General features: G+C 42.6%; 1 protein-coding gene across 12 annotated transcripts; it reads right to left on the bottom strand.

Annotated features, from left to right (window-relative positions):
* Positions 1-45,274: 45,274 nt before the first annotated feature.
* kdm4b (lysine (K)-specific demethylase 4B) lies at positions 45,275-117,975 on the bottom strand. 12 transcript variants are annotated; one of them, XM_083767982.1, is made up of 29 exons: positions 117,847-117,975; positions 112,918-113,079; positions 109,140-110,008; positions 105,194-105,369; positions 96,598-96,712; positions 94,968-95,161; positions 87,561-87,610; positions 82,214-82,317; positions 77,809-77,946; positions 74,185-74,381; positions 73,480-73,742; positions 71,988-72,178; positions 69,869-69,977; positions 68,569-68,729; positions 66,702-66,894; positions 64,382-64,458; positions 64,144-64,199; positions 63,569-63,677; positions 58,835-59,017; positions 57,966-58,271; positions 55,881-55,961; positions 54,266-54,346; positions 53,802-53,882; positions 52,783-52,854; positions 52,166-52,246; positions 51,459-51,635; positions 50,136-50,255; positions 48,242-48,334; positions 45,275-48,151 (listed from the first exon to the last, which is right to left on the bottom strand). In XM_083767982.1, the coding sequence occupies exons 2-29, from the start codon at positions 112,964-112,966 to the stop codon at positions 47,474-47,476; spliced, it is 5,004 nt and encodes a 1,667-aa protein (XP_083624108.1). In that variant the 5' UTR covers positions 112,967-113,079; positions 117,847-117,975; the 3' UTR covers positions 45,275-47,473. The 12 variants fall into 12 exon arrangements, with proteins under 12 accessions (XP_083624108.1, XP_083624116.1, XP_083624115.1 ...); XM_083767990.1 differs by lacking the exon at positions 55,881-55,961; XM_083767989.1 differs by lacking the exon at positions 54,266-54,346.
* Between the last annotated feature and the right edge of the window lie 1,806 nt (positions 117,976-119,781).

The raw sequence follows: 119,781 nt of genomic DNA on the forward strand, positions 1-119,781 counted from the left end.
TGAATTTTTTTTTAATCCTCGTTTTTCATCATTTTTGACCATGGGCTATAGCCCATATCGTATGGCATACTATAGCACGCCGTTTTTCATCATTTTTGAGGATTTGAAAAAAAATCAAAATTTCAAAAAGTTGGGTTATAGCCCATCATTTTTTGAATTTATGATTTTTTTTTTTATCCTCGTTTTTCATCATTTTTGACCATGGGCTATAGCCCATATCGTATGGCATACTACAGCACGCCGTTTTTCATCATTTTTGAGGATTTAAAAAAAAATCAAAATTTCAAAAAGTTGGGTTATAGCCCATCGTTTTTTGAATTTTAGAAAAAAACATTATCCTCGTTTTTCATCATTTAGGACCATGGGCTATAGCCCATATCGTATGGCATACTATAGCACGCCGTTTTTCATCATTTTTGAGGATTTGAAAAAAATTCAAAATTTCAAAAAGTTGGGTTATAGCCCATCGTTTTTTGAATTTTTGAATTTATTTTTTATCCTCGTTTTTCATCATTTTTGACTATGGGCTATAGCCCATATCGTATGGCATACTATAGCACGCCGTTTTTCATCATTTTTGAGGATTTGAAAAAAATTCAAAATTTCAAAAAGTTGGGTTATAGCCCATCGTTTTTTTAATTTTTGATTTTTTTTTTAATCCTCGTTTTTCATCATTTTTGACCATGGGCTATAGCCCATATCGTATGGCATACTACAGCACGCCGTTTTTCATCATTTTTGAGGATTTAAAAAAAAATCTAAATTTCAAAAAGTTGGGTTATAGCCCATCGTTTTTTGAATTTTAGAAAAAAACATTATCCTCGTTTTTCATCATTTAGGACCATGGGCTATAGCCCATATCGTATGGCATACTACAGCACGCCGTTTTTCATCATTTTTGAGGATTTGAAAAAAAATCAAAATTTCTAAAAGTTGGGTTATAGCCCATCGTTTTTTGAATTTTTGAATTTTTTTTTAATCCTCGTTTTTCATCATTTTTGACCATGGGCTATAGCCCATATCGTATGGCATACTATAGCACGCCGTTTTTCATCATTTTTGAGGATTTGAAAAAAAATCAAAATTTCAAAAAGTTGGGTTATAGCCCATCATTTTTTTAATTTTTGAAAAAAAAATTATCCTCGTTTTTCATCATTTTTGACCATGGGCTATAGCCCATATCGTATGGCATACTACAGCACGCCGTTTTTCATCATTTTTGAGGATTTGAAAAAAAAATCAAAATTTCAAAAAGTTGGGTTATAGCCCATCGTTTTTTGAATTTTTGAAAAAAGAATTATCCTCGTTTTTCATCATTTTTGACCATGGGCTATAGCCCATATCGTATGGCATACTACAGCACGCCGTTTTTCATCATTTTTGAGGATTTGAAAAAAAAATCAAAATTTCAAAAAGTTGGGTTATAGCCCATCATTTTTTTAATTTTTGAAAAAAAACATTATCCTCGTTTTTCATCATTTTTGACCATGGGCTATAGCCCATATCGTATGGCATACTACAGCACGCCGTTTTTCATCATTTTTGAGGATTTGAAAAAAAAATCAAAATTTCAAAAAGTTGGGTTATAGCCCATCGTTTTTTGAATTTTTGAAAAAATAAATTATCCTCGTTTTTCATCATTTTTGACCATGGGCTATAGCCCATATCGTATGGCATACTACAGCACGCCGTTTTTCATCATTTTTGAGGATTTGAAAAAAAAATCAAAATTTCTAAAAGTTGGGTTATAGCCCATCGTTTTTTGAATTTTTGAATTTATTTTTTATCCTCGTTTTTCATCATTTTTGACTATGGGCTATAGCCCATATCGTATGGCATACTATAGCACGCCGTTTTTCATCATTTTTGAGGATTTGAAAAAAATTCAAAATTTCAAAAAGTTGGGTTATAGCCCATCATTTTTTGAATTTTTGATTTTTTTTTTCTATCCTCGTTTTTCATCATTTTTGACCATGGGCTATAGCCCATATCGTATGGCATACTATAGCACGCCGTTTTTCATCATTTTTGAGGATTTGAAAAAAAATCAAAATTTCAAAAAGTTGGGTTATAGCCCATCGTTTTTTTAATTTTTGATTTTTTTTTAAATCCTCGTTTTTCATCATTTTTGACCATGGGCTATAGCCCATATCGTATGGCATACTATAGCACGCCGTTTTTCATCATTTTTGAGGATTTGAAAAAAAAATCAAAATTTCAAAAAGTTGGGTTATAGCCCATCGTTTTTTAAATTTTTAAATTTATTTTTCTATCCTCGTTTTTCATCATTTTTGCCCATGGGCTATAGCCCATATCGTATGGCATAATATAGCACGCCGTTTTTCATCATTTTTGAGGATTTGAAAAAAAAAAAAAAAAATCAAAAAGTTGGGTTATAGCCCATCGTTTTTTGAATTTTTGAATTTTTTCTTTATCCTCGTTTTTCATCATTTTTGACCATGGGCTATAGCCCATATCGTATGGCATACTATAGCACGCCGTTTTTCATCATTTTTGAGGATTTGAAAAAAAATCAAAATTTCAAAAAGTTGGGTTATAGCCCATCGTTTTTTGAATTTTTGAAAAAATAAATTATCCTCGTTTTTCATCATTTTTGACCATGGGCTATAGCCCATATCGTATGGCATACTATAGCACGCCGTTTTTCATCATTTTTGAGGATTTGAAAAAAAAATCAAAATTTCAAAAAGTTGGGTTATAGCCCATCGTTTTTTAAATTTTTAAATTTATTTTTCTATCCTCGTTTTTCATCATTTTTGCCCATGGGCTATAGCCCATATCGTATGGCATAATATAGCACGCCGTTTTTCATCATTTTTGAGGATTTGAAAAAAAAAAAAAAAAAATCAAAAAGTTGGGTTATAGCCCATCGTTTTTTGAATTTTTGAATTTTTTCTTTATCCTCGTTTTTCATCATTTTTGACCATGGGCTATAGCCCATATCGTATGGCATACTATAGCACGCCGTTTTTCATCATTTTTGAGGATTTGAAAAAAAATCAAAATTTCAAAAAGTTGGGTTATAGCCCATCGTTTTTTGAATTTTTGAAAAAATAAATTATCCTCGTTTTTCATCATTTTTGACCATGGGCTATAGCCCATATCGTATGGCATACTACAGCACGCCGTTTTTCATCATTTTTGAGGATTTGAAAAAAAAATCAAAATTTCTAAAAGTTGGGTTATAGCCCATCGTTTTTTGAATTTTTGAATTTATTTTTTATCCTCGTTTTTCATCATTTTTTACTATGGGCTATAGCCCATATCGTATGGCATACTATAGCACGCTGTTTTTCATCATTTTTGAGGATTTGAAAAAAATTCAAAATTTCAAAAAGTTGGGTTATAGCCCATCGTTTTTTGAATTTTTGATTTTTTTTTCTATCCTCGTTTTTCATCATTTTTGACCATGGGCTATAGCCCATATCGTATGGCATACTATAGCACGCCGTTTTTCATCATTTTTGAGGATTTGAAAAAAAATTTCAAAAAGTTGGGTTATAGCCCATCGTTTTTTTAATTTTTGATTTTTTTTTAAATCCTCGTTTTTCATCATTTTTGACCATGGGCTATAGCCCATATCGTATGGCATACTATAGCACGCCGTTTTTCATCATTTTTGAGGATTTGAAAAAAAAATCAAAATTTCAAAAAGTTGGGTTATAGCCCATCGTTTTTTAAATTTTTAAATTTATTTTTCTATCCTCGTTTTTCATCATTTTTGCCCATGGGCTATAGCCCATATCGTATGGCATAATATAGCACGCCGTTTTTCATCATTTTTGAGGATTTGAAAAAAAAAAAAAAAATCAAAAAGTTGGGTTATAGCCCATCGTTTTTTGAATTTTTGAATTTTTTCTTTATCCTCGTTTTTCATCATTTTTGACCATGGGCTATAGCCCATATCGTATGGCATACTATAGCACGCCGTTTTTCATCATTTTTGAGGATTTGAAAAAAATTCAAAATTTCAAAAAGTTGGGTTATAGCCCATCGTTTTTTGAATTTTTGATTTATTTTTTAATCCTCGTTTTTCATAATTTTTTACCATGGGCTATAGCCCATATCGTATGGCATACTATAGGACGCCGTTTTTCATCATTTTTGAGGATTTGAAAAAAATCTAAATTTCAAAAAGTTGGGTTATAGCCCATTGTTTTTTGAATTTTTAATTATTTTCTTTATCCTCGTTTTTCATAATTTTTGACCATGGGCTATAGCCCATATCGTATGGCATACTATAGCACGCCGTTTTTCATCATTTTTGAGGATTTGAAAAAAAAATCAAAATTTCAAAAAGTTGGGTTATAGCCCATTGTTTTTTGAATTTTTAATTATTTTTTTTATCCTCGTTTTTCATCATTTTTGACCATGGGCTATAGCCCATATCGTATGGCATAATATAGCACGCCGTTTTTCATCATTTTTGAGGATTTGAAAAAAAAAAAAAAAAATCAAAAAGTTGGGTTATAGCCCATCGTTTTTTGAATTTTTGAATTTTTTCTTTATCCTCGTTTTTCAACATTTTTGACCATGGGCTATAGCCCATATCGTATGGCATACTATAGCACGCCGTTTTTCATCATTTTTGAGGATTTGAAAAAAAATGAAAATTTCAAAAAGTTGGGTTATAGCCCATAATTTTTTGAATTTATGATTATTTTTTTTATCCTCGTTTTTCATCATTTTTGACCATGGGCTATAGCCCATATCGTATGGCATACTACAGCATGCCGTTTTTCATCATTTTTGAGGATTTGAAAAAAAATCAAAATTTCAAAAAGTTGGGTTCTAGCCCATCGTTTTTTGAATTTTTGATTTTTTTTTAATCCTCGTTTTTCATCATTTTTGACCATGGGCTATAGCCCATATCGTATGGCATACTATAGCACGCCGTTTTTCATCATTTTTGAGGATTTTTAAAAAAATCAAAATTTCAAAAAGTTGGGTTATAGCCCATCGTTTTTTGAATTTTTGAATTTTTTCTTTATCCTCGTTTTTCATCATTTTTGACCATGGGCTATAGCCCATATCGTATGGCATACTATAGCACGCCGTTTTTCATCATTTTTGAGGATTTGAAAAAAAATCAAAATTTCAAAAAGTTGGGTTATTGCCCATCATTTTTTTAATTTTTGAAAAAAAAAATTATCCTCGTTTTTCATCATTTTTGACCATGGGCTATAGCCCATATCGTATGGCATACTACAGCACGCCGTTTTTCATCATTTTTGAGGATTTGAAAAAAAATCAAAATTTCAAAAAGTTGGGTTATAGCCCATCGTTTTTTGAATTTTTGAAAAAAAAAAATATCCTCGTTTTTCATCATTTTTGACCATGGGCTATAGCCCATATCGTATGGCATACTATAGCACGCCGTTTTTCATCATTTTTGAGGATTTTTAAAAAAATCAAAATTTCTAAAAGTTGGGTTATAGCCCATCGTTTTTTGAATTTTTGAAAAAAGAATTATCCTCGTTTTTCATCATTTTTGACTATGGGCTATAGCCCATATCGTATGGCATACTATAGCACGCCGTTTTTCATCATTTTTGAGGATTTGAAAAAAATTCAAAATTTCAAAAAGTTGGGTTATAGCCCATCGTTTTTTGAATTTTTGAATTTTTTTTAAATCCTCGTTTTTCATCATTTTTGACCATGGGCTATAGCCCATATCGTATGGCATACTATAGCACGCCGTTTTTCATCATTTTTGAGGATTTGAAAAAAAATCAAAATTTCAAAAAGTTGGGTTATTGCCCATCATTTTTTGAATTTTTGAAAAAAAAAATTATCCTCGTTTTTCATCATTTTTGACCATGGGCTATAGCCCATATTGTATGGCATACTACAGCACGCCGTTTTTCATCATTTTTGAGGATTTGAAAAAAAATCTAAATTTCAAAAAGTTGGGTTATAGCCCATCGTTTTTTGAATTTTTGAAAAAAAAAATTATCCTCGTTTTTCATCATTTTTGACCATGGGCTATAGCCCATACCGTACGGCATACTATAGCACGCCGTTTTTCATCATTTTTGAGGATTTGAAAAAAATAAAAAACATGGGTTATAGCCCATCGTTTTTTAAATTTTTAAATTTTCTTTTTAACCTCGTTTTTCATAATTTTTGAACATGGGCTATAGCCCATACCGTACGGCATACTATAGCACGCCGCTTTTCATCATTTTTGAGGATTTGAAAAAAATGAAGAAAAAAAAACATGGGTTATAGCCCATCGTTTTTTGATTTTGATTTTATTTTTTATCCTCATTTTTCATCATTTTTTACCATGGGCTATAGCCCATACCGTACAGCATACTATAGCACGCCGTTTTTCATCATTTTTGAGGATTTGAAAAAAATGAAAAAAAATAAAACATGGGTTATAGCCCATCGTTTTTTGAATGTTTGGGAAAAAATATACTCGTTTTTCATAATTTTTGACCATGGGCTATAGCCCATACCGTACAGCATACTATAGCACGCCGTTTTTCATCATTTTTGAGGATTTGAAAAAAATGAAAAAAAATAAAACATGGGTTATAGCCCATAGTTTTTTGAATGTTTGGGAAAATATATTCTCGTTTTTCATCATTTTGGACCATGGGCTATAGCCCATATCATACGGCATACTATAGCACGCCGTTTTTCATCATTTTTGAGGATTTAAAAAAAAATGAAAAAATGAAAAAAACGATGGGTTACAGCCCATAGTTTTTAGATTTTTTGAAGAAAAAGGAATATCCTCGTTTTTAATCATTTTGGACCGTGGGCTATAGCCCATATCATACGGCATACTATAGCACGCCATTTTTCATCATTTTTGAGGATTTAAAAAAAATGAAAAAAAACGATGCGTTATAGGCTATAGCCCATCGTTTTTTGAATTTTTCAAAAAATAAATTATCGTTTTTCATCATTTGTATGTAGGACTATTAGCATGCCAAAGTTTGTGCTATTGCCACAGACTAGAATGCATAGGGCGTTTAAGTCAAATAACTCAGAAACTATAAAACATTTCAAAGTAAAAAGTTCCAGCATGTGTCTCCACAGTAAGCTGAATAATAAAAAGTGTGAATGCAGTTTCTAGGTGAAAGTGATTTTTGACGTGCCAATGTCTGCCATTGAGCCCCATTGTAAATTTGAAAGCACTATATTTCTAAAACTATGAAACATTTCAAAGATTCCTTTTCAGGCAAACTTGTCCACCGTAAGATTAATCTAAGTAGGCTAGAATGGGGTTGCTAGGTGTAAGTATGTAGGACTAGTAGCATGCCAAAGTTTGTGCTATTGCCATAGAGAATGCATTGGGCGTTTAAGTTAAATAACTCAGAAACTATAAAACAATTCAAAGTAAAAAAGTTCCAGCATGTGTCTCCACAGTAAGCTGAATAATAAATCCTGACACAGCAAGGTTGAGCATCGCAGAGAGTTGCACTCTGTATATCATACAGTATGATATAGTACTACCACCAGTGCTTTTTTTGTTGCATTGTGACATTTTTGCCTAAGTTACCGGTACTTGCATGTGAATAGGCCTACAGTTCAATCAGCAGTACAATCTACAATCTGCACAGTATGACATCATTGTCACATCATCTAATTAACCTTTACCCTATACATACATTGCCTATATGAAATGAGCAGATCTACAAGATCACGACATTGTGAGCTCAAGGTTTCTTTTGACAGAGGGACAAACGAATGCTTGTACCTATTATATTTGCACGCTGGACCTCATACCTCCTACCTGATGGCATTAGCCGATACTCAGGGGATGGGTCAGAGTCAGACACTATTTTCTTAACTTGCCCAAGGTAAAGAAACCTTCTCTGCCCATCTTTGAGCAGTGGCCTGCTCAAAGATGACCTGGGGGGTGATGGGAGGTGTAATTTAACCCTGCTCAAACTAAGATGAGATGAGATGGGAGGTGAAGACATATCAATCTTCCATGCCATTTTGGCTAATCCAAGGATCTCAGATTTGTACTTTACAGTTAGGAATAAAACTAAAAACTCTAATAAAACTAAAAACTCTAATAAAACTTAAAACTCTAATAAAACTAAAAACTCTAATAAAACTAAAAACTAATAAAACTTAAAACTCTAATAAAACTAAAAACTCTAATAAAACTAAAAACTCTAATAAAACTCTAATAAAACTAAAAACTCTAATAAAACTAAAAACTCTAATAAAACTCTAATACAACTAAAAACTAATAAAACTTAAAACTAATAAAAATCTAATAAAATTTAAAACTCTAATAAAACTTAAAACTCTAATAAAATGTAAAACTCTAATAAAACTAAAAACGAATAAACTTAACTCTAATAAAACTAAAAACTCTAATAAAACTAAAAACTCTAATAAAACTCTAATAAAACTAAAAACTCTAAAAAAACTAAAAACTCTAATAAAACTACAGGATAAAACTATAGGATAAAACTATAATGAAACTATAGGATAAAACTCTAATAAAACTAGGATAAAACTAATAAAACTCTAATAAAACTCTAATAGATATATAGGATAAAACTCTAATACAACTATAGGATAAAACTCTAAGTTTTATTAGAGTTTTATCCTATAGTTTTATTAGAGTTTTATCCCATAGTTTTACCCTATCGTTTTATTAGAGTTATTAGAGTTATATACTATAGATTTATTAGTTTTATTAGAGTTTTATCCTATAGTTTTATTGGAGTTTTATCCTATACTTTTATTAGTTTTATCCTATAGATTTATTAGAGTTTTATCCTATACTTTTATTAGAGTTTTATCCTATAGATGTATTAGAGTTTTATCCTATAGATTCATTAGAGTTTTATTAGAGTTGTATCCTATAGCTTTATCCTATAGTTGTATTAGAGTTTTATCCTGTAGTTTTATCCTATAGTTTTATCCTACATTACAGACACTATATTTACAGTAATTGTTTTAGAAGAACCCAGGGCTGTAGGTACATTTACAGACTATAGCCTATTTACAGGAGGTACTTTCATGCCTGCACGTCTCCACGTGCAGGCAGCAGACATGACGTCAACAGGAGTGAGGCAGCATCACATGAGCAGGTTACACAATGTGGCTTTATAAAAAGATGAAGCATAAGGTAAGTCAATTATATTATGCATTGAGCCTGTCAATCCTCTGCGCGCGCATGTTGCGAGCGTGCGCGTGCATGTGTGCGTGTGCGCACGCGCGCGTGTGTGTGTGTGCATGCTGCATAATTCACCCACTAACATGATGCAAGACAGACGGATTATGAGTGTGGGCAGCCTATCATGTAGAGCAGCACTGCCCTCTAGTGGTGAGAGAGAGAGAGAGAGAGAGAGAGAGAGAGAGAGAGAGAGAGAGAGAGAGAGAGAGAGAGAGAGGAACATAGAAGAAGCAAGCCAATAGTTTCAGTTTCAGGCCGGCAATTCATGAATGCCATTTTACCCATTTACATTACATGCATGTTTATGCCATTTTTAATCCTAACCCCAAAGCAGTAATACATCTACAAATCTCATTTTAACCACAAAACAACCATTTATCATGTGAGGACCAGCAAACATGGTCTCACACAATGTCCCCTTCCCCAATTATACTAAACGTGAGCCCCTATGCCCCTATCCACGCTTTTCCCCGCCAAGGTACTGGGGCTCCTTGTGTGTGTGCTTTGCTTCCTTCAGGCCGTGTTGCCATGTCCGCTAATTATAAGCAACCTTCAACTTGTTTTTTCTGTAAAGTCACTTGCAAATAAATTATTGGTAGTTGCTGGTTGCTGGTTTTTTTGGGCTTGATTCTATACTGTGTATAGACAGTAGTTGCTTATTTGGGCTTGCATTTGGGCTTGCTTTCACATTTCTTCACATCAAGGAACCCCCGATGAATAGGCTATGTAATTATCCACAGACATCCATCTGAACATATTTTGTGCCTTTTTTTTTTAAATGTTATAAAAAGATTCAAAATATTTCGATTTATTTATATACATTTTCAATGTGTTTTTAAATAACGGAAGTACAACCTCACAATGTGTCGCTGTGAGCTTTTAGATCAGCTATTCTCATTTGTGCTTGTTTTCATAGAACTGGCCACGTACTTGTTTCTCTTGCAAAACTGGCAACACAGCAAGAGAAAGAGGAACTTATGCACACACAAACGCAATGCACTATGGGCTGTAAGAAAAAGGTGTTGATATGAGTGTCTAAACAGAAGAACCGGAATTCGGCACCAAAGGAAAACAATAACTCTGAGCGCTCTACAAATCTATATATTCGCTGTGAATGAGTGCTGTGATTGGTCGAAAAAGATCGTTTCCGTGGAGGAAATACGTTACGCCGGACGTCCTACCCCTGTAGACGTTCTGTGCATTAGCAGTCGTGACCAGGCTCATCTCCTCGGAGATGAGTATAAGGTGGGAACTGTTGCGTGTGGCCATGACATCACTCACACACACACATACTCAGTCATTCAATCATTGTCTGTGCTAATTCTGTCTCTCCTCCCCACTCATACTGACACACCCAGACTGGCATACCTGCAGCAGATTCCCCTAATTGTCCTCTGCTGCAGCCCTCTCTATAAAAGCCAGCCGGCTCAGTGTCATGGCAGAGTATAGTTTAGTTTGGCCTGGAGATGGCCGGCAGTCATAGTTTTCGTTGTATTATTTAGTTGGTTGTAAGTTAGGGGAGGGGGGAAACAGCTTTGACGTCCCTACAGGGGGTGGCCTGGGGCCCCCCTCATTCTCCTGTTTTGGCCGGCATCTCCAGGTCTCCTTTTGTTCTCCTGAGTTGGTAAAGTACCTGACATTGAACTGTACTTTGTTTTATATTGTTTGTTGATCTAATGCTAAGTGGTTAATAAAAACCGTTAAACTTGGGATTTTGTGATGTCCTTCCTTTATGTTGGGGTCTCCAATTTGAGCCACTTGTTGTACTTGCATACTTTGTTTGGAGACCGCTACATGATGGGGGCTCGCCGAAACTATAGATCTGTTTAATTTCCCTAACTTTGGAATTATTTGAATTTGTTGGTGTGCATATTTGATTTTTTTTTTTAAGGTTTGGATTTATTTTATCCACCTTAATCAATTAATTGGCTTTATTGGCTTTAGGCTATCTCTTGTTTGCAAATTATTTTCAGTAATTCATTTCAGTATTTCACTTTATACTGAGTTTCTGAAGGTTGTAACTTGCCTAAGTTGGTGCACACCCCTAATTAGGACATCACTTGTTGAGAACTGGTTTGAGCAGGTTTTCTTTTCTTGCTGGTCTGTGTCTCATCGTTTTGGCTCATTTGCCTTATATTGTAGTTTTGACCTTTCACACGTCGGACCCATTTCGCAGACGGTAAGCCTGTTGCGTCATTTCCTGTGTTGCCTGTATGCTGTCTGGCGGCTGTATTGTTGTCAGCAGCACGAACGGGACAAACACCAAACATTATTGTATTGCGCTGCTGTGATTCAGACACACACTGTCACTGTTAACTATCCTACTCTGTGGCGATCTTATCGCTACTCGGGTTGGCTGTTTGGCGGGGCGACCGTCCCCTTCTGTCGGCATTAGCCGGGCGATTGTGATGGCTGTCCGCCGACACCACCCCTTCCCTCCCGGTGGACTTCCCTCTCGCTCCAGCCCTCTCTCCTGCGCCGTATGCAATATGCACAGTTACAGCCCTGACGCCTTTGTTGCTTCGGACATGTGTAACAAGTGCAGCATGTTTGCGGTACTGGAGGCGAGGCTCAGCGAGTTGGAGTCAATTCTAGCTAGCGGTGCAAACGTTAGCCTAGCCCGAGCTCACACACAACCACGGGGAGCCCACCACCATTCACGGTCGAGTGGCATCTCAACGCCATCGACCGCGACTGGTCGGGGCTCGCAAAAACAGGACGGCTGGGCCAAGGTGGCTGCTACTGGTCGAAAGCGTGGAAGTAAACAAAAGCACACGGGACACCAACCACTTCACGTTTCAAACAGTTTTTCCCCACTCACTGATATACCCGTTGAGTCTGACAGTGAGATTTCAGGTCCACTTGATGGCCCGCAACCCCCGCAACACAAGCGGCGGCGTGTCATTAAGCAGTGTTGGGGAAGTTACTTTGAAAGCGTAGCTTGTAAAGCTACAAGTAGCTCACCATGGCAGTAGCTTGATCAAGCTACATAGCTACCCCTGGAGAAATGTAGCTTGTAAAGCTACAGCTACTTGGAAAAAGTAGCTCAAAGTAGCTCAGCTACTTTTTATTTTTCAGCGTTAAATTGAGAATGTACATGCGGGAGACCCCTCCTCCCCTCTGGGAGACCCCTCCTCCCCTCTGGGAGACCCCTGCTCCCCTCTGGGAGACCCCTCCCACCCTGCTCCCCTCTGGGAGACCCCTCCCACCCTGCTCCCCTCTGGGAGACCCCCCCACCCTGCTCCCCTCTGGGAGACCCCTCCTCCCCTCTGGGAGACCCCTCCTCCCCTCTGGGAGACCCCTGCTCCCCTCTGGGAGACCCCTCCTCCCCTCTGGGAGACCCCTGCTCCCCAAAATTGTAGCTTGTAACTTGAGTAGCTAAGCTACAAAAAATGACCCAAAAAGTAGCTGAGCTACTTGACGAGGTACACAAATATGAATGTAGCTAAAATACCACAAGCTACAGCAAAATGTAGCTAAGCTACGTAGCTCAGCTACATGTAGCTTAATACTCCCCAACACTGTCATTAAGAACACAACTCTGGTTATCGGTAGTTCTATAATGAGAAACGTGAAATTAAAGACTCCAGGAACTATAGTCAAATGCATCCCCGGGGCCAGAGCGGGCGACATCGAATCAAATCTGAAACTTATTGCTAAAAGTAAATGTAATCGCTATGATAGGATTGTAATTCATTGCGGGGGCAACGACACTCGACTTCGGAAATCTGAGATTACGAAGATAAATATTGAGTCAGTTTGCACATACGCAAATAGTACGGTAGCTTAGGGCCATATTTTAGAGAAATGTGGACACGGCTGACAAAAGCGCCACATTTTTTCCACATGTTCTCCATAACCATACGTTTCATTTTGGAAGGGGAGCCACGTCATCAAGATGTCAGAAGGCGGCCATCTTGGCGTTCAAAGATGGCCGCCATGTAAGTGCAGCTATCTCAGCTTCTAAGCCACCTAAAAGGTCAAACTTGGTGTCAATATATACAGTTTCTTTGTCAAGGAATGCAATATAACTATAGGGAATATCAATAAGTGACTGAATCTGCCAATAATAGATAATTTTGTTAATTCTGGCAATATATGTACACAATTATGGTTCGTTTTTGGACTTTACTTTGATGTATTCCTATTCTGTTTGGTTTTGGTGCTCATGTAAGTGATGGTGGACAGATTACAGAGGGACCCGCGTCTGCCACCAACCTCTCTCGGGTCTCAAATCAACCAGGAGAAGAGCATGTTAACTCCGACACAGTCTATAGACTTCATCGGTATAACACTATACCAATCTCTTTCACAGCTCGCCCGAGCCAAGAGAGAATAGAGGCAATAATACATTCCGCGGCATCATTCAAGAGGGATCGTTCGATTCCTTTTCATGCATGCCTCCGGATGGCGGGGCTTATGGCCTCAGTGGTTCACATAACCCGCCTAGCCAGGCTGAATATGAGACCTTTTCAACGTTGGATGACGCATACCTATGCACCATCGCCACCAGAGGGTAACAGTGACGTCACAATGCGTGCTGGCCCTGAAATGGTGGGCAGACAGACGGGCTCTCTCAGAGGGCGTCTCTATGGGCAGACCTCTGACCAGGAAAGTCGTCACCACAGACGCCAGCATGACTGGCTCGGTAGCCACACTGGAGGGCACTACAACCAGAGGGATGTGGACAGAACAACTACGGTCCTGCCACATCAATTATCTGGAGCTGATGGCGGTATTCCTCGCTCTGAGGGATTTCGAACCGCGCATCCGAGGTTGTCACGTCCTGGTCAGGACGGACAACACAACAACTATGTGCTACATCAACAAGCAAGGGGGACTCAGGTCCCCTCGCTTACACCAGCTGGCTCTGAGACTCACGATGTGGTGCGACGCTCGTCTACTATCCATCACAGCGTGTCACGTCCCGGGTGTTCTAAACACAGGGGCGGACCTGCTGTCCAGAGGACCCCTCCGCTACGCAGACTGGTCGTTACATCCCCAGGTAGCGAACCAGATCTGGGACAGGTTCGGGACACCCAAGGTGGACCTTTTTGCCTCAGAGCAGGACACGAAGTGCCCTCTCTTCTTCGCCATGGGAGGACCATTGACATTGGGGCTAGACGCTCTAGCACACCAATGGCCCAGGTCCCTCCTATACGCCACACTGAGTCTCATTCTTCCCACTCTGGACAGAGTGAGGACTCGGGGTCTGACGGTACTACTAGTAGCACCAGCCTGGGGCGTCTGGAGGACGGAGATAGCCCCCCTCCTCTACAGCCAACCATGGCAGCTCCCTCTACGGGCGGATCTTCTCACGCAGGCGGGACGAGAAATCTTCCACCCCTTCCCCAAGGACCTAGACCTATGGGTCTGGCCCGTGAGAGGCTAATGCTGACTGAGGCCGGTCTCCCTCCGAATGTTGTCGCAACAATTCAGAAGGTCAGAGCCCAATCAACAATGACCCGCTTTCTCAGTTTGCGTACCGGTGGACCTCTACAGGCTTTCCACCCCCCTCCATTCGCTACTGAAGAGGACAGGAGGCTGAACTGCCTTTGCCCAGTGAGAGTGCTCCGCACATACATGGACAGAACAGGCCCCTCAAGGATAGGTCATCAACTGTTCATAATCCTGGGGTGACAGAACCATGGGAAAACCTGTCACAAAGGTTACTATCTCAAACTGGATAGTGCAGGCCATTCGCCTGGCCTACACCACTCAGGGAGTGGAGCCCCCGCTAACGCTAAAGGCTCATTCCACAAGAGGCATGGCAGCATCCTGGGCACTCCACAAGGGTGTCTCAATCCAGGATGTCTGCACAGCGACAAGCTGGTCCTCCCCCTCGACCTTCGCCACATACTATAACCTAGATGTGGCAGTGCCCTCTTTAGCGCACGCGGTCTTGGGAGCTGCCGCACCATAAATGGACTCCGATCAAGTCCATCCCACAAGAGCTCTAGTGGAAATGAGGCAACGCCCCTCCTCCCTCTATAAAACCCAGGCTGCCTGGGGCAGTCGCCGCCCTACCCCAGTTAGCCGCTCCGGGAAGACACTGACAGTCTAAGACTGTCACCTTTCCACCCTGTGGGACCGGGCTACAAACCTAAGGTTTATCCCCAGCCCTTATTTATCCTCAAGTCCTAGGACTCACTGGCTAGTTCAGGATACGGGAGTTCATAAGGTCCCATAGAGCGAAATATTTCGCGAACACAACTTAAAAGAACATGAAGGTTACTTTAGTAACCATGGTTATTTAAGTAAGTGAGCGAAATATTTCGCTGAACACCCTTTTGTTTTGCTCTTGGCAGAAGGAAAAGTGTTCGAGTGAGGCGGTGACGCAGACACAGGCCTTATAAACCCTGAGGCTTTGGGCGTCTGACGTCACCACTCTTAAACCCACAGGACATTAATGATGCCCTGTGCTGAGTTCATAAATGAAATTCTGTACCTCGGTTTCGGAACGAACACCTCCCGCCACTGGCAGGGAGGAGTCTGAGAAGGTCTTAAATAACACTTAAAGACGCCACAACCTTATGTGTCTTTAAGTGTGACGCCAGTCAGGGTTTGCCCTGACTGGCTCTCACATGAGAGCCAGTCCTGTGACAGGTTACAGGTGCTCATGTAAAAGGCACACTGGAATTGCACAGCTCTTTGCAGTTGTAAATGTAACAGATAATTTGAATGTTGTTATCATTCACTTCATGCTCCATTTCTCAATGTATCTGACTGCTAAAAGAGTTGAAGATGATGTAAATATGTTGCTAGAATTACCTATTTATTTGATATTGGCACAAATAAACATCTAGTGATATTCTCAATGACCTTATTGCATTCCTTGACCCAAATAATGTATATTTTGACACCAAGATTGACCTTCTAAGTGGCTTAGAAGCTGAGATAGTGGCACTTATAGATATTCCATGGCGGCCATCTTTGAACGCCAAGATGGCCGCCTTCTGACATCTTGATGACGTGGCTCCCCTTCCAAAATGAAACGTATGGTTATGGAGAACATGTGGAAAAAATTTGGCGCTTTTGTCAGCCGTGTCCACATTTTTTTGCTAAGCTACCGTACTAAAAGACAATGTCGGACTCCGTAATTTTCTCTGGTCCCCTGCCAAACATGATTAATGATGACATGTTTAGCCGTATGCGCCAACTCAACCGCTGGTTGTCTAGGTGGTGTCCAGATAATAACGTGAGCTTTATAAATAACTATAAAACCTTTGAGGGGAATACTGGTCTGATAGAGAGAGACGGCATACATCCAACTTGGGACGGTGCAAAGCTCATCTCTAGAAATATGGACGATTTTATAGATACCTTATGACCACCCAGAGTTGGGACCAGGAAGCAGAGTTGCAGTCCTACACAGCTCTCTGTGCTTCCTCTAGTGCAGCCACCTACCCCACCTGTCCTACAAATCAGAACTATACAAACTATACAGTCTCTGTACAGGCTGAACAAACCATATAGGCTGCACAAACAAAAACAAAAGGAAATAGGAGCTGTACATACAAACTTGATACAAATCAAAACCAATACAGTAGTACCACAAAATACAAATATCAAATGTGGATTTCTAAATATTAGATCTCTACGCAAAAAAGGAACATTAGTAAATGAAATCATATCAGACAATTGTCTTGATCTATTTTGTCTGACGGAAACGTGGCTGGGTGAGCAAGAATATGTCAGTTTAAATACTGCCACCCCACCAAGTCACACCAATGCACAAATACCTAGAGACAATGGTAAAGTTGGAGGTGGAGTTGCTGCCATCTTCAATTCAAGCCTAACAATTAGTCCTAGAGCTAGAGCTACATACAAATCATTTGAAAGCTTGATTCTCAACCTTTCACACCCAAGCTGGAAATCAATACAGCCGCTGATAGTCATTACAGTGTACCGCCCCCCCGGCGCCTACACACAATTTCTATCCGAGTTTTCTGAATTTCTATCAAGTCTAGTCCTCGAGTCTAATAAAATCATCTTAATTGGTGATCTAAATATTCACGCGGACATAGGAACTGATAGCCTGAATAGAGCGTTCGTCTCATTGATTGATTCAATCGGTTTCTCTCAGTGTGTAGACAAACCTACTCACATTCTCAACCATACCCTAGACCTCATTCTGGTCTATGGTATCAAAATAGAGCACCTCACAGTTTTTCCAGAAAATCGTGACCTCTCTGATCATTATTTGATCACCTTCGATTTTACATTGATCGACTATACGCCACTGGACAAAAATGTCCTTGGCAGAAGTATATCTGAGAGCGCTGTAAATAAATTCAAGGAGATAGTTCCATCAGCCATCAACTCAGTATACTTCAACAAAATAGAGGACCTCCACACATATAGTCCTCCTCAACTCGATCAACTTGTTGATAGTGTCACATGCTCATTTCAAAATACGCTAGACTCTGTTGCTCCCCTGAAAAGGAAGGTAATAAAGCAACAAAGGCTAGCCCCATGGTACAACTCGGAAACTAGAAACCTCAAGCAAACGTCTCGCAAACTTGAAAAAAAATGGCGCTCAACCAAACAGAAAGAATCATGTATAGTCTGGCAGAATAGCCTCAAAATATACAAAAAGGCTCTCGACACGGCCAGAGCCACCTATTATTCATCCCTAATAGAGGAAAACAAAAGTAACCCAAAGTTTCTTTTTGATACTTTGGCAAAACTGACAAAAAGCCGCGATTCCACTGATCCACGTATTCCTACAACTCTCAATAGTAGCGATTTCATGAGGTTCTTCAGTGGCAAAATAGAAACTATCAGAGATCAAATTGATCTACAACTACTCTCGGCTCCCACTGGACTGCCTCCAAATATGGTGGTCTCAGAGATGGCCGCACACCCAAATATATATATGGATAGTTTCTCTCCAATCGAGCTCTCTGATTTCACTTCAATGATATCTTGCTCAAAACCAACGACATGTACCCTGGATCCAGTTCCGACTAGATTACTCAAAGAGGTCCTGCCTCCGGTTGGTACATGCCTACTCAATATGATCAATATGTCCTTGGTGACAGGCTACGTGCCACAATCTTTTAAGGTAGCGGTAATCAAACCTCTACTCAAAAAGCCTACTCTTGATGCAGGCATTCTAGCTAACTATAGACCTATATCGAACCTACCATTTCTCTCCAAAATTCTCGAGAAAGCAGTCGCCAAACAGTTATGTGACTTTCTACATAACAACAATTTATTAGAAGGCTTTCAGTCAGGCTTCAGAGCTAACCATAGCACTGAGACGGCACTGCTGAGAGTTACAAATGACCTCCTGACTGCAGCAGATAATAACCTCCTCTCCGTACTGGTGTTGCTGGACCTTAGTGCTGCATTTGACACTATTGACCACCACATTCTGCTACAGAGACTGGAGCATCTGGTTGGCATCAGGGGTGCCGCACTGAAATGGTTCGAGTCCTATCTGTCTGATCGATTTCAGTTTGTAGATGTCAATGATGGCTCCTCAACACGTGAAAAGGTCAAATACGGAGTCCCACAAGGCTCTGTGCTTGGACCAATACTTTTCTCCTTATATATGCTCCCTCTGGGCAACATCATCAGGGAACACTCTATACATTTCCATTGTTACGCGGACGACACTCAATTATATCTATCGATGAAACCGAACGAAACGGATCAATTAGTCAAACTTCAAGCTTGTCTTAACACTACGAAGTCTGAAAAAATTTCACTACTACTCAGTCGGCTGAACGGTCAAGGGGACCGTGTTTTTGGTGCGATTTGATTGGCCACTCTCTCCCCCACACGTCCCTCTCCAGCTGGAGAAGACATTGTTCAAGCCTGCATCCCATTTCCAACGAATTAAATCATAATATGTTTCTTAACACATGTTTTCACTCCTAAAATGTATAAAACTAATAATAGGCCTACATGTGAAAAATATATATTTTAACGTTGCCCGTTAGTACTATATTGCAACATGCCTTTTGTTGTTCTTTTTTTTCCTTCCAAAAGAGCAAAGATCACTTGTCTTTTCTTGTGTGTTATCGATGTAATTAATATATGTGACCCCACGCGATGTACAGACTGCTTGACTAGGCATGTAAACATGACATAATTGTATTAATGTTTAAGTGTAATGATGTTATTGACCGGATTGTCCGTAGTCCTCCAGCCGTTAGCTTACAGTTGCTAATATTATAAGCTAACAACATTACTAAAGCCAATGTATTGCATTAAATGCGGCCTGTCCGCGGTAAATTACTTATACAAGTGAGTCGCGTTATATCTACCTAAATTACCAGCCAAAGTACATTCCAAATAAACAATTATTAGCCACGTTATGTTGTTATATCAGTTTAATTAATAAAAACATCGTTCAGAATACGGCCGTTAGCACTGTGAATTCAACATCCGGTGAGGAGAGGATACGGATCGTGTATGTGTTGTGTATGGAAATCAGCGCATACGGATGTACCGGATGTAAGCCTTGCACACTAAATGCACACTAAATAGCCTTGCTAAATAGCCTTGCACACTAAATAGAAAGCCTGCAGCCTGGTGATACAAAAAATAAACTCCACACGTGAAATGCCACTGCATGTTGAGGAGAAACCCCAGCTCAGCTGCTGTTTATAACATCGAGCAGTTATTGAATTCATGAACATTTACATGCTTCCCTGAGAGGGAGAGAGAGAGAGAGAAAAAGGAAAGTTCCACGGATCTGGTCGCTTGCAGAAAAGTTTACAGATAAAGAAGGAGCTGAACTATTTTGACTGACAAAGAGCTGGCGATATTTAGCCTATATGCCAGAATAGGCTGTGGCTGTGCTGTGAAACAAATTCATCCACAGCAGCAGGCCTACATACGTTCCACGTCGCTTGCAGAAAGAACTGTTCTTTTGACTGACAAAACATTTAGCGGTTCGGGAGGTCTATCTGGTTGGAATTATTCCAAACACTTTTTATTTTGTATCGCGCATCGGCAAGCGTTCTCGCTTCATGGAAAGTAAATGTCGGGTCGAGTCTAACCGAGCATTCAATAATAATAATAATAATAACAATGATAATCATTGTATTCATATTCCTATTATCTTATCAAAATAATAAACAAATTCCAAGTTAATTAACCATCCAAACGTATATGATTTAATTCGTTGGACATGGAATGCAGGCTTGAACAACAACAACATCTCCAGCTGTCTGTTTGTGTGCTCTTTTTTTTTCTCCACCTTTTTTCTTTAGATCATAACTCGCTCATTTTTTGCTCATTTAAAAAAATTCAAAATACCATGTAAACTATGGAATTGGGGCTTTCATTTGGTATATAAGGCGCTATATAAGGCGCTCTCTACGAAACGATATCAAGTGAAAAGGAAATGTCGGGGAATCACCATTAACGTCACCATTATCAAGCAGCGCAAACAAAAGACGAGAGGGGGAGAAAGGGTGACGGCGGTCGATTGGGCCGATTATAGTCAGACTGAGTAAGAGATATATGCCTAAAATCATATTTACAAAACGTTTCAAATGGAAAAAAAAACAGAGATGATTTAAATCGAATATTTAGACAAAGTCATGCAAGGGGAACTTTCTCTGGACTCCATGGGCTAAGAAAATAAACGTTGAAATCTCAAATTCGGTCAGAACGGCTGCTCCGACTTCCTAGTGTTAAAGACATAAAGAGTTGGATGAGCCGTAATTACCTACTCCTCAACTCTGACAAAACGGAAATTATCGTGATCGGCCCTAAGCCCCTAAGAGACAAGCTAGCCGATGAGAACTTTTCTCTAGATGGCATTACCTTGGCCTCCAAGGCCACTGTAAAGAATCTGGGAGTTACCTTTGATCAAGATATGTCTTTCAAATCGCACATCAAACAAATCTCAAAGACTGCCTTTTTTCACCTGCGAAATATTGCAAAGGTTAGGCACATCCTATCCAAAATAGACGCAGAAAAACTTGTCCACGCATTTGTTACCTCAAGGCTGGACTACTGCAACTCGCTATTATCAGGCTGCCCAGGTAAGTCTCTGAAAAGCCTACAGCTAGTTCAAAATGCTGCGGCGCGTGTGCTGACAGGTACCAGAAGAAGAGACCATATCACTCCTTCACTGGCCTCTCTACACTGGCTCCCTGTCAAACACAGAATAGAGTTCAAAATTCTTCTTCTTACCTACAAAGCTCTCAATGGTCAGGCACCACAATATCTCAAAGATCTCATTGATCCTTACAAACCAAATAGAACACCAGTGCGTCTACAGTATGCAAAAATGCTTACTGTTCCAAAAATATCAAAAGTTACAATAGGAGGCAGGGCGTTTAGGTCCCAGGCACCTCAGCTGTGGAACCTTCTCCCGGCTTCGGTCCGTGGGGCTGACACGCTCTGCACATTCAAGACTAGGTTGAAAACCTTTCTCTACGACAAAGCCTATAGCTAGAGTTGTCTCCAAGTCTGGCTGGATACCATGGTCGTACATTGTTGTGTGGGTCTGTCTCCCAGCAGTACTTGTAATATACACTATATAGGCTCCAGTAAGGCCTGCCACTAATCCAACATCCGGGGAATCTCTCCCCGGAGTCTCTTTTCGTCCTCCCCGTCGCAGTTCTGTGGACCTCTAATACTAACCCCCAACTGACTGAATGAGCGTGACCGTGGATCAGGCCTCTTCATGGAGCCCACCAGAAGTGTGACCTGGACCCGGCCTCACAGAGCTCGACCAGATGTGGACCAGATGTGGACCAGACCCCTCCACGGAGCCCACCTGTCTATTTCTGTCTATTTCTCTCTGTCTATCTCTCTCTCTCTCCCTCTACCCCCCCCCCCCCCCCCCCCCCCCCCCGACACGGTCGAGGCAGATGGCCGCCCACCCCAGAGTCTGGTTCTGCCTGACGTTCTTTTCTCCCCTCCTAAAAGGGGAGTTTTTCGTTGCCACTGTCGCAAATTCGCAATATTGCTTGCTCTGGGTGGATCTTTGTTGGTTGTAAAGTGTCTTGAGACAACTCGTTGTGATTTGACACTATAATAAAATTGAATTGAATTGAATTGAATTAAGCCTACACTGCTTTTTGCAATCTTATTTTGCGCTTTTGTCGCTTTGCGGTAAAGTTTCCATATAATTGGTAAAAGCCATAATCCAAAATGGAGTTTAAGTTGGAGGATTTTGTTAAGCAGCCTTCCCTTGATGTTTTCCATATTTGCACAAAGGGGGATTTACTTGATATTGCTGATCACTATAATATCAAAGTCCCAAATACTAGAGCAAAAAAGACAATAAAGCCTGAGTTATGGGCAGCATTGTTTGACCAAGGTGTTTTGCCTGACCCTAGTATTGCTGCTTCGCCAGGAAAACTAACTGAGTCTGATGAAAGCATTAGGTTGGAATTGGAGTTAGAAGGGCGCCGCCTAGACCTGCAGTTTAAGGAGCAGGAAAATGCAGTTCGAATTAGGCAGATGGAGTTGGAGGAGCAGACCAAACGAGAAATACGGTTGAAAGAGTTAGAGCTTAACCATGCCTCTCCTCGTGTCATTGGTGCCCCTGATTTTGATGTTAACAAATGCATCCGTATGATTCCTCCATTTAATGTTAAAGATGTGGACAAGTACTTTACTCTTTTTGAACGTACAGCTGATACTTTGAAGTGGCCAAGAAGGTTTGGCCATTATTGTTGCAGTGTGTGCTAACTGGGAAAGCCCAGGAGGCCTATGCCTCGTTATCACCAGATGACTCTCTCGATTATGAGAAGGTTAAAGGTGCGGTAGCCTACTCAGGGCTTTCGAGTTGGTTCCCGAAGCCTACAGGCAGAAGTTCTGCAGATTAAAAAAAACTGACAATCAAACATTTGCGGAGTTTGGCCGAGAGAAGGAGGCCCTATTTGACCGCTGGTGTCAGTCATCAAAGGTCACAGAATTTGATCAGCTGCGTGAGCTCATCCTACTAGAAGAGTTTAAGAACAGCCTATCAGATAGGATTGCAACCTATGTTAATGAGCAAAAGGCTACTACTCTTTCTGCTGCAACTGTCCTTGCGGATGAGTATGTGCTCACCCACAAGGACAGTTTTGACAAGACTAATGTGTCCTCGGAGCGTGGTTACAATCCTCCATGGCGGAAGCCTAACTCTTCCCACTCAGACAAATCAGACTCTTCTCACACGGCCTCAGCAAAATCCTTTGCTAAACGGGAGAGTGAGGGGAAGCCAGAAAAGTCAGAGGGGGAGGATTGTAGGATAGGAGGATTGTAACTATTGCAAAAAAGTTGGCCATACCATAAATACATGCTATGCTAAGGTGGGGCTCCGTGCTCAACTCCCGATCGAGGGGGTGACTCTTCTCTTGGGCAATGATTTGGCTGGTGGTAAAATGCTCATTAATCCAGAGGTAATTGCTGTTCCTCTGCCGGTGAACTCTGACGATTTGGCGTTGAAATTTCCAAAAGTGTTTTCAGTCTGTGCCATGACGCGGGCGATGGCTGAGCGTCAGAAGCTGGAGGCTGAAGCTGTCTGACAGTTTTCTGGTTGACTATTCAGCTGCTCCACCTGCCTCTCCAGGGGCCCCTACCCATTCAGTTGTGTTGCCTCAAATTGATTTGAGAATATGCATGTCACGTGAGCAGCTAGTTGCTGATCAGAAACGGGATGCGACACTAGCTCCTCTCTTTGAAAGCTCATGCGTAAATGGACACCTCCGCGGCTGTCTGGCCATGATGTTTAAGGGGTGGTGGAACAGATTGTTATCCCTCAGTCAGGTGAGGTGTTGAAACTGGCACATGATAACCCACTTTCTGGTCACCTGGGGATTAAGACTTTTGATCGTATCTTGCGGTACTGTTTCTGGCCAGGCCAGGTACTGTTCATCTCTCCTTATCCACTTTATCCAATCCCTGTTATTGGTGAACCGTTCGAGCATGTGCAAATTGATTGTGTTGGGCCTTTGCCTCGCACTAAGAGTGGTAACAAATTCCTCTTAACTATAATGTGCACAGCGACTCGTTTTCCTGAGGCCATCCCATTGCGTTCCATTACAGCCCCAGCTGTTGTTAAGGCCTTGGTCAAGTTCTTCTCTATTTTCGGTTTACCTAGGGTGGCCCAATCTGACCAGGGCTCGAACTTCATGTCACGGGTCTTTGCGCAGGTCATGAAACAACTTAACATCACTCATGTGTGCTCGAGTGCTTATCACCCACAAAGTCAGGGAGCCATTGAGCGTTTCCATAGGACACTAAAGTCTATGTTGCGTACCTACTGCTTTGAGTTCGAAAAGGACTGGGACGAGGGTGTCCATCTCCTCCTCTTTGCCGCCCGTGAGGTGGTACAAGAATCCCTCGGCTTCAGTCCCGCCGAACTGGTGTTTGCACACACAGTCAGAGGGCCCCTGAGGCTTTTGTAGGAGAAGTGGCTGGGTGACAGCAAACCTCAAAATCTGCTCGACTATGTGTCCAAATTCCATTTCAAACCTTACCGTGCTTGTGAATTGGCTAAAGAGAACATGACCGTTGCACAGGGAAAAATGAAAAGGTGGTTTGACAAAGATGCAAAAAGCAGGAGTTTTAGTCCCGGTGATAAAGTTCTGGTTTTGTTGCCCATCCCTGGCTCTGCTTTGCAGGCACGTTATGGTGGCCCTTATCTGGTAAAAAAGAAGGTTGGCGATCGAGACTACATCATTGACACCCCTGAACGTCGGCGACGGAGTAGGCTGTGTCATATTAATATGTTGAAGCCTTATTTTGACAGAGTCTCTCAGCCTGATTCCAACCCTTCTGATGGCACAGAGGTCAGTGTGCCACCTGAGCTGTCCAGTGGAAACGGTGATCCTGACAAGGTAACTCTGGCACTGTCTAGAAATGCCAGTGTTCCTGCCTCTGAATCTCAGGACGACCAAGATGATATTGTAGGTATCTCCACTGATGTTACTCATGGGCGACTTAGGAATTCAGAAATTCTTGCTAATCTTCATAATTGTCTTCCAAATTTGGTTCAGTCTCAACGTGAGGATGTGATCGGCTTAATTGGCTCTAATGCAAATCTCTTTTCAGACGTGCCGACCCGTACGCATGTGTTGCAGCATGACATTGATGTCGGTAATTCCCCGCCAATTAAACAACACGCATATCGCGTTAATCCCGAAAAAAGGCAACGTCTCCAAAAGCAGGTGAACTACATGCTGGAAAATTAACCGACTTGTTGAGCCCGAAAGTATGCTACAAATGGTCTCCGAGCTGTCAGCATTCGTTTGATTGTATTAAAGGACCTATAACATAAAATTCAACTTTTTCTTTTGTGTTTTTGGGGCTCCCATGTGTGTTTTCTATCCCCACAAATAACCAATTTTGAACAATCAGGCTTTCATATCATATGGGTGTTTTAATGGAAATTGCTCTCAGAAACAGCTCGACTGATTTTGGCCTCATCGTGATGTCATCAATGTCACCCTACTTTGTATAATTCCTCCTTTTCTTCAGTCTTCAGTTCCAAATTTGCATTTCCACTTTGTTTACAATGTCCACCATTGTTGATTTTCCAAGCTGGCGTGTAATGTAAACAAGCCTGGTTTTATCTAGCAAGGTGTGTGTGTCCGCGTGTGTGTGGCTGGCACGTTTGCCGGCCAGTCTCCCAGAGCACCTGTAGACTGACGATGGGGGGGTGTTGGGCTGGAGTGTGTGTGTGTGTGTGTGCGCGTGCGTGCTGGGATCGAGGGGTGGGGTGGGGGGGGGGTGTTAGCAGATGGAAGATAACAGCATTTAGAGACGTTTCCATTTAGGGGATTAAAATGCGCGAGCATGGACGACCCTTTTCACTTTGAGATGCCGCTGCGTCGCGGTGGCCAAGCGTCCACCATGGGGCTGTGAGGGGTGGAGGAGAGCAGATGTCTGAATGCATGGGGACTCTGTGTCCTTGAGCTGCTCGAGTGACCCCGAGGAGGAGGAGGAGGACTGCAGCCAGGACTGGCAGGCTGCATGGAGGCCCACAGACACACAACATGCACACACACACACACACACACAGGCTGCCACCCCTATACCACCACACATATACACGCATGCACCAGGCATGCAAGATTGTACACATATTATTCACACATTCACACAGTGTGTCCGTGTCCGAGTGTGTGTGTGTGTGTGTGTGTGTGTGTGTGTGTGTGTGTGTGTGTGTGTGCGCGTGTGGCGTGTGTCTGCATTACTGGGGGCAAATGTCCCCACAAGTATAGTCGAATTTCTTTAATAGACATCGTGAAATAAACAAGAAGAAGGAGAAGACGTTGGATCAGCTCGCACAGTCGCCTTTTATTCAGGTTCTAGTACAAGAAATGGCTAACATTTCAACCTATATGGTCTTGATCAGAGTCTATAAAAAACAAAGATTATCCCACAACCTGGGGGGGGGGGGGGGGGGGGGCTTCCTTCCTTCTATCCACTTTGTTTTTGGAAACATTTATACAGTAGGCCTACTTCTAAATTGAGAGATTGTAGATCTGCAATTTTGGGTTTCAAGGTTAGTGTTAAAATCTGCAAAAAAAAAGGCTTTCGTAAAATCGCCATATAAAGAACTTTGATGTCCTCACATGTATAGTAGGCCTAATACAAACTTGAGTGTGTGTATGCACGCTCATAACAAGTGTACATCCTACTGTTAGAGCGTTTCTAATTTCACATTTTCTTGTTCCACTGAATTAGACTGAAGGATTTGTGTTGCGTATGTCGGTCCCAGCAGGCAGCCAGCAGTCTGCTGTAGCTGGCCCACTCAGATAATGAAGCCCACTTATTGTACAATTACTTTACATTACAGTTTACGCTTATAGCACACGACACTCGTTCACGCTGCAGAAGTGGGAAAGTGTATGAGAAGGCATTGTTCTGTTTTATTTGTAACTCCACCATGCATCCACCTTCAATGCTTTATTTCGGCTTGTGCCACTGCATGTACAGTACAGTACAGTACAGTACAGTACAGTACAGTACAGTACAGTACAGTACAGTACAAAGGCTGACCAGCCAGCCTTTACTGCTAGAGGCTTCTACCCTTGCCCTGGCTATAGGAAGGTCCAGAAACAGGACTGGCATATCCTGCAATACACCACAATGACAGTGGTGCCTCCAAGCAGACTCGGGTCCCACCATCCCTACAATAAGGCGTAATAAATGTTCGTCAAGTGCTCGCCTATGGTCGCTAATTTTGGAGAAACCCTCGAAATCTGGCCACACTGGCTCTCCAGCTCGACTTGAGGCCCCTTGGCTGTAACATGTAAGTACTTTCATCCTTTGATGCTCCACTCTGCACGCTTCTCTTCTCCTTGGTTTTACCTCAGTCTGGGTTCAAACGGATAAAGAAATCAAACTCAGGACCGGTTTAAGTAAATTGCCAAGTTGGCACATTCCCAGTTCCTCCGAGGAGACTGGAGCCCGTTCCTTCAGAATACTAATGCTGCCCACCCTGCTCCCTGTGAGGGCGCGCACGCAGACACACGTTCACAAACACGTACTGTACACACTCACGCACACACACACACACACACACACGCACACACACACACACACACACACACACACACACACACACACACACACACACACACACACACACACACACACACACACACACACAGTACATGAGAGTGCATGAGAGTGCATCAGTGTCTTGTCCTTTAGCACACAAGTTGTGGTAGCACCTCTGTCAATGGTGGAAAAAGTATGTCAGTATCATGGAACATGGTCAGTATCATGGCAGTATCATGTCAGTATCATGTCAGTATCATGGCAGTATCATGGTCAGTATCATGGTCAGTATCATGGTCAGTATCATGTCAGTATCATGGTCAGTATCATGGCAGTATCATGGTCAGTAACATGGTCAGTATCATGGCAGTATCATGGTCAGTATCATGGTCAGTATCATGGTCAGTATCATGGCAGTATCATGGTCAGTATCATGGTCAGTATCATGGCAGTATCATGCCAATCATGGTCAGTATCATGGTCAGTATCATGGCAGTATCATGCCAATCATGGTCAGTATCATGGCAGTATCATGGTCAGTATCATGGCAGTATCATGGTCAGTATCATGGCAGTATCATCCTCAGTATCATGGTCAGTATCATGTCAGTATCATGGCAGTATCATGGTCAGTATCATGGTCAGTATCATGGCAGTATCATGGCAGTATCATGGTCAGTATCATGGTCAGTATCATGGCAGTATCATGTCAGTATCATGGTCAGTATCATGGCCAGTATCATGGCAGTATCATGGTCAGTATCATGGCAGTATCATGGTAGTAAGTATCATGGTCAGTATCAAGGCAGTATCATGGTCAGTATCATGTCAGTATCATGTCAGTATCATGTTAGTACCATGTTAGTATCATGGCAGTATCATGGTCAGTATCATGGCAGTATCATGGTCAGTATCAAGGCAGTTTCATGGTCAGTATCATGGCAGTATCATGGGCAGTATCATGGTCAGTATCATGTCAGTATCATGGTCAGTATCATGGCAGTATCATGGTCAGTATCATGGCAGTATCATGGTCAGTATCATGTCAGTATCATGGTCAGTATCATGGCAGTATCATGGTCAGTATCATGGCAGTATCATGGTCAGTATCATGGCAGTATCATGGTCAGTATCATGGCAGTATCATGGTCAGTAACATGGCAGTATCATGGTCAGTATCATGGCAGTATCATGGTCAGTATCATGGCAGTATCATGGTAGTAAGTATCATGGTCAGTATCAAGGCAGTATCATGGTCAGCATAAAGGTCAGTATCAACTTTTATTTTCTTGTGACCAGCGCACTCTGACTTATGGTGCGTTACCTGCTTAAATCAATAATCAGTAATATGTAAAGGGTCACACACACCAAGAATGCATTTTAAATTATTTCTTCTCACATAAGTTTTGACTATCCAGCCTTCATCAGTGTGAGGAGTTGTAAGTGTCTCTTCTAAAGGAGTGGTGACAGTGTGCAGGTGCACATCATCACCACTGATCACCTAACGATCACACCTGAGGGGTGATTACAGACTGGGAGTCAGTCGTAATAGATCTGTAAAGTCTCTGTCAACAATGCAATACATTTGCCACATACATCTCAAAATACAAATACAAAAACACGATTACACAAATAATTAGACAAAGCTAATGAAAGTCACAGTATCATGATCATGACAGTAGGCCTATATCATGATCAGTATCATGGCAGTGTTATGTCAGTATCATGTCAGTATCATGGTCAGTATCATGGTCAGTATCATAGTCAGTATCATACTCTAGCCTGCGCTGGGGGGGTGAAAACATCATACAAATTATCTTTGGTGTGTGAGTGTAAGAATATGATTTCTGAGTGAAGAACCTCGTGTCAGAATGAAAAGCCCTAATCATATCCCCCTCATTAAAGAAACTCACTTCTTATGATTTTAAAACCTTAATTATAGGCTACATTATGATATTATGTGAGCAATTATGTTCAAAGTCCCTTTGAAGACTGCTCTATGACATATTCCTTGTTGGGGTGGTTGCAAGATTGTGTCAAAGGTCATGTCTCACCTAGACTCAGTAACTCTCACAAGCAACACGTTTTTCAAGCTTGTAAATCTGCTACTTTTGATATTGTTGAACTTGAATCCTGAACCGCCCGTAACAGATATAATATGGTATTTATTATAATAATAACCTCTCTCTCTCTCTCTCTCTCTCTATTCTCTATTCTATCCTCTCTATTATTGTCGCTGACTGAGGAGGGCACACGTTATATTAATTTCTTCACCCAAATGTTTGCTTCCCTGCATGCCACACATTGTTGCAACAAACAGCATTGGCGTAATTAAATGCGAGATGCCAGAATGCCATTGACTTTGTGTGTGTGCGTGCGTGCGTGCGTGCATATTTGACTGGTCATATCACTTCCAGTTCCAGTTGTGGGACATAAATGCTATAGGAAGTGCGCTGACTGCGCTCAAAGTAACAGGAAATGACTGTCTTTGTAGTCTGTCCAGATCTATTTTTCCTTATCTCTCTTTGTACTCTATGGGCTCCATCTTGCACCACCCTTATCCCTAAACGTATTTGCCGTTTTTTATTATTTTGAAAAACATTTAAAAAAAAAATCAACTAGCCGATCTACATTGAGATATTGTGAGCTTGTAGATCGGCTATTTGAACTATTTTAAAAGTTGTTGTTTTTTTAAATGGCAAATTAGTTTAGGGAAAAGGGTTAAGGGGTGGTGTGAGAGCAGGGGTGGCCTGAGACGTAGGAGGGGCCCGGACAGGAGTCAACCCACAGTGCCTAGTCCCTCCACATGTCAGAATAGTACCTCTCAGTCCCGGCATAGTAGTTCCGGAGTGGTTCCAACGGATTGTGCGGCCCTGCCTTTCCCTAAATGGGGTCTGATCGAGGGTAGCTACTGGGACATAAGTCGGGACTTGATCACCCCGGCTGGGTCACCCGAGTGAGGGGTATGATGTTCGCGAGACCAGAAACCCTGATGACCTTGGGATACATCACTGAGGATACGTCCCAGTTGCATCTATGCGATGTATTTTCATTCTGTTGAAAAGCAACATTCTCAATAAAAGCAGGTTGGAACTGATCCCAGGCCTGTAGTTACAAATAAGACCAATAATAATAGCAACTCATTATATTAAAACAAGGTTACAACATATAACTGAAGAAATGTTGTAAAGGAAAAAACAGAAAGAAAAAAAACACAGCAATACAATGATGTTGTTTGTATTGCGGTATACTTTAATTATGGAAAGGCCTCTTGATGAAAGTATGTTACAGTATGCCTACCTCCACGATCATGCTTTAGGGGGGTGGGCAACAGGGCTGACCTATGGTCTGTGTGTTTTATCACTTCTTGAGCGCCCGATCGCATTGCGCTGCTTAATCAATATTAATAAATGGGACAGCTTCACCTGCTGACATTCACCGTGTAAAATGTGTGCCTGCCAAAAGCAATAATGTGTCTCTCACACCAGAGAGACCAGAGTGATGTCCCAGACTTTCCAAGTGCTGCAGTGACGGGCTTTGGACAGAAAACCAGTTAATAATAGACACTGAATTATTGGACTTTAAATGTTTCGTTTTTGAGGTATCCGTTTATGTCTTACAAATTAAGTCAGGACATAGAAGCCTGACCTATAGTACGACAAATATCAATAGACAGACAGCAATTAGATCTGCGTACATGTAGATCTGCTATGTGGGATCTGGATGGGTGATGTGTCTGATTGAACCACTTAAACCCTCCAAAAGGACTCGAGTTACAACTGGACTCGAACCGCGGACTTGAAATACGGTGAAGCAGCTTTTTGCTTTATAGGGCCGACAGCGTGGAACAAACTCCCACTGAACATCGAATGTTGTGCAACAGATGCTCCCAGCCTGTGGAGCGATGCGATCGGTTTTGATATGAATAATATCCGTCCTTTTGATCAATCTCCGTCCTGGGCGCTGGGTGTTACTAATTGAAAGGGCAGAGAACTTCGTCCTGGCTGCAGTATAATAAAAAGGCCAGAGATAGATGAAGGGCCTCAATCCTAAAAAGTGCAAATGACTGAAAAGAAACATAAAACAAAGAAACACAAACAAAGGTCGTCCTCTTGTCAACATAAGGACCTCTGCAGTTAACCTTAAACATTGTACATTCATATCTTGGGAACAAAACTGCCTCGGTTTATTGCTTTTCCCCTTTGCTTCAGCGACAATGGGCTGCCATCAACCGGGAGGCTTGGCGGAGAGGACTCAGCCACACAAACAATGGTACTTAAGTGGTGCGTCTTATTAATGAAGTGTGTCCCCAATCCAGTCAGACACGTCAAGTAAATGGCTGCGCGTCCTCGCAGCTCTTAATCGACCCATTAGTCTTCGAAGGGCCGCAGCTTTCTCTTCTCCTTTTTAGGAGACACCAACTCCATCTATCATCTCTGTATCGTCACCGTCAGGTAGAAAACTTGCATCTCCATGTGAAATTGTTTAATTTTTTGTCCCCGCTCTATAAATGAATGGCCTATTTGTTGTATGACAGTGGCAAAAGTACAATAAATAGCAGATGTACAAGCTCACAACGCATCACTTTGTGACACGGTGTATGCTTGGAGACATGTCATTTTTTATATTTAAAGAAGAAATGGGGGAAAAGAAAACAATCTTCACCTAAATTGACAAATTTAGGGATGCCATTTTCTGTGGATTTTATAAATACTGGACCAATGAAAAGTATTAACAATATGATGTGGATAAATAACTACATTGAATCCATTGGAACATTTCTTTTGTATAATTTCCTGGAAAGTAACAGTTTTGGACATACAAGGTTTCTCCCTGACAGCGACGATCACCACTTTGCATGCATGTCACGTGCGGACGGCATGGCGGCGCACGCGAGGCCTGCGATCGTTCATCCCATAAGTGCCGTCGTCGTGTGTCACGCTCACTGAAATGTCACAGAGCCTCGTGATCCATGCGTTCAGCTGTAGGCTAACCTGAAGAAGTTCATCTCATTAAAAACGGTCTTGATGTCGCTCACTCCTCCCCGAGGCATTTCCCTCCGCTCATGAATCGTTCTCTTCCGTTTGTTACGGGAGTCATACTTCAGGGTTAGGTTTTCTACCTGGCTCGCTGTGTTCACACGAGCAGCAACAAAGTGACAGGCTACAAACCATTGTCTTTCTTATTATAGTATTTCCTATTTTCTCCTCAATTTAGTCGTTATGCCAATTCTTCTCCCAAAACACATTGTCACTACTGTATCCTACTCACCTGCCAGTGAGGAGCCCCCACCGGGAGGACGTTGAGCCGCCCAACAGTCCTTGCTGGTGCTGCCCCAGCCCGTAGGATAATACAGTAACAACTAGAAAAAGTGCCCTTCCGGGCACAGGTCTCCACCAGGTTATCCACAGATCCGTGCAGTTAGAGGTAAAAACACTTTTCGGCCAGTTATAGCGCCACCTTGAGGCTGAGTTGAAATTGTTCATGTGGCATTTCGTCCTCGGCCTAGTGGGAATGTGGGTGCACAATTTCAGGGAAATGACGCGATGTGTTCATGATTTGCAGCATTTTGTTTGAAACTGAGCACTCCTGTGAACTTTGGAAGCCGATCTTAACCAATCAGGATGGAGTCTGATAAATCTGAAAGACCCGTTTCGTTGTATGGCTCTAGAGAGACTGTGTACCAATTTGCGTGATGTTTGGACAAAATCTGTAGGTGTACTGTGCAAAAACTTGTTTTGCACAAAGCGGCCTCCTGGTGGCGCTATAACAGGCCGTTCTGGAAAGTTTGGGGCAGAGGTTCATGGTTGGCATCCAGGGAGTGTGTGTGCAAAATATGGCATTGAAAAACTTGTTTTGCACAAAGCGGCCTCCTGGTGGCGCTATAACAGGCCGTTCTGGAAAGTTTGGGGCAGAGGTTCATGGTTGGCATCCAGGGAGTGTGTGTGCAAAATATGGCATCGACCGGGTTAACGGTGGCCGAGATTAGCTGTTCACGGACACACACACACACACACACACACACACACACACACGGACACGCGGACGGACGGAGTGCAAAACATACTCTCCCCACATGCCTTCGGCCTGGTGGAGACAATTATCACCCTCCCTCCCCACCCCGCTTCCCTCCCCCAAACACAGGCCAATTGTGTTCGTATAGACACTCAACAAGGCAGAGGCACCAACTTTCGATTCGAACCGACAACCTCTATTTAACCAGGAGAAATATATTGAGACCAAGTCTCAAGATGCAGGAGTGCTACACAGGTACAAAGTAAACAAATAAGTTGAGAAGGCTTCTACTTTTTCCAGCACTCCAATGAGGCCGTGAAGTGTCAATAAATGACGTTTTTAAACACACACACATTTCATATGACAGTGGTGATGCCAACGCAGTTAATGGAGGAATTTAAGCTCATTCAACCATCACACTCGCTATATAAGTGGCTGTGGATGAGAGCTTTTACTGAATACCTTGAGACCAACACTTACTGTGTGTACTGACTGTGTGTGTGTGTGTGTGTGTGTGTGTGTGTGTGTGTGTGTGTGTGTGTGTGTGTGTGTGTGTGCGCGCACATGCTTGCGCAGGTGATGATAGTGTTTACTACAGGAAATCAACGTAATTAATCACCAGACGACCATCCTGGGTGGTTTTTTAAAGGAGCTTATCTGTACACGACTGTACCGAGAGCTCATTCCGTCTCGTATATATATTCCCGCTCCGCAGACCCAATTCAGCCGCTTAAAATCTCATTTCAGACACAATTAGCCTTTAGCCCGCCGCCGCGCTGCCTGGCCCACGACGTACTCGTTCCTCTTTCCCTTTGTGTCCGTTTTCCGCTTTTCAACTTCCTCCCCTCCCCCGATAAGGATCGTTATTTAGGTTACAGGTGTACAGGAGACAACTTAAAGTAGCTTTTAAAGTGGTCCATTAGGGGCGGCGAGGCGGCTGATGAAACTCTCTGGCGTGTTTGTGGGTTTTTATTTTATTTTATCAGTGCTACCGGGGCGATTCCTTCTTTTAATTCATCCTCCTCTACTTTTAATTACATTTCATTCAGAGTCTTTCTTTCTTTCTTTTGGGCGTTTTTCCTCCTGACAAACAGTTTCAGGCAGCTCGCCTCATGCGAGTGTTTTTCATTTTAAATTTATTTTAGATTTCTGGGAATTGAAGAGCCAAATTGTATGTACGGTACTCATTTTGCACGATGTACCGGTTCACATGAACGTGATGTTGAAGATTTGCTATTTCTTTGTTTAGCTGCAGTATAAAACATATGGCTTACTTGGTTAATGTGTAACTAAACCTGTCAAATAGTGCAGTATTGTGCAATGTAGTAAAAAATAATGTAATGAAGTAGTATCAAAAGCAAAACATGGAAATACTCAAGTAAAGTACAATTACCTTATTTATATATTATTTTCTTAAAGTGGCACTGTAACTTTTCCTATGCATAAATTGTAATTTTATCCGATCTGTATAGTGGAATATTTGTATACAATATAAGTTAATCAATGTGGTTGTATTTTGTCTCGCTGCTCTTCTAATCAGACATTTAGATTGTGTCTCACAGGATCTAACACGAATTTTGAACTGATGGTCAAGATTAAATGTATCCCCTGAGCAAGCAGGTAGGCTCAGCATCATTAGCGCAATGGTAAAACAATATGTCAGCAATTGCGCAGGAAACCGGGTTCAGATTTGGGGTAGAACTGTAAACTTACATATTAGTGCTGCTTCAAGTACTTGAAATGTATACCGGTAGTTACTTTCTGGCTGCAGGCTCATTACTTTTACTTAGCCAGCGCGTCACAAGATGTTTGAACACAGCTAGAGTCTGGCCCCCAGCTGACTCAAAAAGGTGGATCTCCCCCAACTCTCTCCCTTATGTAACTTCCCTTTGAACTGCATTTGCACTTTAGGTCTGCATGCAGGGAAAATAATTGGTGACTAATACCGAGGTTCTCATGTTATTATAGGACGTGCTGCAGAACCACATGAACTCTAATAGCGTGTCCCTATTCTAGGGGTGAACATTCTGTGGGGGGGGGGATAGCTGATCTGCAAGCTCACAATGTGATCTGCGCTGTAAGCTTGTACTTGTATAGTGGCTATTTTCACAGAAGATATTTAGTGTGTATAGTTTATGTTTTTCAGGCCATGGACCCCTTAGCTGAGAGACAGATGAAGCAGCCAGGGACCTCCACTACAATTATGTCCTAGATTTAACTTTTTCAGAGATACGTAGATTCATCGACTTGTTTAACAACACTATCGTCAGTGTTTTAACCACTTAAACAGACTATTTTCCATCTAGTAGAGTCTACACCAAACGACCTTGCAGAAAATAGTCTAATCTACAAGCTCACGCCGCGTCACAGTGCGACACGCTGTGAGCTTGTAGATTGGCTATTTTGAAACTGGCGAGTCACCTGCAGAGCGAGACACATCAGGTGAGCGGCTGAGTGCAGCCGCAGGGCCTCAATGACCAGCACGTGGTGGTGAACGCAGTAGCTTATCACCTGGACGCAATACTGAAGCTTACCACCGCTTTCATAATAATAATACTGAAGCTTACCACCGCTTTCATAATAATAATACTGAAGCTTACCACCGCTTTCATAATAATAATACTGAAGCTTACCACCGCTTTCATAATAATGATGTAGCTTATCACCTGTTTCATAATGATACTCATGTGAAGTATGGAGTCCTTCCTCTCCTCCTCTGTTCACTTCTCCCCTCCTGTCCTCCTCTCCTTCCTCTCCTCCTCTGTTCACTTCTCCCCTCCTGTCCTCCTCTCCTTCCTCTCCTCCTCTGTTCACTTCTCCCCTCCTGTCCTTCTCTCCTTCCTCTCCCCCGCTCTCTCCTCCTCCTCCTCAGCACCTTTTCTATGCAGAAAGGAGGTGAGCATGAGGCACACGATTGCAGCGATGGGGATTATTATGCACCATGAGCTCGGTCGCCTCAAGGTGAGACATCAATAGGACACCACAGAAAGAGAGAGAGAGAGAGAGAGAGAGAGAGAGAGAGAGAGAGAGAGAGAGAGAGAGAACGAACTGTGGCAGTGTGCAAGAGGAAGAGGTGTGTGCGTGCATTCGTGCGTGCGACAGAGAGAGAGAGAGAGAGAGAACTGAGTACTGGATCTTAAGCACAGATGAGATGACATTCTCCAGTTGATCTCATTTACAATTCAATGTAGCCGTCAGGAAAGAATCAACCAACCAACCAACCAACCAACCAGGTGCTCAGCAGATAATTAATTATTTCAGTGATTCTCAACCTTTTGAGTTTCAAAGGATCCTCAGTTTGATATCCTTGATGTCGGGCAGAAACCTCTTACAGTATATCCATTATTTTAGCTGTCTGTGTTTTTCCTTCTTCGTAAACGTATGCCCTGCTGACACAAAATTATCCAAAATAGCAGATCTACAAGCTTAGAAAAATTACGCAAAGTGATGCGGTTTGAGCTTGTGGATCTGCTACCTTTTGGATACCTTTGAATTTTTAATCATGAAAAGTAACAGTTTTGGATATAGCCTACAGTAGGATGTTTCCAGGCCGACAGTATGCATTTGACCACCGCTGAACCCCATTCCATACCTACAAGAAAAACAATAATAATACTATGGAAAATTAAACAAATGGAATGGACCGTCATGGGTTCATCCATCCATCCATGTTCAACCGCTTATCCGTAGTCGGGTCGCGGGGGCAACAGCTCCCCCAGAGCGCTAGACTTCCCTCTCCAGAGCAACATTAGTGACTTCCTCCTGGGGGATCCTGAGGATTAATGCCCTGTCTGAAAAGCGTCCACTTCCCCCGTGTGTGTGTGTGTGTGTGTGTGTGTGTGTGTGTGTGTGTGTGTGTGTGTGTGTGTGTGTGTGTGTCGTTGAGTGTCTGATTGCATGCAAAGCATTTCTGCTTTGGCAATGTAAACGTATGTTTTCTCATGCCAATAAAGCCCTTTGAATTGAATTGCATGCATGCGGTCCATGTGTTCTGTGTTTGCATGACAGGACATAGTGTGTTCTGTGTGTGTGTGTGCGTGCATGTGACAGTGTGTGTGTCTGTGTTTATGCGAGAACACTCTCAATGCCATAATTAAAAAGGCTGAGGAGGAAAGTCTTTCCTGTCGTTAATTATCTGCCGTCTCTCTCTCTCTCTGCACAGAGAAATAGTGTGTGTGTGTGTGTGTGTGTGTGTGTGTGTGTGTGTGTGTGTGTGTGTGTGTGTGTGTGTGTGTGTGTAAAGCAGAGGTAGAGATGAGGTAGGTAGGACGTACAGTGTACTTATAGGCTACGTTTGAGGAACCAAATAGTACAAAGCACTTATTCTCCATCGAACTCAATGGACGCATGCCAGGCGCCATGTTCTTTTCTGTCGCCCTGTCCCTTTGAGCTACCCAGACACATCTTAATCAGATGCAACATAAAGTGAAGAACACATTACTAATTATATCCAATGTTATGATTGTGAAATGCATAATGAGCAATGGCTATTTGTACACTACAGGAGACAGATGGTTTACACAGTATATGTATCTGTAGACTTTGACTATTTATAACTGTTAATGGGCCTACCTACTGCTATTAATACTGTTAATCAGTGGAGGGAAAAGTACTCTGGGGGGAGATGTCAACAATTCACTGGTAGCACATGTAGCTAATCTGACGTGATGGGAACCAATCCGTGGAAAAAGAAACATGCAGCACTGAGAAGAGAACATTTCGTCTCTGTCGTGTGGAAACCTCATAATGTCCAAAACTGTTACTGTTAGGTATTATCTGTGGTTTTGTGGGTGATGGTCATGAAGTCCTTTGGGCCTTTTAATATTATGGCGTCTAGTTAGTAAGAATTATTATTGCACTGTCTGTCTCGCTCTGCGAGCCTGCCCTGCATGTAACTGACCTTGACAGCCGGGCAGGCTCGCTTATCAGCTCGTTGCCATAGCCACCTGCCCAGCCTCTGGGCTTTCCCGGACTATACTTGAGTTATGAACTACAAGTCATTCAAAACTACATATCCCATGCATTGATTAAGTTATCAGCTTATTACGGACGTTTGCCACGTCCGTCTATACGTCCTCCATTTTGAGTAAAGAAGTATAAATACTGTCTCATTTTGAGACAGCAGGAGAGACCATTTTCCACCAGACCCTTTGGGGTCTGGGTGAATCTGATATTGTAAATATCTATATGCTGTATGTGAATCCTTTTATTTCTCTCATGAATCAATATAAAATATGGCTAAAACCTCACTTTGAATTGGACTTCCCTTCTGTGGTGGACTCGGGTAACAATTTGGTATTTATAAGGTAATTCTCCTATGATCACCTGATGAAGGCCGTTCACGGCCGAAACGTTGTGTATTAATTATGGTGTTTTGAATAAAAAGCAAACACCTTGGAGCAAATCTGTGTGCGGACTCTCCTCTCTTCACTGTACTTACCTTAGTCCAGCACCAGACAAGAACTGGATGTGCGCTAGCCACCTACCTTTTATACTAATTATCCTAGAGTAACATTGTTCATATTGGCTATTTACTTAAAGTATCCTGGTTAAAGCTAAGCTAAGTATATATTGTAATTCGATTACTTCTAAAAGTATTTCTAGAGTTCCGGTGTTCCAGGAGCTCTCTCAGCACTCTAGTATCATAGCTCTGCTGTCGAAGCTATTTATAGTAACTATTTTATACAGTCCTTTATAATAGTCTTTATAGTCTTTAAAACATATGGTGGGAAAAATACCCATCAGTTACTTTTCAGGATTCAACTTTAAAAGTGGCAAAAGTATCAGATCGACAGCTCAAAATGTGTCGCTTCACGCTGCGTTTCGAGCTTGCGAATCTGCTACTTTTGATGCGTTTGTATGACACTGTGTAGTAGACAACAAAAACACATATGGAGATAAGAGGTTTCTGCTACAGAGGAGAATCTGTCACCCCCCCCTCTCCTTACTGTACAGGGAAATGTAATGAAAGTACAGTTGCAGTCATGGAGGTGAGGTGTGTGTGTGTGTGTGTGTGTGTGTGTGTGTGTGTGTGTGTGTGTGTGTGTGTGTGTGTGTGTGTGTGTGTGTGTGGGACGCTCACTTCACTTCCATCTCCTTGGCAGGAGGAATGATTGCGAAGCCGCTGTGGTCTCGCAGGGCGGCCGACCGGCCGGCCGCGTTCAAAAAGTGCAGAGAGGCGACTCAGTGGCGCCGTCACCGCCGTGCGTCATTACATCGCCCCGGCTCGTCAGGTGGAATCCTTGTATGTCTGAAAACAGTTAACTTTTCAAAAAATGGGAACCTAACCTGCAGTGTTCCAAATGAATCCAATAGTAGTTATAATTTAGTCACGAGGTAAATACTCTAATTACAATTAAGTATTAATGCTTTTAGCAGACGCTCCAGTCCAAATCCAGAGCGACGTACAATAAGCATTATATGTGTAGTTTCATTATACAGATATTCCACTGTTATGCCCTTAGCTTATAACCTGACGCTGCCAGATCCAAGAAGCTTGCTACACAAATTTGTTTCACAGCTTATTGGGATCTGGGATCGCGGAAGCAAATTCGATGACGGGGCTGTTCCTTTTTTTCAAGATACTTAGTAGATGATTGGATGGGACCGTCTGTCTATCACCGTGTGGGCGTGCAAACACAACCAATCATATTGACGTGTCTATATAGCTTCACGTCCGGTTTCGCACATATCCCGCCCTTAGCTCACGCTGATTGGTCCGGTACAGAACGGATTTTTGTCAGCTCAACTGCCTGAGAGATCCCAGATGATTGCTGTGTTGGGAAACATGGTTACCCAATACCGCCCTCATCTGGCAGCGTCAGGTTACTTAGCTTACACATGATTCATGATAACTACTTGTTATGTATGTGATGTATTGCCATGCTTTTAATTTTGCTTATTGTAAATCGCAGAGCATCTGCTAAATGCCTAAATTGTAAGCAAGGAAAGGGAAACAAGGTAATACAAGCAAATGCATAGTAATAGTAATCTGTAGGATCATAGGTCAACCAACCTGACACTAGTCTAAGTATAATATCAAAATATAAATAATCTGTACATTGAAACTACACAAACTATAGGATGGCAGATCAACAAATGAACACTGTCCAGGAGGATGGTATACGCACAACAGTCTTAATAGTGGTGCCAGCTCACAGCAGAAACATCTAAAAAGATAAGTCTTAAAAAGACAAAAGAGTGGCCGCACACACCGATATAGCCTTCTTCAGGGACTGAAGAAGGCAGTTGCAGATCTGCCGAAACGTTGGTTTCTCACTCTGCGTCCTAATACTGTAAAATGTGTACATAATCGGCACTTTAGCTTGTATGTGTGGCCACAGAATCATAAAACACGGGACGTGATGTTAAGACTGTCCATTGTGCCAATAGATGGTGTGGGCTCACATGAGATTTGACATGATGTTAAGAGTGGCATTAGGAGGTGTATTTTTTAACTGGGGTATGATGTGAGTTTCGGGACACATCCTCAGTAGTGTGCCTTTGAATCAGCAGGTGTTTTGGCCTTCAAACACTATACACCCTCATCAAAGGTGGCCAGCTAAAGGGTGATCAAGCCTTCGCTTGTATCCCATGCCCAATCATTGAGATTTGCCTCCCACAGGACTATATGCAAGGCAGGGGCGTCCTCTTCCCTGAGCCAGCCATACAGCTGACCGCATACCTATGCCCTCATGTTTGAGGGGTTTGAATGGAGTTCTCAGATGTGTGTGTGTGTGTGTGTGTGTGTGGGGGGGGGGGGGTCATGTTCTTATAGCCCAGCAAGGGTCTTTCCTTTTAATCCAGATCCACTGGCTGCCTCTTTCAGCTGCTTCAGAAAGTGTTCTGATTGTCTATGGATGCCAAGTTCCTTCAGTAGCCTGATGGTGGAAGAAGCCATAAATCCTCTGCATCCCACTTCGACTGGACAGACTTTTGCATTCCAGTCTGCTGTCAGCTCTGTGTATCACTCTTTTGTCTTTTTAAGACTTATCTTTTTAGATCAACAAATTATTAACCCATGGCCTCTGTCTACATAACATGATCTATTCCATTGAATACTGCAAGGACATCAAATACTTTACACTCGTTCAATATATAAAACCAACACACACTTTCACTTAATATTTCATAAGCAGCCGATCTACAAATGCGCAACGCGATGTGAGCCTGTAGATCGGCTATTGTTGATACTTTTTGGTAACACTGCGTAAAACGAAGCAAGGCATTAATTCACAGTAAAAAAACAAATCACACCTGTGTGAAGTGATCGGTGCAACTGTACCATGTGGGGTCCCAGGGAGGTCTAAGCAACATCCAGAGGGAACCCGCCCAGGTGTCCGGCCCATGGAGCTATAAAGGATAGGGCCCCCAAGCTATTCATTTCAGTGGAAGTTGCTCAGTAGCATTTTGAAGCACCAAGGAAGCTCTGAGAAGGAACAGAAGTGGTCACGTGACTGGGCTGCGCCATGACACTTTCATGGACACTTTCATGGGAGACCAACTACCCGGAAGTTTGGCAGAATGCACTGGAGTCAATGAGAGCTCAGTGACCAGCTCATGAACAAACATTATTTATGAATGACAGACCTTTTGTAAAGTAATCACTTCTGGAAAATAACAGAAGACATGTAACACATTATTGTTGCTTTTCAATGTGTACACTATGTAATTTGTATTAAAGGTATGGTATCTAAAGAGCACAAAGTACCTTTCTGAACGTATCAAATCTTGCGATACTTCGGAGCCAGAAACGATGCCTGCTGCTTTTTAGATCCTCAGATAAAATTATATACTGTCCACTCTGACTCTGTGCACATGGAAAAGTAAGTGATTAGAAAACAACCTGTGATATGTCTTCTTTTATATTCCTGAACCGATTATATGACAAGGGTCTCAATTGTTCATAAATAATGTTTGTTATGAGCTGGTCCAGCCAGCTCCATTCACTGCCATGTATTCATTGCACTTCTGGTGTGAGTTAATTTGGCTCCCATGAAAGTGTTCATGAAAGTGTGATGGCGCAGCCCAGTCACGTGACCCCTTCTCTTCCTTCTCAGAGCTTCCTTGTGAAGCACCCGGAAGACTGCCGGAAGTATAATTATAACTCAATGGCTCGAGTGAGCGGAAGTTTAGCCTAGCCTAGCCCCGGACCTCCATTAAAGTGCTGCAATTCCACATTTCGCCAGTAGGTAGTGGCATCTTCAACGTTGGATAGCCTTACTGGGGGCTTGGTCCGGCCCGGTTCCGGCGAGCCACCCCACGTCTGAAACGGTCGAGAAATGACAGAGTTATCATGTTGCATCTTTCTGTGCTGGGACGTGGACGCATACACACACACACACACACACACACACACACACACACACACACACACACACACACACACACACACACACACACACACACACACACACACACACACACACACACACACACACACACACACACACACACACACACACACACACACACACACACACACACACGTAATGGACTGGAGGCACCGCAAAAATAAATAAATAATAATTATATATATATATATATATAAATATATATACACACACTGTATATATATTTTTAGATACGAGGTTTCTGGTCGACAGTGGTTGACGATGTGCAGACTGCCTCGCTAAAACCGGCTTCCATCTTGCTGGCGGGCTCGTTGCACAGCGGTCGTTAGGCCATTATAATTAGAACCGCGTGGATCACCAAGCTAATAGCAACCACTACTACACACCCCACAGAGCTCCTGGGCCTTTTCAAACTAAACTTCTTCTTCCCGATTCGGCTGTTGGATCCAAGCAGAACACTCACAACTCAGCCTCTCAAACCATCTCGTGTGTCACGGACCCCCACATCAACATGTGTTTGGCTGTGGACCCCTATCTCAAAAAGTATGTTGTGCCAGGGACCTCCAGAGGCAAAGATTTGACTTAACACATTTTTAACTCTGGCACCCCAGCATGCAGGGTACACTGTAAAATCAGTATTATGATGTAACTCTCAACTCTCAAGTCGAAATTGACCTGTAAGGGTCCATTTGCTTCCATTTGTACACACTAAAGGTGGTTGCACACTGGACACTGAAACCGATGGATTAACGCAGCTAGAAAAAACGCACTCGGTGTGTGGGCACCTTAAGAGTTACACGTCAATTTGGACCCCGGCATAGAGAACCAATGCCATACAGTACAGCAGTGGTTCTCAGAGTGGGTTTCGGGGACCCCCAGGGGTCATTGGGGGGGTTCCAGGGGGTCCCCAGCTAAAGTGGTTAATGTAGCATTACAATCATTTTAACCACATTATCCATTTATACGTTGGCTATTCAAAAACAGCAGACCTCTAAGCACAGTGTGGCACTTTGTGCCGCGCTACAAGCTTGTAGCCCCAAAACATTTGGGACACAAAACCTTTTAAGATGGGGGTCAAATACACTTCAATTTGGAGGTCCTTGACATGACAGCATTGGAGAACTACTGCCATAGGCTATGATACATACCATCTCATCTTCGGGTATGGACACCAGGAAGCTGTAGTCTTCTAGGACAAGCATCTGTGGAATTCTTGTGGTGTAGTGTGCCACACTCTTTTCCAGGTGGTTTTTAAGGTTAGGTTGTTTAGGCATAATTTCTGTCAGGCATAGTGTTTGAGGTTAGGGTTAGGTCACGTGTAGGCATAGCTTTTAGTGAAGTTAAATGTTAGGGTTTAGATTAGTGACGGGAGAATAATCGGCAAACACATCGGCGGTAAAATAATATATCGGTTTTAGCAGATATTTTATTTTATAATTATGTTGAAAAAGCCTTTTGTTATGATGATGGCTGCAAATTATATCAATGTTTTCTGGGGAAGCTTTCAAAACAGTCAACAAGTTGGAATATTTTTAATTCAGAGTTTATAAGCCTTTTGTCAGAATGGCAAAAAATATAAAATATTTTCTTAATGAGAATGAGGTTATATCGGTTATCGGCCATAACAGCAGTTAATTATATCGGATATATTGGCCAAAATGTCTCATCGGTACATCCCTAGTTTAGAGTAAATCAAGGGTCGAAACACCAAGAGTCCCGCAGCGTGCAGTGGGTGAGCTGGAGTGGCAGTGATGATACTGCTAGTTATTACCGTCCTCTGTTGGCCTGGATCGCTCCATTACAGCAGTGTGGAACCAAGGACACATGGGGGGGAGGGGAGGGGAGGGCTCAGCCAAGGACAAGAGGAAAGCAAACAGATAGAGGGAGGGGCAAACTTATGGCCCTTAATTATACTAGGTGGGTTGACTGAGGACGCTCCTCCATCACTTCACTGCTTCACACTCTGCAATCTCACACACACACACACACAGACACACACACACACACACACACACACACACACACAGTCACACACACACACACACACACACAGATCGGTGTTAGAACTTTGTATAAATGAACACTACGCACAGTAGTGGGTCAAAGAAGAACTTCCGATCCTCCGGTGACAACTCTCATTATGGCTCCTCTGGTACAAAACATTTTCCCTCCCCGCAGCTTATTTCTATCTTCAATGTTCCCCTGTTATGTCTGCTTCAGGTCAGCAGTGGCACAGAGAAGCAACTCAAGACCTGTTGTGGATTGTAATGCATTTTAATTCCTATGAAATAAATCCTCTCTTCACCGATGGTTTTGATACAGGAACATTTACACGTTCCAACATTTCACTTGAGGCAACAGAACAAAACAAAAAAAGACAAACGTGTGTGTGTGTGTGTGTGTATGTATATATATATATATACATACACACACACACACACACATATATACACACACATATGAATGATACGGCTAGTAAGGTGTTTGCACTGGTACGTTTTACGAGCCGAATATCGGAGCAAATTTTGGTGTGCGTAAAAAAAACAATAGCTCACTTTATGTTGCACACAGCCGCTGAATATTTCGTCCGTAAAATGTTTTTCAGACGTCGGTCGATTTGTATCCGTTTTCCGCAGCCGTCTAGTGGGGTCTTGGTGACAGACTGACAGCCAGTGATAGCCTACTACTTTTGGATCCACAGAACGCAGCGACAAAACGCACCTGTGTGCAACCACCTTTAGTATGACATTAAGCAACCTCAGTGATGTATGCATGGCCTGCGGTATTTACAATGAAAGTGTAGGGACACAGTCCTTCAGTAGTCTGGTCAGTAGGCTAGCACCGATCTGTCTTATATAAAAAGGCCAACGCATCGAAAATTAAATAAAAATAAAATAAAGGAGTAGAAACTACTAATTATGCCTCCGAAAATCTGCAAAAAAAGTGTCATAACTTTTATATAGTCAAACAATTCCTTGGCCACCTCATGAAGTTAATTAATCCACAAAAGAACAGAAAGTGTACAATTATAGAAAATAAAAAACAGACATGAATAATGGCGTATACAACACTGATCTCTACATAGAATATTCGTATTTATGCTACAAAAACAACCCCGCCCGCCACCAAGGTTTCTGTGGTGTGTCTGTGTGCCGATGGTTACGGGGGACAAGCTACATGTCAAATCTATGTAATATAAATGATTCCCTCTTATAATTTATACAGTTTTAGTACAAAGGTGGCGACGGCGTTCCAAAGCCATCAAATAATTACCGGTATCCAAACATCAACGATTTAAAATATCACATTCATTTTAGATGTTGCGAATACATTTGAGAGTTTGAAGTGGGCCGGATCCAGTTGGGAATCACTGGTTAGTGGTGTGAAAAAAAACGTTACTAATCTCATATTTTGCCAACCTGGTGGTGCTGCGGAGCGTCTCGTCCCGTAACCATTGGTGTTTGGGATTCCAATACAGTATATACAACAGGCCTCGTTTCCAGAAAACTCTGGATGGGTGAAAAAGAGGAGTCCTCAAAAATGACAGTTTAGCTTCTTTTCTCTTTTTTTTTACATCAATACATAAAGGTCACAATCGTAATTAATGTGACATCTCTTAACAAAAAAAAAAAAGAAATCCAATGCATCTGCAGACAAGTTTACAGTCGAGGTGTACTAACATGATTTGCATTAGTTTTTTTTTGTTCCGTTTTCAATTTATTACAAATAGTTTATGTAAATATGTTACTAACACATTTAAATACTGAATTCCCCCTCCCACCCCTTCAATACATTATATAAAGTAAAGCGTCATTCAGTTTACCTCTCGCATTCCAATGATAAAACACCAGGTTGAAATAATAATAAAACATAAAACATACTGTACACGCCCACGGTTGTCCAAACTTTTTTTCTTCTTATCATTGAGCTTTTCTAACAGGCTCAATTAAAAAAATAGAGATTTGTTTGCTGGTTTATTTGATCAAAACACAAACTCGTTGATACACAGCGGTGGGGTGTGGTGATGATATTGCAATAATTACTGTAGCATCCTACAAATAAAATAAAATAAAAGGTGTTTTAACTATTATTTTATTGTACTTATGCAGAGAGGTACGATGTTGACACCAGAGACGGTTGGTTGTGGTTTTGTACTCGGATGGAGGAGGAAAAACACCGCCGCCGTTTTACAAAACGAAAAATAAACATTATATAAACTCCAACCGCCCATTGTAGCTGCCGCTGCTTCTCCTAAGCAGGCCCTTTAAAAATAAGAATTAAATTCACTCCCACGGCAAAATACATGAATAACAAGAAATAGATAAAGGGTGAGAAAAAAACCCCACACATGCATGAAAAGGAGTGCTCTATTGTGTCTGTAGGGGGAAGGGGGGTTTCGGGGTTAGCTTAGCGTGCATTAGCTTAAATATCTCTTTGCTCAGCACTGGCGTTTCTTAATACATGGGCTCGGGTGCATTGTCCTGAGGGAAATGTGAGTTGAGGAGGGTCTCCATGTAGGAGACGAAGCCGCTGCTCGGCGTGTAGCCTTCGGGCACGGGCCCGAGGGGCATGGGGACGCTCAGGATGGGCTCGGAGGAGTTCAACGGGTGTTGGAGCAGAGCCTCCGCCAGCGCCAGGGAGGGGTCCGACTCCGAAGCCAGGGCGGAGTCCGTTAAAGCGCCCGCGAGGCCGCCAGCGGTGGCCATGTGGTCGACGGCGGCACCGGCCACCGGGCAGCATCCGTGTGGGGTGATGTCCATGGCGGCATCAGAAGAAGTGGGGTGAGCTGGGTAGTACATGGTGGCGGCGGCAGGGGCGGGGTTAGGTGGGAACAGGTGCTGCGATTGGGTCGGGAAGGGCGGGGCTGTAACAGTATGTTCTTGCGGGGCCGAGGATTGGAAACGGGTGGACTGGGGCGGCGTGCTCATTGGTGCCGGGTGGTGTGCGGGCGGGGCTGGGTAGCCTGAGGGCGGGGATGGGTGGCCTGAGGGCGGGGATGGGTGGCCTGAGGGCGGGGATGGGTGGCCTGAGGGCGGGTCTGGCAGGTCAGAGCTGGACGGCATGCGAGGGCGTTTGGCTGCCCGGGCTTCATCCTCCGAGGCCGGCGGTTGCTCTGTGGTTCCTGAGATGACCTGGAAGAACACAACACATAACAGGCTGTTGCTGCCCAGCTGCATTTTACCCTCTCTGTCAATGTGGACTCTTGATGTTGTTTTACTCACCAGGCGTGAGCGGACCCTCTTGGGCAGCTCTTGGTTCAGCATGAACATCTCTGTGGGTTTCAGCAGACCCTGAGTCTTGTCCGTGAACTCCACCTGAGGACGGCACCAACCAAGAGAACCAAAGCTCAAATCAAAAGGCAATGCCAACCTGACGTCTAGTCGTCTACCCAAATAAAACCTAAAACCTTAAAGAATGAATGAATGACTATGAAGGGTCAAGGTCACGCAGTACTGATAAAAAAAAACACCTACTGCAGTCTCGTCATGCAGCATGCCATGACTCTGAGTGTACAAATGAAGGGTCCATTTGGTTTCACTAGTACTCTCACAGAGTTACAGACAGACCGACCGACAGACCGACCGACCGACCGACAGACCGAAAGACAGAGATCATTGGGGAACAGAATAGAAAGAAAAGTAAAGCCGTGAGGGAGGAGACTCAGTAGAGAGAGAAAGAACACAATACTTTTTTTGAAAAGCAGAGTTGTTGGCAAAGCAAGGGCTGGAAAGTGAAGTTTTCCCCCTGAGGGCCTGTGAGATGTTAACACAGACACCGACAGCACAACAAATAGAGATGGTTTTCACTGCTTCAGTTAGCACCAGACAAAACCAGCCATCTCTGAGCTGTTGAGAGCGCTGTGCTATTGAACAAAGTGATCAAAATATGGATGGATGCGATGCTTATTCTGTGTGTGTGTGTGTGTGTGTGTGTGTGTGTGTGTGTGTGTGTGTGTGTGTGTGTGTGTGTGTGTGTGTGTGTGTGTGTCTGAATGTGTGTGTGCGTGCATGCGTGTTCTCTCCCTTTCTCACAGAGGTGTGCACAAAACTGACAACATGAACCTGTTCGAGACTAACAAGCTTGCTTAACTTCATTAGCTTGTTGTGAGTATGCGCGTCTGACGTCTGTGTGTGTGTCTTTCAGACATGCACCGAGTTATGGAAGTTTAATTCCAGACTTTAAATGGAGGGGCTGTTATGTGTGAGCTTAACATTCCGCCTCCATAGGATCGGACATGAAACAGATTGAGTTAAGTCCGGGTAATGTCTGATTTGACTCAAACCGCTGTATGCGTGAACGGACGAACATACGATTGTCTGGTGTGGACGTGGAGAGAGAGAGAGAGAGAGAGAGAGAGAGAGAACCAGTTCAATGTTTCTTCGCAGTATCAATACTTCAATGTAATGTAGAAATGCTCTGTTACGGTAATCACAATTTACTTGAGTAAAACAATGACACCTTCCATCAGAGTCAATCACATCACAATGCTTCACTGTGTGTGTGTGTGTGTGTGTGTGTGTGTGTGCTAAGTGCTTGTGTATGTAACTATCTTCGTGAATGTAGTAGGTGCGGCGGATGCATTCGCAACTTCTGTGGACTGTGCAGCTTGCATAAGAGAAGGCATTGCTCACCGGTGGAAACTACCAACAGCTGACTCTACCTGGCGGCCCCTCCCGTGAACAGCTACCGGGAAAATAGACCCGGCAGCCGTCCAGCGGTATGTCCGTCAGCTGTAGAAATAGCAATGGGTGGACTTCCAGACCCATGACAACAACTACAGAGAGCGCTTTAACACCAAGCAGCAGTGCAAGACTAAGACCTTAAGTTAAGTTTCCTCCAACTGGTTGTTGGAGGGTTTCGACAACTTGGAATGCCCAAGGACGAGGCAGAAATGCTGTCAAAGTATTGTCTCTGCTGCCACATATGGCAGAGCCGTCAATGCTTGAGCCCATGGAGTGTGAGTGGAGTGTTGAGGGTGTGTTGTATCATGAGGACATATCCATACGAGTTTGTGAATGTAATTTACTGCACCTAAGTGTCCCTGTACGCTTTTCCCTGCGTTTGGATATATAATAAATTGTCAAATTGTTGCTCTGCACAGTGTGTTCTCCTCACCTGGTAGAGCTTCTGCACATGCAACTTCATGAAGGAGGCCTTGAGAACCTTTCCTTCGTGGGTGTGAACCACTATCGTCTCCCCGATTTCTGGAGGGCCGTCGTGAAGGCAGTCATGGCTCTGGAGGGGGGGGGGGGCATGAGGAGAGGGATGAAGAAGGGGTGAATAAAAAAAAGGTAGTGGAAGAGCGAGAGATGTGAGACAAAACAACAGATAAAGGGCTTAGCAGCAGACGTGCCTAGCAGCCAGGTAGGGAGGTGTGGTCTACCAATTCATTTTCAATCTCAATCACAGGTAATCTGACAGGCGGAGCGATACGCGTGTACACTGTACACGCTTGTGCTCGTCTCACTCACGCACACTACGCCCGCTCGCGGCAATAACAGTTGAGCTTTTTTTTCTATTCACATGAGGAGCACTGGTGCGACCTGGCGGATCTAAGCGAGAACACTGGAGGAGTGGAAGGTGTTACACTGTCTCCGACTAACGAGGAATGTTCCGTCTTTTGATTAACCTCTGTCTATGGCGATAAGAGTGTTACCACATGTCACACCGTTGGTGATAATATATGTGATAATAACAGAACACGTGTGTATCTAGACTTTGTGGGGAAATATTCCAAATCTTTATCTAACTTTCTCCTGAGGTTTTACATTGTAAACTGTCAACTTTATTGTCACTGTAGAAATGGGCAGATACCTCTCCAGTATACAGTATGTTGAATTGTTTACTGTTGAGTGGGTAAACGATGATGAACATTAAGCTAATCATCTGTATACCCCCCAAAATAAATATATATATATATATATATATAAATTAAAAAATAAATAAAAATAAATACAATTATAATAAAATAAATAAAGTGGGGGTCCCGACGCCCAGTTTGGTAACCACTGGTCTACAGCATTGGTTATCAAAGTGGGGTCCCCTAGGGGTACTTGAGGGAGTTCCAGGGGGTCCATATAGCTAAATTAGAGATACTTAGGAACCAAATGGACCCTTTTGGGTCTGTATCTCAGGAACCAAATGGGCCTGTTAACACTGATTTTACTATATTAATTGGGGTGCCAGAGATAGAAATGCCATTAAATCGGGGTCCGTAGCCTAATGCATGTTAAACTGGGGGTCCATGAAATTAATGTTTCGGAATCACTGATAGTGCCGTAAAAATGCTCTTATGGGGGTCACTGGCATATCTTTTCAAATGGGGGTCCGCGGCCTAATGAATGTCCATTTTGGGATCCTTGACATGAAAACGTTTGAGAACAACTGCTGATACAACTACATACATGCACGAGTTTCTGTTAACGAGCTAGGACTCACCACGACGTTTTCAGGATGGAGGTTGTCGATGTAGGAGCCGTCGTCGAAGTTGACCTCGTAGGTGGTCTGCGTCGCTACGCCGATGATGATGCAGTGGTAGTACCAGCCGTTGGACCATCGACCAATCATATTCGCACCCAGGGTGGGCTCTTTTGGGGGCTTGGGCACCAGCCGCGGCTACAGGAGAGAGAGAGAGAGAGAGAGGGGTGGTGGGGGGGGGTGGGTGTGAGCCTGATGCCATTTCTCAACCAGTGGTAGTCCGTGCCGGCAGCAGTAACGACTATAGTCATATTCATGTGGTGGAAAGTGACTAGTAATTATACCGACTCTAGTACTGTAGTTAAGTACAATTTTGAGTTTATATTTTTTCTTCTTCTTCTTTTAACATTACTTGACTTCTTTCCAATTTCAATACTTTATATGCTTCTTTCCAATTTCAATACTTTATATGCTTATTTCCAATTTCAATACTTTATATGCTTGTACAGCACTACATCTCGGAGGCAAATAGTGTAGTTGTTACACAATTATTTGAAAACATTAGTTACTACTAGTTACCGGGTACTTTGTAGATTGGCCGTTTCACAATCCTTGTGAACCGGGACTTTCTGCATAATGAGTACTTTTAGTACAATTTGATTAGTAGTAAGTAAACAAAACAAATGTAATACTTTTCCCAGCACTATCCATGTGGTACGTTCTCTTACCGCTGGGGCCACTGGGGCTGCCTGAACTTTTTTAGGAGTTTTTGTCTTTTTATTCCTTTGGGGTTTGTCGTTTATAGACTCCTAATAAAAATGAAATCAAATTACATCATATCAACTCAAATTAACAAATTAAATTAAAGTGTTTGGGGAAACACTGGTCTAGACTCCAAACCACCCAGAGACACACTGTCCATCCTGTAACATGTAGCAAATACATTTGATCATTTTGTCCCGTTTCACAAACCTTGTGAACCGGGACATTCTCCATAATGAGTGCTTTTACTTTTGGTACTTTGGGTAAATTTTTATTACTGGACTAAGAGTATTTCTACATTGCAGTATTGATACTTTTACTTAACCCATTGATGCCTGAGGCCGAATCTGGGAACGCCTTCTAGGGCCTGACCTAAGGTTTCTGAAAACCTTCAAATTCTGATGATTTTTTTTTAAATAGTTATGTTGCTACATGTATAGCAATACAGTAGCTGATGAGACACAGAGAGCGCGCCGGCATCAAGGGTAGAACAACGTATACGTTGCACCAGGCGTCAATGGGTTAAGTAAAAAAATTAACGAAATACTTTTCCCACCACTATTCATGTGGTACGTTCTCTTACCACTGGGGCTGCTTGAACCTTTTTAGAAGTTTTTGTCTTTTTACTCCTTTGGGGTTTGTCGTTTATAGACTCCTAATAAAAATGAAATGAAATTACATCATATCAACTCAAATTAACAAATTAAATGAAAGTGCAGGTGTGATTTTTTTTTTAAGTATCATTGTTACATTCATAATAAACATTTTATATTTCAGATATCTAATTAAAGAAACTTTTTGAACAAAATATTTTAATAGTGACTGGCAAGATATACATCACTGTGCGTTGTTGCTCTACAAGGTTACAGCTATTTTCTGTGCATCAGCGTGCATTTTCTATTTTTGTGGAGAAACTAAAAGATATATATCTTTTCAGTTGAATATTTTTCTTTTCTAGCCTAAAAGTGTATTTTACACAGAAGGTGGTGGTGTAGGTGGTGGTGGGGAGAGAGAGTTTTCCACCAAAGAGAGTAGGCTTTCAAACACATTAAAACCGTCTTTCCCAACGCTGTGGACCAAAATAATAAGATAATCGTCTAGAGCTCAAAACACAGTTGAGCACCACATCTTTGGGGAGATGGTTTGAGACACAGCATTGAGCCTGGATCTTCCCTACGGCATCTAAACCAGTGGTTCCCAAACGTCTCAGGTGGAGACCTCAGGCCCAAAGAATTGTCCTGGACCTAAACTAGTTGGAAATAGCAGTTCTACTTGCGAGCTTGTAGCAATATAATTATATTAATGTAGGTACTACAAATGTCTCCCGACCCACTGTTTGGGAAACACTGGTCTAGACTCCAAACCACCCAGACACACACAGCAAATACATTTGATCATTTTGTCCCGTTTCACAAACCCTGTGAAATGGGACATTCTCCATAATGAGTGCTTTTACATTAGGTACTTTGGGTACATTTTGATTACTGGACTTTTACTTGTAACAGAGTATTTCTATATTGCAGTATTGATACTTTTACTTAAGTAAAAAACTAACAAATGTAATCATTTTCCCACCACTATCCATGTGGTACGTTCTCTTACCGCTGGGGCCACTGGGGCTGCCTGAACTTTTTTAGGAGTTTTTGTCTTTTTACTCCTTTGGGGTTTGTTGTTTATAGACTCCTAATAAAAATGAAATCAAATTACATCATATCAACTCAAATTAACAAATTAAATGAAAGTGCAGGATGTGAGCACAAATGTGTCCCGACACACTGTTTGGGGAAACACTGGTCTAGACTCCAAACCACCCAGACACACACTGTCCATCCTGTAACATGTAGCAAATACATTTTGATCATTTTGTCCCGTTTCACAAACCTTGTGAACCGGGACATTCTCCATAATGAGTGCTTTTACTTTTGGTACTTTGGGTAAATTTTGATTACTGGACTTTTACTTGTAACAGAGTATTTCTATATTGCAGTATTGATACTTTTACTTAAGTAAAAAACTAACAAATGTAATACTTTTCCCAGCACTATTCATGTGGTACGTTCTCTTACCACTGGGGCCACTGGGGCTGCTTGAACTTTTTTAGAAGTTTTTGTCTTTTTACTCCTTTGGGGTTTGTCGTTTATAGACTCCTAATAAAAATGAAATCAAATTACATCATATCAACTCAAATTAACAAATTAAATGTGCAGGATGTGAGAAAACATATTTTAACATGTTACATAATAAACATGTTATATTTCAGATATCTAATTTAAGAAACCTTTTGAACAAAATATTGTAATAATGACTGGCACGACATCAGCGTGCATTTTCTATTTTTGGTGGCACAGTGGAGAAACTAAAAATATATATATCTTTTCGGTGGAATATTTTTCTTATCTAGCCAAAAAGTGTATTTTTTTCCAACACATTTCAACACATTAAAACCCTCATTGTTTTGGTGAGAAGCAAAAGTGTATTCTTTATTTTTTACTAAAGTCGAAGAGACTGCGTGGCCGGCAATATGAAACAAATTCCCATAGAGTCACATGGTATTAACCCCTGGGCTACAATTAACGGAAAAAACGGATTATTGCTAAAAATACAAACCTACCGTTAACGGAATTAACGGAATGTCAATCAATGTCAGTTATCGGGGGTCCAACAAAGCAAAAATTTGCATGTTTTCGCTAATTTCGGTAATGTTGGATGTAATTTACCAAAAAACGGCCGAAATCCGTGCGATCGTGCGCTATCGTGCACGTGCGCCGTCTCTATGTGCGTCGCTGTAAAAAATGTGATATTTTGCGATGTTTTGGGGTTGATTTGACCTTAATTTGACTTAGTTATGAAAAAGTTATCATTAGCTTAGCATCCCGGACAGCCAAGAGAGTGACACGGGGTTAAAGTACTACCGGATGTTATCGATCGTTGAACCGGAAGTGACTTAACCAGATTAGTCTATTTTTGTCAAAATCCGCATAATGGTGCGTTCCCGCCATCTGGTGGCAAAACGAGAGAATACATTACCTATGTCATATGCAAATAAACGATCTGTTCAAACCATCAGATCTTTCTATTAATGTTAAAATGATTAATTAAAAATATGCCAATTTGTTACCCAAACAAAAAAATTGGGATTGTCCAAGGGTTAAGGAGAACTCCTAACGCTGTGGACCAAATAAGATAATTGTCCAGAGCTCAAAACACAGTTGAGCACCACAGCTTTGAGCCTGGATCTTCCCTACGGCATCTAAACCAGTGGTTCCCAAACGTCTCAGGTGGAGACCTCAGGCCCAAAGAATTGTCCTGGACCTAAACTAGTTGGAAATAGCAGTTCTACTTGCGAGCTTGTAGCAATATAATTATATTAATGTAGGTACTACAAATGTGTCCCGACCCACTGTTTGGGAAAACACTGGTCTAGACTCCAAACCACCCAGACACACACTGTCCATCCTGTAACATGTAGCAAATACATTTGATCATTTTGTCCTGTTTCACAAACCTTGTGACCCGGAACATTCTCCATAATGAGTGCTTTTACATTAGGTACATTTTGATTACTGGACTTTTACTTGTAACAGAGTATTTCTACATTGCAGTATTGATACTTTTCTTTAGGTAAAAAACTAACAAATGTAATACTTTTCCCAGCGCTATTCATGTGGTATGTTCTCTTACCGCTGGGGCCACTGGGGCTGCTTGAACCTTTTTAGAAGTTTTTGTCTTTTTACTCCTTTGGGGTTTGTCGTTTATGGACTCCTAATAAAAATGAAATCAAATTACATCATATCAACTGAAAGTGCAGGAAGTGAGCAAAAAAATATAATGTATGTATAATTATTTTAAGTATCATTGTTACATTCATAATAAACATGTTATATTTCAGATATCTAATTTAAGAAATTTTTTGAACAAAATATTTTAATAATGACTGGCTAGATATAAACATCACTGTGCGTTGTTGCTCAACACAAGTAGCTGCTCTACAAGGTTACAGCTATTTTCCATGCACAATATCAGGAGTGCATTTTCTATTTTTGGTGGCACAGTGGAGAAAAATATGTATCTTTTAGGTGGAATATTTTTATTTTCTAGCCTACACAGAAGGTGTAGGTCTTTGTTTTGGTGAGAAGCAAAAGTCGAAGAGACTGCGTGGCCGGCAATATGAAACAAATTCCCGTAGAGTCACATGGTGTTAAGGAGAACTCCCAACGTTGTGGACCAAATAAGATAATTGTCCAGAGCTCAAAACACAGTTGAGAACCACAGCTTTGGGGCGATGGTTTGAGACACAGCATTAAGCCTGGATCTTAAACCAGTGGTTCCCAAACGTTTCAGGTCGAGACCCCAAAAGAATTGTCCTGGACCTAAACTAGTGAAAATAGCAGATCTACTTGCGAGCTTGTAGCAATATAATTATATTAATGTAGGTCCCGACCCACTGTTTGAGAAACACCGATCTAGACTCCAAACCACCCAGACAGACACACACACTGTCCGTCCTGTAACAACTCAAAATGTTCACAGGTTCAAATCCCCGCGGCGGCCAACATGCCCATCAGCAGCAGCCAGGTGAGCTGCTGACCCGACCTATACGCTGCAGGGAAGATGCTGACATGCAGGCCCCGTTGCATTGTTCTGGAGAGCAGACCAAGTCAGCTAAACACCCCGACATGTAGATGTAGTGAGAAAAACGGGACCCTTTCAGAAAATGCCTCGTCAACAGTAATAGCTAATAGGCCGTTGTACCTGGGCAGTAATTTTAATATTTATTTGCTCAAGGGGAGGTTTGCTGAGCATGCATGGCACGGACGCAACTGAGGAACAGGGGGTGTGTAGACTTATGACTACGAGTGCCTCCGCAGAACATTATATACGCTCATTTGAGTGTGCACTGAACACGGCACAGTAAAACGTTAAAGAATTATGATTGAGTTTTGCATTGATAAAGGACTATCTCCTATATCATCTATTCTATACCAGTGCTTTCCCAAACTTTTTAGGTCGACACCCAAAAGAGAGATTAGACATTTGTCTGGGAACAGTGGTGTGTTCTACGAAGTATGCCGTGCAGAATAAAATAAAATAAAATAAAGAGTATAACGTCTGCTAATCATTTCATCCATTGACCATGCGCACGACCATGTGCATGGAATCATTATGGTGTACAGTCTGAAAAACCTATACAGCACTGCCCGGGACCCAAACTAGTGAAGTTATTTATTTATATAAAAATGTAGGAAAAATAAATGAGTCGTGACCCATAAAAATTGGTCCGTGACACACTAATGTGTCCCGAGTCTGACCCATTGTTTGGAAAAGAGTGCTATATCTGCGTGCACACTGCACATCTCCACTGTCTGACAGAAGCTACCACATGGGTGGGCTACCGGGCGGATAGTGCATAAGGGAGTGTGAAACGTGGGCATGGGGGTTACAATGGGGCCTAGTAGGTTTATTATCGTTTCTTTCCAAAGAGAGAGAGAGACTAGGAGAGGGAAGAGAGAGAAAGAGAGGGGGGGAAACCTCATACTGTACGTCCAAAAGCAGCAAAATTTGCAGATCTACAATCTCAAAACGCAGCGATCCACGCTGCTTTTCGAGCTTGTAGATTCGCTGTAGTATTATCAAGTAGGGCGGTTAATTTACAGCATGTTATACTACAGAGATAAGAGGACAATATGCAGCAAAGAGCCTCGGTTGGGATTCGAACCCCGTCCCGGGAGGACTAATAAGTCATATTCATGTGGTATGTGCTCTTACCGCTGGGGCCACTGGGTCTGCTCCACCTCTGGAGCCTCTCGGTCTCCCTCTAGGGCCTTTTGCCAAGGTACTCTTTTGAGGTGTCACGCTACTCGCTGGAGTTATCATATTAGCCTGCTGAGGTGGCATGATACTCGCTGGATGTATCATATTACCCTGCTGGTAATGTGGTGGCATGATACTCGCTGGATGTAACATTCTACTCCTTTGATTGTTACTCAAGAAAGGTTTTTGAGGTCTTTGAGGTGCCATGTATGTCCCTTGAGCTGCTGCTGCTGCTGCTGTTTGTTGGTTGCATTTAGAGTCCTGACAAAAAATGAAATTAAATTAAGTCATACGAATCCAAATTATATAAAAGTGCAGAAAGTGATTTTTTGTTGTTGTTGTTAAAAAATATTTAAATAGCTCTATATTCTGAGAGCAATCATTGCTATACAATGTTTGGTCAGGAACAAGGGACTTGTCTCTCTCGCTCTTGAGAAGTAAACATAAAACATATTTGATTAGCTTGGAATTCTAAGAGAGAGAAGTCATACGGAAAACAGGATAAACAAAGTGGAAGTGATGACAAAAAAAAGAAAATGTGTCAATTATCTAATCCTGGTCGCTACACTTTCTCTGCCAACCTGGGAGGCAGCGCCCTGACCTCATGCTTCCTTCGATGCATGAGGAGTCCCTTTGCATGATGAGAAAGGCCCTTTCACCAACCCCACCTCGGGTATGGGCACTGATGACGCGGAGGAGAGAACACGCCTAGCGGGAATCGGACCCAGGACCTTCTAGTTTTATTTATTTTTTTAACCACAAAATATCACTAAAAGCAGCTCAAAATTAAATGATTGCTGATCCTGAATGCATCGTAAGCTCACCGTCTGTGACTTCTTGTGTTTGTGGCAGGTGACGGACACCACGTAGGGCCAGTCGGCAGGCTTCATGACCACACGGGCGATGTTGGCGCAGGTGACGTGGAACGAGGTGGAGCAGTTCTCTAGCGAACACTGGATGCACGCTCCCGGGGTCTCCTTGCCAGTGTTGTAGCAGTACACGCATTTCTACACACACACACACACACACACACACACACACACACACACACACACACACACACACACACACACACACACACACACACACACACACACACACACACACACACACACACACACACACACACACACACACACACACACACACACACACACACACAAGTTAGTTTTGGAATAGAAGTTATTTTGAAAGGGTGACTTCACCGATTTGAACCCACATCTTGGTTCTGCTGTGACTAGTGGAAATCTTTTTAAGTATTCCTGCCCTGTCACTAAAACAAATCCCCTGGCTACAACCATCTGGATGTCTGCAGTAAACCTCACCGATCTGCTGGCCAAAGCACATTAACATAAACCCTATATTTACCAATATGTTGTTCCATGTCATAAGCTGCTAATTTGAATAGTCTCATTATATCGATTTTTCCATAAACCATGCACCCTATGTACATAGATGCCATTACATCTGCTGCTGTGCTTTTTCTTTTTTTTAACCACACATCCCCCCACAAGTCAGACTACCGCAGGTTTCTCAATCAAACATTGTTATGAAGCGTGCACACAGTGGAAGTCTAATCTGTCTCTCACATCTCTCTCCCCCCGTCTCGGCACTTCAACTGATGTCTGCATACCTTCATTAACATAAGAATGGACGCAGCGTGTGCGAGGAGGTGAGTTTACTGCAGGCAAAGATATCCTTCTCAAGCGCCAAAGGCAAAAAGTCAATATTTATTTTTGAAAATAAACTTATTTGCTGATAGCGGCTGCCTGATCCGTCACGGTGTGACTTTCCAAGTCCCTCTTCCATCGCTCAGTCCATCGTTAAGTATCCTTGACTGCTCCGCAACGCTCGCCCTGAACCATTTTCACCCTGGCTTCCGCAGTTTGGTCCAAAGTATTAAAAACGTTTAAAATATGTTTTGGGATATTGTCGATCTGCAAGCTCACAACGTGTCGTGATGCTCCTACGGCTGTGTTGTGGCTATTTTCACTAAATGTCCACGTATTTTGACTTGATATTTTGACTCATACCCTGAAGAAGGCCACTTGTTTGTCGAAACGTTGGTGGTAACCCAATAAAAAGTATTTTTTTGCATCGTGACTACGAGCTGTGAGACCTCTCCTTTCTATTTTAAAGTTTGTCTCCCGTGGTCAGCAGCACCTCCCTACTTTTGGTGTGCTTTGATACCCCACGTATTTTGACTTACCAAGAATAGGAAAGCTAGGCTGTTGAAGGGCTGCCTGTTGGGTTACATAGTTCTGTTGCTTTGCATGCCATGTACATGTAGCTTCTAGCTTGTGGTCCTGAGTTCATAGGTTTATGATACTGTACCGTAACCCAATCTATGCATTGCCAAACGCGGAATATCTCTGGTTTCTTTAATGTCTCTTAATCCACAATGAATAGAATTTTTTTTACTGTCCGTTAGCTGTTTTTAGCTTCCATCACTAGCCACCGAAGGGTCCCATATTGTGACGTCATCAAATATCCCAAATCTCAGCGCACACGTGCAAGAATACGATCTAAAGCATCTTTAGATTATTGTCACAATTTTTCGGAGTTCGTTGAAATCTCTATAATTGTAATATGGGATTACAATAATTAAACTAATCAAAACTAAAGCTAACTTAATATTACGCCTTCTCAGAACATAAAAATGAAAGTAAATGAGCAAAGGTGCTTAAAAAACAAAAACAAATCAAAACTAAACTGGAAAAAAAAATCGAACTGAAATGCAAATAAAACAAAACTAATGGAAAATGCTTCAGTCAACTTGGAAAATACTATTCTATATACCTATACCATTACATCTCTCTCTATTCAACGTTTCTCCTCTCATACTTTCTGCCGTTATCTTTTGGGTGTTTGTTTGTTTCTTTTCCTTTTGCTCTTGCCTCTCTCTCTCTATCTCCATCTGTCACCCTCTCCCTCCCTCCCTCCCTCCCTCCGTCTCGGATGGATGGCTGGTGTTTTTGCGAGGCGAGGGGGACGTGGGATAATAGATGTGCTGAGCTGAATGGCTGAATAATCAGGTGTCATTCCTCAGCCCCGGTAAATGAACTGCATTGATCCCGCGGGCAGGAGGCAATTTCCCGTCGCTTGCCGCGCCTGTGAGCACAACACCAGCCCTCCCATCCTCCCTCCAGCTCTCTCTCTCTATCTCCCTCTCTGTCTCTTTCTCTCCTCCGCTCTTACTTCAGAGGCATCGGTGCAGCGCCTCGGTGGCACATTGTCACAAATCTACAAATTATGTCGACTCCCCCTCTACCTGCTCCGTGAATGATCTATCAAAAGCAGCGCTTGGTTTCTTGCTCTGCATTGCCTTTTAACTGAGGGTCTTCAATGTTTGTCAGGCCAAGCACCCCTTTTTCCGAGAGAGAATCTTCTCTTCCGGGGGGGGGGGGTCCCTGGCACAAAGTAATTCACATGGGGATCCGCAGACAAATTACATACAATCAATTTGGGGCTTCTTGAAATGAAAACGTTTGAGGCTTCTTGAAATGAAAACGTTTGAGGACCAGTATAGTAGACTTTTCATGTCGCGACCCAAAAAGATCAGACGTTTGCCTGGGACCCAAACTAGTATAGTATAGCAGATCCACAAGCACACAACACAATGCGTCACTTCGTGCCGCGTTGGGAGCTTGTAGATCAGCTATTTTTCCACTACTACAGAATTATCATTGGTTGCATTTATGTAAACGGACAGATTTGTTTGTTTGTTTGAATAAATACATAGAAAAGACAATTACTGGACTCGTGACCGACTGGGAACCATTGCAGTAAAGACGGGTGTGTGTTGTGGCTGTGCTGTCCGTGGCCTCGTTATGAAAGCCTCACATCAAGCGAGGCTGACATGTGCATCCTAATGGTTTGGCTGGACGGCAGAAATACGAGGCCGCTGGGCTTCCTTCTTATTGAGAGCTGCCGTACTGTACTGCACTGTACATCTCCCGCCGCGGGAAATGAAGTATTGGCATTTTAATAAAGAATTGTTATTTCTCATCGATCTTCCCCTCGGCCACGGCCGCTTCCTGCGCTGATCCGTCAGAACGAACGATGGGAGATAGAAGAGACCGACAGAGAGAGAATGGAGAGATGTGCACGTTGAAAAGTGTGTGTGTGTGTGTGTGTGTGTGTGTGTGACTGTGTGTGTGTGTGTGTGTGTACTGTATGTGTGTGTGTGTGTGTGTGTGTTTGTGGATTGAGAGCAGGGAGGTCATGATGTGTAGATTATGTGGCAAAATAATCCTGTGGATTGTAAATATGAATGTTATCCTTGCGTATTGTGGTGTTTTGAGTATATTGGGTTTTATAGATTATCTAGTTTTGAATCGCTGCGTGTGTGTCTGCGTGCGTGCGCATGTGTGTGTGTGTGTGTGTGTGGATCGAGAGCAGGGAGGTCATGATGTGTAGATCCTGTGGCAAAATAAATTATGGATTGTATGAATGGTGTTCATGCGTATTGCGGTGTTTTGCATTCATTGGGTTTTATCGATTGTCTAGTTTTGAATCTCTGCGTGCATGTGTGTGTGTGTGCGTGTGGATGGATGGAATAGTAAGAGTAAGAGAGGGTCAGATGAGGGTCAAAAGAGCGGCAGGAAGAGAAGTATGGTTTTATTTAACTACGCCACGTTGTGAGCTTGTAGATAGCCTATTTTCAGCAAAACGATTTGTGTGATAATAATAATTGACAATAATTTAAAAACATTGTAACGAACTCGGGAACGCCATGTCCAAATGGAATAGGAAAAGAATCACAGCACGTGTGTCCGTGTCGGCGACTGACCGGGGGAGCGATAAATAATAAGTTAAGCAAACCTCTGTCATCAAGGAATTCTGTCGTCAAAACCAGTGCCAAGAACAGTATAGGGCTAGCGTAGCGCTCTGGGCACCTACAGTAGGCTGCTAATCTAGCCTGACAGAGTGTGTTTTAGCTGCAGACCCAAACTCGTGAAAACAGCAGATCTACAAGCTCACTTCGCGCCACGTTATGAGCTTGTAGATCAACTATTTTCACGTTTGTTTTCTAGTTTATGGAATTTCTTCAATTTCTCTTTTATTTATTCAAGACATTACTTTTAATTTGGTATTATTTCGTGATGACGTTGCAATTATAAAAATTTAAAACAAAATGTAGGAAACCAAAACTTAACCCATTTAGACCTGAGGACGATTCCACAAATGCCTGACAGTTTTCTGAAAACCCCATGTTTCTATGTCAGTGGTTCTCAAACATTTTCATGTCAAGGACCCACAGAATTATATGTATATGTAGGGCGACCCCCATCTGAAAATGTGTTGTTCCAGCGACCCCCCAGAAGCAAACATACAAGTTAAAATGTTCGCTGTACTCAAAGATTTGCACACATTTTCATGATTTTTCAAAATTAGCAGACTGCTAAAAAATAGCAGGTCTGCTATTTTTCAATAGCTAAAGTTTATAATAATGGTTGAAACACCAAAAGGGGTTCCCGCCAGAAATGGGTTCAGGGACCCATCAATATGTGTGTGTTTGGGAAGCAGTGGTCCAGACAAGAGGAGATCCAACTCACCAGACTCTTGCGCTTGTCGGGCACAGCGCTGACGTCCACCTGCTCTCTCTCTGCGGCATTAAGGAACCGCACCTCGGCCACCCCGATGGCACAGATGACATGAACCCACCTGGGGGACAGGGAGGGTGTTATTACAACTGTTAGGCACTTCATAACCTGCCGTCTCTGTTTTTTTCTTTTTTTAAATTCATAAATATCCTACTGTTAAATGAACAAAACTCTTGTGTAGCTGGGGAGGAAATCGTAAAGATTTGGCGTTTGGTGACTAGTTTTAGATTTTTGGTATCGGTGTTACAGACAGTAGGTATGGGTATAAGGTTTTCATAAACCTGTGCGAACGAGTTGGACGCACCCCCTGTTTGCAGTGACTCCAATATTGAGATTGGTTGAAAACCAAAAACCAAAGAAATCGTTTTTTTTTTATGCATTCTGTTACTATTGGGTGGGCTAAATAACAACAAACAAAATAACCTCTGGAAAGGCATCATTTTCAAGATGGCTGCCGGAAGCTAAAATGCCTATAAACTGTAAAACAAATCATGATTATTAAAGTGGTGGAACTCTACTATACGTACCGGTTGTCTACGGTGGTCTTCAAGGCTCCTCCCCGCAGGTTACACAGACAGCACTCCTATACAGGGAACACGGTGGACAGACAGTAAGTACAGTACATCGCATGACGATTATACAAGCACAAACTGTACAATAGAACCCAGAACAAAAACAGCAGACATTATTACAAAGAAGAAAAAAGGTTTCCCGCGGCATAACAATACACTGCATTAGGTCAAGGTGGTGGAAAATGGAACGAACCTGTGTCCAGGCAGCTGCTTCACAGCGCGAGCACGTCCACGAGCCTTTCACAGAGTCTGGTCTCACTCCGTAACAACCTGAGGGGAAGACACGGCACCAGCGGATATTGTTTAATAAATCAGTTACATTAAATTGATTTAGTTGGATTAACTATTATGTTAATAATTATGCTCTAATATGTTATTTGCCATAGGGATGTGCAGGCGTGCCGGTCTGAGAGCATGACTTGCAGCCAGACTCTCAGACAATATGACGTGTGTTGGGTTTGACAGCACTGTCTCATGGCCGAACTGACTCTCATCCCTGGAGGACTAATGAACCCACACTAGTTGGAGACACAAGCCCGTTTTAGGGCTAATAAGAACCCAAGAGGCCCACAGTCTGTGTATATATGTGTGTGTGTGTGTGAGTGTGAGTGTGAGTGTGAGTGTGAGTGTGAGTGTGAGTGTGAGTGTGTGTGTGTGTGTGTGTGTGTGTGTGTGTGTGTGTGTGTGTGTGTGTGTGTGTGTGAGTGAGTGAGTGAGTGAGTGAGAGAGAGAGAGAGTCATTCAAGTCATTTGTCATATCTGCCCTCTGCAATTTGTTATTACGAAGCCTAAAACTAAACAGACATTGTTATTCTATTCACAAGTAAGACGCGCAAACGCGTGAAGCGAACGCAGCTCGTAAATTGCAATAACAAAAATTAGAATAAATTACGTACTTTTTAGGTAGTAATTTTTTTAAGTTTTCTACTGTGTGTGTGTGTGTGTGTGTGTGTGTGCGTGTGTGCTACAGCTGCGCCCTCTGGTGGTGGGCGGGTGGTGTCACAGCGGGACAGACACACAGACGGACACACAGACAGACAGACATGATCTGCAGGGTCTCATAGTTAGTGCTCACTGCGTTCGAAATCACTGCGTTCGCAATAATGTTCCAATGTCCAATGCCAAAAAACACAATTAAATCGTAATTATTCGTGTGAAAATGAATTATCAACTTGAATTTGTAATCGTGACAGCCCTACTTGTAGATCGGCGATTTTCTCCAAGTGTTTGCCACAGAATAGGTATGCTAGGGTTCATGTGTTTAATTTGGCTATAAATATGCAGAATGGTTGGCTATAAATATGCAGAATATCCCAAGTAAAAAGTTAAAAAAATTAACCAAAGCCAGACTTAACATCCTCAACTATCATCTAGCAGCAGGCAGCACACAGCCACGACCCTACAGACAAAGCTGAAAGCAATGTGCAGAAAGATTTCTGGAGGTGAGCACACAGTACTAAAGACAACAACCTGAAAGGACTGCAGACATGTCCACTCTCACACAAACTGCTTGCATGTGTGTGCACACATGCAGGCACGCATGCATGCACGCACGCACACACGCACGCACAGAGCTAACAAGCATGCTGGTCTCTTGTGTTTCTCTTTGACAGATGCCTTCTGCCCTTAAACTTTAAGGCTTAAAGTCAAGCATCTCGGTGAGAGCTAACAAGAGCAGAATACACAGTAAACAGAGGAGGCAGAAAGTTTATGGTTCACTGTCCTCCGGGAGAGGAGAGGATAGGAGAGGAGGAGAGGTTTAGGAGAGGAGAGGATAGGAAGAGAGGTTTAGGAGAGGAGAGGATAGGACAGGAGGAGAGGGAGAGGAGGAGAGGTTTAGGAGAGGAGAGGATAGGACAGGAGAGGGAGAGGATAGGAGAGGAGGAGAGGTTTAGGAGAGGAGAGGATAGGACAGGAGGAGAGGGAGAGGAGAGGATAGGAGGACAGGTTTAGGAGAGGAGAGGATAGGAAGAGAGGTTTAGGAGAGGAGAGGATAGGATAGGAGAGGAGGAGAGGGAGAGGATAGGAGAGGTTTAGGAGAGGAGACTATAGGACAGGAGGAGAGGGAGAGGAGAGGAGAGGAGGAGAGGTTTAGGAGAGGAGAGGATAGGAGAGGAGGAGAGGTTTAGGAGAGGAGAGGATAGGAGATGTATCAGAGGAGCATCAATGCTATCTGAACTGATATACTCAGTTATTTACGTAGAACTCGTATATATTCTACGAGTATTACGTTTTCTGATTAACTGGCCAGTAAGTCCAATCAACACTCTTTGCAGCAGAGGCCTGCACTTCATGGTAAACAAGGAGAGTCACATCTCAAGATCCAATCACATAATATTGTTCTTGTGAAGCAGTTTTGTAGATCGAGGTGAAGCATTTATAACGACTATTTAGAGCTACGGGCTGTTATTATAGGCTAAATTAAAACAAATTAAAAATAAATATTAATCCGAAAACTTTCTACAGCTAATTTAACTATTTTTTAAAATGAGTGTGGCGTGTTGTGAACTCACTGGCGTGGACCTGCAGGTGGCAGGAGGAACAGGACAGCAGGACGCTGGTGCCGTCCTCTCCGATGAGGCTGTTGGAGGGCGGGGGCTCCGTGGTGCTGGCCGCCCCGGCAGAGAAGCACATCTCCGGAACCAGAGGCTTGGTGTGGCTGCCGGCGCAAGGGGTGAAGCCGCGCTGCTGATTGGATGGCTTAGTCTGACAGAGAGAGAGAACGGGTGGTGGTTAGTGTCGGGGAGATGGTGGGAATCACCGGGCTTTATTTGTCCAGTACGCACGCAGCTGTAGTGTATACTATACAGCATAGTAGTATCTCGTTTTAGAGAGGGTCATTATCACACATAGACAAAGAGTACAATAGGCTCTAGTGGGAAGATCGTTACAATCGGCGGGGGCTTTATGTTTAAAAGCACGTATACTGGTCCTGGACTGTTTTGGCCCTTTTTTGTGTCCCTGGACAGTTTTTGGACCTTGTCTTTTCTTTGCAGATGGTGAATTTGAGTGCGTTTCTAGAGGCCGACATATTGTACAACAGAAAAGGGTGTTTTGTGTGCATTTGTCCGTGCCGTTTCTCCCAGCACACCTCTTCTCAGGAATTATATAGTACTACACATTCATTCATTAGATTGATGGCTCATAGTTCTTCTCATTTCACCTTTACCCAGAGCCATTGAGAAATGATGATTGAGAAACGTGGGGTTTAAGTAAAGGGTCAGTGGTGTGATTACACTAGTGATGGCGAGGCTTGTAGCCTTGCCTTACCTGAATGGACAGATCATTCCTGTTCATTCACAGTAGCGCAGCCTGGCCCGGCCCGTAGGATTACTGGTCTAGAGAGGGGCGGGTGCCGGTTGAAAGCAGGCGGTGGATCCTATTGGTTTACCCCTCCTCCCCTCCTCGGTAGACAACAGCGGAGATGTCACCAAATTTGGAGCGACACGTCTTTGCAACGTAATTGGTTTAGCGAAATATAAGGTAGTGGGGGGCTCCCCTATGACAAATCTTCCCAATGGTTTTCCCCAGGCTTTCATTTTTGAGCTGAATGCGAGTGCAAATAAAAGCCTGGGTGCCGAGACCAATAGCAGCATGACCAGCCTGTGTGTAGGGGGTAAATAAAAGCCTGGGTGCCAAGGCCAATAGCAGCATGACCAGCCTGTGTGTAGGGGGTAAATAAAAGCCTGGGTGCCAAGGCCAATAGCAGCGTAACCAACCTGTGTGTAGGGGGTAAATAAAAGCCTGGGTGCCAAGGCCAATAGCAGCGTGACCCACCTGTGTGTAGGGGCAGAACATCACTAATAGCAGCGTGACCAACCTGTGTGTAGGGGCAGAACAGACAGCAGACCAATAACAGAATAACAGAACAGACAGCAGGCCAATGGCAGCATGACCAACCTGTGTGTAGGGGCAGAACAGACAGCAGACCAATAACAGAATAACAGAACAGACAGCAGGCCAATGGCAGCGTGACCAACCTGTGTGTAGGGGCAGAACAGACAGCAGACCAATAACAGAATAACAGAACAGACAGCAGGCCAATGGCAGCATGACCAACCTGTGTGTAGGGGCAGAACAGACAGCAGACCAATAACAGAATAACAGAACAGACAGCAGGCCAATGGCAGCGTGACCAACCTGTGTGTAGGGGCAGAACAGACAGCAGACCAATAACAGAATAACAGAACAGACAGCAGGCCAATGGCAGCGTGACCAACCTGTGTGTAGGGGCAGAACAGACAGCAGACCAATAACAGAATAACAGAACAGACAGCAGGCCAATGGCAGCGTGACCAACCTGTGTGTAGGGGCAGAACAGACAGCAGACCAATAACAGAATAACAGAACAGACAGCAGGCCAATGGCAGCGTGACCAACCTGTGTGTAGGGGCAGAACAGACAGCAGATCGCGCAGTACGGTTCCAGCTCCGCCACGGCGGCGTTGAAGGCTTTCTCCTTTTGGAAGTTTGGCGAGTGGCTCTGGAACAAGTCCACATCCCTCTTGACCTTGCCCTCTAGTAGCCTGTGGCACGTCACCTCTGGAGAAGAAACCAAAAGGAAAACAGAACAGAACATTGTTTTTAAAATCATGAGCCATCATCACGCTCTCAGAAGAGAGAGAGACAGTGGAACAAAGTGAGATCATGGGTCCATTTTGGTTCAGACACCTTGGGCACTCGGCAGACACCTCTTATCTCCATATTCAAACTTTTTTGAATATGGAGATGTGCACGCAACACGCGCATGCATGCACACACACACACACACACACACACACACACACGCTTTTACGATCTTTTGGCCGCTTTGAACCATAACTCCGATACTGACTAACCCCCTGAACCTAACCTCTCAATCCAATCCTAACCTTAATCCCAAACCCGAATATTTTCCTAATTATAAGCCACAACTCTACTATACTTGTGGGGACATGCGGCCCTCACACAAGTCTAATACACACACCCATGAATCCAACAAACACACAGCCCTGCAATTCATTAACGTGCGAGCGCGCATGCATGCACGCAGACACACACAGTTACACACACACAGTTGCACACACACCTTGTCCCGAAGGACAGGCCCTGGGAGCTGCCCCCCGCAGTGACACAAAGTGACATTGAGAGCAGGTAATTGGGAGTCATGATCTCTGGATCAATAACCGCCCGTCACAAAATAAAGAACAGAGATGGAGGGAGGGAGGGAGAGAGAGAGAGAGAGAGGCAAGTCGTCCGTTCAGGGGCCAGAATTAATTTCCTCCTCAGAGATTTACTCCTGTTTCGTTTTGTTTTTGGACTAATTTATTTATTCATCTACTGCTCTCTGGATCGATATACCAAAAGGACAGTTTGAGTAATTGCAAAATAAATGTACAGGGATTCCGAGAGAGAGCGAGAGAGCGAGCGAGAGAGAGAGAGAGAGAGAGAGAGAGAGAGAGAGAGAGAGAGACAGAGACAGATAGACAGAGACAGAGACAGAGACAGATAGACAGAGACAGAGACAGAGACAGAGACAGAGACAGAGACAGAGACAGAGACAGAGACAGAGACAGAGACAGAGACAGAGACAGAGAGAGGCGGAGACAGACAGTGGGGTGAGTGGGTGAGGAGGGGTCCGAGCTATACAGGGGGGGCAGACAGACAGACAGACAGACAGACAGACAGACAGACAGACAGACCTTCATCACTGGGAGCCTCCTGCTTGACGATGGCCAGAGGAGAGCGCATGGGGGGTTTACTGAGGGGGTGACGGCGACTCTTCTTTATCTTCATCTTGGAGTAGGAAGACTGTGATAACACAACCCAGAGCAAAGCAATATTAAGACATGAGGCCCATTCTACAAAATAATGTCTCCTAAATCCTGGCAGACCCTGGATGGATCATGCGTCATATCTAATCTCTGTTTTGTTGTGGTTGAAGGACTGGTGAGGAGGAAGTTGAAAAGGAGTACATTTTAACGTTTCAATGTGACTGCGTTTATCTTGTCAATGATAACAAAGGCCTTTCCGGCTCAACTTGACCTCTCCGTATAGGAGGCAATTACCTCCTAGACAGCTGAATATTATGCTTGTTCAAACAAACACAGAGAGAGGCTCCAACATTGGTTAAAATAATATTCAGTATATTTATAAGACCTCCGACATGGATTTCTTTTCTCTCCTTCTCTCTCCAATTTATTCATTATGCCCCTGAACTATTCAATAGGTTTCCGGTCATAGTCTTTTGAATAAAAATCCATTAGGTTTTGGTAACCTGAAATGTTTTAGTCTAGTTTTACTTGGCAAAATATCCTAAGATTTTAGTAGACTAAATCGACAGTTGATTTAGTCGACTAAAATGTATGTTGGTGGGCTTTGATGGTGTTGTGACACGTGATTTATACAGTACTTAACTTTTTCTGGGCAGATTTGCTTGAGGCAAAAACTACCCCAGGTCCGTGAACCAAAACTGAAAGCCACCGACCTTAGCGTATCCAAGTCATCCGAAAAACATAAACGTTGCAACCGGCCGTAAACAAAGCTTGTTAGGATTATGGGTCAATGGGCCCCGGCCATTTTGACTTTGGCATCATGGCTTGCATACGTCGCGCTAGCTAGCATTACAGAGCTAGCCAGAGGTAGCTTAGGGTCAGGGCCTACACATTAATCAATATATAACGCCTTAAGACGTGTACAGACGTCCTATGCCTCCTACGGTTTTATTTGATAAGTAAATGCTTTACTTAGCATCATAATATAAGTGTTTAATGTGAGCGTAGTGAGCTTGTAGATCGGCTATTTTTGGAGTGTGACAGTGACCCCCAAGTGCAGCCAAGCATAAAATGAATTGTCTCTTCTCCACTAGCATAATTGTCTGCATATTATATAGTCTAATAGTTTGATATAGTTTGTGTCATCATAGCTTAGTTGTTACTTTTAGATCATTTTTGTTTAGTCTTCTTCAGTGAAAAAAGGTAGTCGACAGACATTTTTCGTCATAGTTTTAGTCGACTAACACTATTGGTTCAGGTTCAGGTTTATTTGTCATTTGTATAGATACAGAGTATACATACAATGAAATTTATTTTGCTCAGAGCACTCTCCGTCTTACATACACAGGACATAAACAAACATCTATAGTGCAAGAAAAGACAAAAAACAGTAAAAGAAAGTGCAAGTGAAGTGAAGTGCAATACAGTTCAAGGTCAGCTGTTCAGCAGCCTGACTGCCTGGGGGTAAAAACTGTTACTGAGACGGGTGGTACGAGATTTGATGCTCTGGTAGCGTTTTTTGGAGGGGAGTAGTTTGAACAGGGTATTTGCGGGGTGGCTGGTGTCTTCCATGATGTTATGGGCTTTTTTCATACAGCGAGTGGTGTAGATGTTATGGAGACTGGGTAATTCTGTAGTGCCGATGATTTTAGCTGCTGTTTTAATGGTCCTCTGCAACCTGTTGCAGTCCTGAGCGGTCGTGTTACCGTACCACACTGTGATACAGCCAGTTAAGACACTTTCAATTATACAGCGATAAAAGTTCACTAGTCCTTTTGTACTTAAGCCAAATTTTTTAAGGCGCCTCAGAAAGTACAGTCGCTGCTGCGCCTTCTTGAGGATGTACTCGTTGTTGAGTGACCATGTGAATGTGTCTGTGATATGTATGCCCAGGAATTTAAAGTTATCAACTATGTCGACAGACGACAGATTGGTCTAACAATTCAAGGTGTTGTTCTTATAAAAAATAATATATATATATATTTTTTTAAACCACTGATTTAAACAACAACCGGTAAAGTGATATGTCAAGTAAAGCTAACGTTACCTGTAAGTCGGGGTCAGGTTTAATCATCTGAGGCATCAGAGTCTGGGTCTGCATGTTGCCGGAGGAACCCATGCTAGCAAACTTCTCAAATTCCGCCTCGAACCCAGTGATGATCGTCTGATTTCTGCTTACTATTTCCTCCTGCTTCATCTCCTCCGCCGTCAGCATCGACACTGGTTTGTCTTCTTGTTCTGCGGGACAAGAGGCAGAGATGTAAGTGTGGCGACAGGATGGACCGACTATGATACCTGGTTAACCATTCAGGTCGGGAAGCCCTTTTGGTGTTTTAAGCGCTACGAGCTTGTAGATCTGCATGTAGGTTGTAGGTATTTTGAAAAAATCGTGAAAATGTAGTGCAAATCTTTGAATATATATTATTTCAAAGCCAACGTTTTTAACTCAAATCTTTGCTTCTGGAACTACATATTGTCAGATGGCGGTCGGCAAGCTATTAAATATAATCTTGGGGGTCCTTGACATGAAAATATTTGAGAACCACTGACATAGAAACATAGGGTTTTTCAGAAAACTGTCAGGATTTGTGGAATTGTCCACAGGTCTAAATGGGTTAATCAGTAATCCGTGGTTAATATTTGTTTAGAAATAATGTTCTGTGTGGAGTGAAGATTGTTCAAGCCACTCCGTTTCTCCATCATAGTTTCTTTCATTTATATTTAATAACATCCAGAAGGACAGAGCTCTTCCTGGCCGAAACGGAAAGTCAGTCACACTATCTTGCACACGGCATTGACCATTAGCACCATCATCAGCTACAAAGTTGTAAAGCAAGCACACACACCCTTTTATGAGCGAAGGGCCACTATGGATATATCACACACACACCACCGATGTGTACTTCTTCTGGCTATTGCCGAAGGATTTGTTACAGTGGTGACATATTTCCAATTCCAAGGAGTGCTGTATTCACATCCACCTGTCACTTCTAAATTTATCTCCAATTTTCACTCCCTAGAAATGTGTGTGTGTGTGTGTGTGTGTGTGTGTATTAAGATGATATCTGGTTTAAATTAGTGTCGAGGAGAAACGGTGCATGATAACTGTGGTCAACACGTGACTGGGCACTGAATAATGGATTGCATTTTTATAGTGCTTTTCTATGAGTGCTTACTCAAAGCGTTTTACAATGGTCCATCATTGGGAGGTGAAGCGGCGAACACAACAGTCAACGCCAGCGTCCTCATTGGACGATCTAATCTACCTCCCAATCAGTCATCAGTCTAAACAGTATAACATCAAAGTAGATATAATCTGTATTAAACTATAGGATGCCAGTAGTCACATAAAATGTATATATCCAGTATGATCGATCCCCCGACCATCGCTAAACGCAGAGGTTTTCTCTGTTCCGCAAAATAAATAAAATAAATGTTGGCGTGACGACTATCCGTTCCAGCTGGTTAGGGTCCGTTGCTAATATAATGCTCGCCAACAAATGGAGAGGAACGACAACGGAAGCCATTGGGATCCTTACCCTCCTTCACGGCATCGTTGGCCCACATGGCGGCCGCCACCACCTGGGCCCGGGCCAGCGCGTCCGCTCTCTCCTGCTCCTCCCTCTCCATGAGCTCCAGGGTCAGCATGGCCTCGCGCTTCAGCCTCTCCTGCCGGCGCTCCGACTCCGCCTGCTCCACGCGCCGGTGGTAGTCGGTGGCGTTCAGCTCGATGCCCGCCTCCGCCAGCACCTTCACCTCCTCCATCTTCAGCCTCCGCAGCTGCTTCACCTTCTGCTGGGCCCTGTGTGTGTGTAAGAAAGGTTAGTTAGGAAGGTTACGCATAGGTTTTATTTTGATTTTCTTTAAGTCCAGGGACACCCACCCTGAGGTAATTATTACCCATGTGTTGTGTCAATTTGGTCATAAATCACTGCATTTTAAGCTGGTGTCGTCTGGCTGTGTTTTGGGGACTGGGTAGGGGCTACTAGACTGGAACTCACCTATGCTGTATATGGCATAGGCAGCTCCGAAACTAGGCGCAGCTGCGCGATATTTGACTGATTAATTAGAGCAACAGAGAGAGAAAGGAATGTGTGTGTACGTGTGTGTCAATTTAACAAAGGTGCAGACGATCAGAAATCAGCAGACAGTGAGCGACTGTATGCCGAATTGAAGTGGACTCGGCCCCAGACTTTTTTTTCCCTCCTCCATGGACATAAAACGTTTCCGAGGCCCTACTGTACCTGCGCAGCAGCTGGACTCTGTACTTGACGCGGTTCTCCCTCCACAGCTCCAGCTGGGTGCTGCTGAGCTCCGTGGGTCTCAGGTGGTCCAGCAGCGTCACGTCTCGGCCCTGCTTCCACAGCTCATAGCGCTCCGGCTGCAGCTGCCGCACAAACACGTCCATGCTGATCTTCACCGTGTCGTTACGACACGTGCACTATGTGGACACACACACACACACACACACACAGTTGATTGATGCAGTGTCCTAGTCAACTCTATAATAATTAACTGCTGCACGCCGTACACAAGTCTGTAGTTGAAACGTGTCAATATGAGACGGGTTGAGAACAACAAAGAGAGAAAGTGGGAAGAAAAACAGCAAGAACACTTCTATCTAATCAAACACATTAAAGAGATGGCTCGATGTGAGACAGGTATATCTGTGCCCGCACCCACGTGTGTGTGTGTGTGTGTGTGTGTGTGTGTGTGTGTGTGTGTGTGTGTGTGTGTGTGTGTGTGTGTGTGTGTGTGTGTGTGTGTGTGTGTGTGTGCGTGTGTGTGTGTGTGCGTGCTCTCGATTAAAACAAAAAGGCATTTTCTTCCATGCTGTATAACATCTCATCCTTTTCACTTCCAGAGTTGTGCTGAAAGCATGTTCAATTACTGAAGACATACTGCAGCAGAATGGACAGGAGAGAGAGAGAGAGAGAGAGAGAGAGCGCCACAACAGTAGCTAAACCCAGTGACTCCGCGACAAAACCAATATCCACACTACATCTCATCATGACACCAAATTCCGTGGCGGATGATGGGGGTACTTGACATGAAAAAGTTTGAGTACCGCTGGCCCGGTCGCGGTCTCGTTTTTTATTGATCTGGTTTGCGTATTTCTCTCGCAAAGACCTGGCAACACTGCGACAAAACCAATCTTCACACTACATCTGATCATGACACCAGTTGAGAGACGGAAACATGAAAACCGTGTTGGAGCCAGAGAGGGGCAGAGAGAGAGAGAGGGAGAGGCTGTTATAGGGATGATTGTTACCGCCATAAAACCGTCAGCGACAACAGGGAGATAGATGAGCGCTGAGGGACACCGACACAAATGAATACGGGACTCTACTGTCCGGGAAAACAAACAAACAGAAGAAGTGTACAGCGCATGTACAGTCGACAAGCAATGAAATGAAAACGCAATCAAAATGCGGGGGCAAGGGAACATTTCCCCCATTTTCGTTATTAATAGTACAACCACCAGTTTCATGTTTGTGTAACCATTATGATGGTAGTGTTGTTATTGAAGGAGGGAACATTGGATTAGCACACCGTTTCTCAAGGTTCAGAGCAAAATTGCGGGTGGTCAATGGGGAAATGTTTTAAAATGAGTTAGTACAGATGGGGCCTGCCGATGGCCGAGTGGTTTATGCTGCATTCATGGAATCAGGCAACCAAACTTTATTTTAGTGGACGGGAGCAGGACGGTAAACGGAACGGAACAGGACAGGACAAAATATTTAATCTTTTTACCGTTCCGTGCCGTCCAGCAGGTTTTGCCATTTGCCGTCTACCACTTGCATGTGAATGCAGCATAAGGCACGCACCAAATATCGTCTGTCGGGTGGAAACCTCATCTGTCCGAAAGGGTTACTTTTCAGGATTCAAATAAAAAAAAGTAGCTGTAGTATGATCAAGTACGGCGTCAATTTAGATAGATAAGAGGAGATAAGAGGTTTCTGCCAGACAGCAACAATTTCCTGGAAAGTAACGGTTTCGGACATACAAGGTTTCCACACGACGACATCGACGGAATTCAGGCAAAATATTTTTCTTAGGGGCCCGTGTTTGAAAGGTAATCCCAGCTGACAACAAAATGCGGGTCTACATCTCAACTATGTTGAGGTACCACTATTTCTCTGAGTCTATGAAGCAGAGACCTGCTGTCACACGGGAAGTCCCATGAGACCCGTACAGGACCTGACATAAAACGGAATTTACACGGGATTATGTGCTCAGACAGCCAACCAAAAACAGGCAGGCAGGAGCTTGACAAACAGAGGCTGCAAATAATAAAAACAAATAACTAGTACTGGAAACTGAGAGTATTATAACCCATAGCTGGTGGGGACGGAGGCGTTACATAGCAACCGGAGCAATGCTAAAAGGTGAATTGACGATCACCGCTTTTCATAATGGAGTATACGGTTTTCTATGAACATGTACATAGCTGGCACAATGTTCCTCCGGCTCATGGATCCCAACCCTAGTCATACCGTGAATAGCGCCCGGTTTCTCTACTTTTTTCTCTTCTCTATTGGCCAATTGTGTTGGAAATGGAATAGCAGCTCGGCCAAGAGCTAGACTTTCTAAGGGAGCAAAAGCAGTAGGCAATGCAACAACAGTGTTGCGGGTGCAAACATCATTTACAAAACACTATTCTATTCCATTAAATGTCTGTAGTAAATCTGTCCAGCTGTTAGAACAGCAAAAGCACATGGTTAGTTATGAGATTTACCAGACAATGTGGCCCACAAAGCAAGCAAGCTATATTCTCTTTTTATTTTATATTTCTTTACTCGCTCCACTGCTTACGCGACTGAAATCACAATATCCTTCATCCATTTAATAATGTATTGGACCACCACACAGCTGGTTTATTGCTTATGGCGGGGCCGAGGTGCACAAACACAGACCAATAACAACACTAAACTGCGGTCTATATCTCCTGTGTGCTCGACACTAAACCCCAAACCAATATGAGGAGGAGAGAGCGAGGAGTGTGAGTCATCGTCCAGTCACTTCCATGATGAAGAAGTGTAGCGGTCGTTCCTTGTGGGAGCTGCTGGGGGTAGTGCTGCCTGGCGAGGTGATTTCTGTTGCTTCTTTTCAAGACATAAAGGAAGACAAGTGTCACCGGGGCCGGGAAAACCCCCCGAGGGGAGACAGGCTGGGCCGAGTGTGACGGAACACTGAGTGAGACACCCCGAGAACTGAGCTGCTGGCTCTTTCAGAATAGAGCCGAGACTACCACACATAAGACACTAGTGCTGCACAAGTCTTGCTCAAATGTGAATCTCAATTGTCTTCCACGAGAATTGATATCACATTTCTCACACGATTCTAATTTTTTCTCCATGATAATATTTATTAAAAAAACAAAAACTTAAGAATACGGTAACTAAAATGAATTGAACAGCCAACTAGTGCTGTACGATTCTTCACAAAATGAAATTGCAGAAGTGTCTGAATTTAGGTCTTGATCTTTTTTTGATTAATTGTGCAGGACTACACATTTTTATGTTAGCATCTGAGAAAAGTGAGCGACGGAAGAGAGAAAAGACGAGAGAAGGAATGGTAGAAATAAGAGAGAGAGAGAGGACGACCGAGAGAGAGAGGACAAGTTAAAGACAGACAGACGAGGGGTCTCTCAGCGGCTGTTCTCCTTCCCAGTCCTCCACAGTGTTTGAGGTGGGGGAGAAGTGGTGAGGATTGCTTGGTGGCAGTATTGGGGGGGGGGGGGGGAGAGAGAGAGAGAGAGAGAGAGAGAGAGAGAGAGAGAGAGAGAGACAGCATTGTTCACCTGGTTATAAACCAATATTGTAAAGCAGAAACTGAAGCACTATCTCCTCTCCCTCCTTCCTCACCTGCGTGGCCATCTTGCCGTAGTCCACCCAGCGCAGCGTGGCGAAGTTGGTGGACTCAGCACAGTTGAAGCCGTGGTTGAAGCCGGCGTGGTAGCCGTACGGGAACGTGACCATGAACTCACCCTCGTTCTGCGTGACCTGGTGGTGACACAAAGGAACACACATTTAGACCTGAGGGGGAAAAGAAGTCTTCTAATTCCCAACAGTTTTCTGATGTCATGTTTCTATGGCATGTTTCAATGTCAGTGGTGCTCAACCATTTTCATGTCAAAGAATCCCAAAAATATCTGTATTTGGCTGCGTACCCCCATCTGAAAGAATATATATATTCTAAGATTGGTGCCACATTTTCACAGTTTCACTCGGTGCCGCGCTATGAGCTTGTAGATCTGATATTTTTCAATAGCTTAAATATAACAATGGGTTGCCTTAAGTGTAAAAGGAGCTCTTGGACAAGGTAGTGATATGACTGGTACTGCTGTCTGGGCGGAGATGAGGTCTCGCCTCTTTCATTTTCAGCACAGAAAGCGCTCTAGGCTGTGCTTTGTCTTCATAACAGAGTGGACAGTGCTGTGAACACACCTCTAAGGGAATCAAGGTGCATTATTTTATTCGCCATTTGAGCCACCGACCACCGTCTCACGGGATTAAGCCTCTCAAAACTTTTAATATTTCATTATTGTTGGATACAATTCTGTCCACAATTCCATCCGTGCTGTAGGCTATCGATGTTAGTACCATAGGAGAGATAACAGGCCAAACGTATGAATACAATAATTCTTATTCTATATTCTCGATTTGTGTATTTCTAGGAAACTAATTAATGCAGCTGTTTAACAATAATTTGAAACCAAATGGACTCTTACGGGTCCATTAGGTGTCATGTTACGCTCTCAAGAGTTGAAGATCTATAAGGGTCCATTTGGTTACCAACTCTCCATCATTTAGCTGGGGACAATTTGTCACAGGGGGAATTGAAATGGCACATTCTATATATACAGACCAAGAAGCAAATCCAAAGGGAACCATATTTACATTTTAATGTTAAACACAACGATACATTTTTAATGTGTTGTTGCGGGAATTCTAAGGACCATCAAAGCATGGAAATGTGTATTTGCATAATACATTTTAGTCCAAGTAAGTTCAATTATTCATGGCCGCATTGAGGGAATTCAAATGGTGAGTTCCAAGGGACTATATACATGTTTACACTCACAAAGACCACAAAGGAAAAAGCTGCATTGTGTTTTATCCTTGTGACATGTTATGTACAAATGAATACATGTTTATGTTTGCATTTTATATATAAACATAAACGTTGCAACTGTTATAACCGTTATATAAATTATGCTATATTTGAATAGCCAATGTATGTGGTTAAAATATAAAGTGACAAAGTTGCTTCCCCTGTTTTAAGGTGGTTGCACACTGATGCGTCACTATCACTAGCTGCCAGTTAACAACACCCCACTAGACTCCACTAGACAGTAGAAAGTAGTAGGCTATCACTAGCTGTCAGCCAGTTACCAACACCCCACTAGACTCCACTAGACTAGACAGTAGAAAGTAGTAGGCTATAACTAGCTGTCAGACAGTTACCAACACCCCACTAGACTCTACTAGACTAGACAGTAGAAAGTAGTAGGCTATCACTAGCTGTCAGACAGTTACCAACACCCCACTAGACTCCACTAGACTAGACAGTAGAAAGTAGTAGGCTATCACTAGCTGTCAGACAGTTACCAACACCCCACTAGACAGTAGAAAGTAGTAGGCTATCACTAGCTGTCAGCCAGTTACCAACACCCCACTATACAGTAGAAAGTAGTAGGCTATCACTAGCTGTCAGCCAGTTACCAACACCCCACTAGACTCCACTAGACTAGACAGTAGAAAGTAGTAGGCTATCACTAGCTGTCAGCCAGTTACCAACACCCCACTAGACAGTAGAAAGTAGTAGGCTATCACTAGCTGTCAGCCAGTTACCAACACCCCACTATACAGTAGAAAGTAGTAGGCTATCACTAGCTGTCAGACAGTTACCAACACCCCACTAGACAGTAGAAAGTAGTAGGCTATCACTAGCTGTCAGCCAGTTACCAACACCCCACTAGACAGTAGAAGGTAGTAGGCTATCACTAGCTGTCAGCCAGTTACCAACACCCCACTAGACCCCCACCAAAACGTTATACAAGCGAAATATTCGGTGGCAGTGTGCAAACGTGATTGAAATAAAGTGGGGTCAATTATTTGTTTACGTCTTCCGAAACTCGTTTCCGATATTCGGCCGGGAAAAAATGGGTTAAAGAGTAAGACTCACGGCTGGAACACTTTCACCCCTGAACAAAGAATTTGCAACACATGTACAAAAAGGATAAGTCTAAACTTCCACGTTTGTTCTTAGCTGCAGCTCAGGGATTGACGTCAGTCTCTCCAGTTCCTGCTCAACCTTGTTAAAAGGAACTTTAGTTTTGTATGCGAGAAGGAAAGAGAGAGAGAGATGGGGTGGGGAGGGGTGTCATGCACAATAAAAAAACTAAAAGACCAATTTGGCAGAGCTCCACTTCTGGCACAGTCAGGGGAAGGAAAAAGAAGATGAGAAAATCAAAAGACGAGCAGACAAGTGATGATGATGATGATGATGGTGGTGGTGTGAATCAAGGAGCAGAGAGTATAGGAGGTAAACTTTACAGACCGAGGGAAGGAGGTGTGCGCCCAAAATAAGTTCACAGGGAAATAAAGAAAGGATAACAAGTCGGGGTTTCCTGTTTTTGGATGGTTGAAGTGAGGGGCGTGTGTTATGACACTTCCGAGACACTTCTCTCACGCGTGCGTGCGTGCGAGAGACGGTGGCACATCGGATGTGATAATGACGCCCACAGGGGCAGGAACACGAGATGAACGGAAGGAAAAATAAAATTAAAATAAAACATGCTGAAGTTATGCTGACAGCACCTATGCATTGCATATTCCCTTGTTTTTCTTCCCTTAAACTTTTAATCTTCCGTTCATTTTTCTGTAGCAATAGGTTGTGGTGTTTTTTGTTGTTTTTTTTGTTAACAGATCTTCACTACAGCATCTTAAATGGAAGTTTAAAATACTTCAGACCTTTTTTGTTGATGTAGTTGGAGGATCTCGGATGGCCAGGGAGGAATGCATGTCAAGACGCAGAATGAAGTAGACCAGACTTGTCGGAATACGTTAGTTCTAAGTTTTATTATAGCAAAGCAAAGTCACAGACGAGATAGTCTCGGGTATATCAGGTGACAGCAACTGTCCTTAGTTTTTTACCAAGCCTTTTATACCCTGCTTGTCAGGCCATCTGTACCCCTGGGTCCCCTATATCGGAGTTCAAACTGTCACATCATGTCAAAATGACATTTAACTGGATCCTGGATTCCTCAAAACTTGTGAAATTGTTTGTTTTGGCACTTTGCGTTGGCTACAGCAAACCGCTCCTGTCGGTTTGTTCTGGACTGTTGGTCCTGTGACAAGGCTGGTCGTGTTGTCCTGTGAGACTACGAGGCACTATTATCATTGCCAAACATCTGTTGTTTTCAACTCAACTTTCACCGTCAAGGTTTAGTAATTTGTACTTCTGAGGGGGTGATCACTATTAATTGATTTCTTAGTGTGGTCATTCTGACGATTGCTTTTTTGTTTGACCGAATAACCAAAGGTTTTATTGTATGTTTTTATTTTGTACATCAACAAATCGACATGAAAACATTAGCTTTGTTTTGGGTAAATCGATTAGCACGACAGTGTTCTGAGTGTTGTGCTACCCCTGAAATAGTAGCCCGTTTTACTTTTTGAGAGACCGCCACTGCTGTAGTCAAGCTTGAACCAAAGACGAAAAAGGGCGCAACAATTTCCCCCAATGCTTCTTATTTTACTTTTTGAAATATTTAACTTTTTATTTCTAATTTTGTATAATGAATGGGAGTGAATAATTATTATGCTCATATTTTGTCGATCTAGCTAAGCTTCATTCATTCTTTTCTTTTTTTTACCCATTTAGGCCTGACGTCGAAATAAAGAAAATGTCTTCTAAATTCTGACAGTTTTCTGAAAAACCCATGTTTCTGTATCAGTGGTACTCAACCATTTTTCATGTCAAGGACCCCCAGAATTATCTGTATTTGGCCATGGACCCCCCATCTGAAAATATGTTGTTCCAGGGGACCCCCATAATCAAAGATTTGAGTTAAAAACGCTATGAGCCGCGCTATGAGCTTGTAGATTTCAACAGCTAAAGCATAGCATAATGGCTTAAAACACCAAAAGGGGTTCCCGTCCTGAATGGATTAAATGGGCCTATGTAAATGTTTTATTATGGACTACAGAAACACAAGTGCTAACAGCTAAAGGTTAGCGCCAGCGTTGAACTACAACCACTCACCCTGTCGAAGGGAATGCTGTACTTCTTCAGGATGGATGGAGAGATGAGCGTCATCTTGTGGCGGAGGAAGGCATCACAGCCCTGAGAACTGCCAGGGAAAAAACCTATAGAGAGAGAGAGGTGGGGTAGAAATGTACTATGACTTGTAATAAATTAACAGATGCGGTTAGTGCGGACCGTTTCGTTGCTGTCGGACAGAAACATCCCGTCTCCATATTTTATAAACTTGTTGTGTTTCTTTTTCTTCACAGAATTAAGGCCCTGCATGATCATACTATGGCGTCACACAAAAGCATCAAAAGTAGCGGATATATAAGCTCGAAACGCTGCGCAGAGCGATGCATTTTGAGATTTGTAGATCTGCTACTTTTGATACGATGGAATTTTGAATCCTGAGAAAGTCACAGTCAGGTTTCCACCGGAGCGACCGGACAGAGACGAATGATAATGTCACAACAATGCAAGATTGATTATGTTAAGGCATTGGTAGGGAGTTTAAACTACAAGTGGATGTCTGTACATCCATTTTCACTATTTTTGGAACATTTGTAAAAGAAAAATAATAATAATTTAAAAAAGGCCTGGGCCGTGGCTCAGCGGTCCAGGCACCTTGGCCGGTAGCCCAGTCTGGCAGTGTGCCGCGGTTCGACTCCCGATCCCGACAGCCTTTACTGCATGTCACTCCCCCATCTCTCTCCCCCGTGTACAAAGTGCTGATATACAGTACTTTTAAAAGTAAAGTTGTATTATATAGTTTCAATAATAATGTTGTCACAATGTCACAACATCCAAGCCTGTACTAGTAGGATAAAAAAAAAAAGAAAAAAAATAGAAGTCTGCACACTATATCTTACAAAGCTCACAATCAAGGCTTTTATTGATTAGCGTTTCCACTGAAAACTCTGTCCTGGTCTCATTGGCACACCGTTTGGGAACCATTGCCGTTTGTATTTTCCAACTCCAAGTCAGTCAGGCAGTCACCACCTCTCAGGAGGAAGTGACAATGGGCATGTTGTTGGAGAAAACATGCAGACAGCATAATATCAGCATTACCTTGAACTTGACTTCCTCACTATATGAATAAATATCATTAATTACGTCCCTGGAGGAGTAAATGGGTTATTGTTCTGAATGAGAAGCCGGGACAGTGAGCACTGTGGAGAAGTAAATGCTAAGGCCAACGCACCAATCCCACGCATTGTTGTTGAGAGGTGGCCCGTGGCCGAGTACAGCCTCTTAACCTATTTAGGCCTGACGTCAAACTTTTTAATATGTCTTCTAAATCATGACAATATTCTGAAAAACCTCATGTTTCTATATCAGTGGTTCTCAATATTTCCTGTCAAGGACCCCAACAATGATATGTAATTCGCCACCGACCCCCATCTGAAAATGTGTTGTTCCAGGGACTCCCCAGAAGCAAAGATTTGAGTTAAAATGTTCACTCTGTAATAATATATATTCAAAAGATTTGAGGCACATTTTCACGATTTTTTAAAAATAGCAAAAATAGCATAGCATGGGTGGGTTAAGGCAAGCGCTTGGGCTCGGCGCATACAGACGTAGCAATAGTATGTTTGTACTCTGTATGCATGATGGTATGGATTTATGCATCACTATATTATAAAAGAAAACTGCAAACGTAGCACATCCACAAGCTCCAAGTTTCGAGCTTGCGGATATGATGCTTTTGATGCTTTTCTGTGAGGCTGTAATAGGATCAAGTAGGACATTAATTTACGGCAAGAAAAAAAGGAAAAACACAGAAATTGTTAGAATAATAATATAATTATGGAGATAAGAGGTTTCTGTCAGACAGCAACAACATCCACAACCACACACTCCCTTGTATGCGTCTCTCTTCCTCTCTCTCTCTCTCTCTCTCTCCCACTGCGCTCAACACGTGGCCCAGCAGCGCCCTTCTCCCTGAAGGACGCGTGTCATAATGTATGCTCAACTCTCCTGTCACTGTATTAACACGTCAACGCGTCTTCGAGCAAAAGACGGCCCCCAAAGTCAAACAGCGGTACAACTTCTTGTACAGGGAGTTAGACAAGTCCTTTCGTCATCCTGACACGGTGGTGTGTGTGTGTGTGTGAAAGAGAGAGAGATGGCAGAGCCATGGCGGGGGGGTCATACTGCCTGGAGTCACACAGAGTGTTATTAAAGTAACATATGATGTTAGATTGTGAGCGCTGGGTAATGTGTCTCTGTGACTGTTGTGAGGTGACGGTGGCTGCTGCTGTTTGCCCTGGTAATTAGAACTTGTGGAAGATAACCACTCTCCAGCACGCACGCACGCACGCAACCCCCCCCCCCCCCCCCCCCACACACACACACACACACACACACACACACACACTAGGGGTCCAACGGTTCAGTAAGCCCACGGTTCAGTTAAAATCTCATTTTTTTGGGTCACAGTTTTGGTACAAAAAAGAAAATATATCCAAAATGTGTTCTTCCAACCCTGTCCGGTCTAATGTCAAACATGTATGCTTTCTTGTTGAGTGGTGCAGCCACTCCATTACGGAACTTTGTGTGTCCCTGGGTGGCACAAAAATAGCGTTTGGTTGGTTTTCACAACCAAGTTTCACTGTTGCGCAGCCTAAAACACACACATATTAAAGGACCATTTCACCACTTTCATATAATAGGTCCTCACTAATAATCATGATAAAATGGCACGATTTTTTTCTGCTCAGTCTGTGTCTCATAGGAGGGCTGTGGGCAGTTTAGAAACCGTCTTCCAGTGACATCATCTTTAGGCAGATTTCTTTTAAACAAGATTTTTTTACAGAAATGTTTAGATTTTTATTATCGTGAGAACGATGGCTTCCATTTTCGCATTGCAACTTTTCAGGGCTAGAAAGCCTGCAGTTTCTATTAGCTTGTATTCCCCATCGATGATGTCACTGGAAGACGGTTTCTGAACTGCCCACAGCCCTCCTATGAGACACAGACCGAGTAGGAAAAGAATTGCCTGGGAGCGTTCCTGTGGCTCTGAAAGTTCCGGGGATCCCCACACAGAGTTGCACCACTCACTTCACACAAAGGGGATTATAATCTGTGTTTTAGCAAAGCAGACTCTCCTCTGTCTTATGAGACAATCAGTGTGTCGATCGTCATGGAGCGAAATATTCTATGGGTCTTGAAAGGTTAGTAAAAACACACGCTGGCAAGGGCTGATTTATTTATGCATTTACTTTTGGCAGTAATGAGTTAATGTGTTAAATGCCAACACAGAGCTGAGCTCCAAGAGTTCCTACTGTATGCATTTGTTCTATTCTCTAGTGACTTCAAGGTGGTTGGTTGGTTGGTTGTAGATGGGTGCCTTTAACCAAGTCAACTTGAATGCCACTGACATTAGGAGCAGCTTAATCCTTCAGTCATGAAGGATGACAACGACACAGAGAGAGAGAGATGAGGACGCAGAGCGAGAGGAGAAATGGGGAGACCCACGAATGTGTTAGTTGTGTGTCCGTGTGTGTGTGTGCATGTCTTGGCGCTGATAAAAAGTGACTAATGTACTGGTGCAGTCTGGGTATTAATCCACATTAAAATGCAGCCGGTGCTGTGTGCAGGGCTCCCTATTAACTTAGAGCCTCAAGACGCTCCTTTCAGGCTGCACCAGCTAGCTACTGTTACATTCTGACACACACACACACACACACACACACACACAGGCGACATTAAGGGAATCATAAAGGATGTGGTGGTGAAGTAGGCTTGTGTGTGTGTGTGTGTGTGTGTGTGTGTGTGTGTGTGTGTGTGTGTGTGTGTGTGTGTGTGTGTGTCCAGGTCATGATAATTGAAAACCTTTCTTTAATTATTGTAGATATATATATTTTTTAAATGCATCTTTAACATAATGTTGCAGATCATCATTTTTTAAACCCTCACTAAGTAAAAATATGGAGATAAGAGGTTTCTGACTGACGGCAACGATCATGTTTAATTGTAATGTGACGCGTGTTGTGATTTGTGTTGTTTTTATATAGCTGCTACATGCAGTTTTAGTTCCCCATAAACATGGCTGAAAGGTTGATGATAATAACAACCGGATCACCAGAATCCCGTTCTCAGTTCCTTCACATTTTGTGCCCGTTAAGATTCACAGTCCACAGATTTACCTTGAAGGCAACATGCCATCCTAGACCTCTGGTTTACTATACAGTCCACACATTTTAAAACCTGTATTTCAGCATAACCTTTGAGTTTCTTAAACCCTTAATTGCAAACAGCAGTTTCCTCACATGTTTGAAGCCTGACAGGAGACAAACATTGAGGCTTATATGCCTGCGTGCGCACACGAATACACACACAGGTTGAAACCTGCACATGTACCTATGCCTGGGCTATCTTAAGCAGCATTTGAATTTCAAATTTCAATGGTGCGTGACTGTGTGTGTGTGTGTGTCACATGCAGGTATTTGACTGGGACATAACAGCAGCTAGGGGGAAGAAAGATGTTTTCCAGTGTGGAGGTGTTGCACTCTGCATCTCCCCAGACAGTCTGTCAACAAAAGGTGTCACTCACACAAAGTTGAGAGGCATAAAAAAAGAAAAGGGGGGAATGAAAGCGCTACACTTTTTCCCTAGCTTGCCGTGTTTTTTTTTCTTTTGTTTTTTTTTCTTCTTTTTGTGTCGCTAGTGTTCATCTACAGGGACTCAGGGGTTCAGCTGGCATTAAAAAAAAAGTAAACTTATTTAGTTGAGCGGAGTTCCTCAGGGCCTTTCCTGTTTATCTTCACTGAACATTGGCGTATCTACAATCTCGGGCGTTTGCGACCTGGGCAAAGAGGTAGATTAATCTTGTTATCTCGGGCGTGGCATCTAAACAGTTTTAACAGGAGATGGAGGGAGTGAAGGTTAGGAGAGAACACAGACCAAAGGAGAGTGAGAGAAGAGGGAGGATGAGGAGGAACTACTCTGTGAGGACTCTTCATTTAGTGTGTGTGAGTGCGTGCATGTGTAAAAGGAGGCAGAGCTTGTGTGTGTGCGTGCGTGAAGTACACATTTAACACCTCTTCACTCAGTAGGGACCAAACACACAACCAGAAGCACCTCAGCCCCAAGGCATTCTGGGTAAATCGTGCTACAAGCTTTTAGAGTACGGTTTCCCAGAGGTGGAAAGTTGCCCAGAACTCTACTCAAATACTGTCTTAAGTACAACTTTGAGGTAATTTTAATTTACTTTATACTTAGTAAAATATTGTACCGTTTTACTATGATTATTTATACTAACATACATACAGTCAAGTCCTACTTAAGTTTACACTTGTAGATCTGCTACAACAAATATATACAATAAAATAACAATGTTCTTTCCACCACTGTTGCTTACCTTGTGCGAGCCTCTCCAACCTCTTCCCATGCTCCGGAGGGATGCAGTACCTACAGAGAACAGCAGAGGGAAGGAAACCCAATTAATGGTGAACAACCTTTTAGACCATTCCATTCGTCTCTCGTCTGGCTATCAGAGAACCAGGAAGCCCTGTGGATTCTACAAGTGGTGCAACAGTTTAATCAAACTAATTGACTGAAATCAATCAGCCGAGTCATGTGACTTACTGACGAGAGTAGTATAGGGAGAGAAAGGAGCCTCTATAAGTGAACTGTAGAGGGTAAAGGTTTAAATCTTTGCTTCTGGGGGGGTACCTGGAACATCATATTTTCAGATGGGGGTCGGCGGCCAATTTCATATATTTTTGGGGGTCCTTCACAAGAAACATAGGGTTTTTCAGAATAGTCCTCTAAATGGGTTAATACAACAGTGGGATCAGGGTTCCTTGAGGAGCCTCCAAATGGATCCTTACAGGTTTGCAGTTCGGAGAGTGTCCAAATGGAAGCGAATGTAACCGCTACAGGGTCCATTTGGTTCCATTTGTACTCTCTACTCTCAGGGTTATGGGGGGGGGGGGGGATCCTTGAAATGAATAAAAGCTTTCAGAACCACTGCAATAGTGTGGATGTATGCACATGCAGTGTTACAGATATATATCGTCTCCGTCGGGTGGAAACCTCATGTCCAAAACTGGTATTTTCAGGATTCAAGTTCAAAAATAGCAAAAGTAGCAGATCTTCACACAAGCTGTAGTACCAAGTAGGATGTTAATTTTCGAGAAAAAACAGTATGGAAGTAACTAAGTAAGAGGTTTCTGCCCGACAGCAACAATGAATTAATTGGTGGGGAAGCCTCCTCCGCTCCGCTTAGTTAAAAGCATGCTGGTTTCACTTCAACCCGCCTAGGGAGCTCAGGTAAATGCACTGCAGGGAATATAAACACCCAGCACTCCTCCCTGCCTCCCACAGGCCAACATCTCACTGTACAGAGAGAGGTAGAAACCTCTTACCTCCATATTTTGTGTGTTTTTATCATTTCAGCGCCCTACTTGATCACAAGACAGAGGCACACAAAATAATCAAAAGCAGTTTCCAGCTCGAGGATTTGAATTTGAAACCTGAATGGTAACAGTTTTGTACATATAAGGTTTATATTATCAGGGTATAACATATGAGGTAACATATGAGGTTTTCCACCCGACAGCGACCATGAAAGAGAGGCCACTCAGGAGGAGGAGGAGGAAGAGAAGAGAAAAGAGAGGAGATCATGAGCCGTGTCTGATGCGCGGTGCCACACTGCCACCTGTGGGCCAGAGTTTGAAACGGCAGGCACGCACGCAGCAGAATGGTGGCTTAGCAAACAGAAGGAGAAGCTCGATCCATCACGAGGCGGACTGGTCCAGGGGCTGCTGTCAGAACAGAACACAGCTTGCTAACCCACAGACGCACACACACACACACACGGCCTCCAGTCATTCGGGAAGCCGGTGGAGAGTGGAGACTAGAGTCGGCTACAGGTCCTCCAAGGAACATAGATCACGAGGACAACGTTGATTAAAAGGCCCATGCAACTGGAAAAAAAACGTTGCCGTCAGGGGCAGAAAACTCAACTCCATATTCTAACTCAGTGGTGTTCAGCCAGTGGTCAGGGGACCACCAGTGGTCCTTGAGGGGGTTCCAGGTGGTCCCTAACTAAATGATGGGTTGGTAACCAAATTCTTTAGCACTTGAGTGTAAAATTAAACCAAGTTTGGTTTAATTTGACACTCAACAAGAGACCAAATGGATCCGTAATCCAGTATGGGTCAATTTGGTTTCATGTTACGCTAGCAAGAGTAAAATTACTGTTAAACATCGGCATTACTCAATGTACAAGAAGTCCACACAATTAGAACATGTAGAAGTAGTGTTGTTATTTTGATCAACGTTAGCCTGTTAGCTCTCCTATTATACCAACATCAATACAGCATGGAATCTTATCCAACGATAGAATTATTATTATTTTTAGTCTCAGAGGCTAAATGTCATCAAATGGTGATCCGTGGCTCAAATGCCCAATAAATAATGGACCTCGATATGAAAAAGGTTGAAAGCCGCTGCAACCTACCTGTTGTGCTTTTTCATAAATTAACGGCATACTAATTCATTGTTCTACAGCGTCGCGCAAAAGTATCAAAAGTAGCAGATCCACAAGCGAGCTTGTACATCTGCAGGATCTTGTAAGGTGTGTGACGTGCTTCCAAACGACTGAAATCAGTCGCGGCTATTGAGAACTTTAATCCATGGGTTATAGTGCCCGGTGTGCATGGCGGTTAATTCTTGCCATCAGGAAGTTTTATTGGTTGCGTTACTCACACCCTTCCGTGCCGCACCCAACATCTGGCGCTCTCTCCGCCGGGACAGCGTGTTAGCGAGCTGTTGGCCAAAAGCTCATTGGCCTCAGGGGTTGCCCAATTAGATAAGCTTGGCAGACTGCCATCATCTGACCCGACTTGTACCAACTGTTAATTTGGCCAAAAAGAGTAACATTTATGGTAAAGCATAATGTTTTATATGCAAGCGTCAGACTGCTCCATTTGATCCAGATTCACCCATAACTCTATCTAGTCGCATGCTTAACGTTCGCATTGGGAAATCAACGTGTCAATCAAAGCAGGGTTTGCGAATGGAAATGGCATGCCGGGCCGTTAATCGAGACAGCGGCGTAGTTTAGTAGAGGTGGCTGTTAAAACAAATGGATTTGGAGATCTCAGTAGAGTTATGCGCAACACTAGCGCATTTCCCAACGCCGCCCGTCTCCTGTTGAATCTGCGTATACACGCAGTACGCGCCGATCTTATTCTGCGGACTACATGTGGCTCTTGGGCTTGGCATAGTCTCCAAAGTAAAAGGAATAATAATAATGCTAAAGTAGAATCCATAGAAAACTAATCAAACACGACACTGGAGCACAGAACTGACTGACAGTGAATAGCAGGCAGGCTGACAGTGAAGTAACGGCCAAGAGGCAATGCAATGCAGTGTGTCTGGATTTATTGGAGACAATGTCACAGAGTTGATGGTCAGTGTCCGTGCGCTCCAGCCATCAAGCACAGCGCCACCTGAAGGATTAAAGTGTGTTATGCAAGTGTACCCAGGTGCGCTGTTGAATCTCAGGCAAAGTGAGTAGTGTTACAGGGCACCAATTAGATAGTGTCCTCAAGCCCCTTCACTGATGGACTGATGTTAGGTTATTTGCTAGCGTATGATTCTTGATGACAAATTTGTATGTATTTGATGTATTACCATGTCTAAAAGTAATTGTCTCTCCCCACATTTTGTTCTCTCGTATTATATTATGGTATGTTTAGTACATAATCACCCAATACCGTTTTTATCATTTATAAAGCAAATCCATATTACTTTTTTGACTTTTTATCAAACAAAAGACCATGGGGATTGGGTTTATTCACTGGATGTATTCTATCAAAAAGACGAATTAGATACTCTAAGTAAGCCACATACATATATCAGTGGTGTCCATATGAGTTCATCAACCACTGTCCTATGTGTTGACAACACATTTTTGAGTGGTCTTTGTTCAATACTGCAAAACTGTTTATAGTACAACCATGGATTACCAATTTTTATGGGTCAAAACGGATTTTATGATCTATACTTTTCAATATTTTGTGATTTACAAGTTAATACAAAATAGTAAGCTACATGTTTAAAGTAATCATGTATATCATATTGACGTAACCTGTATGTTCATGTGTATAATTTCCTGTCAATCAACATTAGCATACACTCATACTAGTTTTAAGTATATCCGTAGGATATACTTAGATTGTATCATACAGATCAGCAGATAAATAACCTTGAAAGAGCTAAAAGCATTGAAAGGATTCCAAGAAAAGTACAGTTTTACTATGGACCCATTACAGGGTTTTCTTAAGAAGAATGTATAGATGGTTGAACCGTGAATGATTTCACATAAATTACACAATGCGTTCATGATTTTAGGTTTTTTTTGTTCAAAACAGGGACAATTCTGCAAACTTGTTAAACAATTAGGCTGGAATATGAAATATAGGTTGACTATAGATGACTATAGAGATAAGGTGTAGCGATATGCGGGGAGTAATATAAAATGTGTTTTACCAAAGTCAGCCTCATGGCATGGCTATAGCAGGCTGATCTGGGTAATTTTGGGGGAGATGTCTGTGCACTAACAGCCCATCTATTGCATATAGCTCCTCATAGATTCTTTAGTATGTGAAGTCAGCCTACGCTATTAACATTACTATCTTTTGATAAAACATGAAACAGTTTTCCCCCTTTAGGTTAGGATGAAAAGTTGGAGACTATGGTGTCCCCTCCGTCAAATCTACCCCCATATGTAAATTTACACATACACTTTGAGCACTTTGATATTATAACTTTGTGATTTATCCTTCATGCTGTCTTAATGTTTTGGTTACCGTATGTCTTGTATTATTTTTTGGTATGTTGTGTTGTGTTTTGTGAATTGTGTATGCTTCATGTTGTCCTAATGTTTTGTTTTAATGTATGTCTTGTATTATTTTAGTGTGTGGGGTTGTACTTTGTGAATTCTGTATGCTTCACGTTGTCTTAATGTTTTGTTTTAATGTATGACTTGTATTATTTTGGTATGTGGTGGTGTGCTTTTAGTACAGGCATTATATGGGAAAAAAGGGGTCAACCTCCAACTAATTGCAACAAAAACAAACTCAGCTGATTTTGTATCTTACATATGTCCTGAATAACATACAAAAAGTCCCCTGAAATTGTCTGAGGGGAAAGTGTTGAAAATGACCTGTACAGTATGGCCACCATAGACATCCAATATAAGGCAAATAATTTCAAAATGTCCTTTTGCTTTAAGTAGCATGTGACATGTCAAACTAGGGTGTTTTCACGATGCTGAGTCCATTCCAAGCATTAGTTTTGCATAAAAACACTCCTTGGGCTAATAACGGTCATAGCCGTCATCACAAATGTGATGAGGTCAGCACATTTGGGCAAGTGGCTATGGCCGGTATTAGCCCAAGGACTGTTTTTATGCAAAACTAATGCTTGGAATGGACTCAGCATCGTGAAAACACCCTAGTTTGACATGTCACATGCTACTTAAAGCAAAAGGAAATCTTGAAATTATTTGCCTTATATTGGATGTCTATGGTGGCCATACTGTACAGGTCATTTTCAACCCTTTCCCCTCAGACAATTTCAGGGGACTTTTTGTATGTTATTCAGGACATATGTAAGATACAAAATCAGCTGAGTTTGTTTTTGTTGCAATTAGTTTGAGGTCAAATTACATTATTACTGGACTATTTGTGCTTTTTGTATGTTTCATGTTGTCTCCCCACCGGGAGGACGTAAAGCCTCCCGACCTACTCCTCCTGCCCAGTACTACCTGACGACAGGTGCCGCCTCAGCCCGTATAAGAGTATGTGAAGTGACAAATATCACCCTCCCTGCCTGGCTTCCCTACCCTCAACAATGCCAGACCGATTCGTGGTGGGCAGATACTTTAGCACTGCGCCACCCGAGCCCCTCCACGACAACGTTTTAGACTATGTCATTAACCAATTAAGCCATATACGTCATCTTGTTGCACGAATAATATAAAGCCGACGTGTCACAATGTGAGCTTGTAGGTCGACAATTTTGGCCTTTACCTTTGAAAATGTGAAGTGTTTCTAACCTTCAATGTGGACGATAAATTGTGATGGGGTCGTGGATACAAATATATTGTCTCTGTGGGGTGGAAACAACATATGTACAAAACCGTTTCAGGATTCAAAAGTACCAAAAGTACCAGATCTACAAGCTCAATATGTGTGGCTTCGCACCGAGTTTCTAGCTCGTGTGGCGCTGTAGTATGATCAAGTAAGGCACACAAAAAGTTAAAATATGGAGATATGAGTTTTCTGCCCGACAGCAACTAAATAATTTTCTCTCTTCTTTTAATTAGACAGGATGGCGTAGAGAGAAAAGGTAATTGAGTTAGGGCACACAAAGGGGGAGGAGAAGAATGCAACGCAGGTCTCCAACAGGATTTAAAAACGGGTCTTTGTGTCAGCTACCAGTGTTAATTAATGTACTGTTGGACTTCATGTTCAATTATAATCCCAGGTTAAGACCACCCAAAATCCTATTGTTGCATGTGTGTGCATGCGCATGCGCGCATGTGTGTGTGTTCTCTCCATGAATCAAACTAATCAGACAATCAGGCCGTCCCCTCCTGATCCACACCCTCCTCCGGCCCTCGTTGTCATGGCTACGGCACGTCTCGCTCTCCAGGAGAACGAGAGAGAAGGTAAGAGAGAGGGAAAGAGAGAGAGAGGTAGAGAAGGTAAGAGAGAGGGAAAGAGAGAGAGAGGTAGAGAAGGTAAGAGAGAGGGAAATAGAGAGAGAGGTAGAGAAGGTAAGAGAGAGAGAAAGAGGTAGAGAAGGTAAGAGAGAGGGAAATAGAGAGAGAGGTAGAGAAGGTAAGAGAGAGAGAAAGAGAGAGAGAGGTAGAGAACTAAAAAGAGAGAGGGAAAGAGAGAGAGAGGTAGAGAACTAAAAATAGAGAGGGAACGAGAGAGAGAGAATGACAGACCGAGCAGGGGGGGAGAGAGTGGGGGGAGAAAGAGGTAGAGAACAAGAGAGAGAGAAAGAGAGTGAGGGAAAGTGAGGGAGATAGTATTGGTGTGAGAAAGAAGAAAATCACACCTGTGTGAATGAAGTGAGTAGTGCAACTCCGTGTGGGGGTTTAGAAGACTTTTTTTTTAATTTCGACGTCAGGTCTAATGGGTTAAAACCAGGGGGGAAGTCAGCCAGATATTTCGTGAAGCCTCATTTGAAATCGGTAGTTCATATAATGGCCTGTTGTGGCGCTGGACTGGACCCAAAAAGCCCCATAGCTCCATAGAGGCCCATGTATTTTGGCCCAACTTCACCTAGACTGTATTACCTTAATAAACATGGTCATGAATACTTTCTTCTTCCAGTCACTAGTTTAAAGTCTCATTTCTAAAGTCATAATATTCTTTTTGGAAAATTATGGTCCCATTAATTAAAAAAATGACCATAAAGTCGCGTATGTTCTGAGGGGCGTGGCTACCGTTACAGTCTATGATCGGGATTCCCCTCCCACTCAAGAGTCTTCTCCTCCCACTCGAGTCAAAATAAAAACCAACGGAGAAGAAGGGGGGAAGTCCCGCCTCGTTGTCTGGGCAGCCAATGACCAGCTGGTACAAAACGGAGCCAGCCAATGGCCAGCTGGTACCAAAAGATGGCGACTTACATCAGGAATTAGCATATCATTACAGGCTTCATTTTACGTTCATGTTAGACCCGGGGAACGCTTTGTCCATACAGTCTATGGTTAAAACTAAGGCGACGTGTTACTGACCAGGACTTGGACTGTCCAAAGTGCAGGTAGTTGATGCTGTACAGGTCCATGTCCTCCGTGTGCCAGGCGAAGGTGGTCTTCCACATGCCAAAGTACAGGTAGGGCGTGTTGACGCCCTCGATGACGATGCCACACTCCTGCTCCACCATGTCCAGCAGGGTGTTGAGGCGACCGATGTTCCACTCCTCGATGTCCTGGACAGACACGCAACATAGAAGGAGGCAAAAAGAAGGTCAAATCTCCTGCACTGAAAAACGGAATGTTGTTTTCTTTGGTGTTATCATTTTAAAAGCCCATGTTATTGCCAGCTCAGAGCTGTACTACATTATTAATACAAACAAATCCTAGTAAATTCTAACTTTTTTTCTTCTGAATACAACAATCTAATTTCAATGCGTCATGATGTGACATGTGAGCTTGTAGATCTGTTATGTTCACTAGTTTTCACAAATGTCTCCTTTTGGTCTCAAGCTAAACCGTTTGGGAACCACTGAAATACACAACTCAAACCTCTACCAATGTGTATTGGGTTAGGGTTAGGCCAGAGTTAGCCTCGGTACCAGGCTTTCATTTTTGTTGGTGCAAAAATTTAAAGCCTGGAGGAACGCATTGGCCGCTCTGGTCTAAAAGTGGGAGTCAACCCTTCCGGGTGGGCGTCGCTCCAAATGATGTGACGTAGCGCTGCACTAGGGGGGAAAGGAGGGGCCGGGGGTGACGGACAGATCGATGAGATCCAATCAGGGCGTGCGCAAATCTCAGCCGCGACCCGCCCCTCTAGACCAGAAACCTAACACGTTAGCTCAGGCTAGGCCAGAGTTAAAGCATGTTGTGCAGTTACACTCATCTCCCAGCAGATGGTGCTGTGGGTACAATAAGACTACGACACATCAGGGACAATCATCAGGGCAAAACATTTCTCTTTTTTTTAAATTAAAGACTAGTTTCTACTAGGCTTAATTAGTTAATGAAACTAACAATGGAATCCCTATTTTGAGTATGTCATTATAGGCAAAGATAAGGCATTAAACTTAGCTTTTATAGTTTGACCACTTCAAATGCTCCAATCTTAAAATAACCATATTTTCGCTGCGATGGCTTCTATAGCAGTGCTTCCCAAACTTTTTCACGTCAAGGACCCCCAAATTGACACTAATTAGCCCACGGACCCCAATTTGAAGAGATATATAGGGATCCCCATAAGAGAGGTTTTTACGGCTCTAGCAGTGATTCTCAAACCGTTTAATTTCAAGGACCCCCAGTTTGACATGCATATTACTCTACGGACCCCCATTTAATGGCATTTCTATCTCTGGGACCCCCATTTATATTGTAAAATCAATGTTAATTTAACTCTATAGAATCCTAATGACATCAGTCTTGGTGACAGAACCATGCGCAGAAATGCTATTTCCACTACTTTTGCAAGGCAATCATTGTGCGGCAAAGTATAAAATAACACTCACATTGACTTGCTTATATAAAATGTAAAATGTATTTTTTTTTAAATGTCCCTCTCGATTATAGTATTAAGCTAAAAAGTTAGTCATAAAATAAATCGACAGTTGCAACCCTAATTACGACTTGCCTTGCCAGGCCGATTATTTTAGCTAGGCGGTAAAGGTGGTCTCACCGGGTCATAGATGGAGCCGCTGACATCTGCACCGTAGATGGGTGAGTTGAACGTCAGGTTCTTCCAGTATTTTCTTTCCAGGTCGTCAAAGTCTTTGTGGCGAGGTGTGTTGAACCTAAACACAGAAGAAGCAGACACAGATTATCAAAACTTTGTATTTTTGTTATTTTCCCTGAAAAGATAAATATTACAAAGCCAGAGCCTATGTGAGGCATGCACCTGGACCACTAGGCCAGCAGGCGCACGCTCTGCATTTACTATTGTGGATATTTATTGTGGTACTTGCCAACTAAACTAGACAGATTGTAAAGTTGCAGTGGCTACATGTGACCACAAGGTGGAGACAAGCCCATGCTGTGCTTTGACTCCACAGTTCACCAAACACTATTGTTACTTTACCAGAGGTAGCTGAGAATCACATGCAACTACAAATGCTGGTTACTAGAAGTTTGTAGTTCTTATAACATCATTATGAAGCTCTTAGAGTCTAGATGTAATTTGAAAAGAGATAAAGCCATAATGGTGGAAATTCTTTGAATTGGTTTAAAGATGTATTTTTGGGTTTTCATGTCAGGACAGTAGGCTGACAGGAAATGTGGAGAGAGATGGGAAACGCAAGAAAGGCCGTCAGGATCAGGACTCGAACCTGCGACACGCTGTCAGGCTACATTGTAGCCTACACCAGCGGTCCGGGGGGAATAATAAGAGGGCTAATAAAAGTTACAGGTATGGTGTGTGCGATATTAATTGTGAGATTACCATAATGACGGTAATCATTAAAGGACCACTTTTGAACCTATCTTCATATAATAGGTCCTCACTAATAGTCATGATAAAATGGCACGTTTCTTTCTACTCGGTCTGTGTCACATAGGAGGCCTAATCTAATTGAATACCCCTGCCATAAAGCATTACACTTGTTTACAAGAGGGTCCACCATTTTCAATTCATCATATCATTTTGTACACTATGCACTTCTATAAAGCCAAAAACAGGAAATCATCATAAAGGAGGTAAAAAGGGGGAAAACATATACAGTGAGGGGGGAAAGGGGTGGGTGGAGTCAAGGGATTTACATCTTAATGACAGTTGGTAGGGCGTTCCACATTTTTGTGGCATAGGAGTGAAATGAATTTAGGTGGACCCTCTTGTAAACAAGTGTCCACTCACAGTTAACAGTCTTTGTATTGAGTTGTGCTTGAAATGTAGTGTAATTCTGCAAACTGTTAATAAATATTTTAATCAATCAATCAATCAATCCTTGTTTGTGCCGAATCTGGGTTGCACATGGTTTTTTGAACTCCCTCTGGTGTTGTGTTGCTGGCATGATTAGACTGACTGAGCGTCACTGTTTATTATGATACACTTTTCATTTCATAAGAAAAAAAAATCATTTCATGAAAAAAAAAATACCGCGGTATGCGTTACATACCGGCGGTATGGCGGTATTGCGGTTATTGCACCCAGCCCTAGTCAGGTCCACCAAGGTCTCTTCCTCATGAGCCGACAATGCGTTACATCCAATTTGAACCGAGTTGTACAACTGGCCAACTTCCACTGTGCGTGTCACACGCCACTGTGACAAGTTGAATGAGTTCCAGACATAGACTGTAAAAAAATATGGACAAAGCGTTCGCCGGGTCGTAAGATGAACGTAAGATGAAGCCAGTCAGTCCTTGAATTGTAAATCGCCATCTTTCTAGATCCGTTTGGGCCCAGCTGGCCATTGGCTGGCCCAGACAACGAGGCGGGATTTCCCCCCTTCTTCTTCGTTGGTTTTTATTTTGACTCGAACAGGGGGTGGCTCCCAAGGGGCCAGCTAGGCACTCCAATGTTGAAGCGCTGGGCCCTAGTGGTAAGAGGAAGGACTGCAGGCGGACCCGTGGATTCTTGACGAGGAAACCCCGTGCAACCGAGCGCTCAATGTTAAATCCCAGCTGCACTTCCGCATTTGGGCACCAAAATTTGGTGCCCAAATGCTGAATCAGCGAAAAAATGCGGAAATAGACGGTCCTTCCGGCAGCCTTCCGGGTGCTTCAAAACGCCTCTGAGCAACTTCCAAGCGGAGGGGGCGGAGGGGGCGGAGTTCAGTCTCTATCCTTTTAATACTCTATGGTGTCTCCCAATCATAGACTGTAACGCTAGCCACGCCCCTCGGAACATACGCAACTTTATGGTCATTTTTTTAATAAATGGGACCATCATTTTCCAAAAAGAAAATTATGACATGAGAAATGAGACTTTAAACTAGTGACTGAAAGCAGAAAGTATTCATGAACATGTTTATTAAGGTAATACAGTCTAGGTGAAGTTGGGCCACAACAGGCCATTATATGAACTTTCAGGAAGTCCCGATTTCCTTAGTGGCTTCACAAAATATCTGTCTGACTGCCCCCCTGGTTCCAGAGCACATAGCAGGCAAGTGATAATAAATAGAAAAGCAAATTAAGAGGAAGTGCTCTTCTTATTATTTGATCTCCACACGTCTGTCTGCACCACCTCCGCACTGCTTTTTGTGCCTCCTCACTAGATACTTCACACTTTCAAAACCCCTGGTTCCTTCTTGACAACTGTATTACATACCGATAGGATACATTTGGGTATTTAATACTAAATAAAAGGATTAGGCTACAAGCATTTAGGTGCAGTTATGACACAGAGACTGCCGGTTAAAAGTCTTCTCCAGGTTGTGTGTACTTTTGTTTGTATTCTGCTTAATTGTTGTAAAGTTGTAAATCTGCTATCCAACCCATGTTGCCTGCTGCACAGGTCACATTTCCCCATGAGGAATGGTTTCACCATGTCTTTTAATCTAATGAAACACCTGACCTAACTATCCACCATACTACACAGTATGACTACAACAAGAAGATAGCTTAGTTTATCTTATCTCCCCCCCCCCCCCCCCCCCCCCCCCCATTTTGTAATTATGCCAGTTCCCCCTGAACAAGGTTCGCAACCTTTTCAGGCTGTGACACCTTAAAATGTTCTTTGCACTGGGGAACCCCCACCCTGACAATTTTGTTTTTAATTGACTCTTTCAAATTTGTCAAATGATGTATGTAAAAATGTAATAGTAGCAGGATATAATTGAGGGTTGTGAAATATGAACGATTTAACGCATTCAAACCGGGAAAGCATTGATTTGGCATTTTTGATTGGCATTTTCTAAAATAGCAAATATACAAGCTCAATGTGTGCTTGTATATGGGCCATCTCGGAACATGAAAAACCTTGAAAGAACTACTAGTTCAGGAATCTGCATTTGTAGAATTGGCCTCGGGTCGGTTCTAGAAATGGGTTTAAAGGCATGCCTGCACGACATAAGGGGCATTTTTCCAGTTTTGTTATAATAATAATAATAATAAAACTGTATTTGTATAGCACCTTTCATGACATGAAATGCAGCTCAAAGTGCTTTACAGAACAATGGAGAATAAAAGAAAAGCAAGGCTACGACAACAAACAAGCAGTAATGCTTGTACAGTGAGGACATGAATAACAAAAAATAAAAAATAAAAATAAAAGATCAATTAAAAGCAATGTTGTAGAAGTGGGTCTTGAGCTGAGCTTTAAAAATGTCTACAGAGGCTGCCTGACGAAGGTACAGTGGGAGCTTGTTCCATGCCGACGGCCTGTAGAAGCAAAAAGCTGCTTCCCCGTATTTTTTAGTTGCCATTTTTTTTAGGCAAAGCGAGCAGGCCAGCAGTGGAAGACCTTAGTGGGCGGTTTGGGACATATTTAAGCAGGCAGTCATGTAGGTAGGAAGGTGCGAGACCATTGAGAGCTTTATAGACAAGTAAAATAATTTTAAAATCAATCCTAAAAACAACCGGAAGCCAGTGCAGTGATGCCAAAACTGGAGTAATATGTTCTCTCATCTTAGTTCTAGTTAAAACTCTGGCTGCTGCATTTTGGACAAGTTGTAATCTGTCAGTTGTTTTCTTAGGCAGTCCTGAAAAAAGTGCATTGCAGTAATCAAGCCGAGAAAAAACAAAGGCATGGATTAGCGTTTTTGCATCGTCCAAGGACACTGGACAAGGCTCTGATTCGTGCAATATTTCTAAGGTGAAAAAAGGCAATCTTGGTAACATGATTAATGTGTGAATTAAAATTCAATTCAGAATCAATAATAACCCCCAGGTTCTTTACTGTACTGTTACTTCCTACAGTCAGGTTGCCAAGTCTGCTTAATATTGATTATTTCTGTTCACTAGAACCGATTATGAGAACTTCTGTCTTATCCTCATTTAGCTTGAGAAAGTTCTCACTCATCCAACATTTGATGCTAGACAGACAGGTAACCAGCGGGTCTAAAGCACAGGGATCATCTGGAGCCACAGAAAGATATAGTTGGGTATCATCAGCATAGAAATGAAAATTTACTCCGTGATTGGCAATGAGTTCGCCCAATGGCAGTATGTACAAGGAGAAAAGCAGAGGGCCAAGAATCGAGCCCTGTGGAATACCAGAACTGATGTCGTGTTTGTCTGAGTCAAACTCGGCTAGATTGACAAAGTAACTTCTATTTGATAGGTAGGAGGAAAACCAGGACAGGGCCGTACCAGACAGGCCTATCCAGTGCTCCAGACGCTGTATTAAAATTGAATGATCAATCGTGTCAAATGCAGCCGTTAGATATAGAAGTAAGAGAACGGATACATGTTTCTTGTCAGCAGACACCCTAAGATCATTCATTACTTTTACAAGTGCTGTTTCTGTACTGTGACCTTTCCTAAAGCCAGATTGGAATTTGTTGTGCACATTATTGTTCTGTGGAAACACATCCAATTGATGAAAGATGCATTTTTCTAAAACCTTGCCCAGAAAGGGTAGATTTGAAATGGGTCGATAGTTACCCAAAACAGAGGGATCAAGATTGTGTTTCTTGAGAAGGGGCTTAACTACAGCAGTCTTCAGTGAGTCTGGGAAGACGCCTGATTGTAGCGAGCTGTTTACAATTTTTAGGATATCTCCAATCACACTGTCTAAGACCTCTTTGAGAAAGGTGGTGGGAATTGTATCCAATGAACAGGAGGATGATGTCATCTGTGATATGGTTTTGCGGAGTTCGTCTTCATCAATTGCGCAGAACGATAATAGGCTCCTCCTGGAGAGATCTACCCTGGGACCATTAGCTGCTGTTTGAAGGTTTGCGCTAGCAGCAGCACCATTCATAATATCAACTCTAATGTTAAATTTTTTGTTGTCAAAAAAGCATGCAAACTCATTACACTTAGCTTTAGAGGCCGGGAATGACTGCTTGTAGGACTGGGGGGGGTTTAAAAGTCGTTCAATGGTAGAGAATAGGACTATGGCATTTTTTATGCCAGAGAAGATGCCTTCTGTCCCAGAAAAAAATGAAATTGTCAATAAAATTGAATGATTTTTGCCCGGGCGATTCTTCTGTGCATGCCGTTGAGAGCCATTCATTGAATGCAAACAATCTGCTAAAACGCTCACTTCCTGTCATCGGAGGAAGTGGGCCACTTATCCAAATGTCAACATCAACAAGTGAGCTCAGGGTGGACAGTAGGGCTTTGAAATCCTTTTTTACGATTTCTGATTCTCGTTTTTCCGCATCACGTGTACCGATGTGCAGTATCAGCGTTTTTACCATGGGGTGTGCATCAACAATCTCTTCAATTCTGTCATCCATATCAGAGACAGTGTCATTGGGAAAGCATATTACTTTAGCTTTTCTCTTTTTGTTGCTTTTAACATATTTTACAGCCTGATCGCCGACAATCAGACATTCAATCATTTAGCTACCATGCTCGGAGTGGCGTTAACACGGTTATCTGATGGGCCACTAGACTCAGCAGCATTCAGCAGTGGGTTAAATCTATTAGTCAACTGCATATCCTCCCTAGGGGCACGGTGGCACAGTTGGTAGTGCTGTCGCCTCACAGCTAGAAGGTCCTGGGTTCGATTCCCGCTCGGGGCGCTGTGGGTGCTGGCGGCGTGTTTCCTCCTCCGCGTCATCAGTGCCCATACCCGAAGGCGGGGTTGGCGAAAGGGCCTTTCTGTGTGGAGTTTGCATGTTCTCCCCGTGTCCCCTAGGGTAGATACCCTCACAAAAACATGCAGTAATCCTGGTCTCTAAACTGCCTCCCCCTGGCCAGCTGGGGCGCCTGATGGAGGGGAAAGGAACTGGTTGGAATAACGTGTTCCTTCCATGCGCTACGTCCAACCAGGGAAACTCCCCCCTGTCAGGTGTAAAGGAGCAACTTGGACACTCAAGCATGAAGAAGCATGAGTTAAGTCCGTTGCTCTCCCCAGGTTGGCGGAGGGTGTGTAGAGCCCAGGATCACATTAGATGATTGACACAGGGGTGAAAAATGGGTTACAAAATTGTGGGATATAAAAATATATAAAAAAAAGGCTGGGAGCGTAGGCCAGCTGGTCTTATCAGGGCTCCGGGTCGTCCCACTTAGCCGTCCTTTCATGTTATCTCTGTTAGTAATCACTGTGGAGATAGTTGATATTATAGCCCGCCCGCTACTCAGTTTTTCGACCTTTCATGTCCTTTGGCCTTGCGCCGAGAGTACTCCAGACGAATGAGTTATTCTGCGTGTGATTTTCTTTCCCATGTTTTACTCCCAAATTCACTCTTAAGAGGTGTAATTCCGTTTCCAGCAAAGCAATCTTTTGAAGCAGCTTCTGAAAGTCCTCTGAGGAGATTGTTGGGGGCATGGCTGGCTATTTGCCAAGTATCCAGAGCTAGTTAGCTATATAGCTAGCTATGTGCCACGTACCCAGTCACAGAAGGTAAAAAAAGGGTATTTTGAAGTAGGCAAAAACTTCTATCTAAAGAACAAAAACAGTCCCATCGGTTTACAAGTATCTAGGATCCACTTGTAGAGATAAAAAAAAATAATAATGCATGGATATCAGTTGAGGAATGCAAGCATAGGCGAGAGCGGCGAAGCGAAGCGTCCTCACTGTATGATGATGTTGGTGATGGTTATGATACTGATTGCTGAACAGGGCTTTGTGTGGAAGGACGTGTGTTGAGCGTTGTTGCTCTGTTTGCTGCCCGTGCCATCAGGCTGAAGGTGCCTCAAGGACATTTCCATGAGCAGTAGCACTATAGTAATGATTCCTCTGAGAGCTGCAGACAGACAACAACCACACACCTCCTCTGGTGCACATGGAGTATCACCAGCTGCTGCTGCTCAGCTGACAAGTTAGTTCAGGGGTGGGAAACTTTGACGATGGAGAGGGCCACTATATTTCCACAGTCAGTCCTTAGGGCCACATTGCATATCACTGTCGTATGGAAAAATAGCCGATCTACAAGCTCAAAACGTGCCGCAGTGCGACGCGTTTTGAGCTTGTAGATCAGCTATTTTTGCCATCGTTTGAATTAAAATCCTGATTTCTTTTGCTATTTGGAATCCCGAAAACTTTGAAAAGTAACATTTTTATTTCATTTCAAATGCCTTTCAAATGCTTTTAATTATAGTTATGATGTTATATAAACATTTTAAACTAAATACAAATGCATTGGATATAAAAAAGAGAATAACATTTTAATACTACTCATTAAGCTACTAATTGAGACTAAGTAATTAACGCGGGTCATGTTTGCAAATCAATAATGTATCAGAATTCCAATATTAACATGAGGGCCACATTAAATGAAGGTGGGAGGCGCCAGTTGCCCATGTATGAGTTTCACCAGCACGGTGTAACGCATGCAACACGCTACACGCATGCTACACGTTAGTCCTCCCCGTTCCGCTCACGGCTGAACAGATCAGCAGCAACCAGTATGAGTCGCAGACAAGTCTTTACAAAAATAAATTACCCGTTTTGTTTTCAGGAAATATACTTTGATCCTAGGATGTCTTTATATGTCTTGATGAATTGAATACACAGAACCACAATGGAAACAAGCCCTCTGGGCCTTTTGTGTTATCATTTTAGAATCATTGTATAACTGTACCTTCTTTTTTTTTAACTGTTAATGAAGAATTCAATTAATCAATGCAGCGACACAATTTAAATTAAATAGAATAGATCTGCTATTTTGAAAATATCAAAATGTGAACAAAATATGTTCAGATGGGGAGGTCTGCAGCCAAATACATAATATGTACTTGACATTACGTTTTGAGAACCGCTCGCCCTGTGGAGGAATCAACTCCAGCACACACAGTGATGGACAAATATTTTAACGCTGTGTCACCCGGATGCTATATTGTCTTCCACAGGAGGTTTGTGGAAGAGGAACACTTGTTTGTAGTATTTCAGCAAGGCAGCGAGTCCTTTTTTATTTATTTTTAATGTTCTAAAATAGCAGATGTACAAGCTCGCAAGTTGTAGATCCTAAGATTCTTTTCAATAACTAAAATGAGAGATGCTTTCCCGGATTGAATGGATTAACTATTGTAGCCGGTCACCTGTTTACACTTAGTCGAACTCTTTCGCGGAGGTAATTTTTCTGTGAGGTTAGTGTTAGGTTAAGGGTTTAGGCATAGTGTTTGTGAGGTTAGCGTTAGGTTTAGGCATATAACCACGCCGACCTGGGCGAATGCTCCGTGACAACGGCAGACCCTGTTGACACTACGCAGTGAAAGAGCTGACTTACTTCTTGCTGTTGGCCAGCTTGCGGTACTCGGCCACCGTCATGGACTTCTTCTGGATGTTGTACTGGGTGAACAGTCCAGACTGGCCCGTCACCACCTGGCTGATGGGAGCCGGGATCACCATGTCCTCAATGGTGTCGTAGCACTTCCGCGGCTTCCATCCCTCCGGAGGAATCACCTGGTGTGAGCAAAGATTGTCAATTATGGAAGATGGACCATCCTGAATTGGGCCACTAGAGGCGACATGGTGCATAAATCCTACAGATGGTCTCCTAAGTGAGCGCCGGCGTCAGATGGAAAATCTCAAACGTCCCGTGGTTACTGCTGCTAGATCCTGTGTTGCTGGGACAGAGAAAGGTCGATAATAAAGTAGATTTTCTCCTCATTTGTCTCTCTGAAAAAAAGCCATTTTAGTGTTAAAGGGTTTTAACACCCTAAAGACACTTTTATTTTCTATTTTTAAGACTCGAGTTCTATTTATTATTCATCTTACTGCAAGCGCTGAAACTTTTTTTTGTAATGTCCTACTTGATCATAATACAGCATCACACAAAATTATCAAAAGTAGCAGACCGCTTTTTTGATTTTGAATCCTGAAAAGTAACCGTTTTGGCTATACACAGAGACCTCAACTGTAAATGTACTTTCACTTTGACATAGAAATGATTACATTCCCTTTCCAGACGTGCTTGTTTTGCATAAGAATAGCGCGCAGGCTGCAGGCTGAGCCAACAAGTTTGTCCGACATTTAAACTGAGACACTGCATTCAACAATAAGAGTGACTTAGACCTAAAGGAACCATGCTTAGATCACCAATGAGCAAATATGCATATGCAAACTCATATTTGCTGCTGCTGATGTTGACAGTGATGTTGACAGTCCTAAGATGATGTGCCAATATTTAAACACAAACATTTCAGCTCTTTTAGCCAGTAGAGGAAAGACAGTTAAGATACAGTACTAGTGTTGCTTATTCAGCAATTGAGTCCACAAACTGCAGTGCAATAACTAGGGAAGTGAAATCAGACTGCAGAATAACATATGTTGGGGAGGGGGGGGGGGGGGGGGGGGGGGTTAGGGAATGACATTGCAAATTGCTATCATTTTAGTTTTCGTAATATGTATCACAAAACTGCATTTCGTCTCTGTCGGGTTGAAACCCCTGTCCAAAACTGTTACTTTTCAAGATTATTTATAATCTACAGCAGATCTACAAGCTCAAAATGTGTTGCTTCAAAGCCGCGTTTCGAGCTTGTGGCTACTTTTGAGTGACACTAGACTGGTACAGGCTTTAGTTTTAACCTACCTCAAACCCTAACCTAACCATAACGGCAAGCACGGAACAGCGCATGTTCGCCAACCTTACCACATGTTCACCATCCTTAAAACTAAGGGTGATCTCAGAAATAGGCAGTTTGCCTCAACATGACGACTCCTCTGTGAACACAGAATGTGCTTGCAAGGATAGTTTAGCTATAAATCAATTAATCACTTATCAGATTGAGTGTACTGGGGTATTTGTTTTGCACGGAACGTTGTCACGGAAAATGCAAACCTTGCTAGTTTTTGTTTGAATTTGCCTAAGCTGCATTGCATCTGCATGTGACTATTGCACATGTGTACATTGCAAGGGTGGCGCTGAAAGGAGATATTGCGCAGCCCTATAGTAGTATGGATGCTTTGTGCCGTTCTCACAAAATTTCTCTTTAAGCCAGTGGTTCTCAAAGTGGGTTCCAGGGACACCCAGGGGACCTTGGGGGAGGGATATTTTAACAACTATATCCATAATCCATTTATATGTTGGCTATTCAAAAATAGCAGATCTACAAGCTCATCTGCACTATTTCTTTCAACGCAAATCTTCTCTTCTGTGGGGGGGGGGGGGTCCCTGGCACAAAAGATTTTCACACATTCATATTCACATCGATCCTGTCAGGCAGAAACCTCTCTGTCCATCTCCATAGATAATGTGTGAATACATTTACCTACTACAGCGCCGTCACACAAAAGCATCAAAAGTGGCAGCTCTACAAGCTTGAAACACGGCACAAAGCAATGCAATTTGAGCTTGTAGATCTGCTTGTACATTTTGCTATTTGGGAATTTTATACACATGAAAGGTTATGGACATATGAGGTTTCCACCCGACAGACAATATCAATTTGGGGGTCCTTGACATTGACACGAACATGGCCATAAGTTTATGTACCCATAATAGCTGTGTTCTTCTGCCGTAAACGACGCAATAGCTAGGGGTGCATATTAAGTTAATCGAACTAATTGAAAAAGAAAACAGATCTACAAGCTAGTCAGTCCACACCAATGCAACTCCTCGCAAAAAATATCCCCGAATGGCACCAGTCTGCAACTGGTCAGTCCTCCAAAAACAACAAATGTCTTGCAAGTGGTTGCAAGTTGCATGTTGCATGTTGCAAGGGTGAAAATAAATGACAGTTGCAACTTTCAGCCCTCCCAGTAGTAGCAGATCTGACCTGAGCCCACCACTGCAGAAGTAACAGGACAGCTTCCTTGTGTGAAGTTGCCATCTAATACTGAAACCCAACAACATAATTCTTAAAGGTATTATGACATGATTTATAACATAATTTTAAAAACATTAAAAGTCTTGGCCATGGTCCTTCAAACGTGTCTAAAAAGTTTGAACACTCAACTCCACTCCAGTATTTCTTGACACGAGTTTTTGTGCATGTGTAAAGTTCATCCTGAGAAGCCATGGAAAAACACATTATTTTAGCCTGTAGATGTCGGTAATTCCCCCTTTCCTGTCAACCCAAGATGCGCTACTTTGACAACTTGGTAGGAACGTTGTCAAAAATAAAAGAGTAATCTAGGCCAGTTGGTATCCAGTGTAAGGACTTGTGTTGATTGACACAGCCAACAACAGAGCAGATTGATTTTTCTCTAGAAGCCATTATTAGTAAGTATTACAAAGAAACAAAGTCGCGGTCACAATGAGGAAGCGGAGAAGAGAGGGTAGGCACTAGGCAGGGAGCAGAGGGGAGGGGGCGGAGGTTTAGCGGAGATCTACGTATATCTCTGCCGTCCAACCAGATGAGACATTTTTGCATAATTATTCACAAAAGTCCAGACAGCAGAGAATACACTGAATGTTCAAACTTCGTTTTTTTTTTGTGAAATTGATGTCAAGAAAAGCCAAAAAAGCCAAAAGATCTACAAAAATGTGTTTTAAATGTCACAATCCCTTTAAGGCCTATTCATACTCCAGTTTTAGGTGATAAGTGTACCACATAAAAACAGAGAGATGCGTTTGGGTGCGTTTGGTCATACATTTTTTCATAGTTTGTACAGTTTATTACCCGTTTCAAAACGAACATTAATTCTGCAAGCGTTTTGTGGCGAGCTAACCAATGGCAAGCTAGCACTGTTTAGCACATTTTTGTGCAAAGTAAAAATGCATTGCAACTGCAGTTAGTTGACCGGGCAATAATTTACTTGATTATTTAGGATTTAACTAAAGCCATCTGCAAACCGTGTGCCACGATTAATCTTCAATCAATCTTCACAATCAGACTCGCAGACTCTCTCACGGCTCTTTGTGTTTAAACATTTTTGGTTATTTTGTGTGTAGTATGAACTATGAACGGTTAAAGCAGGAATATGAGGTGAGGGTTCATTTCAGGTTGTGCGCTCCTCAAACACTTGAACCTGTATTTCAAGCTAATGTAGTACTTTGAAACTAATGGTCAAAGTTATTTATTTTTTAGTAAGAGAAATCATGCAATACAAAATGCCTCTTGCCTGATCATTAGAAAAGGCATTTAAGCAACTCAAAGAAAATATTCTTCAGTTGACATTAACTCTTTAGGAAATCTGTGTTACAAGTAATATCGGTATGTTTAATTCAGTATGTGAATCAAGTATGCATGTGTGTGTGTGTGTGTGTGTGTGTGTGTGTGCATATCTACCTTTGCCAGGCCCGCGCGGTGCGCCCCTTCACGCTCCATGTACATGATGTATTTTGCGAAATCTTTAAACTCCTCCATGGTGGGACGGAAGGTCATGATCTTGCAGCTGGGATTCTTGACCACGAAAGGGGGTAGAGGTGGCGGAGCTGGGGGCAGGTCAGAGGCTGGAACAGGGGCGGACTCTGGGTCAGCAGCAGGCATAGCCGGAGGGATGAGGTCCGGAGCAGCAGCTTCACAGCCTTGGGTCAGCGCTGCATCAGGGCCCGTCGCTGCTGCCTCCACTGGGGTTGCTGCAGGTGGACCTTGGGAAGTGTCCAGGTCTACACCAGGAGCTGTGCTCGAGGCGAGGGAAGGGTCCTGTGCAGGGGGAGGAGCCACTTCTGAGGCAAGGGGAGGGTCCTGTGCAGGAGGAGGAGCCACTTCAGAGGCTGAGTCACGGGAAGGGTCCTGGGAAATGGGAGTAGCCACCTCAGAGGCAAGGGGACGGTCCTGGGAAATGGGAGGAGGAGCCACCACTGTATCCATGGACAGAGGAGGGTCCTGGGAAATCGGAGGAGCAACCACTGTATCCATGGGCAGAGGAGGGTCCTGGGAAATGGGAGGAGCCACCTCAGAGGCAAGGGGAGGTTCCTGGGCCACCACAGTGTCCATGGGCAGGGGAGGGTCCAGGGAAATTGGAGAAGCCACCATTGTATCCATGGGAAGGGGAGGGTCCTGGGAAATTGTAGAAGCCACCATTGTATTCATGGGAAGGGGAGTGTCCTGGGAAAGAGGAGGAGCCACCTCAGAGGCAAGGGGAGGTTCCTGGGCCACCGCAGTGTTCATTCTCGTGTCGGTGGCAGAGACAGAGTCCGGTCTGGCAGGTAAACCTACAAAAGGAGGACAAGACAGCTCAAGACATTTTCTGCTACACAGTGTGCTGTAAGATTTGCATTGCATGGTTAATTTCATATTACTAGGGATATTCTAAAATGTCTAAGACTTTTCCTCAATGGCATCGTTTCGTTTTGCATACTTGCTAAGAGAGAAAGTTTATTATTGTAAATTTCTGTATGTCTCTCTGTGTCCCTTTATTCCTACATATTATGGAGTTCTGTGTCAGGCATGTCCAAATATAAAGTGTGTTGCCTAATCTCAATGTGACGTCATGGAATCTACAGGCAGAGCCTGACTAGACACTGGGCACTGCACTCCCTGTGGTGGTGAGGAATACCTGTGCAAAATGTGAAGGCGGTGGGGCGAACAGTTCTCAAGCTACGTGGACTGAAGCAGTAGAAAATGTTGTTTGTGCATTTATAGATATATAGGGTTCGATTGGATGCTTGTCATGATGACGATGCCAGTCACTGGATGCGTGTCACAATGACGATGCCAGGCGTGTATATACCCATATATGAGGTTTCTACATTAGCCTGATGTCAGTGCTGTTGTCTCCATATATGGAGCTCTAGGTGAACTGAAAGCCTTCGTTAGTAGTTCACCCAAAATAGTACTTATTTTCGATCAATTACACACACCATAAAGACTTGAATTGACTGGTATTTTTTTCTCTCGCATTCCTAAGCCAATAATGTGATGACCTGCAGAGTCTATCCGGTAGGTGGAGACTCTGAGTCTCCTACTGAGCAGCCACCCGGTCATGAAATTATTGGATTAGGAATGCGGGGGGGGGGCTCCACAAGGCTCCACAGAGTTAGACCACAGGTCTCAACAGTTACATAACAGAGACATTAAGGTGGTTGACAAACAAGACCCTAAACAGGTTCTGAGACAGATTCCATGTGAGGAAGGAGGAAGTCACTGGTTGAGCTGCCGTCTTGCACTTTCGTTTTTTTAACTACATAGTGCTCTTCATAGCTGATCAGACAAAATTTCTTATCTCCGCTGTCCAAAGCTGTCACTTCTCAGGAAGTGGGAAAAGAAAAATCTGTTTCAATGGATCCAATGTAGTTATTTTTTTCCTGTGATATTGATTTTTTTTTTTAAACCTGTGATATTGTTTTTTTTTGTATTCTTGTCACGTCTATGAATTGATTGCCTAAGGCCTAAATGGAAACAAGACCACAAGGACTCCTTTGGTGCTATCCCTTTTGGACTGAGTGTTTGACTGTACTCCGTTTAATAAACTATTAAATCAATATAAATGTAATCAGTAGCTCTTAATACTTGTCTTTGTTTATCGTATATAAGCACGCACCTACAGACACACATGTTTCACTTTCAAATTGTTCACAAAATAGCTAAAATAGCCAATCTACAAGCTCACAACCAGATTAAAAGTTATGTTTTTGCTAGTACAACAGTAGTCAATATCTAACGCCAGGGGCACAGCTACTGAAAAGGACCGCCCCCAAGATAAATTAAAAAATAATGTGTGACAGTTATGAATTTGCTTACAGGCTTACGTTACAGCACAGCCAACCAGATGCTTCTCCAGTCATGCTGACTTGTGCTTAAACCTGTTAGAGTATTCTATTACACTTTTCAACATTCTCACCATGTCTTTGATTTTATATTATGCAATAATAATAATAATAATAGTCATTAATCATCATGATTGTTGATGTTTTGTTTTTTTACAGCATTTGCCGTCATTGTGAATTGTGATCATCTATGCCATATCATTATTCAAATTAATCTATCGTTTACCACATAACCATAGTCTTACTAATAATTCAGACAAGAGAGCATAGCATTTGATAAACCTTTATTAAATAAATTATAAAATATATCATTGATGTCAATGAGGACATCATTTCACATCAGTTATGTGCCATTTTTTTAACTTACGGAATGTCTTGCTTAAATATATCAAGATGAAGAATCTTGATATTCTTTTTCGTTTACTGTTGAAATGTTATAGTCATAAAATGTCTTACTAATTAATAGCATTATTAAAACCTGTAGGTTCAATGTAGGTTGTGACACAATGTCTTGTGATTAACTTTTAAATTGAATTAATTAATTAAACGTTTCATCCCACGATTTTGTAACCCATTTTTTCATCACTGTATATGAGGAGAGCAGAGCTATCTGTGGACTGCACACACACAAATGGCAATGATTTTCTCTGGCCACCAGGCTACATCACTGTGCAGCAGTAGCTTCCGGTTTTGTTAGCCTAGCTTAGCGGGACAAGACAAACAAATGCAAGCTATATGGCACTAGCCCTGGGTTTAACAGGCGTTTATTTTTTTATTTTTAGTCCCATAGGGCTATTGCTAGGTCTAATATAATAATAATATAATCAACACCTTATGATAAGATTGCCTATTATTGTCCCTGTGGAGAACACAGCACTGCTGGACAAGTGCATTGTACAAAACAATGACATTACATCTAGTGCATCATGAACAGTTACAAAAACAACCTACTTAATAACACCTTAATAACAGTAATGGTGTCAACAAGAACAAAGATCATAGATCAGTAAATAAGAGTGTCTTACTTAAATCAAAATGTAAATGCATCCTTTAAGTAATTTACTGAAAAGCTGTGGCGATCAACCAAATTAACAGATTAGATTTGATACTCTTGACAGCTCACTTTAACCCAAACCCTTTTGGTGTTTTAACCTTTCTGGACGGGAACCTTTTCGGGGTACAGTATGTACTATGTACAGTATTCAAAAATGTACACATTTTGATGCTGTTATATAAATATTTGAAGTTTTTCAGAAAATGTTAACCCTAAATTATGGATTAACTCACCACCAATGCAGTACACACCCTCATTAATAGAACAGTAAACACTCAATGTAGTTTGTTGTAGTTCTCACCACTTGAATTTAATATTGTCACACGCCCTCGGTTTCTACGGCTTCTCATTGTCGGACCCTGGATCAGCCAAGTTGAGTCGAGTTGATGTTCTGTTCAAATCAGGCTTCTTCAGAAGAACTTCAACAACCTCCAAGATTCCATACCGCTGTGGAGAACTGCCCCTGCAAATGAAAAGGTAGTACTGCTGGGATTATTCAACAGAGTGGAAAGAGACTGTGCTTGGAACACAGCAGATTGGTTTGCTTCACATTAGTTGGTTGTCGTTTTGGCACTAGAATGCGCTCGAGTCTAATGCAAAAAAACAAATAATAATTTGATAATGGTGCAAATGAATTTATAATATGCAGCGATTCTGTATTCTGTTCTGGTGGAGATTTGACCATCACAAGATCAGCTTCTTTGATCATTCTATAACACTACCAAAAGCAATCTAGTCTGTGGAGGCCCTAGTGAAACTTACCAACGGGGCCCTCAAATGTGTGTGTGACAAAGGTTTTGGGGCTCATTTAGGGGCTTTTTTTTTTAGTTATATTATAGCCTAGCAACTTCATCCTAGCATCAGAAATGTATACGGTACATTTAGCCTACATGTTTTATGCTAATGAAGCAAACTTGGTTCCACAATAACTTTGCACATGACGTGCGCTGCTTAAGTGACAATTAGCCCTTCGCTAAGCCCCTCCCCAACCCGTCCTTGTCCAATAGGCACGTTAGCAGCGAGGAGACAGGGCAAGCTGTCCTTCTCGCCCATTGAGATGCATGTTAAATGGAGGGATTTCTCCATATAAATAATCGATCATTTCAGCATGAAAAGGTCATACAATGTCATGTTAGCATCAATGGCATAGTATAATTCCATTCCAACTTTTGTGGCATTTACTATAACATATAATAATTTGTTCCAACCCAACTACCTTGGGAAACTTTGTGACAGCTGCTGAAAGTTGGCGTACCATTAACAACCAATAAAAGGCAAAATTCCCAAAATGTCATTATGCTGTAGAATGTGACAGATTAGCACAAACGACAGCAGTCAGTATGCTGCTGACGTCAAGAAAAATACAGTGAGTATTTAGTGCAATTTGCTGTCCAACAACTTATGAATATGCGTGGCTGGCTACCATGTCATATAAAGCAGGAAAGCACTGTTGACTAGGAAGGCTGCCCTGACTCTTTGTAAACAGCATCATGACAGTCAGACACAGACTTCTGCAGCTGCTAGACAGAAGCAATCAATTGCTTCTGGGGCTGTTTAAACATCGGCCACAACCCTAGTTGTGTATTTTATCTATCTGGGCATTTGGCAATTGGCAGTTTGTTGTATTACGCCTAAAATAAAGCATGTTGCACGACATGTAGGCCATATCACTAGTCCAGCATTTTCCCTCTATTGTACTGGATTTAAAGAAGAACATTAGCGTTAAGTTAATTAACCCATTAAAACTGTGAAAACATCTGTGTGTCATTTTGGACGTTAGCGTTGGATATTCAAAAGTAGAAGATATACAAGCTCACAGCACATCACTTTGTGCCAGGTTGCGAGTTTGTAAATATGCTGTTTTGGAAATGTTTTAAAGTTTTCTTCTGGTTGGTCCAGGCACAACACATTTTCAGATGGGGGTCTGCGGCCAAATACCCTGACACGAAAATTATTGAGGGCATTTGTAGAATTGGCCTCAGGTTACAGAAGGTGACATTTAAGCCAGACAAAAAAAATGTCATACAGATATAAGTATGAACTAGAAAAAGTGCCCTTCCGGGCACAGGTCTCCACCAGGTTATCCACAGATCCGTGCAGTTAGAGGTAAAAACACTTTTCGGCCAGTTATAGCGCCACCTTGAGGCTGAGTTGAAATTGTTCATGTGGCATTTCGTCCTCGGCCTAGTGGGAATGTGGGTGCACAATTTCACGGAAATCACGCGATGTGTTCATGATTTGCAGCATTTTGTTTGAAACTGAGCACTCCTGTGAACTTTGGAAGCCAATCTTAACCAATCAGGATGGAGTCTGATAAATCTGAAAGACCCGTTTCGTTGAATGGCTCTAGAGAGACTGTGTACCAATTTGCGTGATGTTTGGACAAAATCTGTAGGTGTACTGTGCAAAAACTTGTTTTGCACAAAGCGGCCTCCTGGTGGCGCTATAACAGGCCGTTCTGGAAAGTTTGGGGCAGAGGTTCATCGTTGGCATCCAGGGAGTGTGTGTGCAAAATATGGCATCGACCGGGTTAACGGTGGCCGAGATTAGCTGTTCACGGACACACGGACACACGGACACACGGACGGACGGACGGACGGACACGCGGACGGACGGAGTGCAAAACATACTCTCCCCACATGCCTTCGGCCTGGTGGAGACAACTATGAGAGCCCTACTCTGTCTGACCATATCATTATATGGAGCCCAAAAAAAGGCCTGTTGCATATAGAGGGTATGCGCGTGACATCATCATCATACCTGGAAGTTATGCAGGAATGCCTACCGAGTGGCAAAAAACTACTTTCTGGCCTTGACAGCCCATACATCCAAACAGAAAAGTCTTATTTGATTGCATTAAATGACTTTAAACAACATTAAATTCACTTTGTCACTCGATCTGCCATTCACTTTATGCATGTGCATACCCTCTATTGTCCGCCCATCACTCAATTTAACTTTACATAAACAAACAAATGTGTTTCTTTATCAATAATTTCCCTCTATACCAGTCCAGCAGTTATCCATCACTGGAATAGTGTGGTAGCGTTTACCTGCAGAAACACATTGCCCCCTCTTGCTGTATTGGTGTTTTCACTGTTGTTTTGATAAACAGGGATGTTTTTTTTGGACAGTGAAAACACCACAATATACATCGAGAGGACAATGTGTTACTTTCTCCAGGTAAACACCACCACACAACTTCAGTGGCTGATGAATGCTTGTATTAGAGGAGAGGTAAACAAAAACAGTCGGCTGTTGGGTGGAAACCTCATATCCAAAACAGTTATGTTTCAGACTTTCAGTATTCAAGTAGCAGATCTACAAGGATAAGCTCAGCTCAGCGAAGTGAAGCGTTACGAACTTGTGGATATGCTACTTTTGATGATTATGTGTGATTTTTTTCAAAAATAGCAGACCTACAAGCTCGTAGCGCGCCACTCGGTGGCGCGCTATGAGCTTGTAGATGAGCTTGTAGATGAGCTTGTAGATTTCAATAGCTAAAGCATGACATGATGCTAACACCAAAATGGGTGCCCGCCCAGAATGGGTTAAATAAAGCATAATTAAATCACTCTACCAGGTATCACAAATGCCATGAGGAACTGTACACTCAAAATAAAAATAAATTGTATATCTACTTGAAATCCAATGTTGAGAGGCACTGAACTGTATATTTACAATTTACATTATATTATATTAGTTTGTTTGCCGTTTGAAATAACTACAATCTGTCATCACCCATATGATGACAGATGTCATCATTCTGTAAATAATGTGTAACATTTTGATATGAGCTATGTACACACACAGAATCAACACCTACATTGTAAAACTACAAAATAATTAAACATAAGACATGCGAGAGAAGTTATTCTTATTCTACCAATACCATCACACTGCCTCCAAGGCAATGCAGAGTTTCTTTCAGAGTGAAGCTGGTGTTTTGCATAGGAAATAAGTTCAATAAGCCACTCCTTTGAAAGCACGCATCTATACAAAAAATATAACTACAGTCTATCATATTATATTCACCATATACGTGCAAAACAGTTTCCCATCACGTGGAATAATATTACAGGTGAATACATCATATGGTAGTAAAAAGGGCTATTATGTAGTAAATACATATATCTAACAACATCTGCACTCCAACAAGTTAACAACCTCCCGTGGGTTGGTTTTACTTTCATTTCCAGCGGTCTTTCCGAATGTCGGAAGCTTTTCTTTTGTATTTCCCTTTCGCTTTGTAATTGGAAAAACTATTCTCAAGTGCAGTGTAATGTATGAGACCAACGAATTATCCAGGGACTGACACTTATATCTAATACTTAAGAGCATGGAGGTATGAGATATGGGGCCACGTTGCCTACATAACCGTCTTCAAACTAAGAACAACATTTAAAAAAGTTAAAAATCAAGTGTCCACAATGGTCTTGAACCCCTCAGCTGTCCGACCAAAACAACAATACAGGCCTTCTCACGCCAGATGGGCCCTATACAGACACACACCATAGCATAACATCTATAGCACAGGAAAACGGACCAACTTGACAACATTATAAATCCATGACTGCCTGATATGAGGCTGTGCATTTTACAATTACTGGTGACCGTTTTAATTAGTCGGATTGTCTCTACTTCCCGCAGCAGGCACTGGGCACAGTGGGCAACCAACTATAAGACTTCAATGTCTGCTAAGACAAAAATGACGTGTCGCACAGCAAATGTGCCTATTTTGTTCTTTATTTTATTGTCATATAAATATGCAGTTCTATTTATTTTTGATCAAACTGCTGCCGTTTTAAGTTGCTGAGCTGGAAGAACAGCTTGTGATATAATATGAGCTCATAGTGGAAGCAACAGTAAACTAGCCTGTTTTCTTTTTCGTTTAGCAAATAAAATAGCGACTTCCCCAGCTTACAAACAAACAGCAAAATGCACGTAGAACAACGTGAAAATATTATATACCATTGTGAAACTAGTTATAATAATGTGCAACACCGCGCCGCGGGGTGTCCAACCGACAGTTTTATTACAGAGATAGCGTTAGCCTCTTAGCTCAGGCTTCTCGGCTAGCTTAGCAGCCCGACCAGCCAGCCCCCCGTTCCTGCGTTAAAAGTCAACAAAACAGCGCCGACGACCGACATTTAAATAGCACGACAAAACAGAGGAACAGCGTCGTGCACACGCAGCACACATGACATGAAATAAAAGTTTAAATGATTACCTCCTGCGGATAATAAACGGGGTTCTGTCTTTATTTTTCTCCCGAATAGATTCAGTTTTTCGGTTTTCGTTAAAATACAATCCACTTGTATCGATTTCTTCTCTGTTAGCTCCCGTTAGCGTAAAGCCTGATCACAACACTTCGTCCGTACGACGGTGTAGCGCGGCCGAGAATAGCAGATCTACAAGCTCACCGTGCGTCACGGACGTGACGCGCTGTGAGCTTGTCAATCTGCTATTTCTCCCCCCCCTCCGACCTTACGTACTACATGGCCGCGGCTTCACGTCACTAAAGTCACGCCCCACTTCTTGGAGGTTCGCCATGAAGGCGTTCGCCTCGCCGATTGGGTCATCACTCATCGGTCACTCCCCTGGAGAGGATCCTGGGCTGCTCGTTGGCTCGTTTGCCAGACGGACAGAGAGATGAGCCAATGAGCGCGTCGCAGATGCCCATACTTGACTGTGTGTTTGCTCGCACGTACACACCTATGGTACACACACACACACGAATTTGCATAATAAACCCACAATACCTCAGATGGGCTGAATATTGTATTTAGAGACGACCTTGTCACTGGAATGTTTGCTGGTTTGAGCACCAAGTAGTGAAATATTATTTTAAACAAGCTACACAGAGGCATGCTTAGATAGTTATCTATTTAGTTATTTAGTAAGTAAAATAACATCCAGTCTAATTTGATTTATTTTATACACACAAATAATACATTAGTTATTTCCATGGGAAATATGCGTAGTTAGAGTAATCTAGTAAGAGAGTGGCGACACGCTTTGATCTCGCCGCAAAGCAGGCGCTATAGTTCCAAACATTGGACTCCCATTGAGATAGAATGAGCACGTCCGCATTCCATTGTTACAATGGGAGTCAACGCTAGTGTCGCCACTCTCTTACTAGATGACCACCCTAACCATAGAATCATGGATGAGTAAAGGCTCATTCATAGTCTGGATTTTCGGTGGTGGTGACCACCGGAATGGTGGTGAGCTGAAATAACGTTGAGCGGTGGGGAGTAAAAACAGAGAGAAGGGCTGGGGTGGTGGCGGTGGTTTGCTCTTCCCCGCAGCTCATGTCATGTTGTAGTTCAGTGGTCACCTCACCACCGAAAACCCAGACTATGAATAACGCTTTAAGGCTCATTCATAGTCTGGATTCACTCACAAAAGCGGGCATCATCATCATGGGTCACCAATGGACTCTAGTCGCTGGTTCGATTCCCGAACCTGGCAGGCTTTGCTGCATGTCACTCCTCACCTCTCTCTACTAAGCAACCCCCCAAAAAAATACAAAATAAAGTTGCCATCATGTCCTTATGGAAAAGCAATATCTGAAAACAAACTTCTAGTGCAGCAACACTGTACAAAAATATTCCAATTGTCATAATACAAAAAGAGGCAAATACTTGGGTTTGAATCTTTATTGTATAAAAGACTGAATATGTATTGACAACCTTTGCACATGTGCAAAAAAGAACTGTGGGCAGCCAGGCAGGACTACTAAAATTAACAAAAAAATATATAATTACAAGAAAATACATTTTCCAGTCTATGCAAATCTTTGTAAAATGAGGTATTACTAATATCTGCAGCCACTGGCATTCATTTAGCACACAAGGGGAGCTTTATAGCAACAGTCCATTGGGTCTATGTCTGAGCAGTTTTTAGCATTCCAACTGGTCAAGATAACGATGTGCCCGAGTCATTTGGAAAGTGCTTGTGTGAGGTGGAATATTCTACACACAACTCTTGTATTTCATCATCAGTTCCTCACGCAGTGTATGCTTGAGTTCAGCCCGACTTTGACTAAATGTTCCAAATCATGAACAGCTCTTAAACGGGAGTGAAATAATTTGTTGAAAATACATCTGGTGTTGAATGGCAAGAGGACTGTGCACAAATGTGTCGTGTGAAATAACTGCAC

This window comes from Protomyctophum parallelum, assembly GCF_964188405.1.
Source record: "Protomyctophum parallelum genome assembly, chromosome: 6".
NCBI lineage: Eukaryota > Metazoa > Chordata > Actinopteri > Myctophiformes > Myctophidae > Protomyctophum > Protomyctophum parallelum.

Bases quoted from the DNA above. Each gene is read 5' to 3' on its own strand.
- kdm4b (XM_083767982.1), bottom strand. From the start codon at position 112,966: ATGAGAAGCCGTAGAAACCGAGGGCGTGTGACAATATTAAATTCAAGT. The intron at 82,318-87,560 runs GTAAGCAACAGT...CTCTCTCTATAG, and splicing joins GTTGGAGAGGCTCGCACAAG to GTTTTTTCCCTGGCAGTTCT. The intron at 69,978-71,987 runs GTAACGTTAGCT...GTGTTATCACAG, and splicing joins AACCTGACCCCGACTTACAG to TCTTCCTACTCCAAGATGAA.